Source organism: Capricornis sumatraensis, chromosome 19, assembly GCF_032405125.1.
Source record: "Capricornis sumatraensis isolate serow.1 chromosome 19, serow.2, whole genome shotgun sequence".
Taxonomy (NCBI): domain Eukaryota; kingdom Metazoa; phylum Chordata; class Mammalia; order Artiodactyla; family Bovidae; genus Capricornis; species Capricornis sumatraensis.
In genome coordinates, this window is record NC_091087.1 from 52,276,524 (window position 1) to 52,420,702 (window position 144,179).

The 144,179-nt window shown below is 37.3% G+C and overlaps 1 protein-coding gene across 1 annotated transcript; it reads right to left on the minus strand.

The window, feature by feature from the left end:
• Positions 1-8,979: 8,979 nt before the first annotated feature.
• BAZ1A (bromodomain adjacent to zinc finger domain 1A) lies at positions 8,980-95,088 on the minus strand. Its single transcript, XM_068990903.1, has 25 exons — positions 94,941-95,088; positions 83,121-83,399; positions 57,648-57,791; positions 55,714-55,815; positions 54,096-54,183; positions 50,680-50,814; positions 49,789-49,888; positions 48,886-49,052; positions 46,738-46,833; positions 45,874-46,012; positions 44,445-44,591; positions 39,872-40,096; positions 38,553-38,718; positions 37,990-38,103; positions 35,054-35,178; positions 31,728-32,324; positions 29,909-30,072; positions 29,079-29,233; positions 27,799-27,947; positions 21,125-21,372; positions 20,812-21,038; positions 18,435-18,907; positions 11,700-11,842; positions 10,326-10,413; positions 8,980-9,936 (listed from the first exon to the last, which is right to left on the minus strand). The coding sequence occupies exons 1-25, from the start codon at positions 95,051-95,053 to the stop codon at positions 9,740-9,742; spliced, it is 4,581 nt and encodes a 1,526-aa protein (XP_068847004.1). The 5' UTR covers positions 95,054-95,088; the 3' UTR covers positions 8,980-9,739.
• Positions 95,089-144,179: the final 49,091 nt, after the last annotated feature.

The following is a 144,179-nucleotide window of genomic DNA, read 5'->3' on the forward strand; positions in this document are numbered from 1 at the left end:
CGGGTTTCCCCAGGCAAGAATACTGGAGTGGGTTGCCATTTCCTTCTCCAGGGCTTAACCTTGGCCGGGGGCGGGGGCGAGGGGGAACGCCAGTGATACTAAAGTGCTCCGGAGAAGAAGAGAAGTACAGGATGAAGCTGAAGAAGTGGTCAGGGCCAGTGAATGGACCTATAAACCGTGTGCCAAACTCTCAGGGGCACCGCAGATGCTTTAAATTTTATGGGAAACATAGCGCCATCTGTCGGACACAAAGGGAACTACTAAATCATTCGGTTTTACACTTTAATTTCAGATACCTCTACAGTTCCATCTGAGAGGTTCTCCGCAGTTGGTATGATAAAGAGCAAGTCCGTTGAGAAAATCAGTGTGGAGCCAGAAATGAGGGTGATTGTGTCCAACATGATTCCAAGATTTGAGAACTTATGCAGTGTCCAGCTGGTGCAAAGCTGCTAAAACATAAATATTGTTTGGATGTAGCTACTTAATAAACAGAACTGTTAGGTATTTCTTCTGGCCCACGAGTGCTGTGAAGAAATCTTTACTATACCAAGGGCACTGTAAACAGAGATTTGGGAGCCTCTACTATTTAAGGATTTTGGAGTTTTATTCTAAATATTACAGGCAATTATTAAAAGGTCTGAAATGGGGAGAGTGAGCTGGAGGCTTTGATGTTTTCTACTGAAGTGATATTTTTAAAAATTTAGACATTTTACGTAAGTGATTTTGCTTTCAATTACTTGTTTAATTACAAAAATGTCTTTAGATTTAGCTCTAATTAAGAACGCCAGTGTTTTCCTCCCTAAGAGAAAGGTTTGCCCCAAGGTTAGAGACCAATCAAGAACCCAAGCAGAAGTGAGCTTCTTTTATTGACTTAAAATTGTTTCTCCTTCCACAAACTTTCAACAGAAAGGTGGAGAGGGGCAGGACCGAGTACTCTGATGACTCTTGGTTCACTTGAGGTTGTAAAGAATGGAATAGAAATCTAAACATGGTTCATGCCAGGAAATCTGCCTCCTTTATAAGTGCTTGAAATTTGTATCCTTTCAAATGGGTTTGACGATTGTAATAGAGATTACTGGTGCTACCAGTGTCCACTGGCTCCCTTCTACTTTAGTAAACAAAAGAGCATCAATCTCCATTTTATTTGGAGTTAGGTCCCCCAGCTAACAGACTGAATTTTGAGATGTGGCCATGTGATCAGCTGAGTCACCTGGAAGGTGTATTCTCTCTGCCCTTCCTTCTTTTGGCTTGTGGCACAGATTTCATAGAGGACTACCAGCTCTCCTGGACCACGAGATGACCTTGAGAATGAAAGCCAGATGCTAGGATGATGGAGCAGAAAGATGAGGGAGCAGCGTCTCTGATGACTGTGGAGCCACCACAGTAGTCCTGGACAGTCTTCCTTGGAACTCATATTTGTTGGCCTAAAACAAATTGATATTTCTCCAGCAACGATGGGTTTACTTAGGATCAGCAAAGAATTGCAGTTCAGGATCTGCTACCGTGGTGCTGCCGTGTGTGTGCTAAGTCACTTCACTTGTGTCCGACTCTCTGTGACTCCGTGGACTGTAGTCTGCCAGGATTCTCTGTCCATGGGATTCTCTAGGCAAGACTACTGGAGTGGGCTGCCATGCCTTCCTCCAGGGGATCTTCCTGACCCACGGATCAAACCTGTGTCTCTTATGTCTACTGCATTGGCAGACAGGTTTTTTTCCCAGCACCACCTGGGAAGCCCAGCCATGGCGCTAGCCACATGCAGTTCCTCTCAGGGCAAGGAAAGAAGAGTGCTTTTTATTTATTTATTTAGTTCGGCTGTGTCAAGCAGCTTGTGGGGTCGGAGTTCCCTAGCTAAAGGATTGAACTTGGGCCACAACAGTGAAAACGCAGTGCACAGTGTCCTGACCACCAGACCACCAGGGAACTCCAACCTCCCACCACACCCCTGCCCCCCACCCGCCCCCCATGCTTTTTATATGGAGGGAAGTAGGCAGGCTATAGTAAACAAAGGATCTATGGCTTTTCATTGGCTGAATCTTTGCCACAAAAGAAGTCTTTCTTCCTCACAGGGCATGAGCGCTTCCCCTTCTGTCTTCCAACTTTATTTAATTGTTGAGTCATTTTGATAGAGAAATTTGTCTTATTCAAGCTGCTGTTACTTGGCCTGGACTGTTTTTTGTTTTATGGAACCAAAGCTATCCTAATAGTCCTCGTGTATGATTACTCGAACTAAGGTTCCAGTCTTTGAACCCTTTCCCCAAGGTGGGGATCACCACTTTCACAGATGGGTTTTATTCAGTATCAAAGGATATGTTTCTAATTGGGAACTATTTCAGCCCAAATTAATCTCAATGATTTTAGCCAGTCCCTTCTTTTGTTATTATTTAGGCAAGAGAGAGAGAGAAGAGAAAGTCCTTTCTAATCTTGATATAAAAATATTTTCCTATACATTCTTCAAATGTTAAAGTTTGTTTTTCCATTTAGACCTTTAATCCCAGATAACTCTGAAGGAGCACCATAGAAAAATGGGAAAAAGCATCAGAGAATGGGCTTTTATTGGGCTCCCACACGTGATCACAAGGAGTGCTTGTGTGGCTGGCTGGGTCCTATGACATTTCTCTGTCTTTGGAAAGCCCTTTCCAAATTAATGGGACAACTTGCCTTGGCCATGTAGAAACATGCTTTTGGACACAAATTTGAGAAATCCCTATGAAATAGGAATAACCAAAGGAAACATTTGAAATTATTAAAAGACTTTTACATATTTCATTTCTTTATGACCATTTATGCATTTTCAGTGATGTCAGAATATTTTAAAAAATGTAATGAATGCCTATTGATCTGTATAAGATAATTTTGCTAAAGCCTTCATCTCAAAAGTTCACTCTTCAATATTTTCTCCCCAAATTCCTACCTTCAAAGTAACACATACTTTGAGAGAGACGAAGAGCTCCTGTTACATTTGGGGTGGGGTGAATGGGAGATGTTTTTGAATCTACTAGCAAAGAGTTCAAGCTCAGAGTCACTGATCTGCTCAGATTTCTAACCCATGTGAACCCTCAACACACTTTCTCTAATTCTGCCAGATGTAGCCAAGCTGTTCAGACAGAGTTCATCAACTCATAAGCTGCTTTAGTTACAGACTGCTTGCTTTATATTACATGGGATGGATTTCCAGAAGTTCTTTTGATTTGTAGTTTGCTTATTTACTCCAAGAAATTGTTAAGAAATAGTCTGGACTAGTGGGCCCTTTATCTTTGTTTGCCCTAAGAGATGTTTAAAGTATCAAAACCTCTGGTAAATTAAATACAATATAGTGTAGATTCTGACATTGTTAGTTTAGACTTTAGAGAGAAAAAGCTCTGAGTTGAAATGGAGGAAGAGTAGTAAGGAAGAAGCATATGGCTTGAAAACAATTTTTTTCTTCCTCTGAAATAAAATGTGATTGCCCAGCCTTACTGAGATCCAGGAAATCTCAGAATAAAGTTAAATATGCTCTTGTAATACAACCCAGCACAAAGGAAACCTGGCTTCCTTTCCTGCAGATTTAGAGGCCATGCTATTTTATTGAGTATCCCCTGTGTTTGGTACTTTATTGGCCCAACTCTTTGTGCAAAAAGTCTTAACCAACCCATTACCAACTCTAATGGCAAAGCAGAGAATTTAGTGATAGTCCTTGCAGCAGATACAAGTGTTCAAAGAGGTACATTGGTTGTTATCTGCTTCTCTATCCTTTCAAGTAAGAATAGATACTTGAGACTTAGGAGACATTCTCATTTCTACCAATTCTTAACTTTCAACAACCAAAAATAAGCACCATTATAAAATGAGATAGAAAACATCAAAAACTTGTCTATCTCTGAAGCTTCCATTTTGCCCAGAGAGAGAAAAAAGTAATTCATTGATGAGCTTATGTCACTGGCATAGTTCTCATCATCTGATTCTATAGCCTAGATCAGCATCTGAGAACTTGGAAAGTTAGTCTTCTGCTACCGCATGTTGTAGAAGACTGAATCACTCCATCATATTGCTTCTTTTAACCCTTCAAATGGAAACTTTCAGGCTTGGGATGAATATAGAAGAATAAGAGATGGAATATTGAATAAAATTCAGGAGTAGGGTAGAATTTGAAACAATGAGAAAGTGACCCATTTATTTTTATTTGGCTGTGCTGGGTCTTAGTTGCCTCATGCAGGATCTTTAGTTGTGGCATGTGGGATCTAGTTCCCCAACCAGGGATTGAACCCGGGCTCCCTGCATTGGGAGCATGGAGTCTTAACCATTGGACCACCAGGAAACTCCCATTTATTAATTTACACTGAAAATTCTTTAAGAAAAAAAGAGCTTAAACTTGCTTAAATGACACAGGGTTGCGACTTCTCTGGTGATGCAGTGGCTAAGACTCGGCGCTCTCAACACAGGAGGGCCTTGGTTTGATCCCTGGTCAGGAAACTAGACCCCACATGCTGCAACTAAGAGTTAAGAGTTCAAATCCCGTAGATTCTACATACTGCTACGAAGACCCAGCTAAGACCCAGTGCAGCCAAATAAGTAAGTAAATATTTTTTTTAAATAGCCACTCCTGGTTTTCTTTTGTCAATGTTTGCATGCTATATATCTTTCCCATCCTTTTAACTTCTAAGCTACCTATATAGTTAAATTTGAAGTGATTTCTTATAGAAATCAGCATATAGATAGATCATATTTTTTAATCCATTTTGCCACTCTCTTTTTAAAATTAAGACTATTTGAACACTTGGAGCTTTATAGAAAAATAGAGCAGGAAGTACAGCATTCTCATATAGCTCCTAATCCTGGTTACCTGTATTAGTCTCTTCCATTTAGTGTGGTACATTTGTTACAATTGATATGTCACCACTGATACACTATTATTAACTAAAGCCCATGGTTTATATTAGGACTCACTTTTTGTGTTATATGGGTTTTAACAAATCTATAATGACATGTAGCCATCATTATAGTATCATATAGATTACTTTCCTGTCCTAAAAATTGTCCCATTCATAGCAAAATTGAGTGGAAGATTCAGATTCCCAATATACCCCTACCCTCACATACATAGTCTCCCAGATTATCAACATACCCCATCAGAGTTGTGATTTGTTACAACTGATGAACCTACAATGGCATGTTAATATCACCCAAAGTCCATAGTTTATATTAGGGTTCACTCTTGGTGTACATTCTATGGATTTGGAGAAATATTAATATAAAGATATGTTGTTGCTGTTTACTCGCTAGGTCATGTCCGGCTTTTTTGTGACTCCATGGACTGTGGCTGGTCAGGCTTCTCTGTCCATGGGATTTCCCAGGCAAGATTACTGGAGTAGGATGCCATTTCCTTCTCCAGGGGATCTTCCTGGACCAGGGATTGAACTTTTGTATCCTGCATTAGCACACGGATTCTTTACCTTTGAACCACCAGGGAAGCCCATGTGCACCATTATAGTATCATGTGGAGTAGTTTCTCTGTCTCCTAAACCTCCTGAGCTCCACCTATTCATCCCACTCTCCTCCCTAATCTCTGGTGACCACTGATCCTTTTACTAGCTCAATAGGTTTGGCTTTCCCAGAATGTCATATAGTTGGAATCATATAGTATGGAGCCTTTTCAGATTGGCTTTTTTTACTTAGTGATTATGTATTTAAGGTTCTTCCATGTCTTTTGATGGTTTGATAGCTCATTTCTTTTTAGTGTTGAATGATATTTCATTGTCTATTTGTACCACAGTTTATTCATTCACCTACTGAAGGATATCTTGATTGCATGCAGGTTTTGTAATTATGAACAAAACTGCTTATAAACATTAGTATATAGATCTTCATGTGGATATGTTTTAAGTTTTCAACTTCTTTGTGTAAATAACAAGGAGTGTAGTTGTTACGTTGATACATTTTGTAAGAAACTGCCAAACTTTCTTCCAAAGCGACTGAACCATTTTGCATTCCCACCAGCAATGAACACAAGTTCTCGATATTCTATATCCACAGCAGCAGTTGGGAGAGAGAGAGAGAAAGAAAGAATGTTGAGAGGAAGAGGTTGATATTCCTTGGTTTACCCAGAAAGCCAATAAAGCCCCTGCACAGGGCTTGCTCTGTTCATGAAGGCCTCAGGCGCCCTCTCGATGGGGCGAAGGCGCAGAGCAACCTTTTCGAGAGGGCCTTAGAAGCCCGGGCAGGAAAGTGAACTCAGAGAGCCTCTGCGCTCCAAGGGATCAGCCTGAAAAAGAGGGAGAGAGAAAGAAAGAGAGAGAGAAAGAATGACACGGGGAGACCAAGCTTTGGTGAGCGAGGCCTGCAACGTTTTTTCAAACGGAGCTTTTATACCCTGAGTTGTATATAGAGAATAATGGAAGATGCAGAATCATGAATGGTCAGCAGTCCTGACTCTTATCGAGACCAGGCTTTCTTTCTGCATACCTTTCCATATAGAAAGGTCTTATGTGATTTATATCATCTTCTGGCCAGGAGGCCTGCTAACATTTTATGACCCTTTTTTTCTGATAAAGGTTCAGTTCAGTTCAGTTCAGTTGCTCAGTCGTGTCCGACTCTTTGCGACCCCATGAATCGCAGCACGCCAGGCCTCCCTGTCCACCACCAACTCCCGAAGTTCACTCAGACTCACGTCCATTGAGTCAGTGATGCCATCCAGCCATCTCATCCTCTGTCGTCCCCTTCTCCTCCTGCCCCCAATCCCTCCCAGCATCAGAGTCTTTTCCAATGAGTCAACTCTTCGCATGAGGTGGCCAAAGTACTGGAGTTTCAGCTTTAGCATCATTCCTTCCAAAGAAATCCCAGGGTTGAACTCCTTCAGAATGGACTGGTTGGATCTCTTTGCAGTCCAAGGGACTCTCAAGAGTCTTCTCCAACACCACAGTTCAAAAGCATCAATTCTTTGGCTCTCAGCCTTCTTCACAGTCCAACTCTCACATCCATACATGACCACAGGAAAAACCATAGCCTTGACTAGATGGACCTTAGTCGGCAAAGTAGTCTCTGCTTTTGAATGTGCTATCTAGGTTGATCATAACTTTTCTTCCAAGGAGTAAGCGTCTTTTAATTTCATGGCTGCAGTCACCATCTGTTGTGATTTTGGAGCCCCAAAAAATAAAGTCTGACACTGTTTCCACTGTTTTCCCATCTATTTCCCATGAAGTGATGGGACCAGATGCCATGATCTTCGTTTTCTGAATGTTGAGCTTTAAGCCAACTTTTTCACTCTCCTCTTTCACTTTCATCAAGAGGCTTTTTAGTTCCTCTTCACTTTATGCCATAAGGGTGGTGTCATCTGCATATCTGAGGTTATTGATATTTCTCCCGGCAATCTTGATTCCAACTTGTGTTTCTTCCAGTCCAGCGTTTCTCATGATGTACTCTGCATATAAGTTAAATAAGCAGGGTGACAATATACAGCCTTGACGTACTCGTTTTCCTAGTCAACCAGAAAACTTTTCTCTAAAAGTGATTTTTTATCTAAAGTCTGGCGCCACTCTCAGAAAGTACTAAATAAAGTTACATTCTTCATAGATCAAAGGTACTGTGGGTTACAACAAAAGAGAGAATTTATTAACTCAAGGTCTAATGTTAATACCAAGGCTACTGCTTATTTTTCTATATATCAACTGTATTAATTAATGCACTCCCAGGTACACAATGAATAAAAGATATGAAAGCTTGGCAGCAAGCACTGGCTCAACAATGAAATCCTTCACCAATACTATTCTAATAATTTTTAACTCCTCGAAAGGCTCTATATTTTTAGAATGTTTTAAGCTTCCCGCGCCTCTCATGGTTGGGAGGCTGTGAACAATCACAGTTGTAAGAGTCCGGATAAACCTCTCAGGCAAGTTAGAAGGCCATCAGAGGGGTCTGAATTGAAACACTCCTATCATGCCCAGGAGACTTATTACCTAAAGCCCTAAGTTGACTTGTTCCAGAGAAAGGTGGTCGGGGATAGCCCCTGTTAATGTCAGAGGAGTTGGTGAAAGGCATAAAATAGTAAGACAGACAGATTCTGGTTGGGGGTAGATGCTCGAGCAGGTCCAGGGGGTCCCTCAAGTCCTGATCCACCTTGCTTGTCTGGTCTCTTCTGCATGACCTTGTCATGAGTGGGATCTCTCGTGCTGGCTCCTGGAAGTTGGCATCTTTTTTCTCCCTTCAATTTGAGCTCTTTCTAGCTCTTGGTATAATTTTAATTGAATCATGGACATTTTTTGCATTATGAGACTCCAGATGCTATTTAAACCGTCTATCAGTAGCTGGCCTTCCCTGACCCCACTGACAGAAGCTGGGGCTGAACCTTGTGACTGCCAGATGCAAGCATTAAGTCAAGGTTATCCACTCAGCCTGTGTTGCCACCAGAAATTGGGTGCTTCTTGTTATTGCTGGGTGAGTCCTGGCCCCACACCTGGTCTCCACTGACACTGCACAGGGATAGAGGGACCATTCATTCCTGGCTGATGGGGATGAAAAGTCCAGGATCTCTGGACTTGGTCATCTGTGGCCCTACACCAGTGGAGGGGGGGGTGGTTGGTACTTCATTTTATCCTTATGAAGGTGAGGTCTAGGCTCCCTATTTTGTCTTTGCTGGTGTGGGTGTGAATAAGGCCAGTTTTTTTCTATGGCTGGAACAGACTGGTTATTGTCTGAAAAGGAAATAGCATTTATTTAAAAAAAATTTTCAGAACTGTGTTTCTTAACACAGGTGGGTATATTCCAAACTTTCTTTTTTCTTTTTAATAAGAATCCCTGGGATAGAATATTACTGTTCTGACAGGAGGTATATTACTCCTAAAGGGTTTGGGCAGAAAAGACTCAATTCACAGCTTGAGACTCGGGTACAATAAAACATTGGTTCCTATGGTCTGTATTTATCACATGTAGAAGCCCAATTCTGATTTGTAAAAAATCCCAGAAACTCAGAATACTTGAAAAAAAAAATGTATCATTTTATTTGTACACTTAAAAAGTTGTACATAGAAACTTATAATACAGTTGTGTAAAACTGAAAGAACTGTCAAGGAAAAGGGAGGGTGTTACCTTTATTGACTGATCATTAAGGAAGTTAGAGAAATAAAACAAAAACACAATGAAATGTTTAAAAAATTAAAGAACATTTTTCAGGTACAAATTTTATAAATACAAAACAAATTCACAAATTACTTTGAATGCTAAATAAATATCTAGTTAATAAACTCAGACTCAATACCTCCAGCCAGCACTGGTACAGCACTTCAAGGATATAAAATTGGATTCATTCATGTGTAGTGTTGAAAGAATGTGCTCATTAAACAATTCTTAGATGTATATACTTTTCCTTAAACTGTGCTATAATGGAAGATTTTTCTGTGTAGATAAATCTCCCTTAATACCACACTTCTAAAAAAAGGTCAATGACAAAATAAATCATACGTGGAAAAATATTTTCTGAGATATTGGGACACATGAATGATCTCAAAATGTACAAAAACCTCTGTAAACCAGTACTGTATCTAATACATCTATCAAACTTATTAGATACTGAACAAAACTGTAGCAAAGGAAATCTTTCCTACATTCTCCTGAGTGCTTAATATTAAAGTTGAGAATATAGTGCAGGCCACACTTCTATGTGGTCAATCAGTTGTTATTGCTTTATACATATATGTCTGCTTTAGAGCATGATTTAATGTTCCATTTTCATGAACAATTTGATTTCTTCATATCCTTTAGAAGGACAAAATTAGATTCGTGACTTTTTTGCAGCCGGTGGTGTGCTAACTTGATCCACATTCCCAGATGTGACATGGAGTCCAAGTTTTTGAGCCTGAATATGAAAAAATGCTTGAAGCCTAGTTCCAGCTTTCGCTTCACTTGTGTTACGAGGGTTGTACTCAAAGCAGTTCGAAAACATTAATTCAATATCATCAATAAACTCAGCTAGAATGAAAAAACCAAATGAGATTAGATGAAAGTCAATTATAAATATAATCTTTGTTGGTATCATATCTGGAAATCTCACTAAGAAAATGTAAGTCCAGTTTTTTTTTAGCAATTGAAAACTGAAACAAGGTGGAAGAACTGAAGCTTAATATTTAATTAGATGTATTTTATATAACTGTATAGAACATCTATTAAGATCAGATTCTATAAAATATCTTTAACTTATCTAATCCCCATTCATCTTTCATTTCCATATATGCATGTATATGCATTTTAGGGATTTCTTGGGATGCCATCTACACAATTACATTAATATGCATCATTGAAAGAAAAACAGCCTCTACTTCCTTAAAAATAATAATCAGAGAAAAACATAAATTACTCACATGCTAATTTATATTCACACTTGTTCACTTTTTCACGAATTATATTTAAGGCAATGGGCTTTTTGATGATGTCATAATAGTCTGGGACCTGTAAAATAATTCAAATATATCTCTCCTATAGACAATTTATTGAAGGTAAGTAGTCAAATATATGCAAGTTCTGCACTTAAAAGCAACTGAATATTAACCTCTGAATACTATTATTCCATTAAAATTACATAATACATTTTAGTCATTATAATGTAAAAGATTATTTGATACTGTAAAAGTCTCTATATATATACATATATCTATAAAAAACTTCTTTAATGAGCATGACTACATTTGTAATGAAGAGTAAAACATGTATAACAAAATTTGGCATGAAAAACTACTCAGGAAAAACAAGTTGCAGTCCAACTGAGAGCTAATTTTTGTAAGATGCTATTTCAATTAACCCTTCACATTTTGGCTCTGTAAGTCTCAAAACAGAAATCTGATGATGTCACTTTTTCATTCAGAAACCTTGATATTGACAAATGAGGCCCTTTACAATCCAGTTGTGTCTGAGCCCCTCTAATACACCCTCTGCTCCATTCAAACTATATCCATCATTCCCATATTCTCATTTCTAGGTCTTTAACTTGACCTCTCTCCCTAAGATGTCCTTATTCCATTTGTCACTGTTGAAATTCCATTTTTCTTCCGTAAAAAAACTTTCTAATTCCTGCTATTTCCTCCCTCTGAAATGCTCAAATCTATCCTCTCTTTTCTACTTCTGCAAGACCAGTGTAACTTCCAGTACAGTACTCTTAACACTGTCCTGTCTCTGCTATGGCACATCATATTCTGCCATACATATATAAATAACCACACCACCATCTCAAACTCCTTAGTTAGGTTATGCCATCTCTGTTAAGAGTACCTTTTATATCAATGTTTCTCAAAATGGGGTTCCTGGACCAGCACTATCAGCATCATTTGGGCATCATCCCAGACCTAGGGACTCAAGGACTCTGGGGTGGGGCCCAGTCAGCTGTGTTTTAACAAGCCTTCTGGTGTACGCTAACATTTAAGAAACACTATTTTACATAAGAGAAGTACCAAAAATGGTACTTAGTTGAATCAACTCTATTCATATTCATTACACAGAATAAAAACAGTGAGGTTACTGCAACACACTGTCATCGTTTATAAGAATCAGTCACAGGACTAGAAGGGACTGAGGAGACTATGCTAACTTCATTTTCTTCAATATAGGAACCAACTGTCCAAGTTTTGCCTTGTTTTCTAAGTAGACAGTGACTAAATAAGCATTTTGACCACCTCAAGTTGCCATGCAGACTAAATCAGATAATATATACAAATATATTTTATACAGTCCAGTATTATTACCTGAATTTTAGAAACGAGTTTCAAAAAAGGCCAGCTGTCATCATGCCGTACCAATTCCACAACAAGTTGTTCAAAAGCAGACAGTTCATGAACTCCTCCCTGTCGACCTGAACTCCTTCGATTAAGTGTCATAGAGGATGATTCTGAACAAATAATTATATTAACTTTAGGTGATGATAAAATGAAGTATTTGGTCAATACAAACAATTACCAGAATAAAAAAGATAGCTGGTAATCACTCCCTAACAATATTTAACAATAAGTTAAATAAGGCATATAAATACAAACTACATTCAAACAGAAAATCAACACTCTACACACTGATGTTAAACTAACATATATTCTGAGAGACAGGTAAATCTGGACCAAGTGTTCATTATTTTCTTTTGATCTTAAAAATTTCAAATTGAAATAAACACTCATTGGGAATAGATTGGTGTATAAAGAGTGTAATACAAAAGGTAATTCTAGAACACAAAGTTTTTGGGTTGTTCTAAAAATATGTTTTCAACTACAGTAAGATGAAAGTAAGCAATCGTCTGGTATTTCTTGAAATACATCCTTAAGAAAATAACCTCTTCAGATCGAGAAACCTGGCCTCTTTATAAATTACCTGGCATAACAGAAAATATTTCTCAATGATGAAATAAAAGATTGTTCTTATAAATCTAACTTCATATGGAGAATTTTCTTAAAGCAAAATGCTTTTTCGTAAAATGTATATAATGAGATCTAAGGTGTATGAATTAGTAGGAAAGGGTAGTATAGTCCATAGATAAATCTAGGTTTTAAATTCCCTGCTTAAATGTAAATCCACACATTTCCCTGTTTATTTGTCCTTAGAACCATGTTACAAATAGGTTAAAAACATTTTTTTCCAGCAGGGTTTTTTTTTTTTTTTTTTAATAAAAATGCTTCAGGTGTATTATTTTCCAAATAGCTTGGGGTTCAGGATTGTGGAAGAGCAAAACACCTAAGAGGACAGGAAAAGCTCAATTAGATCTTGATACAAAGTTACCTCATATCCACAACCCACCAAACCTGACAACCTGATGACTGCACTGTTGCATTCTTTCACCAATGAATTAATCCTGTCATGTGTTTATGCAGTACAAGCTACCTAAAATTCTTCAAAGAACAGTAATTAGCATTAAAATTTTAATTGGAGGATAACTGCTTTACAATGCTGTGTTGTTGCTGTACAACAGTGTGTATCAGCTATAAGTATCCATATAACCCTTCCCTCTTGAGCCTTCCTCACACCTGCCCTGCCTCCCCCATCCCACCCCTTCAGGTTGTCATAGAGCAAAGAGCTGAGCTCCTTGTGCTATAAAGTTGCTTCCCATTAGCTATCTATTTTACAAATAGTAGTGTGTTTATGTCAATGACTAGTAGCATTTTTTATGTGTAACTTCTTTTTGAAATATCAAGGTTTTATTACCACTGATAAAGAAAAAAGAGGATATAGCATTTAAATGGGTAAAGAGATTACATAGATAAATATGACAAATAATTTATCATATGATAAATATGATAAAAACATAGCCATATATAGTATGTAAACAATTTATATACTATATATATTTAAAAAATTATCAGAATAAAAAAGATAGCTGGTAATTACTCCCTAACAGTATTAATGTTCCCAACTCTGCCTTGCCCCCAAATTCAGTATATCAGGTGGGAACCTTACCAAATTACCAACTGGAGCTTGTCTAGGTGATGTTGAGTATGTGTGTTTTGAAGGAAGCAAAGGTGGATGAGAATTAAATGTGTTATAATGTGATATAACTGAGGTTGTTCAAGTGCCGGGAGCCAGCACCCGAGATCCCACCCATGACAAGGTCATGAGGAGAAGACCTGACAAGCAAGGCAGATCAGGACTCCAGGGATTTCGAATAGCTGCCCCGGCATTCACCTTAAAGATGATATCTATCTTTCTGATGCTTGCTATACTAGACTGCTCCCTAATTTCTGTGACACAGGCAGAAGGCCTTCCCCAATCTCTTTCAGAACAAAATCAACTTAAAACTTTAATCAATATGTTCCCCGGAAAGTGGCATCCTATAAGATTATCCGGGATGAGAAGAGTATTTCAATCTGAACCCCTTTTGCTAGCATTTTAGTTTGCTTGACAAATGTGTTTATGCCCTTGATACTAATGCACATGACTGTTCACAACACCTTAATCATAAACAGCATAAAGAACTTGAACACACAAAAGGCCCTAATAGGCACAGAGCCCTTTGAGGGGGTGAGCAAGCCCTATTAGAAAACATAAAAAATATTATTCTATAAAGTTGTTACTGGATCAATGCTTGCCTGCTTTGTTCTTGCTCTTAATGTGCTGAGGTTGTACAATAAAAACTATTGTCAGGAATTTAGAAGATACGAGATTAGCCCTAGTGTGAAAACAATAAAACAACTGTTAATTTTAGCCAAGAATATAAATTTAGCTGGTGACTTTCGCAAGAGAGCTGACCTTTATGTTACATTTCTACTATGTTGCAACCTGCTGTACCTTTACCCTATGAGACTGCAACTTTTCTGTTTTCTGTTAAGTTCAAGGCCAGAAGATAACGCACAAAAGTCTACTATGGAAAAGACTCTCATAAACAAAGAAGTATGTAGAAAACATCCTGGGTGTCGTAAAGGACAAACTGATGTAATGTTGGACTAACTCTGTACACTTCTCTCTCATTTCCCTTTAGAAATGTACTAACTTAGGGTATAAAAACTACTGTGAAGAATAAAGCTGCGGCAGCAGACCAGCAGACCCTGCTGCACACCCTAGTCTGGTCTTTTTCTCTCTCTCTTTTTCTCTGCTCTCGCCGACGCCATTCATCCTGAGGGTACCCCTAGATCTTCCCAAGGCTGGACCCCAGCAAGTGGCGCCTGAACAGGGACCCAAAGGTAAGCCCCCCACTGTCCAGTTTTTGGGACGGCTAGGTCCCCACTAGGGCGCTACAGGCCCCCCTGCATAAGAAAGGTAGGGTAAGACAAGTGGGTAGGATTGAAACTTCTTTTCACGTTTAAGAAACAGCTACGATGGGCAGCAGTGAATCAAAGGAAAGACAGCTTTTTATTGGGGTTATATTACAGTTGTTAAATAAAAGATGTATTAAAGTAAAAAAGGCTAGTGTTCAATCTTTTTTCACATTTGTACAGGAGCAATGTCCTTGGTTTCTGAAAGAGGGCACTGTTAACTTAGATACTTGGGAGAAGGTTGGAAAGAAATTAAAAGCTTATTATACCTTGCACGGACCAGAAAAAATTCATAATGAAACCTTTTCCTTAAGGAACATGATTAGAGATGCTTTAGACCCCCTTCATGAATCTGAAAAAATAAAAGTTAAAGGGGAGGAAGAAGATACTGATTCCAAACCGAGTTATCAACAGCTAAGGGAGATGCTGGCTGCCAGGAACACCAACATTTACAAAGTGGGGATGAAAAGGAGGAACAGCTTTCGCCCCAAGATGAAAAAGATTTAGAAGAAGCAGCAGCTTGCTATCATTCTGATGAAGATTGGTCCTTTTTTGCTAAAAATGCTCCTAAAAGTCTAAGAGATACATCTCCAATTAGGCCTTCTGTAAAATTTATATTTTACACAAATATATAGTAAAATTTATATTTTACTTTCTTATAAAATTGTATATTATATTGTATTGTATATTGTGATATATATTATATATTGTATATATATACAATACATATATAATTGATATACAGATAATACATCATAATATATAAATATAAATTTATATTTGAATCCATGGTATCCAATGGTAATTATATATATGATGATATATATAATTATAACTGTATGTATAATATATGTAGTTTATATTTTATGTATATACATATATATGTATATGTATATATATTATATAATTACATATATATGTATATATATATAATATAATGATTATATATTCGCCATGTGACAGTCCCCCAGACATCTGGTTCCCCCATTGCTTCGACCACAAAAGAGGAAGGGCACTCCTCTGCCCCTGCCTCCGCCACCCACCTGGAAAGTCCAGCAGACTCTAAGACAACCGGCAGTGGAGATTCCGGAAGAACAAATGGTAGAACCACCCACTAAGCAGATGTCACGGCTTTGCATAAAAGACCATGATCCCCCTATTCCTTTATGTCACAGGAAACCACCAGGACGTCCTGTGCGGGCAACTCAACAAGCCTCTATAACCATGTGGGGGCAAACTAAGTCACTCTGCCACCAAGCGCAGGGAATAGCTTCTCTACAGGGATCTTCAGCCTCTCCTGAAAGGGTTTTTATTGCTATTCTTGCTTTATTGTCTTGCCAGGTAAGTGCTACCCGTTCTACATTGGAAAAATAATGGGCATATTTCCCTGATCCCCCGACCTTCCAAGTAGTTACTTGGAACAGGACCCTATATAGGTCCATACAAACCAGCCTCATCTCTTGGGAGGATCCTCCACTTCCTATGATAAAGATCATTATCCTATTAATTTTAATTATACCTTTAGGGGATTAACAGATGATCTTCCTGTTTGCTTTAACTTCCCCCCCCAGCCATACAAAAATCTTTATTACTCCCACTAAAAATGGATGTATTGGAGCCTTCAAAAAGGCAATTCTGACAGATTCCCCAACATCAAAATTTACATATAAAAAAGGGGACCGGTCAGTTTGGATATTACAAGCTCGTATGCCCAGGGTCCTTGACCCCTATAAATCCTTGTTTTTCAACGCTCCACCGAAATATCCAAATTGTATTGATGTTGCTCCTTTAGACATCGTAGGGAAAACTACTGACCACCGCCTAGGATACCCGCCATGGAAATCTTGTACTTACAATTCAAGAATAGACTATAGAATACCGGGAGGCGGAAACTATTAGGCACAAGACTGGAGCAATCCAAACCCAAGTCAAGATCCAAAATCTGTCCATGGCTATACCACTAAATTTAGTAATTGGAAAGATCATTCCATCCCATGGCCATTGGCAGCCAATAGATGGCACCATAATCAATTTGTTCCCCCCATGTTGTCCTATTTGGAAAGCCCTTGCTGCCACCTCTCTTGTCACCCTATCCCGGCCAGAAAATGACTCTACCTATTCTGTACTTGCCTGCTTACCCTCCCCTTACAGTTTTCTATGCACTAACGACTCCAAAAGGCTTCATATACAGATGAACTACTCAGGAGGACCGAATATAGTCTACTATGAACAATGCATGCTTTCATCCTGCCTAACCCCTCAATATAATATTAGTTCCTTTGTGGTGTTGCAACGCCCACCTCACCCTGTGGTGCCGGTCACAAACTCTCTGACAGAACACTCAGAAGCTCGAGATCCATTTGGTTGTCTTAAAAAATAAAAAAGGGGGAGATGCCAGGAGCCAGCACCCAAGATCCCACACATGACAAGGTCATGAGGAGAAGACCTGACAAGCAAGGCAGATCAGGACTCCAGGGATTTCGAATAGCTGCCCCGGCATTCACCTTAAAGATGATATCTATCTTTCTGATGCTTGCTATACTAGACTGCTCCCTAATTTCTGTGACACAGGCAGAAGGCCTTCCCCAATCTCTTTCAGAACAAAATCAACTTAAAACTTTAATCAATATGTTCCCCGGAAAGTGGCATCCTATAAGATTATCCGGGATGAGAAGAGTATTTCAATCTGAACCCCTTTTGCTAGCATTTTAGTTTGCTTGACAAATGTGTTTATGCCCTTGATACTAATGCACATGACTGTTCACAACACCTTAATCATAAACAGCATAAAGAACTTGAACACACAAAAGGTCCTAATAGGCACAGAGCCCTTTGGGGGGGTGAGCAAGCCCTATTAGAAAACATAAAAAATATTATTCTATAAAGTTGTTACTGGATCAATGCTTGCCTGCTTTGTTCTTGCTCTTAATGTGCTGAGGTTGTACAATAAAAACTACTGTCAGGAATTTAGAAGATACAAGATTAGCCCTAGTGTGAAAACAATAAAACAACTGTTAATTTTAGCCAAGAATATAAATTTAGCTGGTGACTTTCACAAGAGAGCTGACCTTTATGTTACATTTCTACTATGTTGCAACCTGCTGTACCTTTACCCTATGAGACTGCAACTTTCCTGTTTTCTGTTAAGTTCAAGGCCAGAAGATAACACACAAAAGTCTACTATGGAAAAGACTCTCATAAACAAAGAAATATGTAGAAAACATCTTGGGTGTCGTAAAGGACAAACTGATGTAATGTTGGACTAACTCTGTACACTTCTCTCTCATTTCCCTTTAGAAATGTACTAACTTAGGGTATAAAAACTACTGTGAAGAATAAAGCTGCGGCAGCAGACCAGCAGACCAGCAGACCCTGCTGCACACCCTAGTCTGGTCTCTCTCTCTCTCTGCTCTTGTCAGCGCCATTCATCCTGAGGGTACCCCTGGATCCTGCCGAGGCTGGACCTCAGCATTCAAGTTTTGGCCAAATTTCTCCATTAATCACAAAACGCTGTTAGCGAATTTCTTTCAAGTACTCTGCTACACTACTACAAACACTAGCAGTGTAGTTTACCTTTATTCCCCAAAGAGCTGCCCCTTCCTTGAACATTATGCTTCAGGTCAGGTTGCTCCCTAAAAACTCTGTATAGTGGACAGCCTTTTGAAAATGATACAAACTATCTCAACATTCAGTCATTCCAGATTACTCAATTTTCTTAGGTGAAAACAGATTAATTTAGAATCTTCATACCTGCAGATTGTCTTTTCCTGCCTCTTCTCTTGGATTCACTATCTTGGAGGGAAAGTTTTGAAGCAACATTTAGAGGACTTGACTGCTCACTTGACTTTGTGGCAATCACCCGGAAGTGAGGGAAATTGGGACTATTTTCTGGTGTATTATTAGCACTCTTCCTGCCTCTGCGCTTTCTACGAGGACTAAGTAGTTCCACAAATACATCTGCTTGCAGTGGGCCATGACTCTGGCGAGTAGAACGACTGGAGATTCTTAAAGATTTAGTTTCTGTAGGAGGAGCAGATTTTATCTTTCTTAGGCTTCTACCAGTAGTTTTAGAAGAAATAGTTGTTTTCGGTGTACTCTGCTGCTGACTCCGTGAAGTGTATCTTCCAGGGTCTTGTCGCTGGCCACGACTTGAGAAAGAAGAGCTAAGTCTCCCTCTTGTTTTAATTGGTAATCTAACTTGTGGTCTTCCTCGTTTTGGTGGGCTATAAACAGTGTTAGAAAACAATTATTGTACAGAGCAATGATGCACATATGATACTTCCATCCCCTTGTTCTACTATTCAGCCAATGAGTTTAACACACATAACTTATGTGTTACTGAGACTTATCCTCAGTAACACATGGATAAGTAACATCCTTATTACTCAGTTTTTTCCCCTGGTAGTTCAGAGGGTAGAGAATCTACTTGCAATGCAGGAAACCTGGGTTTGATCCCTGTGTCAGGAAGATCCCCTGGAGAAGGAAATGGCAACCCACTCCAGTATTCTTTCTTGGAGAATTCCATAGACAGAGGAGCCTGGAGAGCTATAGTCCATGGGATTGCAAAGAGTTGGACATGACTGAGTGACCATCTTTCATTTTTTTTTTTTAAACTTAGAACTGACGAAATCTAAAATGTACTTTCATTTATTTCTTTGTAATGCAAGGAGAACCTGTAATAATTTCTCAGTATAACTCCAGCACATCCTCATGAAAATCAAATCCTAAGTCATGAATAAATTGCAATCAGATCCTCAGAAGAACTGAATAAATGGACTTGATCATGTTGAAAACTTAAAATGCAAATCTTTAGTTTCCGTATGCTTCAGGAGACTGTCACTCTTCATTATTATTGATACTGAGGTAACCTACAGTTTTGGCCAATGGGTCCCACAAAAGTAGGCCTTAAACCTACTATTCCTCAACACCAGGCCAAGAATCTCTTTGCTGTATTTTGATGTTTACTGTAAGATGCCAAACTATATTCAGCCTTTTAATTGCCTTTATGTTGCAGATAAAGATGATACAATCCCATTAAGCCTCCTATATCCATCTCCCCATATACCTGAACCTCTGGTTTGCCTAAAATATTTCCAAGAATTTTCCAAGTTCTTTATTGTCTTTATGCTTAATATAATACTGTTGAGTTGGTGCTACTAAACAACTTGCTTGAAATAGAGGGGCTGGCTCTCTTTCATCTCCCTCAGGTTGTGACCTTTTTGGACTGTGTCAATTCCAGTTGCCCTTGCTGCACACTCACTTTCTTGATTCCACGTGTGTTACGTGTGCATGCTCAGTTGCTCAGCCCTGTCCAACTCTTTGCAACCCCATGGACTATAGCCCGTGAGGCTCCTCTCTCATGGAATTTACCAGGCAAGAATACTGGAATAGGTAGCCATCTCCTACTACAGGGGATCTTCCCGACTCGGGGATTGAACCTGCATCTCCTATGTAGGCAGGTGGATTCTTTACCACGGAACCATCTGGGAAGCGATTCCACATGAATGGAGTTCAAATGCTGAAAACAGATGGAGAGTCTTAGAGACAAACAAGAAGAGACTTCCCAGCAAGAATAACCAAATCCATTCGTTAGGTCTGGGTGACACAGCTTGCGCTAAGTTGTCAAATACTTGGCTATGCACCCAGTACAGTGTAGTAGTGTAGTAGGTGCTGACGTGGCAGGAGTATAAAAATACAACATGCTTCCTGGCATTTCTCTCTGTTGACTACTAAGATCACCAGTATTTGGGTATAACTTCTTGAGAAAGCAAAACATGCATCCAGAGCTGTGCTCATCTGTGTCTCCTAGCTGTCCTCTGGACTGCTTATTTGCTAAAGTAAAAACCTTAAAGTAATAACCTTAATGAGGCTCTGACTTGTCATCCTATCCAAACTTAAACTCATACTTGACTTTGTTATCTGGCTAAGTTCACACAAGGACTATACTCCTTTGGGAATAATTTCATATGTTTATAATATATAAAAAACAAGGGGAACTTTACGACACTATACTGCACCCTTGTTTTTTAAAAATTAGAGGCCCAACCATTCCATTTGTATTTGAAAAGTCAAGAGATTGCCTAGTCATGACTCACGAACTCTCATTTTATTTAATGTTAGGATTTACCTGACTTCTTCTTCTTCTTGAGAATCATCTTCATCTTGTTCTACCTCATACTCTTCCTCTTCACTTTGACCCTCTTCTTCATCATCATCAACTTCATCATCCTCACCTTCCATACTACCTTCCATCTCATCATCACTTTCCAAGGATGGTCTCTGTCTAGAGGAGAGTCTTCTAGAACGCTGTTTTGGCCGACACTCTGGACAAAACCAGTCTCCTTCCGGCACAGTCTGATAAATCACATAAATGATCAGTAATCATCTCTCACTCAAAATCTCAATTCTAATCTGAGAAGCAGAAGAAGAAAAAAAAATACCTTGAGCTTTGGTCGAACACAGTAGGTATGGTGACCCCGATCACAGCCATCACAAAGTACCATGTTTTCAGCATCACCCTTCTTTCGGCATATCTTGCAACGGGCATTCAGTATAGATTTAGACCATATCACACTACGATCCAGGGTGGAGAGATGAAGAAAGACTTGGGACAGACTAGCAGAAGAAAGGAGAGACTCTCTCCAACGGTCCAGGACTGTTTTATAAGAACGCCCACTGTCACTGGCATCTTAAATGAAAGGGAAAGTAATTAAAACTTCCTAGGCAAACCCTAGACATCTCCAGAACTATTTTTCTTGGTATTGTTAAATAGGTAAGAATTTAGAGTTCTTCTCTCCTAATACTTCACAAAAAGACCATATTGATATTAAAAACAAAAAATTCATGATAAAGAAAATTTGCTGAGCCACACCTTGTTTATGACATGAAGAATTACTTAAATCAGTAAAACAAATGCTTGGGGATTTCAACAGTTAAAAGAGAAAAATAACTTAGGGCAATGTGTTCTCAATCTAGCAATCTAGTTCTTTGTATCAAATCTTGATCTTATTTAGAAAGTTGACTAAATACAATAACAAGTCAGCTACTATTCATATGAATCAAGAATGTCACTGCCTCATTTGCAGATAAAAGACGGATTGCTCTTTAAGTTAAGTCTCAATCATATTTGGGGTATCTTTCGGGGCTAATGAAAATGCTCTGATGTTAGATAGCGGTGCATAACTGTACAATTGTGAATACATTAAAAACCACTGAACAGAACAATTTAAAAAGGGTGAATTTTATATATGTGAAATATGGTTCAATTAAACTGTTACTAAAAATATCAATTATGTATAAATGCCAACTATACTGCCTCCTGTATCTAAGAAATATTATTTTTAAAATAAGATAAATTTAAAAAATGTTAATACCCCCTTAAAAATAACTTTCAGTACCAATTTTTATACAGAAACATTTGAATCTATTAAAAATCATTTGACTGGATGCTATTAATCTAGCTAGTCTATCATTTTACATTGGCATGTGATATTGACCTCAAATTGATCTTCACTACTGCAACTACCTTAGTTTTCCTAAGACATTATACTTAACTGTAAAGTGCCTACCACATCACATCAAAATTCTGCAAGATATATCCTCAAATGGAATCTCATGGATAGGTCATGACAGTTAAGAAAACATAGGCTATGGAGTCAATTTGCCTTGAGGTGAGCACTAGCTTCTCTATACAGCTGGGCAAGGTACTTAAGGTGCCTCAGGTGCCTAGCAGTATGTGGCTAGCTTATACCACTGATTAAAGGAGATAATACACATAAGACATGTACACTCTCACTGTCACAGTGTAAATGCTACTATTGTTATTATTCCTGCATTGTATTTTCCCTCCAATATGCAGCATTTTAGAAGATATGAAACAAGTCTACTCTATGACCCCTGCTCTTAAGAAAATTTTAATATAGCTGGGAGGATGAAGATGTACACAATGAGGGGAAGTCATAAAGCAAGAGACCTATCAAACACCAGCAGATCTTGAACTTTTGTTTTGACTGTTAGGCAGAAAGGAGAGACAGGACATGAAACCTAGGGCCCACTCACTGTGGTCAATCTTCCTTTAAAAGTTAGGGCCCCAAAAGGCCACACCCGTAAGTGTCAGGGTGGAAACAGGTACCACAAAGAAGGAAGCAGGCAAGGAAATCCGCTCATCTACAGTGTGATATTGGGTGGAAAGGGGAAATACATCTATTTTATGTAACTATAAGCAAAGCCTTGAACAGGTTTAAAACCTAAAAAAACACACGCTAAGATTTTAAAGTGGTCCAGGTGACCAGAGTTCTAGAAAAACATCTATTTCTGCTTTATTGACTATGACAAAGCCTTTGATTGTGTGGATCACAATAAACTTCAGAAAATTCTGAAAGAGATGGGAATACCAGAGCAACTGACCTGCCTCTTGAGAAACCTATATGCAGGTCAGGAAGCAACAGTTAGAACTGGACATGGAACAACAGACTGGTTCCAAATAGGAAAAGGAGTACGTCAAGGCTGTATGTTGTCACCCTGCTTATTTAACTTCTATGAAGAGTACATCATGAGAAACGCTGGGCTGGAGGAAGCACAAGCTGGAATCAAGACTGCAGGGAGAAATAGCAATAACCTCAGATATGCAGATGACACCACCCTTATGGCAAGAAGTGAAGAAGAACTAAAGAGCCTCTTGATGAAAGTGAAAGAGGAGAGTGAAAAAGTTGGCTTAAAGCTCAGCGTTCAGAAAAATAAGATCATGGCATCTGGTCCCATCACTTCATGGCAAATAGATGGAGAAACAGTGGAAACAGTGTCAGACTTTATTTTTGGGGGCTCCAAAATCATGGCAGATGGTGATTGCAGCCATGAAATTAAAAGACGCTTACTCCTTGGAAGAAAAGTTATGACCAACCTAGATAGCATATTCAAAAGCAGAGATATTACTTTGCCAACAAAGGTCCGTCTAGTGAAGGCTATGGTTTTTCCAGTGGTCATGTATGGATGTGAGAGTTGGACTATAAAGAAAGCTGAGTGCTGAAGAATTGATGCTTTCAAACTGGGAGTCCCTTGGACTGCAAGGAGATCCAACCAGTCTATCCTAAAGGTAATCTGTCCTGAATATTCATCGAAGGACTGATGTTGAAGGGGAAACTCCAATACTTTGGCCACTTGATGAGGAGAGCTGACTCTTGAAAGGACCCTGATGCTGGGAAAGATTGAAGGTGGGAGGAGAAGGGGACGACAGATGATGAGACGGTTGGATGGCATCACTGACTCAATGGACATGAGTTGAGTGGACTCCAGGAATTAGTGATGGACAGGGAGGCCTGGTGTGCTGTATTCCATGGGGTCGCGAAGAGTCGGATACGACTGAGAGAATGAACTGACCTGGTGACCTCAGGAATGGCAGTAACAACAGCAAATCTCTGCAATGAAGAAACTTCTGCAGATTAAGTTCTACGGAGTGAGTTAATAGTCAACACCCACAAGGCACATGTGGAAACAAAACACTATAAGCAAGAGCCTGCAGAATCTGATCCACAAAGAGGCATGAGACACAGAATTAGATACTATATAAAATAACTGTGTTTAACATGTCTTAAGAAATAAACACTTGAAAATATGCATAAATGACCAAGCCATTTGAAAAAGCATCTAGATCTCTTAAAAATAATTGAGATTTATAACTCAATGAGAGAAGGAGAAAAATGGATGGGTCAAATGACTTCAGACAAAGCTAAAGAGAAATATTAGCAAAAAGGGACATAAATGCAATAATATAGTTCATGTGATTTACTTCCATCCTCTCATTTTGTGCTTCTCTTTATCCTAATTTTCTAATGTAAGTCTTCATGGAAAGTTCTGGCCTAAGTGGGACTCTCCAAGGAAGAAAGCAACAAGTGCTGCTAGTTCAAAGATCTTAAAGAAATATTTCTGGGTAAATCAGAGGGTATTCTGATTTGGTAATGGCAAGAAATAAGATTGCAGAGACCAATGTGGAAGAATGGAAGAAAAATTATGACAAACCTTTGTAACATTAAAAGTCAGTTTGACTGGTTCTTGACTCAACAGCTGGTGAAACTGAGTTTTGATCAGAGATGTGTTTTAAGAAAATTAACCCAGTGGTAGCTCCATTTTTATCCTACCTACTCCAATCCATTTAAAATGTTCTAAATATGAAATATAAATGGATGTCCATATTTTTCTATTTTCATATAACTACTTTAAAAAGGATAAAAAATAGTATATAAAATTGATTCCATTTTTTCTGTTAATTGTTTTCTCATCTTAAACTTTGCTTCTCTAGATTATACAATTCTCAAGGGCAGAAATGTCTTTCATTTTCCATTAAGCTAGCACAGATAAATTCCTCAAGATATTGCTAATTAAATGCATTTTACTAATATAAAATATTGGTAGATTCATATGATCAAATATCACACCAGGAGATTTTATGCTGTTAACTGCCACTATACAGTAATTCATGTCACCATGCCATGCAGGCTTCCCTAGGAAATAAAACAATGACTCTGCTACTCCAGAATTCTCCCTGTGCTCATAAAGGAAAAAACAATGTGAATAAACACTATATGTAAAACAAGTACACGTAAATTCCATAGATGTTCATTCTCGTAACAATAACTAAGTATACTAAGTTTCAACAATGTCAGTTTTTTATATAACAGGGTAAAAGAGTTTGATTAGCTGCGGTATGAAATGTATCAAGAGAAAGAAAAATTTTAAGATTCATACGATCCAGTCAGTTTGATAAGCTTGCCCTCAACCCTATTCTCTCCAAAAAACCAAATTTAAGGTTTTTCCTTCAAAAGCTAAAAATGTAAATCAATATTCAACAGTAAAATCATAATTCCTTAAAAATATAAAATTCTTTAAAAAGTTAAATATTTGTCATCTCTCATACTAGATTGATCTTCTTCTTTTTCTTGTCCCTTTTTTTTTTCTATCTCCCTTTTTTGATCTTTATTAATTTCTGTGCTACCAAGTTTCAAATTGATAGTTAGTTTGACAATTTCCCCCCACAGCTTAAGGGTTTAACCATAAACATGACTTAATAAATTATTAAATTATCAACCTGAAACAATTATCACATCTTACCTAAAATTAAGTGAAATATGATTATGTTCCCCAAGTTAAAAAAGCCAAGTTTTATCAATGTGGTTGATCACTAGAATAAGAGGGACATCTAGAGAAGGTGGAACATAAGTAGAAATTTTATTTCTTACTTGATTCTTCAAGAAACTGAAATAATTTCTAAAGTTAAACTTGGAAAATTTCTACTATATAGTTAATTTGCTATGTTGAAAAATTATCAAAAATAGGAAATTTTAATGTTTTCTATCTCAAACATTCATAAAGTGGAACACCCTTTTCCCTTCTGGATTAAGTACATATTCTTGATTATCTTTCTCCAAATATTTAGACTACTTTAAAACCCTAGAGGTACTTCCATTTCCTGCTGTTTCATTCAAAATAGATCATTCAAAGGCTTAAAGAATTACAGACACCAGTTCTATTAGCTTTGAGGCAGCAATGGTAGATGGTAACATCCATTATTACAAATGATCAACATCTTACTCTGACCAACGTTTACAAAGTAAGGTAAGCTGAACACTTACAAAATAAGTAACGTAAGTTGAATTTGTCTTATTTCATTTATTTTTTCTTTTATATGTCTCAGGATGAAATGAATGTCTAAACACTGCTGTATACAAACAAGCATAGGGAACACTATAGTTCTCTGCTCTCCACCCTCACCGAACCTATAAATAGCTTTAATTGATGGCAATTTCAGAAGTGGAAAAATCAGCAGAATTACATTTTATTCCCATACCCCTTTTGGAATCACAGAATTAATATAATTAATAGTAGTAATAACATTTTATATTTGTAAGAGTCCTATGACTTACAAATAACTTTTAATTGAAATAACTGTAAATTCACATGTGTTTGTAAGAAACAATACAGAGATCCCTCATATACATAATTTGATTTTGACATAGAAAGTATTAGGAAATACTGAAGACAACAGTGATACAACAAACACAAATTTGAATCTTTGTGATTATATGTATTTTATTTCTTACAAACGTTACTTTCAATGTGAAAAGTGAGTTATTAAGCTCATGGTGGAATTATCCATTTATAAGAAAATTAAAATATGGACAGGTTTATTAGAACAATGAGATACTAACTACAAATTCTTCATTTTAAAAATACATGATTTACAAATATACTAATGTTTCAAGCACCATATATTTATGAAAACTTTGTTCTTACTACTCAAAACATTAACATTCAAATCATTTTTAAAGGATTTTAGTCTACTCAAGACTCTCTCAATATGAGATCAAAAAGATAAGGTTTAAAACAACTGTTTCTTCTAGTACCTCACTATTGAGATATAAACTATCTCAATATAATGAATTATAAATTAATTCAGTTTTTCAGAAAGACCACAGCAAACTAGAGGCAGTTATGATATGAAAACTGATTTGGAACTTGAAACATATTTTCCTAAAAACATACGGATTATGTTTCCTAGATTAGTCCTAAAAAGCACATTAATTTCATAACTACTGAAACATACTCACGACAGAATTATTTCTGTCATCCTAACCATAGATTGTAGAGCACATCCTCATCTATGTACCCTGAAACACTTGGTATTTCTGATGTAACACTTCGTACACATGCTCAGGTGAGTGACCCACATTATTAAACCATACCCTTAATGGGGGGCATTTAAGTAGTTTCTTTGAGGTTCTGTTTTAAATGACAATACATTTATGTATAGTGTTTGATTATCCAGGGTCTGGCAAGTCACAGGACTTGGTAATCTCTTTGGAAGAAACATTCATAAAAGAGATGGACAGAAATAGTTAAACAGACATTCATTGAAATGAATGAATACCTAGAATAAATTTTTAAAGTATTATTAAATAAACCTCACTTGAAAGAACTTATATTTTAAAATGAAAATGTAATCTCAAAATTTTCAAATTAGTTGATCAATTTTATTCTCTCAGCCAGTAAAGTTCTATTAATTAAGGGGTAATTGAAAAGCATTTAAAATAGAACATATTTTGAATTAAAAACAGATACTTACCAAGTGGAGCTTTTAGAAAACGCCTCTCAATACCCTGTTCTATTTGAAAAAGTGCCATTGCAAGATGATGAACCACGTTGCTCACTGACTGTGGTGTACTTGCATTGGTTGAGACAGTACTTGGAGATTCTGTTTTTATGCCCAAAAGTCTACAATTAAAACATTGAAGAGTTTATAGTACTTAAAACCACTATTAGATGAAACTTGAGTCCACTGACTTATCCAGATCCTTACTTATACCTGTGTAAGAAATGGTTTCCTCAACCTCTAGGAGTTCTCATAAGCCACCAGGAAAGGGAGAGAAAAACACGAATCAAGAGCTAAACTATCAAGTCATTTAGGCACATCACAAGGGCAAATACAGAGAGGAGGGAAGGTGGATGAGAGAAGGCTTAGAAGGCTTTAGGAAAGAAGCCTTAGACGGCTCTAAGGAAAGAAACCTTTCCTTAGAGAGGTTATATCAGATGGGCCTTAAGGGAGGAGTAGCTCAGGTAGCTCATTTTCTATTTCTCGTGCTTCAACTTTTACTTATAGCTGCCTCCTAACTAACTAGTTCCTTGGCCTCCAATCTTACTCCCTTTGCAATAAATCTCCATGTTGCACCTAAAATGATCATTTAAAAATGCAAGCCCATTTACTCAAAACCTGTAGAATGTCTTCCCTCCCAGTTTTATATCCTTTCCACCTTTAGGTCTCAGTTTCACAGTCACTTCCTCTAGCATTTCCTTTGCTGTCTTCCATATTCTCCTATGTATCAATATTACATTTCCACTGGGTATTTACTTCTACCAGAACTCTGACACTGCTCTGTAATTGCTAGCTTAAGGTCCCTCCACCATTTCCTTCTACACAATAAACTTATCCTAAGGGCAAATGCTATCCGAAAAAGTAAAAGTATCTGTCTATAGAGAAATCAATTCTGATTAATAGCTCAAATAATATTTTAGTCTGTTACAGTTTACCAAGTTTTCTTACAGAAAAGGAAAATGGATAATATAAAGCTACTTTCTGAAATTAATAAAACTTTAAGTTCAAAGACTTTTTAAAAACTTTAATAACTATCATCATCCTAACAAGTTGTCTTTTGGCTGCTTTAGTACTAAGAGAGGTAACAGAGAACTTGGGGTTTACCAAAATCGTCATTTCAGTGGTTATAAATATTAATGTCCTCACAATAAGGTTTTAAGACAATTTTTTGAAGAAAAACAAACATTTTCTTAAAAACAAACATAAAATGGCAAGAAAAAGTGACAGTTACTTTAGAAAAATCCTTTTTGTACCTGTCTTTTACTATGACCTTTGCTTGCTCATCAATTTCCATCTCCTCTACCTCTTCATTCACAGTTTTAATTATCCCGTTTTCCTTGTTTTCCTCATTTAACAGCTCATACCGTCCACTTTCTAATGCTGACCTCCAGACGTGTCGGTCTGTAACCTGTAACAAAACTCAAATTTACTAACCCTGAAAAATGACATGTACTTTTCCTAAGAAGTATGAAGTTCAATGTACATATGAAAAATTCATGAATATTCTAGAACATTGTGAATCAAAAAGAGATCTAAAAATAAGGTTTCTAAGTGGCCAAAATGGAGTTCATATCATTCATAGATGGAAGCTTTAATACCTTACTCTCTATATAGTGAAATTATAAATGACTCTAAGGTTGGTCACCTGACAGTAGTAAAAAGTGACAGATGATAGCAAAGGAATGAATAGAACACACATATCAAGCATGAATTACTTACAGATTTTAAAAAGGTAACAAAGAAACCAATAAACAAACCAGACTCAGCAGAGCAGGCAGGAGCTAGTCAAGGAAGAAGAAAATATCCTTATACATTTCAACATCTTGGATGAAAATACCATAAAACAGATATTTTTTAAATACCAAAAGCTAATATTAAAAAAGGTTTTAAGCAAGATTTCTATCTATCTATATATAATTTGATACAGGGAAATAAAATTAATTATAAAAAATGCATCACTCATGCTATTTATTCAGAACATACATGCCTTGACTATATCAAATAAGTTAAGAAACATAAAATATCAAATAAGTTACCAAAATTCTGGTAATTAGGCAAGTTAAAAATGGGAACAGGTACAAACCTTGATTGCGCCTAATGTTCCTTGGTAGATTCTGTCTTCAATATCCAAAAGAAAATCTCTCAGCCTCAACTCAAGCTGTCTTTCTGCAGACATCTGGGATGGATCATACACATTGGAAGATCTTCCCCGACTATATGTAGGTTTGCTATCAGTTTGAGGTTTGTCTGAAATAGTTAGCAAACATCTTTATTATGATTTTCTTGTTAAAAAATATAATTATCCATTTGACTGTATGATTGTGAGACAGTGGATATAAAAACTAGTAAGTCCTCAAGTACGGGGAAAAAAAGAAGCATATGTTTGCACATCATTTATCTCATAAGGGACTTGTATCTATCCAACAGAATATATAAAGAACTCTTACAGCTCAATAAAAAGAAAAATAATACAATTAAAAAATGAGCAAAGGATCTGAACACACTTTTCTTCCTTTCTCGCTCTTACCACTTCACTCCTCTACAATAGCTAGAATAAAAAAGTCTGATAACAAGCATTGAGAGGGGTGTGGAGAAATTTAACCTTCAACATGAAATAGTGAGCCACTTCAGGAAACAGTCTGATGACAGTTCCTCAAATGACTAAACAGAATTACCATAGTGTGTAGTGATAATGTGTGCATGCCAAGCTGCTGCAGTTGTATCCAACTCTTTGCAACCCCATGGACTGTAGCCCACCAGGCTCCTCATGGGATTTTCCGGGCAAGAATACTGGAGTGGGTTGCCATGCCCTCCTCCAGGGGATCTTCCCGACCCAGGGATCAAATCTGAGTCTCCTGAGTCTCCTGCATTGCAGGCAGATTCTTTGCAACTTGAGCCATTGAGGAAGCCATATGATCCAGTAATTTCACTCTTAGGTATATACCCAAGAGAAATGAAAACATATGTCAGCAAAAATTTATACACAAATGTTCAAAGCAGCATAACAGCCAAAAGGCAGAAACAGTAGAAATGTCCATCAATTAACATATGGATAAGTAAAATGTACTAAAATGTAGTATACAATGAACATAAAGAGAATGAAGTACTGATATATAGTACAACTTGAATGAACCTTGAAAACATTATGCTAAGTAGAAGAAGCCTGTAGCAAAAGACCATATATTACACAATACCAGTTTTGGGGATAATGAAAATGTTCTAAAATTGACTGTGTAAGATATCTAAGAATATATAAAAAACTATTGAATTGTACACTTCAGGGTGAACTGTATGATAAATGAATTAAATCTCAAAAAAGCTGTTAAAGAATTGTGATCAACAATTTTTAGAGAACTAAAGTAGTCATGGTAATAATATAACCCTAAACTTAAGTTCACTCTACCTAGAAAACCCCATTTACACCTAAAAATGCCTTATTTCTCTTATTTGTCGTCAACAGACCAGCCAGCAAATAGGAAATACTGCTACCTGAACTGTCCTTGCAGCCCATCTGCTAAGGTGTGATCCTGAATAGAACCTGTCCCTGGACCCTCAGCTAATACCTTCAGTGAGTGACCTCACCCACTATTAGATCTCAAAACTCGATGGTAACCCTAGTGCCTCAAATATTCAATCTACTGATCAAACGAGCTCAGAAAGAGTATGTAACTTCTCATATTGTTAAGATGTGTTTCTCATAATCCAAGTGGAACCCAGGAGAATCTAGAAAACCTTATTTCTCTAACCAGCAAATTTCTCTAACTCAAGAACTGAGAGCATTGTCCAGAGGAAAGAGAAAGTGTTTTAAATACAGCTTTTGATAAGTTTGAAAAATGTTTACTCCTAAGCCAGAGATTACAGGAAAAGAAAAATAAAGGAAATAGGTTTCACTGAAAATTTACCTGAAAAATGAAATTTCTCTTCAGAAAATCGGGCTAGCTGTGCACATATTCTGCTTTTCTCTTGCAACAAAGTTTCTTTTAAGGCACTTTCTCTATGTCCTCTAGAGTTAAGGGCTTCAATCAGCTGATCCAGCTGTTCACAGGAACTGTAAAAGCACCACCGATTTGGCTTATGCACCGGTTTTGGCAGCTGCACAGTATCATCACACGGACTGTGGTCAATGCCGGAGGTAGATTCAGACATCAAAGAATCTCCAGTTTTAGTGGATACCTGAGGTGCTTGAGACTGTACATTATTCTGAAATGATGAAGGTCTAGGCAACAGCATGTCTTCAGTGAGACCAGAATAATCCTCTTCAATAAACAATCCAGGAATAGAAGGGAAAATCCAATACCGCCTGTACATGCGGTCACGGCCCAAGGGAAAGATATTGGTACATGCTATGGCACTTTGGATTTTTTCTAAGAGCTCTTTCTCTTTTCGTTGGTGTTCCTGTTTTAAAGCTTCTTCCTCCTCAGCAGTAAGAGGCTCTCTTGTTACACAGCTGACCTCTTCTTGCCTTGTAAATTCTTTAAATGCATTTTGTCCCCTTTTTCCTGTCATTGAAACCATCATATTTTAATTTTTCACTAGAAAAACATGCCAAGCTACCCCAAGTTACTGTACATTATGGAGTAAACTATGTGCCACTCCCACATACCCCCAATTTGTACAATGAAGTCCTAAACCCCAATGTGACTGAATTTGAAGACAGGGCCCTTAAGGAGGTAATTAAGGTCAGACTGGTATCTTTAAGCAAGAGGAAGGGAGACCTGGGCACTCTCTGTCTCCACTTGTAGGTGAGGAAAAGTCATATGAAGATGCAGTGAGAAGGTGCTATTACCAGCTGAGAAAGGCCTCACCAGAAATTAACCCTGCTGGCACCCTGATCTTATACCTCCAGTCTCCAGAACTGTGGTAAAACCTTGTATCTCCATACTAGAGAGTGTGCCAGAGTCTGTTAGTTATTCTGCAAGATACATTCAGTCCTTCTTTTAAGGCAGAAGTTAGCAAACCACTTCTATGAAGGGCTAGGTTGTCAATATTTTAGGCTGTGTGGGTCATATGGTTTCCATCACAGCTACCCAACTCTGCCACCGTAGGATGAAAGCAGTCACAGACAATATGCAAATGAATGAGCATGGCTATACTCAACAAAACTTTATTTATGGTCACTGAGTCTGAATTTCATGTGATTTTCACATGTCACAAAGTATCACTCTTTTTAATTTTTTTCCCAACTATTTAAAAATGTAAAAACCCTTTCACAGGCTCATGCGTGATATTAAAATGGGGCAGGGTGGATTTGGCCAATGGGCTGTACTTTAACAACCACCGCTTTAAGGTAACAGAAGCCTTAATTATTAGCATGCACACAGCAATCCAACGGAGAAGGCAATGGGACCCCATTCCAGTACTCTTGCCTGGAAAATCCCACAGCGGAGGAGCCTGGTAGGCTGCAGTTCATGGGGTCGTTAAGAGTTGGATACGACTGAGCGACTTCACTTTCACTTTTGACTTTCATGCATTGGAGAAGGAAATGGCAACCCACTCCAGTATTCTTGCCTGGAGAATCCCAGGGATGGGGAAGCCTACTGGGCAGCTGTCTATGGGGTCGCACAGAGTTGGACACGACTGAAGTGACTTAGCAGCAGCAGCAGCAGCAGCAGCAATCCAAGAGAAGGACATTTCCCAGACCCTCTTTGCCCAGTAAATATGGCTACATGAGAAATTATTGGTCAAAGAGATGGAAGCAGAAGCACTGTCTGTAACCTCAGGGTTATGCCTCTTTTCCCCCTTTCCATAGACAGAACGGAGACAGGGTGATAAATCATTTTGGAACATGAGGATGGCAGCAAACCCTCAAGGATGACAGTACCAACAAGACAGAAGGAGCCTAGACTCGGCTGGCCTTTTACGCTATGTCGAAGCATTAGACTTCTCTCCTGTTTCAGTCATTGCCAAATTGTTTAAACGGTTGGGGGATATTTCTTCTCTTTCTTTTGACTGAAAGGGTTTGTGTAAGATTGGAATTATCTGCTTCTTTGAAATTTGGCAGAATTCACCATAAAGTTACTTAGGAATGATGTTTTCTTTATAGTAAGGTTTTTAATACTAATTCAAGATCTTTAACAGTTTAGGACCATTCACATTTTTAATCTTCGTATCAATTCATTTCTATAATTTGCATTTTTTCTAGGATTTTGCTTTTTGCCCTCTATTTTCAAATTTACTGCTATTAAATTGTTATGTTATCCCCTTATCTTTAAATTTCTACCCTATCTCTAGTTATGCTGCTTCAATTTTTAGTCCTAATTTTGTTTATTGTGACCCCTCACTCCCTAAAAGTCAATTCAACAAAAGTTTGTCTAGTTTGTGTCTTTTTCAAAGAACAAACTTTTTTTGGCTTTGTTGTTTTTCTCTATTACAGTTTTATTTTCTATTAATTTCTACTCATATCTATTGTCTCCTTATATTGAGAGAGATTATTCTAGTTTTTACCTCTAACTTCTTAAATGAATGCCTAGAGCAATTTGCCTTTCTACTTTCCTAATATGTATTAAAGCTATAAATTTTCCTTTAAGTAGAGGGACTGTATCCAGCAAGTATGGACTTGTATGGACTATATCCATCAACATGCAGTATTAATTAGTTTTAAATATTTTAAAATTTCTATTAGAGCTTCTCCTTTGAAACTCTAATTACTTAGAAATATGTTCTAAATTCTAATAGCGTAAGATTTGTTTTGGATTTCCAAATCAATTGCATTGTAGTCAGAGAATACAGCCTCCATGATATTGTATAAGAGGTTTTCTGTCCACTTACAATAACCATTTAAAAAATAATGTAAAAAAAGAGATACTGTCCAAATTAGAGGCACAGAATAAACTTAAGTATCTCCTTTAATAGTTATCAAATTAAAATGGTTAGAGATCCTCAGAAGTAACTTGTATCACAAGCTTTCAAAAAATGTATTTCCTTTGATCCAGCGACTTATGAGATTACTTCAAGGCAGCAGAGATTTCCATTCTCAGCAATATGACACCAGTTAAAGCATTACTGATCTTTGCATCTCTAGCATCTAAGAGGCATTCAATGCTGAACTGGTATACTATAGAATAAAAATTTCTACTTGGTCAACATAAAATAGCAAATACAAAAAATCAACAACACACCTCGGAATCACAAATGGAAGTAACCTAATATATATTTCAGAATAGTGAATTAATAAAATGCCTTATCAATTAAAAACAAGCAAGCATGCCCTTAAGAAATTCTGTATTACCCCTTCTGCCTCTTTTATGTGGTCCCGGGTCATCTTCATCTTCAGTAACTGTATCTTGATCTTGTTCCTTTTGCTCTATTTCTTTGCTCTCAGTGCTAGTATCAAAATCTTCCCTTTCTTCCTCCCTTAAGAAGAAAAGAATATTTATAATTCCATTCACAAAATATTTATTGCCTGCCTATGAAGTACCAGGGTTTATCCTTCAGGAAGTAGTAAACAAGATAATACAGAGTTTATAGTCTTACAGATAATTATATAAATCATTGTAAAATTAAAATACGTAATAAATACTAAAAAAGAAGTAGTTCAAAACGCTGTGAAAGCATTTGGAGGAGAACTTGATCCCTAGTCTCAGGGATCAAGTAATGCTTGCTTAAAGAAGTGACATTTAAACTGCAAGACTAAGGAGGCTGGGAGGGGTGAGGTGGCAGGTAAGAAGAAATCTTTGTTTCTAGAAGAAGGAATAACATGCAAATCCACTGAGCTCAAGGGAAAAGGAAGGAGCTTCTAATTTAGACAAGAATGTAAACAAAAAAGACGCAATTTAAGATACGAATGAGAAAAATCAGGGCAAGATCATATTGGGCCTTGTAGGGCATTATTCAAAGAGCAATGGGGTTAGGTGGGGAAAAGCTACAGGGAAAAAGTGGAAGAATTTAGAAAAGGGAAATGACATGATTAGAAGGTACTCTTGCTGCTATGTGGAAAATCATCTGAGATAGAAAGCAGATGAGGGGAGGTCAGTGAAGAGGCCACTGTAATTAGTCCAGGTAGCTGGCTGGGAGGTAATGGTGGCTCAGAGTATAAAAGGAGATAAGTAGACAAACAGTAGTGGGGAGAAGTAGACAAATTCAGATACAGTAAGTAGGAACAATATGGATGTTTTATCACTGTATTGTCCAAATCAAAACTAAAGTTGCGTGGAATTTGAATTCCACCATTTATGTTCTACATTCAAAGAGTTTTACAAACTCAATGTATTCAGGAGCCAGAGGGATAATGTAAATGAGTGAGGTTAGATGAGTACAAACATATGAAGTGGTGGGATCTATTACATGCCTAATTTATTTTTTTTAAAAACTGAAGATATTACAAGGGAAAAATAATTGCAACTATACAAGGCAATGAATATTAACTACATTATAGTAATCATTTAACAATATATACATTTATCAAATCATTATTTTATATACCTTAAATTAATATACTATTTTATGTATAACTGACATAATTGGAAAAATGTTTATAAAGTTTAAAAAAAATTTGAGACATAGTTCACATACCATAAAAATCACCATTTTAAAGTGTACAACTCAGTGGTTTTTAGTAATATTAAAAGGGTTGTACGATTACTGCCTCTATCTAATTCATTATTTCAGAAGAAAAACTGGATAGCCATTTTCAATTCCTTTTCCCCACTGCCTCTGATAACCACTGATTGTACTTTCTGCTCTGGACTTGCCTATTCTGGACTTTTCCTATAAATGGAATACTCATATGGTCTTCTGTGATTAGCTTCTTTCACCTAGCATGTTTTCAAAATTCATCCATGTTATAGCATGTATCAGAATTCCATTCCTTATTTCTGAATAACATTATGCTATAAGGATATACCACAGAAGCAGCATATCATTTGGTTTATCCATCAACTGATGGACTGATGGGACATTTGGGTTGGATTATTTTTTGGCTATTAAGAATAATGCTGCTATGAACTTTCATGTATACATTTTTGGGTGAATGTATGCTCTCAATTTTCTTGGGTACATATCTAGGAGTGGAATTGGTGGCTACATGGTAACATATGGTTTAGACTGTTTGATGAACTGTCAAAACTTATCCAAAGCAGCCACACTGTTTTACACATCCCTGTGAGCAATGTATGAGAGTTCTAATTTCTTTATTTTCACCAACATATGTTACCATCCCTCAAATGAAACACAGCCTTCTTAGTAAGTGTGAAGTATATCTCATCGTATTTCCCTAATGACTAATGACGTTGAGCATCTTCTTATGTGCTTCATATAGATCTTCTTTGAAGAAATGCCTGTTAAAATCCTTTGCCCGTTTTTAAAACTGAGTTGTCTTTTTACTATCGAGTTGTATGAGTTCTTTTATACATTCCGGATGTCAGACCATCATCAGATATACGATTTATAAAAAAATTTTTCTATTCTCTGGGTTGTTTTTTTAACTTTCTCAACAGTGTTCTTTGAAGCACAAAGCACCAAGCTTGTAGTTTAGGTGTCATATCTATTATTAACTTTTTAAGGTATCCAAATAAATTCCTTAGAGTATTACTGACGGCCATATGAAATACAACTGTTCCAAGTTTGTGACCTATGATCTTGAAATGTAACAGGTATTTTTACATATAAGTATAATCAAAAGTCAATACACTAAATTTGGAATACTGAGGTTTTTAGAATTTCTTTTGCAGATTTTATTTTAGAGTGATTATTTCTGCTAATTTTGAATATGATTTGCCATCTACAATATAGGAAAAATTCCCACTTGTCTTCACAGCCAATCTTCATCCCTAATATGTCAATATGTAATAAAATACTTTAGGCAGTCACTGAATTATTTAAGGTGCTGACATCTTCTCCCTCCACCTTCTGTCAAAAGCTCCAATCTCCTCGTTAAAAAGCTTGAAGGAACTCTGTGAAACAGAGTACAAGTGTGATGATGGTGGTGGAAGGGAGAGGTACTATTAGTAATGCTGGAATGAGTTTTAGATTCCCTGAAAGTGCTTTAAAAAAAAAAACTAACACATGTATATCTGAGGACTCTTTGTATGTAAACTTCATAGGCTTGCTGACACTATTACAAAACTACAGAAAATTAGTTTTCTAAAAATTTGCAAAGCAGTTGAGAGTTTAAGGTGCTGATTTTTATTCTTTATGTCGAGATAGGCAGTGTAATTCAAACCATACCCAACAGATATATCTGCGATTGAATTTCTTTGCTCATCTTCCTTGAGTTTTTCTTGTTTCTCCTTCATTTTTTGTTCTTGCTCCTTAAGTTTTTCTTCTTTCCTTTTACGAATTCTGAAAGTTAAAATAAAATATTATAGTCTATATGATACTTCTAACTTTTTATCTTTAACCATCCAATTACAGAAAATGCTCCAAATGTTATCACAAAACTATAAAATAATCTATTCATAACCTTTCAGTGGTAAGCCAGTGCCACATTACAGCCCAACATGGTTTTATTTTTTAAATAAATTTCATTATTATTATATCTTTTTTTTTGCTGTGCTGTACAGCATATATGGGATTTTAGTTCCCTGATCAGGAATTGAACCCATGTCCCTAACATTGGGAGTGTGGAGTCTTAACCAGTGGACTGCCAAGAAAGTCCCCAACATGTTTTTAGAGGCAAAGAAATAAACAGCTTTCAAAAAATATAAATAAATAAAATTTAAAAATTTAAAAAAAAAAAGAAAAGAAATAAACAGCTTTCATTAGCACAACGGACTATAATTATCTCTCACCTAGCAGCTGCTTCTTCCCTCTCTTTTCGATGTTGTTCTGCTTTTAACTCCCGGAACTCCTGTTTTGCTTGTCTTAATATGTCAACATAATCTTCAATGAAATCTCTAGTAGAAACTAGGGTCAGTAGTTTCCCACAGAGAGCATGAAGTATCTTCATCTTTTCTCCTGCCAAAAATTGGTAAAAAACTTCTAGATTATCAGTGACAAGAAAAAATTTAATTTGTGGCTCAATGTGAAAATATTTAATAAAGACTAGGGAAGAGTCTCTTAAAATCAACTAGGCTAGTGGCATTTATGGAAAAAAAAAACTTTGAATCCAATTAACACTTATGTGATATATAATGCATTTCAAATACTAATAACTACTAGTTAAACAGACATGACAAACTTTCTAATTGCAAAGAGTTAATTTTTAAGTTTTAATTTTAGGGTTATATAGCTTATATATGAAGTTCAAATCAAAACTAAGTTATAAGCACATGAGACACAAAACATGGATTCGATCCTTGGTATGGGATGATCCCCTGTAAGAAATGGCAACCCACTCTAGTATTCTTGCCTGGAGAATCCCTTGGACAGAGGGAGCTTGGCAGGCTACAGTCTACACGGTAGCAAAGAGACATGACTAAGTGACTGAGCATGTATACATGCACACACACACACACACAAATGGCAACAGGCAAATTGCTACTCAGAAAAGACTGTACAAAAACACTACCATAAATTTAAAAAATTATATGAATGTCAGATCAACTATACCACAATAAAAAGTTTTTAAACTACATGACTCTTAGGAGTTAGGTACTCTTATTATATGTTTCCTTAAATAAGCATAATAAATTCAATACTATATACTTGTACATTACAGTTTTTACTTTTATCTATAAAAGGAAGTAAAAAATAACTGTCTTAATTTTACATATTGTGCCTCACTGCTCAAACATTTACTCAACTGAAAGTTAGAATTCTGCAGCTACAGCTTACATTTCTGATATATTAATAAATAAAAATTAAAGCTAGCTAATTCCCACAATCCTTCTAGACTTGCTAGATGTAGTAAACTAACCACACATTTTTAAAGTAATAGAAAATCCAAAGAGAAAAAAGACAAGAAAATCATAAGTAATTAAAGTTAATATGAATAACAACTATAGTTAATTTAGGTCACCATTTGTATTCTGACTTTTTTTTCTAAAAAAAAGACTGCTTTCTTTCTTTCTCTTTTAAAACTGAGTGTCATCTAAAATTTTCTCATCAGCTACCGAGTATTCTGGGCATAAGTAGGAAGGTTATACAAATTCTAACTTGCAAAGTTTACCTGGTGTCAAATCATACACTGAAGTGCTTGACAGTTTCTTCACTAGGCTGGGGTTGCTCAAACGAAGCTCCATGCAGGCATCATCTGTAGCATCAAACCCTCCTCGTTTCTGATACCTGTACTTCGCATTTGCTGATGTTACATCAGCACCTGAAGCTAAGATGTGTAGTCTGAGGATTTCAGAAAGAGTGCAGCTATCGAGATCCAAGCTTTTCAAACTGCAGCCTATAGTCGTTAAAAATGAAACAGTCATTTAGAATGTAAACAATAAATCCTCAGTAACGTAAAATATACCTTTATAAAAGTAAAAAGGCAATCAAAAAAAAAAAAAAAAACCCACACATACCCTGATGCAACTGCGGCCATGCAGCTGCCAAAGATGCAACTGCAGACAGTGCAGATTTTGTGGGGTCTGTATCTTCATCCAAAGCCTCTGTTAGATCTTTAAGGAAATAAATACTTTATTCTAGTGCAAATCAAAGCTTGAATATCTGGGAATAATGCCCTTTTAAAATGATGAAAGAAACAGCAAACAGCTTAACATTCAGGAACCTCAAAAGAACTGACACTAGGTACCACAAGCATCATTCACATTCTGCCTAGGCTCCAACTAAAACTATATATCCTAAGACATGTACTACACACTAATTTTCCCCTTACTTAACATAGAGAAGACAATTTCCAAGTTACCAACAAGATACACATACACATTCCCAAAAAATGATAAAATACACTTTAAAATGAAAGACAAATTTCCTTGCTCAATATAACTTAAAAAAAGTCTACTTTGAAAATCAGAATCTATTTGAAGATATCCACATCTTTCATAAATATTCAATTACAAATACTCAATCATAACAAAGTGTAAGTTGTAATCATCACAAAACCAACACAGAAAAAGAGCTAAAAGAACTTAAAGACAATACTACTGTCACTTAACCACAGATTTATCTCTTCATTTAAATTGCCTGTTTTTATTTTGAAAACTCTCTGATCCATGAAACAATAGGAAGATATCCCTGTATTTTCTGAGTAAATTGCTTCAGCTTTGAAAACAGTGCTTAAGCTACAAATAGGACCAAAGAGCAAGTCTACTGACACAAATATATTTAAACCATTAGGATATATAATTATTCCTTACATAGAAAATAAAATTAAAATGTCACCAATGAAAAAACTTTTAAGCTGATAAAAAGCCCTTCTGCTCTACCACAGCAGACACAGCTTCAGACTAAGTCTCAGATAATGTAAATTCTGCTCTTAGCTCTGTCCATCCCTACTTCCTACTTATGTATCCTTTAAATCAGGCACTTAATTGGCTTCATTTTTTTTATAGCGCTAAGTCAAGATCAGCAGTTTTCAAATTCTTCAAGTATTTCTTGGAAGCACCATATAAAGTGAATGGAGATGATAATCCTGCTCATTCATCTTTTCAACTCTCCTACACTAGCAGGAAGGAATCCCTGTACAATCTGTAGGCCTCCATGGATTAGAGCTGAGCTAACCTGGTTCTGAGGTTCCTTCATTTTCTACTTTATGATTCCCTCCTCAAAGTTCAGAAGCTGAAAAAATGAACCTTAGAGAAAAGAACTGCTGTCCTTTACTAAAGGAAAAAGGCCCTTTGGGATTATGTCTGATTACAGTTACTGACAATTCCACGGCATTTGAAGCATAAACAGTACCACACAGAAGTTACCTAACTAAATGTTACATATATACATAAGTTATTCTTACAAGGCCATGAATTTAGTTGAAATGACAGATATTATAATGTTCCTCACCAGGGAAATACTAGATGTAAAACGTTTTTCAATTTTCATTTTACATATAAAGCCAAACAAATCTAAAATTAATATAGGCACTCTAAAATTAACAAGTCCTAGTTAAAAAGCTGTATAAGTGTACTACCTCTCTTCCTTTGCAGCAATTCAACTTATTTTATCTATAGTAAGTAATAATTTCCTAGGACAAAGGCTGTAAAGGCCTCAGGAAATGGACAACCAACAACATGACAATTTACTTTTAGTTGTGTTTAACATGCTAAAATACATATTCTTCAACTCAACTATCTACCAAATTGCTCTTTCAAGAAACCGTAAATATCATTCTAGGATTTATTTGCTGAGATAGTCACTTGGATACATCATACCAAGAGAATACAGCTAAACTGTGTGGGGGATGACCACCTGAAACAGATACATTTATCATCATTGTAATCTAGAATCAGGTACACATAATTTCAACACTAAACAATAACATCTCAGCAACACACAAAACTGTTACATATCAGGAGAATGGTTCTGTCCCTATACTTGTGAAATGCATTGAAGTTCATGATGTAAGACTAAAGAGAGGAAATGATATTTATAATGTAAGAGTTAAAAAACTACTGGTCAAAATTTCTAAGATTTGATATAAAAAGAAGGAGGCCAAAAAAATTACATGTTCTTGACAGATAATTACTTCTTTGCCATATTATAAGGTAATAAAATGTAATCATTATGAGGCTCCAGTCCAGAGAGCCTGAGTTTGTATCCATCACTTCTTATTAACCACATGTCTTTGGGCAAGTTAATTAAACTCCTTAAGACTAAATTTCTTTTACATACAAAGGCAGAAAATAATTACATCTTCCTTATAATGGTGGTATGAGGATAAAACAACACATATATGGTGTCTTACTAGTTACGCGATCACTTACTCTCTATGTGATCTTCAGTAAATGACTTCACTGAACCTCATGTTTTTTCATCATTGAGGTAAATACATGCTTTTATTGTCTGCCCAATTTCCCCATTTCTAAAAGGAGCAAGAAACACCTTACGTAAGGCCAGCTAATAAAGAAGTAAATAATATTCAATCCCATGTGATTATTCAGGTGCTTTTCAGGAAGACTATGGAGAAGCCTTTTTGTTACTGAGATGGGAGAATATATGAAAAATACCTGGGGGAATAGTCTGGGGCCCTTAATGAAACTGAAGTCACCATTTAAAATGTGGTAATAGGCAAATGAGAGAACGGTGAAATTTTTGAAGTAATTTTTTCTCCCTCCATAACATTTAAATAGTTCCAAAAGAAGCATTATTAATGGTCAATATTTATTCTGAGGTAGACTTTATAGACAGTTGGTATAGGAGAGAGCTATAAGAATTACAGGAACAACAAATCATGAATAGAAAATAAAATGGCAATACAAACATCTTTTCCAAGACAACTTCCTTTTGACCCCACTTTTTATCATTAAGTCTTCCAAAACTATGAAATTCACCTAATTAAAATGCTGAATTAAAGAAAGCTTTATGTCTTGTATTAAGGTCAGAATTTGGTCAATAACCCTGTGATGTCTGGTCATTAAGACAACCAAAAGGCTAAAAGAATGAATATATGTTACACAAAACAACACATATATGGTGTCTATCTTAGATCATCCATCTTTAGTGGTGGTACTTATCATTAGAAAATCTTTGGATGTTTTATAAACGGATATACCTCTCTCCCTTCCCTTTTATGAAATTGACTAAATCATCTGAGATGACAACGAAGACCACATTGCTAAAATGGCCTTGATAAGGGAGCTAGAGTGATTAGCACTCAAGCAAGAGAATATATTTTGCTTGAACTTAGGCTGCAAAATCAAAAGACAACTGAACTGACTACATCCTCATGACTCTATTGCTCCATCGACCAGGCATAAAGGAATTAGCTCAAATTATCTAAGGCCAACCATGCTACCTGAATGGAGGAATGTTCCATTTTTTTTCCTACTAAGATTCTGCTATCAAGATGGCTCCAAACTATTTATCGTGTATTTGTACGTAATACACTAAAGTTTATTTAATGGTCCTATCTCATAGGTGGCAAAATTCACAGAGAATATTATTCAGGAAGTCAAATCAACCTATTAATATAAATGCTTAACAATTCCTCTGATTGAGGTAAATCCTAAATAAAATCCTAAATAAAACAGTAAACTTTAATACAGAGTAGAGTTACTCTGTATTAAAAATAAACAAGATTTCCCCAAGAACTATTCCTACATTAATATGTACCATACAGACTCAAGATACTTAACTGTACAGAAATTAAAGAGCGAAATTTCTAGTTCAAACTAGCAAAATTTAAAAAAAATTAAATGTTACTTAACTCTGATCTAAAAATTATCAGATATGAAATGAAATCAGTAATACTTTTAACTTAAAATATTAATAACAACAACTGAAGTATTTTCTTGGATGGGGACAAAAACTCAGTGCTATTCAGTAAGTTTCTTGGAATTACAGATACTGGTCAATGAAATTTGTAAGGTTCCTAAATCACAGGAGAAATCTAAAGGAATAAAAAACAACCGGGGTGGGGGTTGCAGCATTTTTAAGGTCATCAGAAACAGGATATATTAAAACAAAGCTTTTGTAAAACAACTGATAATGTGTTGCTAGTATATGACTCAAAAATCAAGTAACTTGAACAACCATGTTTTATAACTGTAAAAGCCAAGTTAATTTAAAATTTAAATAATCAGAAGTTTATTTCACTACAAAGCTACTATCAGCCAGCAATAATACTGAATTCTGACCTTTGGTGTCAGCATCAGTTATTTGCTCTTTGGCTACTTCCTCTTCTTCTTCAGCTATCGCCTGGAAGATGGCAGTCAGGAAGAAAAAAAGCAATTCACATAGTGGGCCTTCACTGTCATTTCCTACAAGAGCTTCCTCTAACACTTCTGTGAATAAAATGTTTAAAATGAATTTAAAGTTCTGGTCATGTACTGGAAAAACAACTCCATTGGAACAATAAACATTTTAATCAACAATACCCTGTGTAACTATTTTCTTAAGTGCCCATCAGGTAAAGCCAAGTATTATTATTTAAGGCAAAATCACAAAATAATTTTTAGTAATTACAACAAAATCATAAGCCAAAAATCACTGCAAAGAAAGTCAAATTAGCCTCAGTTGATACAATATTTCATCTAAATTTAAGCCTGAGATGCAAATTAGTCATATATTAAAAATTCTAATCTTACTCTAACTTGAGTAATCACACCAAAGATATTATTGTTGTCCCAGTGTTCTCAAGAGCTATGTGGGACATGACTGTTTACCAAATAGTACACATAAGAGGTAATCATCAGCATTAGCTGTAATCCTAATATTGTGTTCAGGTCATAAATGTTTCTCATCTAATTCACCTACCCTAAATGTCTTACCTCAACCAGCGTTGTTTAGACCTTCTTGATCTGTAAGGCACAGTGATTCATGCCTCACCTAGCTCATAAAGAAAAACTAAGGGAAAGTGAAAGCCCTCCTGAAGAATATAGTCGATAAAATAAGAGTGGCATTAAAATTCTTTTAGAATTTTTATTTGGATCTAAAGATTATTTTTCTATTGGTTAGCTAAAAATCTAAAATGGGATCTAAAGCCCTTCTCATACTAACTTAGCTCTTATGAATGATGTACATACAAAGTAACAGTATGTAAGTGCAGAGGAGAAGCAATCACAAGTTAAAGTTAGGCAGTAGTTTATCTTCAAATATGGCTGTCAATCCCTCCCTTCCCTGCACTTACATACCATGCCACCCTCAAGAAATGAGGTCTATTCCTTCACCCCCTTGAATCACAGCAGGCCTAACTAATGGAATATGGCAGAAGCAAGGCTTGCCAGTTCTAGGTCTGGCCTTTAAGAAAAGTGACAGCTTCTGTTTCCAGCCCCTTGGAGCACTCAGCTGCCACACAGGAAGTACAGGCTACTCTGATGAAGCGGGACACCATGTGGAGGAACACCGAGGTTCCAGGCATGCGTGTGAAGAAGCCACCTTGAACATCGAGCCAGGTGAGCCTTCAGGTGACTCCAGTCCCAGCCACTGTGACTGTAATCACATGAAGGACCCCAAGAGAGGCCTGGATAGCTGGGTCCAGTGCCTTCGTAGAACTTTGAGAGAGAATAATTTGTCCTTTTAAACCACTAATTTTAGGGTGAACTATCACACAGCAATAGCACTTGCCTAGGGTCACTCCCTCAGGAAACTCATCTTGAAGATCAAAAAGCTCCCCAAACGCATTAAGGAACTCCAAAACCATCAGAGCATCACCAAAGATTTCAGGAGGTAGTCTAGTTTTCACTGGAGTTGGTTCTGGAAGTTCCTGCAAGATTAAACAATTTATATAACTATTTGAATTAAACAATTTATATAACTATTTGAACCAAGTACAGGAAATTGTACAAAGACAGATATGATATATTCTTTACCTAAGAACTATTTCACATTTCTCAACCCTGGATGTTCATTATAATCACTTTTAGAACTTTAAAAATTATAGATGCTGTGGCTTTAATTCAACCTTATATCTTATACTAAATCACAGTCTCTAAATCACTTACTAAATTATTTTTTCTTTCATTCAACTAACAGCATAACTTTAGGTTGAGCTATACTTCTGACTACATTTCCCAGTTACGAGCGACTTCTAACCTAGATTCTGAGGCCAAGGCATAAGCCATATCAGTATGGTCTCTAATGTGGTATTTTCCTTAGGATATGGAACAAAATTAATCCACCATCTATTGTCTTAGAAATGGTTCCATATAAAACGAGATGAATGAGTTTGGTTATAGATATTTTGGTTATTTCTGGAGACAGGCAGAATCTTTGTCCAGTAACCACATTAAATGTTTGCCTGGCTTCAGTGGTTACTGGACTACCAAGGATAGCACAGATGACCAACTATTTCCACAGGATAAGAATCATTATCAAAGCTTGTTATAAAATACTAACAATGCTATCCTGGAACTCTAAATATACATATTTGCCTAATTGGCTATCTCCTCTGTTACACAGGTGTGTGAAAATCACATAAGGTGCTTATACCTTAAGGTCATCACATTCCATATCTTCTCTGGGTTTACTCCACTGTTTTAAGTATTCCATATACTTTTTCTTTTCTTCACGCAACTTCTCTCTTTCCTAAAATGAAAGGTCAATAAAAATTCTTATTTATAAGGCAGCATCGGCATCACCTCAGAGCTAGTAGGAAACATAAATACTTGCGCCCTACCTACCTAGATCTCTTGAACTAGGAACTCTAGGGTTGGGACCCAGCAATTGATGTTTTAAAATAAGCTCTTTTGGGGATTCTGCTGTACATAACAGTGTTAAAACCACTGAGCAAAACAATGCCTATCTGATAGAACTGCTACAAAGATGAAAGATGTTTGACACATAGCAACTCCTGGATAAATATTAATTCAATCTGACCTTGTCTATAGCAGTGCTTTCTCCACTTTAAATCAATTAGATCTCAAGTGAAGGGATAAGAGATTATTAGAGTACCTAGATAACTACCCCCCTTATATTTGTAATACATTAGTTTTCAAGATTCATTTAAACCTAATTAACTGCCTAGAGACACACAGAGGGGACAGTAAGTAACAGCAATATTAGAGTGCAATTGGTGAACGTTTTGCTCAGTTGGTCTTTTGACAACTTTTCTTCTTGGTTCTGGTATTTGAAACTGCAGGATAAATATTGACCCTAAAAAGTCTCTGGTAAAGCAGAATGTAAACAAAATATTTTGTTATAATTATTTCCAATAAATATGTTAGCTATGTAATAATACATATGTTTAATGCATGTTAATATTCTTTCTTTGAAATTTAGCAACACTGAAAGTAAACAGATGTACACTTCTCAAGTTTAACAGAAAACACCTAGATAGTTACAGAACTTAACTGTGCTTTGAGTGGCCCACTGAAATAAGCCCTCCCTCCGCCCAAATAATCCTTGTAGGGTGTAATAAGATGGGTATTTTCATTCACTGTTGCTAAGAGTATACATAAATACAACAGATTTGACAAATAAATACCTATGTTCACCAGGTACAGAAAGTTTTTAACATGTTCTTACCCATTGACCTAGTATTTCACTTCTACAAATTAATCCAGAGACACAATCCAAAAACAGGAAACTTTTGTTCATAAATTTGAACAAAGTATCCTTGTTTATGAGCAAAAATTTGTAAAGTGGTTACCTGTATCTATTTGATTAAATATTACATGCAGTCACTAAAAATTTCACATTACTTATTTAGTAGCAGGACAGAATGTTTATAATAATGTTAAAATATATATATACAAAATTATAAATGCTGGACCTTATTCTTTAAGTGCCACAATAAAGATTAGAAATAAATTAATCAAAGTAATAATGCTATTTCTAAATATTACCATTTAGATTACAACTGGTTTTTATTTTTTTCCCTTGTATTCTATACTTTCTGGAGTAAATACATATCAGACACTCCCTACTTCCACGCAAGGGCCTATCTGAAATAATTCAAGAAACACATGCAATTAAAATGAACAAACATGATCACCTAGGGTACTTGTGGTGGTTTAGTCGCTAAGTCATGTCCGACTCTTGCGACCCTAAGGGGTGTAGACCACTAGGCTCCTCTGTCCATGGGATTCTCCAGTTAAGAATACTGGAGTGGGTTGCCATGTCCTTCTCCAAGGGTACTTGTGAATATCCAGAAAACCAATGATAATGATGGACTTCAGAAGAAACCAGCTATAGAATTCTCTAATATCTACTATTGAAGATGATAATAAAAGATTTGCTGAAACAAAGATACTTTATTCTTCAAGGAAAATAAGAACACTACACTAATTCTTAATCCTCATACATTTTACTGTATTTTTCTAACAATGTAGTTTACTTCTGAAAGTTTTATTTCCCTAAATATGGAAGTCTAAACAATGAAGAAAAGCAACATTAGAATTGTACTTTTGAAGAGGCTCTGAGGTATAAAGTCACTCATATATGTTGAATCTTAAATCATTCATTAAATTTTCCAAGGAAAATGGATATCCCAATACCGTTTATCAGTGCTCTATGCACAACTATAAATGTAAATGGAAGTGATAAAAGTATTTTAAAATTAACCATGAATTTAAATATATAAAGTGTTGAATACTATTTACTATTTGTGGAGAGTATAACTAATATACTTGGATATACCTTTTCTCTTTCTATTTTAAGCCTCTCTTTTTCTTCTTTCTTCTTCAGTCTCTCTTCTTCGACAATTTTCTTTAATTCTTCCCTCTTTTTCTCTTTATCTTCCTTTTCTTTTTTCTTTGCCTCTAGGGCATCTGCCTTTTCTCTTTTTAATTTAGCCTTTTCAAAAGCTGTGGAGAAGATCAGACTTAGAATTGTACACAGACAGAAAATAACACACTTTTTAAATGCAACAAAAGAACCTCAGAAGTATTTTAAGGTTTAAGTGAGATCAAGAGACACTCACAGAGGGAGTCAGCTGGTGATTAAAATGGGAAGAGCGAGTCCTCTCTGTGTAAGACAAACTACTGCTATAGGACAAACACAAACCTGCCTTTGAAAGCCTTGCTACTCAAAGTGTGGCCCTAAGACCAGCAGCAAGGTAGCATTTTGTTGGAAATGCAGAATCTTTTCTCCTACCCAGGCCTACTAATTTAGAATCTTCATTTTAGTAAGATTCCCAAGTGATTCATGTATATAGTCACATTTGGGAAACAATGTTTTATAAGGCTGTAGGAATCAAACAAAAATGGCTAGAAACTGCCAACTTGTGCTTAATCTAGCATTAGGTTAGTTTAACAGAGGATATGTTATACCTTAAAACATTGTTTTAAGAGATAAACAGAGGTCTCATTTATCAAAGAAATTAATAGTTATCTGAGGGAAAAAACTAATCTTAAAAAGACAAAACCAGAAATAAGCCATTTTAGAAACATCCCCTACCTAGGCACAGAGAAATACACTTTTCTGAGACAAAAAAAGGTATTAAGAGGGCCGACAACAAATGACGGTGAAGGAATTGGAGACATTTATTAAGCCTCTTCTGTTTGCCAAAATCTTTGGTATATCCTTTACATTAAAACTCACCCAGTGATTTCATTTCTTCTTGTTTTAAAAGTTTGTCTCTTTCTTTAGTAGTTTTGTTCCTATAACCTGCAATAGTCTGTTTATTGGCAATGCTGTCCTCCTAAAAAAAATAAAAACAAAACACACACATAAAAACCAAGAAACTAAAGTTGTAACCACAACTTTTACAAACTGGTTTCCTTTTTCTTACACTTAAAAAATGAACAAATTTAAAGCCCTCATCAATTATACTTTCTTTATACTAAGATTTTATTCTAAAATATAATTGAACTTTTAATAACTCTAATCATAGTAACATATAGAATATCAGTTAATTCTGTAGTTCTACAAATCAGTACAAAAACCTCCCAGAAAAAACAACCAGTAATACATAAGGGGAGCCTTAAAAATATGCATTAGAAAAACAAACAAAAATATTTCAGGGAACTTAAACTAGCTGGAGTCTTAGACATCAAATAAGAAAGAGGCAGAGTAAATATACGTCAGAGACATTTTTGTAGTCAATATTAAAGATATCAAGTTTATTTTTACTTTCTTTCTTGGGAGATTAAGGTCTCTAGCTTGCTTAACTGTGATATTTTATGTTTTAAATGATCTTTACATTTCAGTTCCATAATTTATTCCCTATATTTCATCCTGCTTTACATTTTAGTAACTGCTTACATTTCAGTACAAAACCCCTGTGGCATGAGACTCATGTCTAACTCACACCTGAAACTTCTACAAGCCTCACTGCTAAGCAGTTGTCAAAATACAGTACACCCTGTCCTTGTGTGAAGGAAAGTGTTCCTTCCTACAGCACCCAGGGGTGAAGCGAGCCAAACCTTACTCTTAATTTTGGTTAGTTTTATTAAGAATTACTGTGTACTTTTTATCTATTCTCTTATTTACCTGACTAACAGATATTCGTTTGGGAGGTCTCCCTCTTCTTCTGTTAGCGGGACTGAAGATAAATGTGGGTGGATCATCAGGGAAGAAGTAAGAAAAATCTTGTTCTGCTATTTTATATGTTGAAAGAGATGATGGCTTCATTAAAAAAAAAAGAAGACACAGGGTACAATAATAACACATTAGTAAATCATATATAGAGATAAGCTCTAACATGTCATACGATTACTGTTAAAAACCAGGTCAAAAGCATTAGAATTTTATGTGTATTGTATAGTAACATACATTTTATTTCTTGATCCTTTTAAAAATTACATAATTAATCAGCTTTACCAGGAAGAAAACCAGAATTCGAAGGATTCCTTCACCATAAAATATTCAAGAATGCTTCAACAGTTTCCTGAATTCTAAAACTATCTCAAATTTTCACTTATACAATAATCTTTTTTGTTCACTTTTGACTAATTTTGTATGAGGCTTTATAGTAAATAAATAATCCATATATTAAATATTTAAAAATCCACTATATTAAATCAATAAATTTTTCTTAGCCTAACTGCTGAACATTTAGACTTCCCCCTCCACTTTGAAATAATAACTTAAATACTTTTTTATGTATCAAATTTTAAAGCTGGTCTGGATAAAAGCAGAAATATTGATAAATTTCTATAAAGTTTGAACTCAAAATTTAAGTTCATAGAAGTCAACCTCATTTTTACTGTAGGTTGTGTGGTTCCTGGATATCTGCTAAAATCAAGAGTTTCTTTCCTTCTACAACTTCTTATTTTCGATTAGCAATTCTGAAGATAAGTTTTGGTCTAACAGCAAAGATTATCTTCTTTCTTCCTCTCCAAAAAAAATGCTATTTACAGAAATACAGAAAATGTGATGATATAAAATTTTAAGTTATTAAGAAAATAGGATTGATTCTACGGGGAATTCAATTTACTATAATAGTATTTTTACTTTTGGTAGAATATAGCTTTTAATACCTAACACAGTAAGTGAATAATTCATTAAGATTTCACATTAAATTCCATTAAGATGGCTGTCTACTGTCCCACTTATATAACCTGTGAATATTCCACATGCAGTGTGGGAGCATGACTGGGTTCCATCCCTAGGTTGGGAAGATTCCCCGGAGAAGGGAACAGCTACCCACTCCAACATTCTGGCCTGGAGAATTCCATGAACTGTATCGTCCACATGGTTGCAGAGTCAGACATAACTCAGCAACTTTCACTTCATAGAGAATAGTACTTTAAGTATGAGTGGATGGTTTCTTCTGAAACACATACCCAAAAAGGATCAAATAGGCTTTAGTATATTAACTGCCAACACACACAATAAAAAAAATCCCACATCTTTGTTTTCTTGCAGGTATTCCTAACAACAGTCTACATTCACCATACTGGGTATCAAACTCAGTTGTTTTAAGGGTGTGTGTGTGTATGTACAAGTATACTAGAATATTCACTGACCATCTTTCACCATACTGGGTATCAAACTCGGTTGTTTTAAGGGGGTGTGTGTGTATGTACAAGTATACTAGAATATTCACTAACCATCTTTCACCGTACTAGGTATCAAACTTGGTTGTTTTAAGGGTGTGTGTGTGTGTGTGTGTGTATACTAGAATATCTACTAGCTGGGTATCAAACTTGGTTGTTTTAAGGGTGTGTGTGTGTGTGTAAGTATACTAGAATATCCACTAACCATCTTTCACCATACTGGCATCAACCTTGGTTGTTTTAAGGGTGTGTGTGTGTACAAGTATACTAGAATAGCCACTAACCATCTTTCATTATACTCATAAGAGAAAAATGTTTACTATAACCTTAATTTTTATTTATTTATTAAGTAAAGTTGAACTTTTCAAACTTACTGACTTTATTTTCCTGGGTGAAAACGTATGTCTGTCATCATTTTTTCCTTATTTGGGTTATTTTTGTTCGCTGATATGGAAGAAATCTTATAAAATTAGGTGAACTGGCCAACTGGCTATTTATGATACACATAAGTGGCTATATTCATTGACTGTCTATCAAATGTCAGGCACTGTTCTAGCCATTTATCACAAGTGTCTAAATCATCAACTTTTTTAAGCATCATTTTACATGACCACCTGTTCAATACTATAGACAGAAGAATGCTTAAATCATGTTCTCTTATCAAGACAAATACTTTAAAAATTCTTTCAGATGATCTTACATGTTTTCAAGTTTTATATTTCATCCACTGTAAAATTTGATCATGTCTATTTTTCTAATGGAGTACTCATGTTTTATAATTGATTTGAGCTCCTCAATGTATTCACTGAAAGTATCTTTCTTCCAGCACTTGCCCTTCAAATCTGTTCATGACATTTTTAATCCTACATAAATTCATATTGTCAAATCAATCTCATCTTTGGTATTTCTTTTCTATTGCTCCACCTAAGTATTTTAGCATAAATAACATTAAGATTTATTTTATGTCCTTTTTATTTTTTGAGGTAGACCCAACATTTTCCCAAATAGACCCAACTATTTTCCAAGTAGTTAACCAAGTGTCCCAGTTCTATTTATCTTTGTCTCTAGATATGTGAAATACTATTTTTCAAATAAACTCAAATACCCTTTTCCTTCATATATTTTCTTTTGATGTAATATATACATATGATGAAATGCACAAATCTTAGGCATACAGTAACTGACTTTTGATACATGCATACATTTCTCTAATCCACTCTATTGTATTACTTAATCTCTCTCTCCCAATATAAGTATTTCTCATTAAAAAAAATTAGTTTTAGTTTTATCATTTAACTTTTTACTTGTACAATATGAGGTTTCTAAACTTGATTTTTTCCCTCTAAATAGTTATTAATGAAATATAATCTATCTGCTTAGTATTGGTCTCTGAGATTCTTTTTATTATACATATTATCTTCTTACCTATGGGGATCTATTTTAGCATTGTTCTTTGAATCTGTTTTTCTGAGCCAGTATTATACTATTAGAAAACTCTAATTGCCCTACCCAATTCACCTTTATTTTGGCCGTGCAGCTTGTGGGATATTAGTTCCCTGACCAGGGATTGAACCTGAGCCCCCTGTAGTGGAAATGCAGAGTTCTAACCACTGTACTGCTAGGGAATTTCCCCCATAGTTTTCCATCTACTCTCATCAATCGGGGTTGACCTTTTTATACAAGGAGAACAGTGGAAGTAACTGAGGCATCTAGCATCTCTAGCAATTGCATATAAACAGTATTTAATCCAGTGAATACAAAGAAAATTATTAAAAACTGGCTCCAGATAAAGAGAGCTATTTTCAAGCAACTTCGGAGTAACATTTCTGCAACGTTACAACCTTATAACACTACTCATTTTTATCTTTCTTCCTTCTTTTCAACAAATAATATCACTATTCTAACTACCTTAATTTTAATGACTCCATCTTGTGGTTCACAGTGTTGCTTCAGAAAAAGCTTTAGTTTATCACGAGAAAATAGGTGTTTTCTCCGGCTATAAGGAAAAAGAGGAGAAAGAAGAAAGTGTTAATATGCAAGAATTCAATCTGAGCTCCATAATCTCTTTAGATCCATAATTAAATTTCAAACCTAGGAAAAGAACGTTTTCCAATAGTATTTATAAGTTACAAGAAACTTATATAGAAGTATTTACATTACTATTTCATTAAACAAAAAAGATGGAGAGAATATATATATTTATATGTAAAGAAGCATTTATGTAGAATGTTATAAGATCTACTTGAGTGGATCTACCATAAAAGTCTATTTCAAAAACAGTATATGCATTTGTTGCTTGGGAACCACTTAGAAATCAAATAAACCTCAAGGAAAATATACTACACAGAATAAACCAAATTTTATAAAATTAGATGATCATCCCTATAAATATTACCATTAAAATTCTTAACATAATCAAAATTCACAGACTACCATGTATCACATAGTGCTACATAAACCAACATTCAAATGGATATTGTGAACAGAAGTGAACATGAGTTTTATCAAATCGTAAAATATTTTGTATTTAAACTTCATATGGCAACCAGCAAATTCATGAGATTAAAATTAAAGAGTTAGAATGATTAAAGCTTTAAAAATACACCATTTTTCATTTTCTTTAGGCTCCAGTTGAAAAACAGCAACCACAGTAGTGCCATCACCACACACAGAAGACAAAAAATAAACATACAAGTATTTCTAGAAAGGTTCTGGAAAGAAAGCAAATATTTCAATTGAATTTAATGTATTCCTTCTAAGAAAAAGCTAAAAGTTTCTATGAGTAAACAAACAATATAGGAGTTCTTAAGTAGTGGCCCTCCCCAAAATATGTCTTTTTTCCTAAACTATAGGAAGGACTACACGAAAAAAAGGAGCCCAGCACCATACACTAGCTGAGAGTAATTATCTTTTGACTGTTAACTAAATATACTAGTCCTCAAGAAATGTATTGTTCTACATGGCACCTATTAGCCATATGTTTTTTTAAATAAAATTGAAATAAAAACTTCAGTTCTGCACTATTACTAGCCACACTTCCACCATACTAGATAGTACACATAAAACCTTTCTATTACTGAAGAAAGTCCTCCTTGTCAGAGCCACTCTATCATGGTAAGGCTACCTTACAGGAATATTACTATCTCTTTTATTATAGGAATAGTATTATCATTTGATGCTAACAAAGAGCTGCAAGTCAATTAAATCTATTATCAAGCATAACTTTCCCACCTTATAATCTCTGGTTCACCAGTTAAGAAGAAAATGAGTTAATAAGACCGTAACTGATCTAGCAGAATTATATTGAAAGTATAAGTCAAAAATTAAATAAAAATGTGAAAAATATTAAATAGGGGGTTACATTATATAAAGAACATATTTTGAGCTAAAAGCAAAAAAAAAAGAAAAAACTCAGTAATGAATAAGGAAAACACTGGTCATCTCAACTATACTATTCATTAGCCCATAAACTGAACAATATAATTATTCTACTTTAAGCCAGCATAGAGAAGATACAGAATTTTACCTGATTTGTGTTGCCTTAACAATAGCACACTCATACAATTCTTTTTTAGTGGGTTGCACCTTGTACTTGAATAATAAGGGATCGATTGCATCTTTTTTCTTTCTAAAAAAAGCAAAGATACGAATAAGTTAATAATTTGTTTGGAAACAAGATATTTTAAATGAAATCTAGTTTTGAAAAACATACTGTAACAGAATTTAATGCATAATTATGATTTTATGTTACTGATATGCCTCACTATTTTCTTAGCCAAAATAGTACAAAGTGCTATTTTGTTAGATAGATACTTTAATTGCTCATTCAATAAGTTTTCCTTGAGTGAAGAAATTAACTACAGATAAATAAGCAGAATACCCAGTTTAGGTTAGAAAAATTTATAAACAAACAAACAGCTCTGGATTTACTTCTTGTTGGATTTACTTTCTTCTTCACAGCCATGTAGTCCAAGAGCAAAAGTGGAGATATTATAGTTTACCTTGTTTCATGAACTAGCAAAAGGCTACACATTTAATTCCCACCCCCACCAATTTCTCATTTTTCCAGCCCTTTGAGGGTACATTCATTCATTCATCCGTCCATCCATTCACTAAATAGTTAAGAGCCTACAGTGTGCCAAATACTAATAAAGATTAAGGATTCAGTGGTGAGCAAAATAGAAATACAGTAAGGAGACAAACAAAATACACAACAGGGTAGGTGGTTAACTGCTATGGAGGGAATAGGGTACAGAGTGAAAGGCTCCTGTTTCATATAGGGTGATGGTCCCCAATAAATGGACCAGGTAGGCCTTCCAAAAAGTTGACATGTAAGCAGGGATCTGAAAAAAATGAGTGAGCAACTCATGAGAAAAACGTTGGGGATATGAGTTTTTAAAGTAAGAGAGAAAGAGTGTGTAAAGGTCCTGACAGAGAAGCACACATGGTTTGCACAAGAAGCAGAATAAATAGGGAGAAAAAAAAGAAGGTCTAGTCAGAGAGGTAAAAGCAGGGACAGATGATGGGGTCACCATGAAGGGCTTTAATTTTACTCTGAGTAAAGACACCAGAGGATTCTGAATTCTGGAGTGATGATGATTTAACTTAATACTTCTGAAGGATCATCTTGGCTGTGAACAGGGGGATAGAGTGAAAATAGGGATATCAGAAATCTGCAATGCAATAGACTAAATGGGAAAAAATGTTGGCAGGACAGAATAAGACGGTAGTAGAGAGAAATGGTTAGATTCTAGAAAAGGTGCCTCTAGAATGCCAGTGTAAATGTAAAGGGGATATAAGTGGAGGTTATAGAGGAAAAAAATGATATGAAGGGATGATAAAGAGAAGCACTGGGCAAGGAACGTAAGATACAAAGTGATACGAATACAGTACACACACTGCAGAGTCAATCTATCTGGATTTATATGACTTTCTCCGGGAACACTCAGCTGACCAAAACTGTCAACTGACTGAATTTCAGAGTTAGTTTCTTTACTACCTGCACTATAAAGTGAAACATAAAGCTCAGAAAGTTATAGTTTCTTTACTATATACACCATAAAGTGAAAAATAAAGTACAGAATGAATTTTTCCAAGTAAACAAAAGTGGAATGTATAAGTGAATGAAGTGAGCTTCAATTGATCTTCAGTAGCTGACTAGAATTAACTAGGTAAATTTCAACTTTGCAAACTCTAACATGTGTTGTTGAACCACATGATTTAGATGCACAGTATATACCAGTGTATGGCTAGAAAGAAGAAAAAGTTACTTCAATGGGTTACCAGTACTCAATCTGACATACATACATATATAACATATACATTTGTTTATTTATTTAAGTTGTGTGTGGCTTATGGAAACTTAGTTCCCCAACCAGGGATTGAACCTGGGCCCCTGGCAGTGAAAATGTGGACAGCCAAAGAATTCGTACATTTAAAAAGTTGATAAAAATCGCTTACCCATTTTGAAAAGAACTGTTTTGTGTTTCTGAATCATCACTATCACTGATGACAATAGTTTCTCCATCTACACCGCTGAGATGTCCATTAGCAAAACCATTCTGGTGTGACGGAGGAAGGACTTCCAAAATCCTACACTGTAATCTGAAAGAAAAGAGGACATTTAAAAATATAAGTCATTTGATATTTTATAATCAAACATTTCAGAGCAATCTATTTTGAACAAGTAAAAAGTAATTTTGCAGAAACTATGGCTGATTAATATGACCAATTTAGTACAAAAGAAAACCGTCAATTTAAGAAACAGCCAATTTAAGTAAAGGTTAGCTACAATTTAAAACAATACAAACTTATTTTAAAAGTCAGTTTATCAAGATTCTTAGCAATTATATTTATCACTAAAGTTTAGAAAATCAATTATTGCATAATATCTCATTATACAGATTGGTATTATGAGAGGTTTTTTTTAAGCATTCAATATTTTAAATTCTGAAATTCTCCTGATCATAACCTTTCTCATAGTAACATTTTGTCTTCCCTTACCTCTGCCTGATGTATCTGGATTTTATGGGCTGCAATTTCAGACTCACTCACCACAACTGAAATATTCCTCATTTTTACTGTGCCAATTTTCAATTGATAAGTAATTTAAACTTGATATAGCCCTACAATTGAACATTATTCAGCAAAAAATAGGAATGAAATACTGATGCATGCTATAGTATGGATGAACCTTTAAAACATTATGGTAAATTAAGGAAACAAGACTGAAAAGGTCCCATTTATATGAAACATTCAGAACAGGGAAAGTAGATGAGTGGTTTCAAGGAATCTGAAGGTAAAGGGGAATAAGGGAGAAAGTGAAAGAGGTGTGTAATCAGCAGTGATTGCTAGTGAGTATAGGCTTCCTTTGCGGAGAGTTCTAAAATGTTCTAAAATTAGTTTGTAGTGATGGTTGTACAATTCTATGAATATACTAAAAAACCACTGAACTATACACTTTAAATGGGTGTCTTTTATGGTATGTGAAATATATCTTAAGTTATTAAGAAACAAAAGTCACAAGTAATAGCAAGGTTTAGGTGGTGCAGAGAGTAAAGAATCTGCCTACAGTGCAGGAGACCTGGGTTCGATTCTTGGGTTGGGAAGATCTCCTGGAGGAGGAAATGGCAATCCACTCCAGTATTCTTGTCTGGAAAATCCCATGGACAGAGGAGCCTGGCAGGCTACAGTCCATGGGGTCGCAGAATCAGACTGAGTGACTAACACACACTAACTGAAAAAAAAAGAGAGGGCATTTCTGGAATTTTATCTATGGCACCTCTACAAGTCTCAGGCAATCCAAGGTATTAACTAAGAATATATAAGCCATATATACACTTACCAATGGGATAAACCCCTAGTCTCTGAGAAACAGTGGCTCAAAATTAGACACTCTACTCACTGTATCATTCATTTGGTTATACCATACCATAAGAAAGTTATGATACATTGTGGGCATTCCTAAAGCTGCCTGTCCACTTAGCCCTCCTCTTCCAGGAACTTCATTCCCTCCACACTCCATATTTTTAATAGTAGAGCTGACATGCTTCCACAAGACCCTGGCCAGAGTCAGTTGCTACCCAGTGGGTACCTTTTTGCTGAGTCAATATATCTTTTCCAAGATTTAAACATTTGCAATCAAGAAAGTAAAAATCAGCTCCTCTCCCATCATGGAATCTGTACGATGTAAAATTCCAGGGCTGCCAGCAGCCATGTTTTCTGCCATGTGCAACAGGTCATTGTGCAGTGAGAGAAAAGAGGAGAGACAGCAAGAGTTCTAGAGGCAATTTGTTCTCTTATTCTTGCTGCATCTAGCCCAATCTCAAGTTTACTTGTTTATAATCTTTCCTTTGATCCTATAAACTGATAATTTGGCCTTTTGCCTACATTTTCAAAATAAAATGTTGTACTTATAGTCAAAAAAGAAGCATACAATTCCAGAAAGACAAACAGTTTATTTAGAGCTGATTCATTTTGGGAAGCGGATTTTTACAAGATAACTGAACTTATTTTCATTAATGTAAATTTTAGCATATGCTTGCTTATATTCTCCTTTAGGAGAACATTAAGTATCCCCAACAAAATCTAATATTGCTATTTGTTGTTGTTTCATCACTAAATCATGCCCGACTCTTTTGCAAGCCCATAGATTATAGCCCACCAGGCTCTTCTGTCCATGACATTTCCCAGGGAAGAATACTGGAATGGGTTGGCAGAGGAAATCAACACCATGGATTCTCTGCTAGGAATTCTGCACTGTACACAAATAGAAGAAAACAACTGGTTCCATGGAACCCTGAGGTTTAAGAATCAATAAAATATAGACTATGTGGGTGAATACAAAACCCTCAAGCATTTTATCTTCCTCCCTCAATTCATTTCAAGCATCATATATGACTCCTTACTAATCAAATTCTAAAAAAGAACTGAGGAAAGACTCAAATTATTAAAACCAGAAGTAAAAGTTGGGAAAGATTATAAGAGAATACCATGAACTGTATGCAAACAAACTGGATAACCTAGACGAAATGGATAAGTTCTTAGAAACACACAAATTGATTTAAGAAGAAATAGAAAATCTAAATGGATCTGTAACTATTACAAGGGCTGAATCAGTAATCAAAAACGTCCCAACAAAGAAATGTACAGGACCAGATGGTTTCACTGGTAGGTTCTACCAAACCTTTGAAGAATTAATACCAATTCTTCTCAAAATCTTCCAAAAGACTGAAAAGGAGAGAACAGTTCTTAACTCATTTCCTAAGGCCAGCATTACCCTGATACACAAACCAGACAAAAGAACAAAAGAAACCTTACAACTAAAAACACAACAAAAACCAAACTAACTAAAAAATGGGCCAAGGATCTAAACAGACATTTCTCCAAAAAGGATACAAATGGCCAATAAGCACATGAAAAAATGCTCAGCATCATTAGTCATAAAGGAAATGAAAAATCAAAACTGCAATGAGATACCATTTCATACCCACTAAGGTGGTTATTATTAAAAAAAAAAAGAAAGTATTGAGAAGGATAGAGAAACTGGAACCCTTGTACACTACTGGTGGAAATGTTAACTGATGCAGCTGCTATGGAAAACAATATGAAAGTTCCTAAAAAAATTAAAGAATTATTCTACGACCCAGCAATTCCCCTTCTATGTGTATGTATACATATATGTGTGTATATGTATACATATATGTGTATGTATATATTTATATATACATACACACACCCCAAAGAACTGAAAATAGGAACTCAACAGCTACTTGTACACCAATGTTCATAATGACATTACTCACAATAGCCAAAAGGTAGAAACAACTCAAGTATCTATCAACAAATGAATAGATTTAAAAAATGCAGTATACACACATACACTGGAATAGTATTCAGCCATAAAAAGGGATAAAATTCTGATATATATTATAACACAGATGAACCTTGAAAACATTATGCTCAGTGAAATAAGCCAAACAAAAAAACCCAAATATTGTATGACTTCACTTATTTAAGTATCTAGGCAAATTCGCAGAGACTTAAAGTAGAATAAAGGTTACCAGGGGCAGAAAGGATGGAGAAATGGGGAGTTATTGCTTAATGGGTACAGAGTTTCTGTTTGGGATGATGAAAAAGTTCTTGAAATAGTAGTGATGGTTACACAACACTGTGAATGTACTTAATACACTTAGAAATGATTAGAACGGTAAAGTTTATGTTTATTTACCACAACTGAGAAAAAAAACAAATTTTTTTTGTCCCAACAGTAAAGCTGCAGAAGGCCCAATTACCAAGCCTACCAAGCAAATGGAAATGGTGTCAAAAGAACTGCAGGTCAACTTTCACCACTGGCTGATAGAAACAAAACAGTGTTTCTAAAGAGGAACATCTACAGGAAATTATGTAGTCTGATGGTTAAAAGGTTCTGTAATTTAGTGACATGAACTGCACAAAAATAAGCAATAATCAAATGAAATCAACTTTGAAGGGCCTAGGTATGACATGCAGGGATTATACGGCTCAGAGTTACAGGAGGTGATAAAGGAGGCTTTTCAAGAACCTGCAACAAGCTTCTTCAGATTAGAAAAAGGGGTGGTTTTCATTTGTCAGAGTCCAGGTGCATGCCCCTAAGTAGCCAGAGTGGTGGCCATCAGAGAAAAAATAAATGCATCTATGCTGGGCACAGGGACATTGGTGTGGTGCCTAAATGGTCTGACAGCCCACTGCAGGGAACAGTCTATGATTCCTGTAGGGCCCACAGAGCTACAATAATTTAAGAAATAATTAATTTAAAACTAACAGAAAATTAACAGACAGAAAAACAATTCCCTGGCAGAGAAATAACGGAGAAGGAAATCAGTACAGCTTTATAGAGACATTGCTTCAGTTCAGTTCAGTCCAGTCCAGTCGCTCAGGTGTGTCTGACTCTTTGTGACCCCATGAACTGCAGCAGGCCAGGCCTCCCTGGTCCATTAACAACTCCTGGAGTTTACCCAAACTCATGTCCATTGAGTTGGTGATGCCATCCAACCATCTCATCCTCTGTCATCCCCTTCTCTTCCTGCCCCCAATCCCTTCCAGCATCAGGGTCTTTTCCACTGAGTCAGCTCTTCTTATCAGGTGGCCAAACTATTAGAGTTTCAGCTTCAACATCAGTCCTTCCAATGAACACCCAGGACTGATCTCCTTTAGGATGGACTGATTTGCTCTCCTTGCAGTCCAAGGGACTCTCAAGAGTCTTCTCCAATACCACAGTTCAAAAGCATCAATTCTTCGACACTCAGCTTTCTTTACAGTCCAACTCTCACATCCAAACATGACTACTGGAAAAACCATAGCCTTGATTAGACGGACCTTTGTTGGCAAAGTAATTTCTCTGCTTTTGAATATGCTATCTAGGTTGGTCATAACTCTCCTTCCAAGGAGTGACTGTCTTTTAATTTCGTGGCTGCAGTCACCATCTGCAGTGATTTTGGAGCCTCAAAAAATAAAGTCAGCCACTGTTTCCACTGTTTCCCCATCTATTTGCCATCAAGTGATGTGACTGGATGCCATGATCTTAGTTTTCTGAATGTTGAGCTTTAAGCCAACTTTTTCATTCTCCTCTTTCACTCTCATCAAGAGGCTCTTTAGTTCTTCTTCGCTTTCTGCCATAAGGGTGGTGTCATCTGCATATCTAGGGTTATTGATATTTCTCCCAGCAATCTTGATTCCAGCTCGTGCTTCTTCCAGCCTAGCATTTCTCATGATGTACTCTGCATACAAGTTAAATAAGCAGGGTGACAACATACAGCCTTGACATACTCCTTTTCCTATTTGGAACCAGTCTATTGTTCCATGTCCAGTTCTCACTTTTGCTTCCTGACCTGCATACAGGTTTCTCAAGAGGCAGGTCAGGTGGTCTGGTATTTCCATCTCTTTCAGAATTTTCCACAGTTTATTGTGATCCACACAGTCAAAAGCTTTGGCATAGTCAAATAAAGCAGAAATAGATGTTTTTCTCGAACTCTCTTCCTTTTTTGATGATCCAGCAGATGTTGGCAATTTGATCTCTGGTTCCTCTGCCTTTTCTAAAACCAGCTTGAACATCTGGAAGTTCACGGTTCATGTATAGCTGAAGCCTGGCTTGGAGAATTTTGAGCATTACTTTACTAGTGTGTGCTGCTGCTGCTGCTAAGTCACTTCAGTCGTGTCCGACTCTGTGCAGCCCCATAGACGGCAGCCCACCAGGCTCCCCCGTCCCTGGGATTCACCAGGCAAGAACACTGGAGTGGGTTGCCATTTCCTTCTCTAATGCATGAAAGTGAAAAGTGAAAGGGAAGTCACTCAGTCGTGTCTGATTCTTAGTGACCCCATGGACTGCAGCCTACAAGGCTCCTCCATCCATGGGATTTTCCAGGCAAGAGTACTGGAGTGGGGTGCCATTGCCTCCTCCGTACTAGTGTGTTAGATGAGTGCAATTGTGTGGTAGTTTGAGCATTCTTTGGTATTGCCTTTCTTTGGGAATGGGATGAAAATTGACCTTTTCCAGTCCTGTGACCACTGCTGAGTTTTCCAACAGACACTGCTTATAATGTAGTGAACGTTTTATATATAAATTATACTAGTTACTATCAGTGCTACTATAACTTCGCACCACACCCAAAACATAGGTCAAGTTTTGCTAATCTAATCAAGGCTGGGCCTCTCATTGGTGCCTGTCTAAACTTCAGTTAACTGCAAGATGTCAAGTCAACGTGTTCTAATAGATTTCCAAAGAAACTCTCTTTCAAATCCACTTGCTGTAATTTCTTAGTTCTAGGGAGTTCAAAAAAGATTGGGGTTTAAAAAAAGGTTAAAGGATCATGAATTAAGACCCAGCTAGTGGGTCTTGGAGAGTATGGCAACTCTAAAATTATGCTCCATTATTTGAGGACAGAGTAGAGAATGACAATCAAGAGATGGTCCTTATTATTACTAGAGCTCCTGTGTACCACATAAGTACCTAACACACAAAGTTCTCTCCTCGTATCAGCTCCTCAAGGGACACATTTTTCAGAAGATGAAATTCAGAGTCAGAGAAGTTAAATCATTTGCTTATAGACACACAACCAATAATGGTATGATGTGACTCTGAAGCCCATATATTTTCCAATCTTCCACTCTATTACTGGAGGTAAGGGGAACACAACACTATACTGACACAAGAGCAGTTCAGAGCTTTAAGCCCAAGTAGTCAGGAGGCACTTTTGGAGCCTCTCCAAAACACACTTCAAACTTAAAACATGTTTCAGAATGAAAGCAAGTCTGTGGAACAGCAGCAAGCACACGATGAGGATAGAGCAGAAGTTAGTCATAACCTTCTAATAGTGACCAGCTCAAATGCAAACAGTCTTTTATGAGAATATTCTGGAATGGTATATGTCTTTCCCCACAAAAGTTGTTTTTGTTTTAACAGTCACCTAATAATAGTTATAGTTAAATTTGGGGCTTCCCGTGTGGTACTAGTGGTAAAGAACATGTCTGCCAATGCAAGAGACCTAAGCAATGTGGATTCGAACCCTGAGTTGGGAAGATCCCCTGAAGGAGGGCATGGCAACCCACTCCAGCATTGTTGCCTGGAAAATCCCAAGGACAGAGGAACCTGGTGGGCTACAGTCCATGGGTCACAGTCGGACGTGACGGAAGCACCTTGTGCACATGCATGCACATAGTTCAGTTTATGTGCCAAAATACAAATTAATATAAAAGGAAATTCTAGAATTGAAACATGCATTACAAGGCATTTGGGTAGAAGATAAGTAATTAACAGCAAAAGAAAAGAAGACTAGAAACCCGGGGAGACCTGCTTGACATAAAAGATTGCCCTTCTCTGTTTGGGTCTCTAAAAATGGAAAATGCTGAACTGATGGCATGCTTATCTGCTCACCTGTGCTACCTTTCATTCCCTCAAAATCCAGGTGCTAAGAATATTTATTTTAAAAATGTTATGCTTGAATAATTACTTCAAGTTTATAGGTAGAAACAGAGTAAAACCTGCTTAATTTGAAGTTTAGAGTTTAAAAAAACTAAAGGTTAAGTGATACCTCATTTTAAGTGGAGGAAACTAGACCACTCAACAAGTTTGCTACTTCAAACAAAAAGACTGTGAATTATGTTGATTACTTGTCAGTGAGGAAGAAGAGGTCAGGAAAGGTTGCTTTGTTTGTAATCTCTCACTTTTTAGACAAATTGATCAGAGTAGCTCAAAGAATGTTTCATCCTGAACTGCTCTGAGGCTCTTTGTGGACCTGAGAACCACATCTTATTATTTCTCCAATTGGCATTTGACTTATTATAAGCCTAAATATCCTAAGACAACTAGAATCATTAGATTTTTACTGAAGACCAAATCTTTTATTAAAAGATATATATAACAAATAAAAATCTCTAGAAAGAAGAATTCTAGATTTAAGATATGGGCTATATCCTACATATCTCCAAAGTTTCAAACACTTGGATATTATCAATATGCTGTTTAAACTCTTTAGTATTCAAAATTATGTTTTAGCCACATGATTAAGTTTGGTTAAAGTATCAATCAAATTAATGAAAGCCTCACCAAAATACTTTATACAAAATTCCAACTAGTGTATTCAAGGAAGGTGTTTGTGGGCTCAGCTTTATGTTGACACCAACAGAAACGATAACCTTGTGAGGAGGAAAGACCAACATATGCAGATCAGAAAAAACCAAAACATTAAAATTAAAATATTAAACATTAAAATTTTGTTAATGCCACTAATATTTGTCCTATTATAGGCACACGAGTCAAATACCAACTGATAAGGAAAAGTGATATGAGCAATCCATCAGGTATTCTATTTATTAAACAGTAATCAGTTTATAACTTGACATATGTTAAATTTATTTTGAGTCAGAGTACTGTATTCTTCAATTCAGCCAAAAAAGCTGAGTTAAGATTTTCAAACTTCAAAGTTACTTTGTCATTGGCAATACAGATTTTTCAAGTCAGATTTTTTCCAGAAAACAAAGTCTGAAGTAGGAAAATAAGTTTAACAACCTCTGATTTGTGGGTCTGGCATAAAAGAGCAATATGAGGGATCCTTACAGTGATAGAAATATTCTGTACTGTGACTATAGTAATGTCAATATCCTGGTTGTGATACTGCACCAGTGGGGGGAAATTCTGTATTATTCTGTATTATTTTACAACATCATTTGATTCGACAGTTATCTCAAAATAGAAAGTTCAGTTTAAAAATGCTAATGATAAACATTAGGAAAATATTAACTCCAATTAAAAGCATTCATTTCACATCATGGGGGAAAAAATCAGTAAAAGATGGAAGTAATATATATGTATCACTAAAAAGCTACAATAAAGAATGACCCTGTAGTTTTGGCAGGACAGCCATACAGTTCAATAGAAGGGAGTTGAGAGATAGACCCAAAATTCTATTTACATTCATATTCTGGAAGGGGCAAAATTACGAGGACAGAAAACAGATCGCTGGTTGCCTGAGTCTAGAAGATGGAGGTAAAGGGTGACTACAAAGAGGTACAAATGCCACTGCAGGGGGCAGAGGTCGATCCATGATCTGGGGAACTAAGATCAGTGTGGTCAGTAACAAGAGGCACAAAGAAATACTACAAATGTTTCATATCTTACTGGGATGGGTTACACAACTATGCATCAAAAGTCAGAACTATACACTAAAAAGGATAAATTTTATCAGAAGAAAGTAATATACCTTGAAAGTGAAAGTCTTTCAGACCTGTCCAACTCTTTGCGACCCCATGGACTATACAGTTTATGGAATTCTCCAGGCCTGAATACTAGAGTGGGTAGCCTTTTCCTTCTCCAAGGGATCTTTCCCCACCAAGGGATTGAATCCAGGTCTCCCGCACAGCAGGTGGATTCTTTACCAGCTAAGCCACAAGGGAAGCCCAATGTACCTTAATTAAAATTAATTAGTTTACTACTTAGGATAAAGCCCTATCTGAATATAACTTATTCAGTTTATTCTTTAACATAAAAGAAAAATATTTATTGCTCTTCTTAAAACAATATATATGAAAATGGGTAATTGAAGTAGGTCTATTTGTTAGATCTCACTTAAGTATATAGATGGGTCCTAAGATACTTAAGATAGCCAGAGAGTTCTTTGTAATGAAAAAAGGGAGTAACAAATCCTTTTCTAGAATTTTTTTCCATTTCAACACCACAAAAATTCATCTTAAAATTCCTATTTTTCATAGAAAGAAGTTCAAGATAGCCAAATTAAACAAAATCTGATGACTTCTGTGTATAAAAATACAGTGCAAAAAAAACTACAAGAATTTGCAAAGAGATTTTTATATAACAAGTTAAGATGACAAAATTATACTTTTACTCCCTGCATTCTCAGATTCTTTGAGCTAGAAGCTCAAACTAAATACTCTGAATATTTTTTGTTATCCTTATGGTCAATAAGCATTTTTACTATGATAACAATGAAATCAACATGCTGAATCACTTACTAAGAAGTAGATAAAAATACAAACACATCTTTATAAAGATAAAAGGTAAACATCAGCCCATCTAGTGTTAATCACAGGAAATTATAATGAAGCACTAAATTAATTTGGCATTACAGTACCTTTTATTCAAAATACAAAGTCAAGCAGGCCTTAGGAAGGAAGCATCACTACCAACAAAGCTTATGCAGGTGATGGAATTCCAGTTGAGCTATTTCAAATCTAAACGATGCTGTGAAAGTGGTGCACTCAATATGCCAGAAAATTTGGAAAACTCAGCATTGGCCATAGGACTAGAAAAGATCAGTTTCCATTCCAATCCCAAAGAAAGGCTTTGGAGAGTACATCAAGGCTTTGTTTGGCAAAGTACATCTGAGAAATGCTGGGCTGGATGAAGGACAAGCTGGAATCAAAACTGCCAGGAGAAATATCAATAACTTCACATATGCAGATGACACCACCCTTATGGCAGAAAGCGAAGAACTAAGGAGACTCTTGATGAAAACAAAAAGCCCAGATGTACTCTGCATATAAATTAAATAAGCAGGGTGACAATATGCAGCCTTGATGTACTCCTTTCCTGATTTGGTACCAGTCTGTTGTCTAAAGAGGCAAGTCAGGTGGTCTGGTATTCCCATCTCTTTCAGAATTTTCCAGAGTTTGTTGTGGTCCACATGGTCAAAGGCTTTGGCATACTCAATAAAGGAGAAGTAGATGTTTTTCTGGAACTCTCTTCCTTTTTCCATGATCCAACAGATGCTGGCAATTTGATCTCTGGTTCCTCTGCCTTTTCTAAAACCAGCTTGAACATCTGAAAGTTCATGGTTCACACACTGTTGAAGCCTGGCTTGGAGAATTTTAAGCATTAATTTACTAGCGTGTGAGGTAAGTGCAATTGTGCGGTAGTTCGAGCATTCTTTGGCTTTGCCTTTCTTTGGGATTGGAATGAAAACTGACCTTTTCCAGTCCTGTGGCCACTGCTGAGCTTTCCAAATTTGCTGGCATATTGAGGGCAGCACTTTCACAGCATCATCTTTTAGGATTTGAAATAGCTCAACTGGAATTTCATCACCTCCACTAGCTTTGTTCAATTATTTCTCAATAAAACTGGGAAAAAGGGGCATAAGAAGTCTTATGTGGCTAGTGAATATATCACTAACATTCAAATAGAATGAATAAAACATACTGTAATGCCGGTCAGGATGCAGGTTAGGAAGCAACAGTGAGAACTGGACATGGAACAACTGACTGGTTCCAAATAGGAAAAGGAGTATGTCAAGGCTATATATTGTCACTCTGCTTATTTAAATTATACGCAGAGTACATTATGAGAAATGGTGGGCTTTAAGAAGCACAAGCTGGAATCAAGATTGCCAGGAGAAATATCAATAACCTCAGATATGCAGATGACACCACCCTTACAGCAGAAAGCAAAGAACTAAAGAGCCTCTTGATGAAAGTCAAACAGGAGAGTGAAAAAGTTAGCTTAAAGTTCAACATTCAGAAAACGAAGATTATGGTATCTGGTCCCATCACTTCATGGCAAATAGATGGGGAAACAGTGGAAACAATGACAGTCTTCATTTTCTTGGGCTCCAAAATCACTGCAGATGGTGATTGTAGCCATTAAATTAAAAGACACTTGCTCCTTGGAAGAAAAGTTGTAACCAACCTAGATAGCATATTCAAAAGCAGAGACATTACTTTGTCAACAAAGATCCGTCTAGTCAAGGCTATGGTTTTTCCAGTAGTCATGTATGGATGTGAGAGTTGGACTGTGAAGAAAGCTGAGTGCTGAAGAATTGATGCTTTTGAACTGTGGTGTTGGAGAAGACTTTTCAGAGTCCCTTGGACTGCAAGAGATCCAACCAGCCCATTCTAAAGGAAATCAGTCCTAAACATTCATTGGAAGGACTGATGAAGCTGAAACTCCAATACTTTGGCCACCTGATGTGAAGAACTGACTCATATGAAAAGACCCTGATGCTGCGAAAGATTGAAGGCAAGAGAAAGAGATGACAGAGGATGAGATGGTTGGATGGCATCACTGACTCAATGGACATGAGTTGGAGTGAACTCGGGAGTTGGCGATGGACAGAGGCCTGGCGTGCTGCAATCCATCGGGTCACAAAGAGTCAGACAGAATTGAGCGACTGAACTGAACTGGATTGACCTGTATCACCATAGAAGCTTAAAGCATATAGCATGCTGGTTTGATTTACATATATAGTGAAATGATTACCACAACAGGTTCAGCTAACATTCAGTATCTCATATAACACCCAGTGTTTCATAAGTGACAAAAAAAAAAGAAAATTTGTCTTGTGATGAGAATTCTTGGATTTACTTTTAACAACTTTCCTGTATATCATAGAACAGTGTTAACTATAGTCATCATGTTGTACATTACATTCCTAGTACTTATTTATCTTATAACTGGAAGTGTGTACCTTCTGACTGTTGTTTAGTTCCTAAGTCCTGTCTGACTCTTTGTGACCCCATGGACTGTAACCCACCAGGCTCATCTGTCCATGAGATTTCCCAGGCAACAATACTGGAGAGAGTTACCAGTTCTTTCTTTAGGGGATTTTCCTGACCCAGGGGCCAAGCCCACGTCTCCTGCATCTCCTGCATTGGCAGGCGGATTCTTTACCACTGAGCTACCAGGGAAGCCCACCTTTTGACTACCATTCCTTCATTCTCCTTCTCCTCGTAATGCATTTATCTCATTCAGTTCTTCATTAGTCACTCATATGTATTTTGCTTATCTCTGCCCTAAAAATTCTACTCCTACTACCAACAGGCTATATAATGCTGAGAGAACAGTAAGTACTAATGCTTTTCTGACACTTGATTAACCACTTGCCTTTAACACAGTGATTTTCATAGAATTGAATTCAAGTGACTAAAACAAAAAAATGACTCAAAATTATTCCATCAAGTTTTACTTTCTTTACAGCACTCATCAGTATCTGAAATTATCCTGATTTGTTTTTCTCTCTCTTGCACTTGAATGTAAGTCACCAGTCCTTGTCTTATTCACTACCCTCTTCCCAATACCTACAACAAAACTGAGCATGCAATGTTCAATAAATGAATTACAAAAAATTTGGCTTTGTATAACACTAAATCAGAATATTCCCTACCACCTCTAAGAAAAAGTCATACACTATTGTATTTTTCATCCCTTGAAACTGTGCCCAAAGACAGAAAAATACAAAAATAAAAATTCTATTTTCCCGCATGTTTGCAGTCACTTTCACCTTTTGTTGCCACTCAAAAGCATTCTTCCATCTGCAAGCAAAATATTTGAAGAGAAGAAAGCTTATATAGCCAGAATGCAGAAGTAAAATCATTAAGGCATCTTGATAAGTACAATGGTTAAAAATATAAACAGAAGAACCTGTTTAAATGCAGGAGCTTTTTTCATTTTGAATCAACGATCATAAGACAGTGTTAATTTTCAGACATTCAACAATATTTGTCAGTCTTAAGAGTAAATGATCAAAAGCTTAATCTAACCACATCATATACAATCCTATGTTGCTTCACACTTTGACAGAATTATAAAATGCTTAAGTAAAGTGAAAAGTAAATAGTAATCAATAAGTACATTCAAGTTATAATCTTTCAACTCTGCTTAAGGGCTCTCTTTTAGTATTTTTTCATATTCATTCCTCCTACAGAGGAGAACTGCCTGGGCTTGATAATATCATTGCTTGTGACCGTAGGCAAGTTTCAGTTAGTTAACCTCTGTGCATGAACTCCTCAACTGTAAAATGAGCAAATGGGCACCTATCACATATGGCTGCTGTGGGAATTAAATAAGATAGTCTAAGTTAAAAGGTTAGAACACTGCCTGGCATACAGTAAGTTCTCAAAAGCTTAGTGGTATTGCCATCATCTCCCTAAAATGTCATATAGTGAACTCTGAAGAACAGTGACTATGATGTAAGAAAATTAGTGACTGGCTACAAGAAAAGATGAGTCATCACAGCTGGCAGTACTTGTCTCTGACAAGTGCAGGAAGGACCTAACATCTACTGAGTGCTTTATGTGCCAGGCACTATGCTGGGCCCCCAAAAATATTAACCACTGTGACAGACTACTGCAGTTATGGCCCCCACCTCCTTGATCCCCTCGCACGTTAACTCTAGATTTGCTCATGTGACTTGCTGGTCTATGACACTAGCAAACATGGAGCAAGCTGAGGCTTGATATGTGCTTGCACACTGCAGCTTTGCCTTCTCTTGCTGCTGGGAACTCTATTCCTACCCTGGGAACAAGTTTGGATTAGTCTCTTGATAAGAGGCCACAAGAAAATATCCACCCTGGGCTGAGGCCCCAGACATGTAGGGCCAGAGTAAGCAATTTAGACAATCTAGCTCCAGATAATAAGAACATTCCAGTCAACTAGGAAACATGAGAATGTTTATTGATTTATGCCACTAAATTTTGGGGATGGTTTGTTATGCAGCAAAAGCTAACCAAATACAACCTCTATACGAATGGAGACACTGTTTTACAGATGAGCAAAGATTCCCAACACTAGTAACTCAGGTTGGTTCCAAAAGGTTTTTCCACTACATAAAGCCACCTCTTTATGCTATACTCTGAGGTTCCAGATTAAAAGGGGATCTCTGGAAACTTTATTCTAGAACCCTTTTTAAAGCAGTAAGTAATCTTTCCTTTCTACCAGGAATCAGCACACTATGGTCGAAGGGCCAGATTCAACTCACTACCTGTTTTGTGTGGTTTATGAGCCAAGAATGGTTTTTACATTTTAAAATGGCTTAAAATAAAAATAAGAATACTTTGTGACACATGAAAATAATATGAAATTCAAATTTCAGTGTCCATAAATAATTACTAGAATAGAGCCATGCTCACGTATATATTATCTATGGCTGGCTGTGCTGGAGACCATATGGACATCAAAGTCTATCTATTTCCTATCTGGCTCTTTATTTTCAAAAAGGTGTGCCAATATCTGCTCAGAATCACTCTCTTGGCATATGTTTTTAAGTTAAACAAAGGACCTTGCCTGGCCTTTAGTGATGAGCAGACTTTTTTTGTACTTTTATCACCCCTTTTCCGTTCACTGGAAATTATTTTAGCTTATGTCATTTCTCTAAGTTCTCTTTAACTTTTATTTTTGGATAGTCTCTGAATTGGTCTAAGACAGACAGATAACTTCATTTTCAAAACAGTTATTTGGAACCATTGTGATCTTATATTGGCCAAATGGAACAGACCAAATAGGAAGGAGAAGATGATGTAGGAGAGAGATTTTATTCAGAAGGCCTCTAATTTCCCAGACCTGAGCCTGTGTAACGACCACACAGAAATGGACTTCCCTTCTATTCCTAACAGAGATTTCAGGGCAGAAGTAGCTATAGTCTCCTCTCTTTTGTGAGATTTGTCTCTAATATTCTCTGGCCACAGTGAACTAAGAACTTTAGGACTACTACCATTCTACAGACATCCTGCTGCTAATCAGTTAAACAAGACATGAACTGAAGTAAACACTGATTTCCTTTTATATAAGAAAAGAGGTGACCTCAATTTACTTGCCATCCCCTATCTTTATCACTTTGTCTTACTATAAGTAAGACTCCCTTGATAGAGATCATAAGCCGTGGTAGAGACTCAGCTGACTCTTGGACTTCGCATTAGCACAAGGGATTAATAAAGAAACTGCCACAGAAGCAACCACCCTTGGAGAAGGGCATGGCAGCCCATTCCAGTATTTTTACTTGGAGAATCCCATGGACAGAGGAGCCTGGCAGGCTACAGTCCATAGGGTCATAAAGAGTTGGACACAACTGAAGCAACTTAGCACGCACACATGCACCAACTACCCTCCTCCAATATTTACCAAAGACTTTTGAGAGGCATTAGACAGATGCTCCTCATGGCCAATGCAAATGTGAAGGTCCTTAGAACACTGAAGAAAATGAATACGTCTGTATGATCAGTCCAAACTTAACTGAACTATTTTGTTAAGCCTCAGGCAGTTGAGTCCATACAGAAAATTTACAACAGAAGTTTTATATGTTATTTGAATTAAACATGTTTAGAAAGACAAATTCATTTATTTTTGTGACTACTTAATAGGGATTTTTAGGGTATAAAAAGTGTTTCCCAGGATGGCCTCTCAATTTACATTATTATACAAGTAAATAAGAATTCTAAATTTTAACTGTTAAGCTTGCAACAATACGGTAGTCAGGTTGTAAGTCTGCATCTCTGGTATATACAATAATTTACATCTAAAGAATATGGTTCCATTCTAACTTAGAATTCCAAAGAACGAACAGCTATCCCAAACAGCAGTTTTTCCCCTATTAATAATTATTTATCATCAACATACTAGGGTCATCAGCAATTAAAGACTGAAACATTAATTTGGGGATGTTCCTTAGGACTCTCCTTGCCTAAGAACCAGGAACTTTGATCTTAAAAGGGCAGCCGAGTAAGGTGACCAATAGAAAGCCTTTATCTGAAAGAACTATAATAAACTTAACTAGTATATGTTGTTAAAATTTATACACTATGGACTTCCGTGGTGGTCCAGTGGTTAAGACTCTGCACTTCCACTGCAGGGGGTATGGGTTCGATCCCTAGTCAAGGCAGTTGTGTATGCCGCATGGTGTGCCCAATAAAAGTTATACGCTCTATCTCAGTACCTAAAGAAGAAGCCTTCCCCCCTCAATCCTTTCTGCTAATTTTTATTTTTCTCTGTCTTCAAATTTCTAGTCAAAAAACACTTTTCTGAAAACTTCTTGGATTAATCTCATCCGGATCCAGTCACTGATATCCAAGCACATATCGTTTAAAATAAAAATAACTGTATTGTTTCTTACTTATACCGTTTATGTTCCTCTTATCTCAATATATTTAGTATTTCCCTTTGTCCTAATATTAATGCATTTTAATTAATGCATTATGATTCACTAATATCATTTAGGTTAGCACAAAAAAGAGCATAAAGATAAAAAGTTCATTTTCCCATTTCCAATTCTAATATATAAGGACCTACTCTCTATATTTTCGGTTTATGTGCTAATCTTCTCTTACTTCATTAGACTGAAGTGCTTGAAGCAACCCAGCAATGCAACATAGAAAGCCACAGGGAATACACCTTGATAGTTGAATAGATAAGAGTTCTAGGAACTAGGTGGTTGGTCCCTATTTCATGCCAAAATTGATATCAGCTTGTAAGATTAAAAGGAATTTCATAATCTTCATTTTACAAAGCAGTTCTAAAAACAATACTGAACTACAGTCTCTTATGCTTAATTAGAGAACATTTTGAAATGTTAAATCTAAATAGTATGGGGATAGTATTTGGAAAATCTAGCTACAGGGGAAACTCTGGTGCAAATCTAATTCTGCTTTTGTACTGATTTAACCTACACTGGAGAAAAGGTCTGTCATTAAGTCACAGATTATGTGAAAGAAAATGCAGGTCATTATTTTCAAACAGCAAATTCACACAAGGTTTAACAAACAAAATAACTTTCTCCACCCTCAGAAAAAGCAATATTCCAATTAAGCTTTTTAAACAGTTTAGATAGTTCATGCAAAAATCAGTTAGAAACAGTGTGCATGGTTTTCTAATGTAAGAAGCTATCCAAACCATCACTAACTGAAAAAGTTACTTTAAAAGAAAAAAATTCAGTGTTATATACAAAAAACCTCCCAAAAACTGTGCACTATTTTTTTGGACCATGGTTACCTCTGAAAGGAGCATTTGGGAAATATATTCCAGGCCTTCACCTTTTACTTTTCTCTGCTACATGTGAATTTTTATAGGGAAAAAAAGCAGATTTTTTAAAAATGAGAAAGTTCAGTCTTAATAAGCAGAGTATATAACTTTTTAAAATTTAAAGACCATGTTTTTTTAAAGCAGTTTTAGATTCACAGCAAAACTGAGAGGAAGACACAAAAATCTCCCATACACTCGCTGCCCAACACATGAATAACCTCCTCCTCTTTCAGCACCCCACACCAGAGCTCTTTCAGCACCTCACACCAGAGAAGTAACACTTGCTATAATCAATGCACATTCACTGACCATCATTATCACCTGAGGTTCACAGTTACTAAGTTTCATTCTTGGTGCTGTACAGTCTATGGGTTTGGACAAATATGTCCATTATTATAGCAACACCGAGTATTTTTACTGCCTCAAACATCCTCCAAGTTCAACCTATTCATCTCCCTTTCACCCTTCTTAACCCCTGGCAACCACTGATCTTTTTCACATTTTACCTTTTCTAGAAAGTCATATTGTTGGAATCCTACCATATGTATCCTTTTCAGATTGGCTTCACTTAGTAATATGCATTTAAGGTTCATTCATGTCTTTTCATGCTTGAAGGCTCACTTCTTTCTAGCACTGAATTAATATTCCATTGTCTGGATGTACTGCCATTTATTTACCCATTCACTGACTAAAGGATATTTTGGTGCTTCCAACTTACGGCAATTATTAATAAAGCTGCTATAAACAATAATGTGCAGGTTCTATGCAGACATAAGTTTTCAACCCTTTTAGGTAAATACCAACATGAAAATAACCTTTCAGAAGTTCTGAGTCACCCATCAATATCATGAGAATTAAAATGAAAGCATCTAGCACACTGCCATTCTGCAATGTCTTCAAACTTTATCAAAGTATATACTGAGCCAGGTCAGTATATTTTGGAGTTAATGTTTAGTCGATCTCCTCCTTTGTTATAAGGTGCCATTTCTTGCTGCTGTCAGTATATCTACTTTTAGAAGTACCTTCTCACACCTGTTGCTTCACATTTCCTATGAATCTTTCAGCTTCCAGAACATCTTGACTGTGCTTGTAAAATGCCTGAAAACAAGCTGCCCAAAGCCTACTTTAACTAAAAAAAAAAATTACCAAATATAAAATTATAATTGTCTCATTTTAAAAAATTCTTTCAAACTCTATAGGTGTTTCTTTACACTGAATGATGACTCAACAGTCCAAAATGTTTATATGTTGTGTGATTTCTACCTCCTTTTTCCTAATTTCTCTAGTTCTAGGGTTAGGGACAAAAGATGAGTTTATCATGCAAGAATTTGAGCTCTAGCTCATCATCCTCCTAACCTTTCATTAAACAATGGTTATCAAGGTGGTTAAAAAAGAGATGGTAAAGTTAGTTGAAACTTGGATGTCACTGTGGGGTTTCCTTTCAGAGTTGTAACAGAAATTTAATTCCAAGTTACAGTGTCAGGCACCTACTGTTTAGCCTCACATCACTACTAGCATGTGCCAACAAGCAAAAATAAAACAATAAAACTACATGGCTATCTATAACGTAAAGGGGTGAGATAGTGTGGGAGGTAGGAGGGAGGTTCAAGCGGGAGAGGACATATGTATACTTATGGCTGATTCATGTTGATGTATGGCAGAAGCCAACACAATACTGTAAAGAAATTATCCTTCAATTAAAAATAAATAAAAAAACACAACTGCATGGCCACCAATAAACACATTCAAATGCTAACAAGACAATTACAGCAATATTATATTATATTACAGCTATATTATATTAACATAGCTTTTAAAAGTTCACATTCATTATGCCATTTTATCCCATGAAGTCACCCTGTAAGTCAGGGGTCCATTTAACACATGAAAAACAGACTGAAACTTCGAGTTTAAATCACGTGCACAGAACCACACAGCTAGTCACAGACGGCAGAATCCAAAACCAAGGACACAGTGATACAGAAAAAGAAATAATCTGTAAGTCAGGCCTATCTGAATTTAAATCCTACCATTTATGACTTGTAAGATTGGAATGGACAGTCCATGACTCTGTTCTGTACACTGCTTAATCTCCAGTATCTGGAACCAGTGTAAGTAAATAGCAGGTATCAGTATATATATGTTAAAAAAATTACCCCCCCAAAAATCACTTCTTTGGATCTGTTTCCTCATCTGTAAATGGAAACCATAAGTCCCTGCTTCATATCTGCTGATGTAATGTATATACAAACATCTGGTAGTTATTTAAGAATTCACAGACCTGACTGTTTGGTGGTTTTTTCACAAGACCACTCATCCTTCACTTCTCCCATAGGCTCCAAGGAAGTAGCAGAAAACATTTCAGCATGACTGGCAGGCAAGCTGGTGGTAATGCAGATGGCTGTATAAAGAACTAAACTGGTGTGGTTCAGTAAGGTAGCCTGCTGTTCCCTTTATCTAACACAGAAATGACAAAGGATCTTCTAGAAGAATCTGTCAGCTTGATTGCTAATTTCAAAACAGAAAGTTCTGGTGAGGAGGGAAGCACCTAATCTTAAGATGCAAAAAAGAAAGGAGGGAGGAATATCCAACACTAAACAAGACAATAAGAATACTCAAGTGAGGAGATCCAGAGTACCCATACTGAAATAATTCAGCCTAAGAAGGGGCCCATCCACTTCTCTGTAATGTAGCATGTTCTTTCCAGTAAATCTAATAGATGAAGAGGTCTTTAGGACTACTGCTAAATTCTGCCAACAGAGATAGAAACAAAAGGTAGATACTTTTGACACAAAAGCTTAAAAGCAAAGGGAAATGGTGCTGCAAATGGTACCATCAAGAATATGAAAAGACAACTCACAGAAAGGGAGCAAATATTTGCAAATCACGTATCTGCTAAGGGACTTGTACCCAAAATCACAAAGATCTCTTGGAACTTGGTAATAAAGATAAATAATCCAGTATTAAAATGGGCAAAGGACCAGAGTAGACATTTCTCCAAAGAAAATACACAAATGACCAACAAGCACATAAAGTGATGCTCAACATTATCAGCCACTAGGGAAATGCAAATCAAAACTACAAAGAGAAACTACTTCACACCCACTAGGATGGTAAAACAAAACAGATGGACAACGTCCATCTGCAAACAAATGGATAAAGAAGTTGTGGTACATATACACAATGGAATATTACTCAGCTATAAAAAACAACACATTTGAGTCAGTTCTAATGAGGTGGATTAAACTGTAGCCTATTACACAGAATGAAGTAAGTCAGAAAAAGAAACATTAATACAGTATATTAATGCACATATATGGAATTTAGAGAGATGGTAATGACCACCCTATACGCAAGACAGCAAAAGAGACACAGACTTTTGGACTCTGTGGGAGAAGGTGAGGGTGGGATGATTGGAGAGAATAGAACTGAACCATGTATATTACCAGAAGTAAAATAGATGACCAGTGCAAGTTTGAAGGATGAAACAGGGCACTCAAAGCCAGGGCTCTAGAACAACCCAGAGGGATAGGGTAGGGAGGGAAGTGGCAGGGGTGTTCTGGATGCAGAGGACACATGTGCACCTGTGGCTGATTCATGTCGACGTATAGCAAACACCACCACAATACTGTAATTAGCCTCCAATTAAACTAAACTAATGTTTTTTAAAAAAGATTTACAATAATAAATAAATATGTATGGCTTGGTGAGGACGTGGACAAACTGGAACTCTCATACATTGCTAGCAGGAATGTAAAATGATGACGCTGCTTAAAAATGTTGGAAGATGCCTTAAACGCTAAAGATAGAGTTACCATATGACCAAACAATTCTACTTCTGTGTATATACCCAAGAAAACTGTAAACATACGTCCACACAAAAACTTGTACAGGAATGCTTGTAACAACATTATTTATAATTGTCCAAAAGTGGAAATGACTCAAATTTATCTATCCATTGATGAATGGATAAACAAAATGTGATAGAGCCATACAGCAGAATTTATTAATAAAGAAAAATAAAATACTGATACATACTACAACTCAGATGAACCTGAAAAACATGACACTAAGAGAAAGAAATCAAACACAGAAAAGAAAGGTACATACTTTATGATTTCATACACATGAAATATCCTGAATAGACAAATCCATAGGGACCGAAAATAGATTAGTGGTTGCCCGGGGCTGAGGGAAAATGCAGTTGGGAGGGCCTGTTCATTGGTACAGGATTTACCGGGGTGATGAAAATATGCTGGAATTAGATAGCAGAAACAGTCACATAACTAAAACCCACTGGGTTGTACACTGGGTGAATTTTACAGTGTGTGAATATTATATCTCAATAAACTTTAAGAGCAAAGGTGGATAAAAATATATGTACTGTGGAAGAAAATTCTCCTAACTTCACACTCTAACTTTCAGAGAGTGGCAAGTGGGAGTAAGAACACAGATATCTCATACTGTGGATCCTATGGATCCCCATGAAGACAGTGCCTGCTATTTCTCAGCCACTGGGAGAAATCCACTGTATTCTCCAAATAAGCCTCCTAAGGATAAGCCTCAAGACACAATTAGATACAAAGGCCACAGGAGCCTGCAGTTAAAGTCAAGAGAGACACTGAGGAAACAATGTAACGTTTCTCTCATCACGGAAGCTAGGTTTGCACTAGCCTACCCAGAGGACACCAGAACCTTACCACTAGCATCATCACCTCAAAACTGAATTCAAATGCTTTCTGGGTGGCTCACTGGTGAAGAATCCTCCTGCCAATGCAGGAGACATGGGCACAAGTAACAAATACATGTTGTTGTTCAGGCACCAAGTCATGTCCAACTCTTTGCGACCCAATGGACTGCAGCATACCAGGCTTCTGCCCTAAATTTCATGGAGTTTGTCCAAGTTCATGCCCATAACAAATAGATGGGGGTGGTACAATTCCAACCAAAGGAAATTTAGTCAAGTTTAATATATATTAAAGTTATTTAAACTGAAATTTAAGTGAAAAAGATAAGGGTGTATGCAGAAAATAGTACCTAAGGTTGCAGAAATATCAAGTCAGGCTTGAAGCTTAATTATAATATAAAGTAATAGAAAAACTAGCCAATAATAGAAGAAAAATACTAACTTCCATTTAAGACTTGTGGGCCAACAGCAGCATTATTCCCCCAGTAAAATGCCACTATATTCTATTTATACAGCAATTCAAATCCCCTGCCCCCCGCCATCACTCCAGCCACGCTCTCATTTTAGCCTCACAAAAACTTGAAAAGATGTCATTGTCCAGCAAGGTCAGTCTGACTCCAAAGCCTAAACCTTCAGTATCACACAATTCTGCTTCCTATAAAACTAAAAAATTACACTTTTTCTCAAACTATAAACAAACATCAAAGACAAAGATATTTTATTAAAACCAAGTGGTGAATGTGTATTTATAGAATTTTTATTCATTAGTCCTTAATTCTACTAGTATTCCTTATACATATTTTTAAAGTCCTTTTAACTTTACATTTACTGAATATTTTTTAAAAAAGCAAAAAATGAAACAAAAATATTTGCAACAAAGTGACAAAGTTTAATATGCCTCATATTTAACAGCCCTCTCAGAAATATACTAATCATAGACAAACCAAAAGAAAAATGAGCGAAGGACCTGAAAAGCATATTAAACACTGAGATATCATCAAATCTGGCAAAGATGAAAAGACCAAAATAACCAGTGTTAACGTGAAGAAACCCAGGCCTAGCCTCTACAGGCACTCTGGACCTGGTTGCTCCTGAATCACCTCATTCATATGTTTTTTAATATCCCACAAGTTGGCATGTTTGTCTCTCCCTTAACTGAACTCTTAAAGGACATCTTAATGCTTTCTACATCCCCAATAACTGGCGTCTACCCTCTAAGTGATACTCATGAATCACCTAAGCAGTATGTGCATGAAAGACAAAATCAGAGCAATCAGAAATATCTACGCCTGAGATGACAGTGAAGAAGGCTAGACTCTGACAGTATTACTTCCTGAGGCCTCTGCATCTTATCATCCACCCAGCTGCTAAAGGCAAAAAATAAAGATTGAGTCATCAATGACTTCTCCTTTCACATGCAGATTAAGAACAGCCAATATGTATTATGAAAATAAAGCCTTAAATTACTCAGAAAAATATCAATTTCTTATACTTTACCATTTAAAAGATTTGTAAGGCAGAAGTGTGTTTCTGATGAATAATCAACAAAATTGTGACTCTCAGATTTCCCATTTCTACAATGTATCCTAGTTTACTACTGTGATTAAAGCAATAACTACCTGAACCTAAAGATAGTTGGTACTACTAAAAAAAGCTATGCAAAAAACACTAAACAACTATATTCCTAGATGTAAGCCATATTTAACCTAGTGTTAAAGATTAATGTATCACAATGATTTGTAAGTTAAAAAACACTATTGGCATAAGTCAAATAAAATAATGACTGTAAGGAGAAAAAAATTGCCCTCATCTCCAAATAGGCCCTTTTCGTAATACAGATTGGTATGTTCTTGGTGGGATTACTGGTGACATACCAATCTTTCCTCTTGAAAATAAAGATATGTCTTTTACTAAATGTCAGGTGACAAATGAAAACTGCTTCAATATTTACCATTTTTTACTTCTACAGTTAAAAAAAGAACTTGTTCAGTAATTCACCAAAATCAAATTCAAACATAAATATCTTTTGGCTTTTTAACATTCATACAGAGTAGCATTTAATAAGTGAAATGGATTATATTGAAGATATTATTCTGAAATTACACATAAATTCATGATGATTCTCCAAAATAAAATAATAAAGAACATAATTATTGACATATAATTAAGAACATATATAATAAGTTTTGGCTGCTGAAGTTTAAAATTCAAAAAGAAATTTGCATTCAGATTAACAAAGGGGAAAAAAGGCATCCCAAAAGAGTCACTGCCTCAAAAGAGGATATAAAAAGTTTTAATGCAAATAGATTACTATAATAAGTATCAGTGACTAGCCAATCATAAATTCTTAACATTTCAGAAAAGCAGATAATTTTTAACTTACTGCCACAGATAAACTCATTTTAAATTTCATATATGAAAAATCCACTTTTTTCTGGGTAAAGGAGAAGAGAACTTAGCAAAAATTCTCATCTTATCAAAAATGTAGTCCTCATCTTATCAAGAACTACTAAAACCCAGCAAGAAATATAGGCATATTTAATAGATAATATAATGACAACATAGTAGATACATTTATCTAGATCTTTTTACTGGTAAAAAAGAGAGATGAAACTCTGATATAATAGAACACACAGTAAATGAAAAAGAGAAGGAAAATGGTTTATAAAGCAATAGACCAATATTCAAGATATTTTGAGTGAAACAAGGTATAAAATTCAGTATGTTACCTTTCACACTGAAAGGAGCACGAGACTGTGTGTGTGTATGCGTGTGTATACACGCTTTTGGTGGTCTATACCAAATCAGCTTTGGAGAAATACATATGAAACTGTTAAAACAAGGGTTATTTGAGGGGAGGATAACATGGTAGCCAGAAAGTAGTAAAAGATAAGCTTTTCCTCATTTCATCTGCTTGTGTATCTGAGCAATAGGAATGTATGTATATCAAAAGAAAAAATTAAAAGTACTTTACCTTGCACCATTGTTCCTAATGACTTCCACAGTTTCTTCAACAAAATATCGATCCTTGATGTACGCAAAAATATCATCACAAATTTCATGTAAGCGTGAACGATGGGTGAGGTTGGTCAAGTATAAAACTGGAACAATTAGTGGTTCTGGAAAGCTCTGAAGATTCTGTCTCGCTTTTCTTTCTGACTCAAGTGCTTCCTGATAGGTGAGTCCAGGTCTGCCCGTCACAGCACAGCTCCACACAAGACTGTTGCACAGAATGGTTCGCTCAAAAAAGTCGCTGATTCAAAAACAAAAACAAAAATGCATTACCTATCATTTCACAAGTTTTATATTAAAAGCTGACAAAGGATTGAGACTTTATTGCAAAATATTATACAGAATCATAGAACTCATACAAAAATTATACATTAATACAAACATAAGAAAAAGTATATTTAAACTAGACATTTATAGTTTTCAATTTAAAGGTACATTCAGCCAAAATTGGACTGTGATTTCTATCAGTTTTGAAACTGAGTGAAACAAAATAAACTCAGCCTTTCTTTTTCCTTCTAATTTTTAAGCTTTCTATTCCAAAGCAGTCGAACATTGAATTCAAGCACTTGACTATGAATTTTGAAAGGGTTTAACATAATAGTGAAAAACTGGGAAATCTACGCATCTAACAATAAGAGAAAAATTAAATAAATTATAGTACTTCATACAATGAAAACTCACAGTCATTAAACAGTATGAGAGTTCCTAAATAATGTAAACAGGAAAGACAACTTTCCAGTTTGCTTCCATCCTATATTTTTTTCAGAGTAAAAGCTTACCAAGACAACTAATGGTTCCCAAGAGAAAAAGTAGGTGGGACAAATTGGGAGATTGGGATGGACATATACACACTACTATATATAAAATAGATAACTAACAAGGATCTACTGAATAGCATGGGAATTCTACTCAATACTCTGTAACAACCTATTATAGGAAAAGAATCTAAAGTAGATATACATACATGTATAACTGAGTCACTTTGCTGCACACCTGAAACTAATACAACACTGTAAATCAACTATACTCCCAAAAAAAATGTAACAAGTAAATATATAAAAAGAGCTTATCAAAACAATATATAGAATACGGTCCACCTGTGTTAAAATAAAAAAAAAAAAGATGGAAGGAAAGTAGAGAAATGACTTAAGGAAGCATAAAATATTTCTGGAGTTATCATACAAAATATATTATATGTTATATTAATACAAAAATCAAGGTAACAGCTACAGAATGGGGATGGGATTAAGGGACTGTTCTACTCAGTGTTTTTCTACACTGCTGGGATTTCTTACTATGGCATTGACTTCTCTTCAAAACTTTAATTCGGTCATTTTTAAAATGCAAGAGCTCTAGTATAGAGATAGACTTCTAACGTATATTAAGTAGAAAAAACTCAATAACTGAATGATATAATTCCACATGCATTAATATAATAATAGCAAAAATGTCCAAAGGTTTGCATTTATACAAATACCATAAACAGATGTTCCCTATGGAGAAAGGGAGGAACTGGGAAGGAAGAAAATTTGTTATTCTAAATATTTCCATATTGTTTGAATTTTTAAAAGTATTTAGTTGATTGCTCGAGGTCTTAGTTGCAACACATGGGATCTTTGATCCTTGTTAAGGTATGCAGGATCTTTACTTGTGGCATGTGGGATCTAGTTCCTTGACCAGGAACTGAACCCATGCCCCTTGCATGGAGAGTGTGGAGTCTCAGCCACTCAACCACCAGGAAAGTCCCTATTTGAATTTTTATGATGAGTATTCATGCTTTTGAACTGTGGTGTTGGAGAAGACTCTTGAGAGTCCCTTGGACTTCAAGGAGATCCAACCAGTCCATTCTGAAGGAGATCAACCCTGGGTGTTCTTTGGAAGGAATGATGCTAACACTGAAACTCCAGTACTTTGGCCACCTCATGCGAAGAGTTGACTCATTGGAAAAGACTCTGATGCTGGAAGGGATTGGGGGCAGGAGGAAGAGGGGATGAGAGAGGATGAGATGGCTGGATGGCATCACTGACTTGATGGACGTGAGTCTGAGTGAACTCCAGGAGATAGTGATGTACAGGGAGGCCTGGCGTGCTGCAATTCATGGGGTCGCAAAGAGTCGGACACGACTGAGCGACTGAACTGAACTGATTCATGTTTTTGTTAACAAAAATACTTTTAAATGGAAAAGGTTAGAAATATGCAAAAAGTTGGACAATAGTTGCCTCTAAGTGGCAAGATTTGGGTAAATATTTTGCCCTCTTCTATATTTTGGTCTCCTTTTCAACAATTATGTGTAACCAACATAACTCACAATTCTCTAATTTTTTCTCCTTCCTGAGATCCACCTTTCTTTCTACCGTCATTCTAAAAATTGTTAAAAACTATTACATGAGTATTTCCTCATTAGTATATCTGTATGGGTTACCCTTACAGAAGGGTCTGATTTCCAAAGAAGATTTGGAGTAATTCCATTAAGATAGTTTCATTTGTATATTTGTCTGTAGTCTATAAGAACAACAAAAAATAAAACCTATAGAAATAAAGAGAAACTAATCATACCTTAACATAAATGAGATCTACAGAGATAATACATATAAGCCCAGTTATATGACTGTGCCTGCATGCTAAGTCATTTCAGTTGTGTCTGACTCTTTTGAGACCCTGTGGACTGTAGCCTGCCAGGCTCCTCTGTCCATGGGATTCTCCAAGCAAGAATACTGGAGTGGTTTGCCATGCCCTCCCACTAGGGGATCTTCCTGATCCAGGGACTGAATCCACGTTTCTTGGGTCTCCTGCACTGGCAGGCGAGTTCTTTACCACTAGCGCCATCTGGAAAACCCAGACTAATTCAGTACAAAGGAAAATCCTTTTGAAGTATGTACGCTTTAGTAATGGAGATAATGGGTGTACATCATTAAAATACAAAGTAAAAAGTGATTATCTTTACTAGACAGAGGCAGATATCCTTTGGGAATTCAGAGGAAGGGAACAAGGAGAGACAGGCACAAAAGATCAAGAAATGCTAGGAAACACCTTTGGGAGGAAGTGGCAGTTAGGATGAAATGGAAAAGTAGAGTTGAAGAAAAAATATGTCAGAGAGAAAAAACAATGAATATAATCTGATTTTTATAATAAAATCTATGTCAGATAAATAATTTATTAGCTAAGTGAAAGGCAAGAGACATACCCAATCAAGGGTTATCAACAGTGCAGAATAAAATGAATGAACAGATAGATCTTGGAAGAGGTCTTATTCAATTTTTACTGCCTAAAACTGCAGTTCACTTAGAAAGCTTCATAAAAAGTTTTAAATCTTTTCCTTTAGAAACAAACATAGGTTCCCAAGCCACATATTTAATGTGCATCAGATATTCTAATAATTTAAGCTATATCTAGTGGCTCAGAGGTTAAAGCGTCTGCCTGCAATGCAGGAGACCTGGGTTTGATCCCTAGGTCAGGAAAATCCCCTGGAGAAGGAAATGGCAACCCACTCCAGTACTCTTGCCTGGAGAATCCCATGGACAGAGGAGCCTGGTGGGCTACAATCCACGGGGTCGCAAAGAGTCAGACACGACTGAGCGACTTCACTTTCACTTTCACAGGTGACCTCTGCACTATGAGGAGAGAGGAAGAAGGGGTGCTAATCTCCACACAGTCAAAAATCTGCATGTAACTTTACAATCAGCTCTCCTTATTCACAGTCAACTGTAAGGAAGTGAGGTGAAATGAAAGTCTCTCAGTTGTGTCAGACTCTTTGTAACCCCATGGACTACACAGTCCATGGAATTCTCCATGCCAGAATACTGGAGTGGGTAGCCTATCCCTTCTCTAGCGGATCTTCCCGACCCAGGAATCGAACCGGGGTCTTCTGCATTGTAGGCAGATTCTTTACCAACTGAGCTACCAGGGAAGCCCCAACTCTAAGGAAAAATATACTTCAAATCTAGCTATTTTACACATTAACTAGTCTCTGCTTCTGCTCAGTCACGTCCAACTCTGCGACCCCACGGGCTATAGTCTGCCAAGCTCCTCCGTCCATGTGCAGTATTCCAGGCCAGAATACTGGAGTGGGTTGCCATTTCCTGCTCCAGGGGCTCTTCCCAACCCAGGGACCAAACCCGCGTCTCCTGCATCTCCTGCATCAGCAGGTGGATTCTTTACCACTGAGCCACCTGGGAAGCCCAACTAGTTTAAGACACTATCAAAAACAAAATGGTAGCTACACATACAATTTAAAATTTTCTTGTGGCCACATTTAAAAACTTTTAAAGAAATACTAATGAAATCAATATATTTTATTTAACTCAATATATTCCAAAATATTGCAATATGTAATCAATAGTGAAATATTTTACTTTTTTTTTTTTGGTACTAAGTCTTCAAAATCCAGTAAGTATTTTACAGTTATTGTGCATCTTAATTATGACAGGTGATATTTCAAGTTCTTAATAACCAATGGCTCCTGCATTAGACAACACAGCTCTAGCCATTGTAGGTCGGTATTTAACAGGGTGGGGTATTTGCAGCCATGGCAGGGGGAAGACTTTAGACTGAGCTGCAATAAACACTACTTATTTATTTTGATTAATTTTTTATTATTGGAGTATAATTCCTTTATAATGTGTTAGTTTCTGCTGTACAATAATGTGAATCAGCTTATGTATACATATATCCCCCCTCATCTGTGAGCCTCCCTCCCACCCTATCCCTCATTCTGAATAAACATTATTTAGATTTGTTATCACTGTTCAAAGTACTAAGGAGAGGGATGGTATAAGTACCACAAACCTCCACTAAACATGTAAATAGACAACAACCAGTGATGTAGAGCTACCTTTCTTCACCAGGTTTCCACAGCCTCTTGTAAAGGGTTTCTACTGTTTGTTTCCTTTGTGCGTATCTATTCTACAAAGCTGTTGTTACATTATAGCCCTGTTATGCACAAAATCCACCATTAGGAGGAGGGAGGCAGGACATACTACCACAGTGGTGTGGGAAGCAAGGGAAAATAAAGCCCAAAGCTATCTCTCCCTATTCAACACTCCCTACCAACATGGCACCATCTCTAACATTATATACCTTCACTTACTTCCACTTGCGCAATTCTGCTCTGCACCCATTCATCATACTCATTCAAATGTGTGGGGTTTTGTTAATAATACTGAACTCTAGGGAATAGGTTACAGTGCCTCTTCAATTTCAATATTATAAGGCTATAAATAATGAAAAATTCAAGAAGCACATTTTTATTATTGTGAAGAAAAATTTATAAAATACAAAGTACTAGTTTAGACTAATATAGATTATTATGTCTTCAACTGATTGCTATAATACATATAATATAAACAATTCTCTTTACTAGAAATGGGCATAGTACTAGCTCAGAGGTCAAATCCAGACTTCCACCTGTTTTTCTATTTTTATTGGAACACAATATATTTAGGTATTGCCTATGACTGCTTTCTCACTACATCCATAGAGATGGGTAGGTGCAACAGACACCTAACAGCCTGGAAAGCCTACAATATTGACTATCTGACCTTTTAAGAAATTGTTTGATGACCCCTGCCCTTTACTATTATTTTGTAAGGAAAAATTGCTTCTGAGTTACCAGGTCAAGTACTGGTAAGAACACACTTCTAAGGGCAACATTTCCGTTAACTTGCTGAGTATCCAGAAAACTAAAAACCTAGTAGAGTAAGGTTAAGAACGAAGTGACATAAAAAACAGAAACCTAATACAATTAAGAAAAGATAAATGCAAAGCATACTCTATTTACTTACTGGCCCAAACTATTAACTAGACATACAACAAGAAAGATTCAGCACAAAACTGCAGAAAAAATCTAAGGGACATAAGCAAACCCCTCCATCTGCAAAATAATTAGTAACTGAGAAACCCATCCATAGGTTAAAAACTAACATAACTTGACTAAAACAGCATATGGCATGCAATAGATGGATGGAAAGTATGGTTTATGAACTTAGAAAAGTAGTAACTATTTAAAAAGACAGCATGGGTTGGTCTAACAATTGCTTTCACTGAAGGGGTTACAAGAGCAGATTAGGTGCTAATTATGGGCATGGTAGACTAAACATGTCCTATAGACAGAAAGAGCTGCAAGAGGAAAATAACGTTTGTTTTGGTGAGGGGGAGTTCAATTAAAAATATAAAGTTTAAAGATACTTTAACAAGATATTACTTTGCACTTAATGCTGCCTCAGTCAGACTTAAGATAGTGACATACAAGGTAAACTCCTAAAATCTTCAGATGACCCTAAGGTGAGGAATGGGTTTCCCAGGTGGCACTAGTGGTAAAAAACCTGCCTGCCAATGCAGGAGATGCAAGAGACCAGGGTTCGATCCCGGGGTTGGGAAGATCCCCTGAAGGAGAGCATGGTAATCCATTCCAGTATACTAGCCTAGAGAATCCCGTGGACAGAGAAGCCTGGTGGGCTACAGTCCACAGAGTTGCAAAGAGTCAGATACAACTGAAGCGACTTTGCATGAGTGCAAGGTGAGGAATAGCAGTAGATTTTTAAAATCTAGACACAAAGCCTAAAGTACAAATCAACAAAGGTGAAACATTATGGCTCCATTTTTCAGGACCCAACTTAGATGTTATCTCCTATTTGAGGGCTTCCTCATCTCCCCAGCAGTTTTCAGCTCCATTGTCTATGTTTCCATTACACTGGCTCCACAGCATATGTGATTTATATCACTGTGTTATAGACACACATTCACTTCTCACTAGTGAACATTAGTGAAGTATCTTAGTCATGTCTGACTCCATGTGACCCCATGGACTGTAGCCTACCAGGCTCTTCCGTTCATGGGATTTTCTAGGCAAGAATACTGGAGTGGGTTGCCATTTCTTCCTCCAGGAGATCTTCTTGACCCAAGGATTGAACCTGGGTCTCCCACATTGTAGATAGATGCTTTACCATCTGAGCCACCAGGGAACATATAATAAGCATTGCTGCTGCTGCTGCGTCACTTCAGTTGTGTCCAACTCTGTGCGACCCCATAGACGGCAGTCCACCAGGCTCCCCTGCCCCCGGAGATTCCCCAGGCAAGAACACTGGACCGGGTTGCCATTTCCTTCTCCAATGCATGAAAACGAAAAGTGAAAAGTGAAAGTGAAGTCACTCAGTCGTGTCCGACTCTTAGCGACCCCATGGACTGCAGCCCACCAGGCTCCTCCATCCATGGGATTTTCCAGGCAAGAGTACTGGAGTGGGGTGCCACTACCTTCTCCAGGAGATCTCAACCCAGGGATTGAACCCAGATCTCCCGCATTGTAGACAGCCGCTTTACCGTCTGAGCCACCAGGGAACATATAACAAGCATTACGTGTTGGTAAATAAGAACACAAACTCTAGTCTTAGATATGCGATTGAGAACTCTACTGTCACCAATTGCTAGACAGGTAGTTTTGGACACTGATCTTGGACTTAACTCTTCTTACCCCAATCCCAGCTTTCTCATCTGCAAAAAGAGGACAGAAAGGATTGAATCAACAAGGGAAGAGCTGATGAACAATGAAAACAGGATGTTTTATAAACCAGTCACACTTTTCATTGCAGTCAGGTTGAAACATAAAGCTGGTTTGTCAGTGATGTTGTGGAAGAGATTTCTGCATTGTATGAAAAATGTGACTCACATAAAGATGGGAAATACATTCCAAGACTCTAAATGCCTAAAAAAAGAAGTCATTTTATTAAAGAGAGTCAAGTCACTAGGTAATACAAATGATTTTCCTATCCTACAAAACTAGGATTTCTGGGATTCAGACCTAACTGTTCCATTTCCACAGATCAAAAAAAATTTTTAATGAAATTGTTGTCAGCTAACTAAATTATAGAATAAATGTTTATTTAAGAGAGTAAATTATGTACTTTATTTGGCTTGCTTTATCTATTAGTTTCATTTTTCTTATATTTTTTCCCTTAGGTTTCATATATAAGTGAGATCATATAGTATTTGCTTTTCTCTGTCAGACATTTCACTCAGCATAATGCCCTCAAGATTCATAGGCATTGTTGCAAATGAAAGATTTCATTCTTTTTAAAGATTGAATTAAATCCTATTGTGTATTCTTTACCCATCTATCCCTCAGTGGACACTTAGTACTGTTTCTCTATCTTGCAATGAACACTGGGGCAGCATATATCTTTTAAAAAAGAATTAGTGTTTTCATTTTCTTTGGATAAATACCCAGAAGTGGAATTGCTGGATCATATGGTAGTTCTATTTGTAATTTTTTGAGGAACCCCTATATTATTTTCTATAATGGCTATATCAATTTATATTCCTATCAATAGTGCATGAGAGTTTTTCTTTACGTCCTCCCCAACACTTATTACTTTGTCTTTCTGATATTATAATAACAGCCATTCTAACATGTGTGAGGTGATACCTCATTATGGTTTCATTTGTCCCTTATGATTAATGATGTAAAGCACCTGTTGGCTCTTGAATCTCTTCTTTGGAAAACTATCTATTCAGATCTGTCCATTTTAAAATCTAATTGTTTTGTTATTTTTTGCTGTTGAATTGTATGAGCTCTTTATATATTTAGAATATTAGCCCCTTATCAGATATAAGATTTACAAATATTTTCTACCATTTAGTAGGCTGGCTTTTTATTTTGTTAATGCTTTTTTGCTGTGCAGAACCTTTTCAGTTTGATCTAGTCCCACTATTTTTGCTTTTACTTTTGGTATTGAGTTAAAAAATCATTGCCAAGACCTACATCAAGGAGCTTACCACCTATGTTTTCTTCTAGGAGTTTTATGGTTTCAGGTCTTATGTTCAAGTCTTTAATCCATTTGGAGTTAATTTTTGTTTATGGCATAAGACAGTGGCTCAGTTTCATTCTTTTGCACTCTAGCTTATGCATTTGCCTACAGTTAATGTGCTATTTTGTAGGTCTTCTTTACTTGTGGAAAGCAGGTCAAACAAGAGTTAGCAATTAATTAAAGAGTATATAGTTCAAAAATAAGTAAAGGAGTTTGAACTGTATGAGTGGTTATACTTATGATAAGAATACATCTTTGTCATACTCCCTGTCTCAAAGAATTCAGAGTCTAGAAAAAGAGAAAATGTGATGCAACAAACACATTACGTTACAGAGCAATAACTGCAGATGTTACACTAGATAAAATGGAGGTGGTGACCACTGCTGCTGGAAGGACAAAGGAGGAAGTGTTAGGCTATAATACCAAGTAAGACAGACAAAACATTACTTAGCAATTAAAAGGTCACTGGCAACCTCTATTAACCAGAGTTAGAGGCAGTTACTTTGCCTGGGAAGTGAATGAGGTGGGGAGCTGTTGTAAAAATCTTTGAGACTGATTAAAGCTATAGTCAAGAAATCAAAAACCTGAGCAAACAGGTAAGCATAGTGATCTTCAGACAAATACAAATATTCAAATTTATGCACTTAAAGGATAATCTTCAAACAAATTCACATAAATCAATATGTAATTTAATGAATTAGTGAAAACAGAAGCTTCCATCACAGTTTCTCCAGACTTGTGGCAAGGGTCAGATTACCATTATCTGCAGACTACCATATACCATTCATCATGAATGCATTTTTAGAAAAATCTCTTTGTAATCATATGAGAAAGTAATTCAAATAAATTTTAACACAAATGCCAATCTTCTTCCAATTTTCCAATTCAAAGTCATAAACATTAATAGCCAAAAACATCTCTAGTTTTGCTCTGCTCAGGATATATGATTAAATATTTTTGTTCCCAAACCAATCCTATCCCCTAAACTGCTCGTAATTTCCAAAAATCCAAACACTTCAGCACAGAGAAAACAGAAAACAAACAAACCAAAAAAAAACTGTTTTTTTTTTCTTTTTAATGTCATAAGACAATAAAGGAAGCAGTTCCTTAACATTAATGGAAGGTAGGTTTGGAATACCAAAAGTCTCTTCCCTTATTTGGCATTTCGGATTTCTCCATGATTATATTAACAATAAATTATCAAGAACCTAAGTATTTGAAAAGTTTTTAATTCAAAGAGGATAATGGTCATATTTATGCTCCCTTCTAAGAAGAGCGTCTCAAAAATTATGACTGCTTACATGAAAGAAGGAAAGTTTGAAATTTAACCCCATTTCCTATCTTGTTGGCACTTTTAAATACAACTGTGTGAAAAAACTCAGAATTACCAAGGATTTTAACTTAAATCTTCTTTAAAAATAAGACAACATCCTTGTCAAGTTACTTAATCCAAATTCACTTAAGTAGTTACAAGAGTGAACTCTACTTGAGTAACAAAACAAGTCTGTACAGGAGCAGAGTAAGATGTGCACTCTTATTTATTTAAAAGTATTGTGTGCTGAAAAACTTCTTTAGATGTATCACGTTTACGTGTAACTCCTGTGGAGCTGGAGAAAAGGACTTGCTTAAAAATAAAAGCTTACAGGAAACGTCTTTTCTAACCACTGCTCATTCCTTAGACAGGTGCAGATGCCTAAAGCCCTCCTTCCATCAAGCCCCCACTCAGAAAAGGTGCCTCCTACACACAATTTATTTGGTTGCTATAACACTTGGTTTCTAAGCCACAAAAGGATTCCTTCTGAGTGGAGAGGATAAAGCGTAAGAAAAAGGGAGGGTCAGGCTGTTTGAGCGATTGATCAATTCAGGTTCTCACTTGGAAATCCTGCTTAAACACGGAGATCTGAAACATCCCCGTTGTTAGGTGTCACAGGACAAGGCGATCTCTTGGGATACACCAGGCAAGGGACTAAAATTTTAGGGGTTGAAACTACACACGCAGCAGCTCCGGATTCTTATCAAAACAATAGCGAGTGGCACATGTCAGGCGGCCCACATGCTCAAGGGGATAAAGAGGAGGCTGGTTAGGGTTGGAGTTGAACTTGTCTTAACCCCCTCCCCCCACTCCCACCGCCGCGCTCCGGGCTACGGGAAAGTGAAAACGAGGGGGCGCCCAGAGCCCGGCTCTCTCCCCCTCCTTTTCCCCCGCCCAGCCCCGACTTCTTCCTCACCCGGTCTCCCGGGGGCGGAGACGCCAAGTTCCCCGGGGCCGGGAGTTAGTCACCAAGAAGAGGCGGTGACAGAGCGCACGGCTCGCTTAGCACACTACAAGGCCTAGCCGCACGGGACCGGAGGCGGCCGGCCGAGGCTCTGGTGTCCCGCGCTCCACGGCCCCCAGCCCGTCGGGGACCCCCCCTTCCCCGAGTCTCAGCTCCGCTCCCACTGCACCCCCGCCCCTACCCGGGGCAGCTCCAACGTCAGGCTCCACTCCTGACTGGGGAAAACGACGCCCAGCCCCGGCCGTTTCCTGCCCCCGGGGGCGGGGATTCCCTCCCCGGGCCGGGGGACGGCGACTCCGTGCCGCTGACCCGAGAGGGGATCCCCTCGGCCGCCGGGCGGGGATCCCGGAACTGGCCCCGGAGCGCGCGTGTGGCCGCGGCGGGGAGGGGCGAGGCGGGGAGTTTCCGCCGCTCGGCGGCCGGGTGGCAGTCGCGACTAGAAGCGGTCCCCGCAGCCGGCGGGGACCAAAGGCTCCTCCGCCCCGGCCGGCTGTCCCTCACGCGCGCCGCGGCCGGGCGGGCCGCCGGGGGCTCCCGCGCAGTCACCAGGTCGGGCTCCGGGGGCCAGAGAAACACGGGCCCGCAGCCACCCGTCACTTTCGAGTCGCCCCGCCAGAAGCCCGGGGCGAGGAAAAGGAGAGACAAAAGGACGCTGGGGAGGGAGTCCCCACACTCCCTCGCACCCCCCGCGCCCGGCCCGGCCCTTACTCGTAGTGGCGGAAGATCTCGTTGGTGACTTTACAGTAGAAAACTTCCTCGTCGGGCCGCAGGTCCGCGGGCGGCTTCTGTCTCACAAACGGCTTTCGGTGTAGCAGCGGCATCTCGCGTCCGCCCGCGGGCTCACCCGGACCCTCGGCCGCCCGCGCCGGCCCCGCTTCCCTATCAAAATTGGAGGGAAAGGAAAGCCGGTAAGGTAGGGAGCGCTCGGCGGCGGCGTGGGCCGGTCCGCGCGCCGGGGGAAGCTCGGCTGCCTTTTGTGTGATTGACCTACCGCGGCTGCCACCCGAGCCGAGGTGGCTGCTGTCGCGACCAGGGTAGTGAACCGGCGGAGCCGCCCCACCTCCGCACGCCCGGCTGCCGGCTCACAATGGGGCCGGACGCCCTGCCGCGGGCGGTGCGGGAGCGGCGGCCCCCTCCCCCAGCGCCCGCTCCCTGCCTGCCGCCGCCGCCGCCGCCGCCGGGCTCACAACGTGCTCGGCGCGCAGCCGGCCGGCCCGACGCCGCGAGGGAGTTCGCTGCGGGCGGACCCCGGCGCCGCTCCGCTTTGTTCCCCCGCTCGCCTACACTTCCCTGCCGGCGCCGGTCGGCTACCGAGCGACCACACCGAGCCCCTCACCTGCGAGCACGCCGGCTGCCACTTCTCCACCTTCTCAACTACAAAGGCGGCGAGGGGAGGCTCTGTCCCCCCGGGGGGTCGCTTCTCGCCGCCCCGCCGCACCGCTGGCAGCCGCTTCTCCCGCTGCCACGGCCTGGCTCCGCGCGGGGGATCGCGTCCCACCGCCACTTCCCCGCCTCTCGGAGCTCCTGGGAAGTTTCTGATCTACTTTCGGCTCTGAAGGAGGAAGAGCTGTTGGGAGGAGCTTTTCACTTCTCGCTTCTACCTTTTTATTGGCTACTCGATGACTTTTACAGCCCTGTCACTGATACAGGAAGAGACGGCGGAGAGCCTGGGAGAGCTACATTATTAATTAATGGAGCAACCCCTAGTGAAGAATCAGAAGCATCCTCCATGTTTGCGATTATCAGCCCAAAGATCTGGGGAGAGCGCTAGGGTTTCATAAACACATGGCTAACAAAGTAAAAGCCTTCCTCTTCAAGTTTGGCACCAGCGCCTGGTTCCACGATGGGAAAAGGATTCCGATTAAGATTTAACTTGTATTTTAAGGATGGGACGAGAGATAAGGAATAAGAAATGAATAACCTTTTGAAATTTTCTTCTTCAGAATTAGAAATCTCATGTCTAAAATAAAATACTTTGCTAGTGTAAACATTCATCTCGAAAAGAAGATACTTTTCTTGACAGCCGTGCTCTTTAATACTTAGGATAATTCAAAGATTTAGCAGAAGAAAAGACCAAAAAGAAAAGTATATGTCAGAAAATGTCATCATGCCTGTAGGACGACCCCCACATATTTAAAAACCACACCTTTAAAAAGTAATGTTTAGGGGGTTCATGTTTGGGAACGCATGTACACCCGTGGTGGATTCATGTCAATATATGGCAAAACCAATACAGTATTGTAAAGTAAAATAAAGTAAAAATAAAAATTAAAAAAAAAATAAAAAGTAATGTTTAGAATACGCCGCTGAAAATATATGCAAGGGATCAATATTCAGTTCAATCACCCAGAATTTCAAAGATTATGAATTTACTAGTGAAATTTTCCCTAAAACAACTTTCCCATCTCTGTGATTTCCATTTGTGAAACTAATTTTAATGCATATAATACATGTGATTTATGAATTAAAATAATTGTCAAAATATGTTTGCCATCTTTGTATTAAATGGTCATTTTTGCTGCTGCCCTTGACATTTGCTTAGTTGCAGATTAACATGTAAGAATGGGTCTAAAAGACAGTAAGTCTGAAGAAGTCATTCAACAAAGGATGCAGTAATACTATGAAATGATCTCAGTTAAAGAAACAATGTGGGATCATCTCTGTATTTTCAAATTAAGTACATATATACATTGGAGCAGAAAATGTTAGAATTCTATCCAAATCTCGAGTTATTTTTAACTTCTTTTAAGATACTTCTATGGTGGCTAGCAAAATAAAACTTTGTGATTAAAAAATCATTAATAAAATTAATGCACCTAGTGTACAGTTGAAGAAGCTTGGAAATGCTCTCAGTAGTAAGTATATTCTTTAGCCTGGATAAAGTCTTCAAAAAATTATGAATGCAAAGATTTGGTGTTTTAATCTGGTCTCCAATTAGTACACTGAGTGATAATATAGATTTCCCTACCTATACGGTAACTTCCCAGATAAAAATGTTGAACCCACAAAGATAAACTCAAAATGAGGATAAGGAGAATGGATAATTTTCAAAATGGATAATTTTCAACCAATGTTGAACCATCACTCTCACAACTCAAAATCCCACCTTAACTGTTAAGCTAAAATGAAATTTTATCTGATTATATAGTCTTTATATTTATTAGATCTCACTATTTGCTAAGCTAAAATAATCTTGTTAATATCATGATCAAAAATAGTAATGTTGACTTTACTTTTATTAAATACAAATTTTTAAACAACTGGATTCTTTATACTAACCTAAAATTAAAATTTTACTCTACTTCAAACTACTACCATCTAATTTTCCCAACTACCATACCCAAATTTCAGTACCATCATAACTCAGTTCTCTGAGTTACATACATAAGATTTACTTTAATTTCTGATATTTAGTCATTGTTATACATAGTTACTATTTTAGAAGTTACTATTTTAATGTTTAGTAAATTATAATTAACATATTCAAAGTTTATTTTTTATACGCTTATAGTTGATCAAATCAATAGCATGGCTAAGGTACCTCAAAATAACACTTCTCCTAAAATGATCCTACATGTTTACTACTGAAAACTTACCTAATGTATTATTAATTTCATATATTGGTATCATGATCACCTTCGTGCTTCTTTACTACTTCTAGACTTGAGAGTGAAAAGCTGATTGCTGTATTCAGAAAGTAAAGGATACTGTCATGAAATAGGACTTTGTGTTTTTAAAAAATTAAAAACATTGTAAAGGAAACTATGAAAGAGTATCACAAAGAAAAAAAGAGAAAACAATGAAATTAATTTGAAATTTTATCAATTTAATTCAGTTAAACATTTGTCCTCCATTTATGTGCCAAGACCCTGTACTAGCTTATGTAAGTGATACAATATAAATGTATCCTGACCTCAAAAAATGTATAATCTTGTAGGAAAGATATGATGTAAGGGCAAATAACTAATACAAGAATTGTGTGAGTTCTAATGACCAAGAGTAATACAATGCAAAAGGAGACGTAGAAAAGATTAAAAGAAAATATAGAAGGGGGACCCAGGGTGGGTCCTAAATGAAGTCATTCACAGGGCATGATTTGAACAGCAATAGAAAGCTCATGTTCCAGCATATGCTCCTCTCAAGTCTCAAGATGCAACCCTCCACTCCATTACCCCTCTGGATGAAGAAACCAGTGTCCCCCACTTAAATGTAAAGTGTAAATATACTAGTTAGGCAGGACATACACCAATCTAAATACCATCAAGACTAGTTTAATATTTGAGAAGGTATACTGCCTTGGATAGGTAAAGATAAAACTATGAAATATGTATTTTTTTAAAAGCTTGAGCTAGAATACTTTGCCTGTCTTCTATTGACTGACTAAGAAAGGCTTTACTTAGGTGATTTTGTGAGACAGTAATTATCTGGAACTGAAAGAAAGCTTTGGGAACTCTTTTTTTTAACACATTTTTTTAAAAATTATTTTTAATAAGCTTTGGGAACTCAATTCTCTCATTTTGCAGCTGAAGAAATGGAAGTTCAGGAACTGAAATCTAGGCCTCCTGACTCCTTGTCTAGTCTCTTTAGACATGGATTTGATAATGTTTAATTTTCTTGTATACCCTACTTGCACTGTATCTGTAAATGAGCTAAAATACTATTACAGATCCTTCCTAAACTGCTAAAATGTGTAAGGGGATAAGATACACTACTCATGATCAGAAACAGTAGTTTCTGAGAATTATCCAGAAAAGCAATCGGGGTAATACAAATCCTAAATTTGTCCAGTTGAAGAGCTGACAAGACCTATCTCCATGCTTCAGTAAACACATCTAACAAATATAAACACTTAATGTCCCTTGCGTCTAAGCAGCAGTTATACAAGTATTTAGAGGATAGCTGAGAAAGGTGTCTTATAAATATATTCAAGGAATATCTTCAACTTCATAACTCCTTTCCTTAGTATCTCTGACACCTGTCTCAACTCTATGATCTCTTAACATGCATGCATGCTTGCTAAGTTGCTTCAGTCATGTCTGACTCTGTGTGACCCTATTGACTGTATTCTGCCAGGCTCCTCTGTCCATGGGATTCTCCAGGCAAGAATATTGGAATGAACTGCCAAGCACTCCTCTAGGGGATCTTGATCTCTTTTTAATGTCTTTATAATTCATGGCAATTTTGCCTATAAAAGATTTTTATATATTGTTCTTTAGAAGCAATGAGTACCCAAAACCATTGGCCTTGTATTAGGATAGAGGTGCTAGACCTTAGCTGCCCATTGAAATTACCAGAGGGGTTTTTGAAAGATACTGATGCTTGGATCATATCCTAGACTAATTAAAACAATCTCTGGGGTAGGGACCCCGGTTTTGGGAGTTTAAAAATCAACCCATGATTCTAATGTTCTGCCAAGTTGAGAACTACTAAGAGGAGATTGGATTGTTAATGCTGAAGTAGGAATGTTGGCAATTTTTTAATTCATTTTTTATTCAACCCCTTAAAGATATGAATTATGGGATGGTAAGTAGGAGTTGAAAGAATGTCTGTGGCCATCATCATCATCACAGAAATAGTTTACGTTTAATGAATGCTTCTAGCTTGTCAAGCATTGTGCTAAGGGCTTTCAGTGAATCCTCTCATGCAGTTCTCTCAACAAAGTACTATTTATCATTTCCACTTTACAGATGAAGCCACTGAGGCTCAGAGAGGATAATTAAGTAGCTTGCTCAAGGTCAGATAGCCCAGGAGCAGAAAAAATGAAATTATCAACTCTATGGAGTCCAAACTCCTTACTACCACTCAATATTTCCAAGGGACTGATTTGCTAATCTAGCTCAGATATAAATTGAAGCAGGGAAATTGAGCCAATGCAGTAAACAATGCATTTAGAACTTGTAATGATCAAGAATGTTTGTTAGAGGAAACCATGGAGAATTTTAAAAACTATCTCAGAGCAGGGAAAGCCTAAGTATTATAACTCACAGTCCCAAATCCATAAAGATAATTCTATAAAATAAAAATTAGAAGTCTCTGCATGACAAAGGCTACCACAAAGTTGGAAGACAAATAGCAAACTGGGAAAAGAATTATTTGCAACTCATTGACAAAGGGATGATTTCCCTAATGTATAACTTCCTGTTTTCCTGTCATAATAATAAATCACAATAAGCCAAGATACACAGAAGAAAGAACATAAATGGCTTTTAAAACATATAGAAAGATTCTCAACCTCACCCATAATAAGAGAAATGCAAATTAAAACTACACAGAGACGACATTTTTCATCCTTCAGATTTGCAAAGATCATCATCATATGTTGGTAAGTCTGGGCAAATTGGTGATATTTATCCAAAATTACAAATGTACATAAAATCTCCATCTCTAGGAAAATATCCCATATTTGAATATTAGGCTCTATTTTGGCTTTGTTAGAAATAGCATAATCTTAAAATTAATGGAAATGTCCATAATTAAAGTATGATGTGTTCATACAATGGAATGGTATGCAGACATAAGAAAGAATAAGAAAGTAACAAAAAAGTTCATTAAAATATGCATTTAGTGTATATTAAATGCAGTAATATATATACATATTTGCTTGATACATAAAATGCATCTAGAAAGACACTGTAAAATAACACACTGGTTGCCTCTGGGAAAAGAGTTGCTGGGGACAGGGATCAAAGGAAGATTTTTTCGCTTGTAGAAAGTTGAATAAACATTTTTAAGATACAGAGATTAGATGGTAAGCTGGCAGATCAGGACAGATAGCTAATGTAATAAAGTCTTCAACACAGCAATTGGAAATAACTTTACAATTGCAAATACAAAGTAAAAAGTGTCTGTTAAATATTTCACAGGGCCTAGCACAGTGCTTTTTCCATGACAGGAGTTCAATACATATTTGTTGGATGAATGAGAAGTTAAATGGATATATAAAATACAAACAATTTGATTACAGTGAAAGAAACAAAGTTGGATGGGTGCCTGCTTTCATCTTATCCTAGAAATAGAATTTAGATTACACACAACAGAGAAACTCTCTCTAGACTCCGTTAATTATTATCTCTATATCAATTCACAGCAAAAGTTATACTATATTCAGCCAAATAGATTAATTATTGTTTTTAAAAATAAGACATATAAGGAACAAGTAGAAAGTTTTCAAATTTGAATTACAGGGTTCTTATTTTTATCAGTTGCAAAACTAATTTTTAAGTTTTAGTTTATCTGTAGTAAATAGCTACCAGATAAAAGTTGCATTAATATTTGCCATCTCATTTACTAATTTCTGTTAATACTGAATATAAAATACTGGAATATACTACTTTGTTCCTCTTTCTCTTTAGTGTTCAGGCTACAACCTATTATCATCAGATATCATTTAAAATATTACTATGTATTTTAAAAAATCTTAAAAAAAATTTACTACCATGCCTGGAACACTGTAGGCACTCAAACCTATTATAGAAATGTGCTAAATTCTTTCATTGTTTCCTTATAATATTTAAATGATTATTATTTATAATATTTGTAATTAGGACCACCATCTTTTTTACTAGTTAGCTCCAATGGTTGAAGCATGGTATTCATAGCATACTGTAAGTTTGACACCAATAACTAGCCCCATATTGCAATGTATACACAGACTGCCTGGCAATTATGGATGAAGAGATAGAATTGAGACAGTTAAAATTCAGAAATCAGTTCTGAACTTTTAATTCGAATCTAAGAGTTCCTGATGAAATATGCTATGTCACTCTAAGACATTTAGGATTTTCTCCCTCTTACCTCCATTGCCATCATCATACCTAGAACCCAGCAGTCATGCTGCTATCCTATTTTCTCTAGTCTAAATGTTTAGGCCAAAACACCTATCTTTTATTGTCTTAGCACAAGTGAAATTTATCTTTTTCAGCTGAAAAAGCTTTTTCAACTACCAGTAAGATGTTTCTCAATGACTTCCTAGCATCTAGACCCCACATTCCTGGCATCTAGAAACTAGTTTACCTACCAGAATAAACATCTTGCCTATTTTAGGAACAAAAACCAAATTCCTCGATACTAAATACCTCTCTTTTTTTCCATTTCAATCTTCCCTCTTAAAATAAAGACCTCACTCTTGTTTCCAGTGTGGTAGGGAGAATAATAGCCCCCAAAGATGTCCACAGCCTATTCCCAGAGTCTGAATGCTATTGTACATGGCAGAAGAAACTTCAGTTCAGTCGCTCAGTCGTGTCTGACTCTTTGCGACCCCATGAATCGTAGCACGCCAGTCCTCCCTGTCCATCACCAACTCCCAGAGTTCACTCAGACTCAAGAAGAAACTTGCAGCTATGATTAAGGTTAAGGGCCTAGAGATGCAGCAAGCTGCCTGGATTATCCAGGTTGGCCCAATCTAATCATGTGACTGCTCACATGTAGAGAAACTTTTCTGGGTGTGGTCAGATAGAAGGGAGGACTGAATAAAGGTCAGAGGAATATGATGTTGCTGGTGTGGAATGGAGAAAGGGGGCCATAAACTAGAGAATGCAGTGATCTCTAGAAGCTAAAAGAGGCATGGGAATGGATTCTGTCTATGGCTGCTGTCTATGGGGTTGCACAGAGTTGGACACGACTGAAGCGACTTAGCAACAGCAGCAGTATATAGTAAGAGGATTGTCAGTGAACAAAGACTTTTCCCCCTCATTAGTTTCTATCTCCTCAGACCTCCTTAGGCTCTTGCTCCATCAATCTTCCCTCTATCCAATATTAGGCTTTCCTTCACTACTGAGATCTCTGCCCTTCGGCTATAATCTAGCTGCAAGTTTCTTTCCTGAGGGTGGGGGTAGGGAGGAGATTAAGTACATCTTTCTTGATCTTCAGCACTATTTCTCTTTCTCAACCAACATTTAAAAAAGGAAACCTATGCTCCTTGTTTCTACTTCTTTATTTCTCAACCTTCTGTAGCTTCCCCATACTCCTCCCTGAAGCTGCTTTTGATTCTAAACCCCTAACTGCCAAATTCAATAGACTCTAACCAAGGAGGAGTCCACCTTATTCATTCTGTTCCTTGGCATCCTCTCCTACCTTTGGCTTTGTGACACACTCTACTCTGGCTTTCCTTCTATCTCTCTGAACTGTCCTGAGTGTCTCTGCCATCACCTCTTCCTCTTCAGCCTATTCCCTAAACCCTGGTGCTTCCCAGCTTTCTTCCATCCATTCTCTTCACCTGTCACTCTTCAGGGAAGCCTTCTCTAAACCAACATCTCCTCCTGACTACATCAACTGCCCCTATTCTCACTGAAACATGAGCTTTTCTAGGGTCTTCCTGTTCCCTTGGGGACTCCACCACAGCTTCTTGAAGATTTTTTGAGATTAGGAATGAGTCAACAAACTGACATTTTATGAAGATTAATCTAGGTGTGGTAGGTAAGACTGACTGTATTGAGTAGTGCCTGGAGGCAGGGAAACCAGTTGAAAGGACACTGGAGAAGGACGAGGAGGGGATGAAAACAGCCTGAATATTGCCTTGGCAATGGAAAGGAAGAAAAGCCAGAAGAAATATTTCAGTGGATGTATTTAGTGACAGAACTTGATTACACATCAAGGGAGAGAGAAGAAAAGTCAGAGATGAGTCAGAAATTTCAGACATGGGAGACTAGAAAGGTCATAATTAACAAAATTGGGGCAATCAGGTATAGAAATAGGTTTGGGAGGAAGATGAAGCACTGGATTTTAGACATGGAATATCAAAGCAGTGATGCCCTCCAGGTATTGGGAAGACTGGGCTCAGTGAAAAATAACCCACCTGCATTGGAGGAAATGCAAGAGATCCAGGTTTGATTTCTAGGTCGAGAAGATCTCCTGGAGGAGGACATGGCAACCCACTCCAGTATTCTTGCCTGGAGAATTCCGTGGACAGAGGGGCCTGGCGGGCTACAGTCCACAGGGTCACAAACATTTGGACACGACTGAGTGCGCGCGCGCGCACACACACACACACACGCGCGCACACACACACACACACACACACACACACACACAAAGTTGATGGGTATACAAAAGTAAATAATACCAAATAAATAAAACTCTTGATACTCTTTCTGCTCTTCAGGAGCTCAACCCAAGCATCAGGATGTTCTAGACCCTCACCAGCACTCCAGAGCTCCTCACTGGTATTCGCACCACGAATCAGCCCCAGCACTTGCTTTCTGCTGCCTCTCCCTGATCTATCATTGGAAGGTGTTATGAAACACATGCTCTCTAATCTTAGGACCTCATAGACACGCTAATGTCTTTTAAAGCCATCTCTGCTGACCACGCTACAACAGTTTTTCTAAACCTCTTCATTTTTCTCAAGACTCCAACCTCATCTTCCTTTCTTAGCTGCATCTTGCCTCTTCATTTTTTTACAAAATCTGGGCCACTCAGTATGACTTCTGTTCTCAACCCAAATTTTCTTTTCACCTCACCCTCTTTTCCTCCTCTGTTGTCTTCTTTCCAAGGCTACAGCTGTGCTTTTGACCATATTTTTTTCAACCTCTAGGATCTTATCCCATGCTTGTTTCTTTAGTATCTCCCCTCAGTTGCTCCTTTTTTGACCTGCTGACAAATTCAAGCCCATGTTGTCCTTTAAAAAACCTTTTTTTCCTTCACTTTGATTCCCTCAGAACTATCAACTTATTACTCCTTTTTGGTGTTACTAATATAAACTTTACCACGTCATCTTGATAGTGGCTTGAATTCTCACTAGAGCATTTTTATTTATGTATATCCTATATGTTTGTCTTGCAGACTCCAAAATTTAAGTTTCAGTAGGGCAGAAATTATATGGTAAATTAATCATAAAATGTTTTCAGCTGTGATTAATCAAGACATAATTGTGAGATTGGGGAGGCTGACTTCTAAGAAACAATAAATAATGTAGCACTCCTTTGCCTTTATCTGTTTCCAAGGAGTTTAAATTGTAAATGCACTTAGAGTTGTCATGTGACGGTTATCTCTTAGTCATAAGTCAGAATTTTTCTGATGTCTGTAACAATAGCAATTATACTCATTTAAGAACATAAGCACAAGTCTTGGGCGATCCCTATAGCAACAAATGTAGATCCACGAGAAGTGGGCATTCCAGTTTTAAACTTAGAAGGCATCATGAGAATACTTTCCATTATTAATTTAGATACAGTTAATCTTACTTCATAAAAATGATTTACGTTTTAGAATTTTCTATCAGGAAAGTTGACGGTGATTTCCCCTCTCTGCTCTACACATATACCTTATTCTCCTTCTAGCATAAAAAGCTACCTTTTTTCAGTTAAAAAATAAATTAATTTTAAAAAATAGATACCTTTCACCCTTGTCCACTATACTGCCTTTCTAATTGTTGATGAAGTTAGAGAAAATGCTGGAATGTATTGCTAATTATTTGGATTTAAGAGCTAAAGAATGAGCTGTGTGAAAATTAACTGTATAACCAACTTTTAGAAAAAGTTATTTTTGTAATTTCACAAAAATAAAGTGTGTATTTAATATTATCTCAACAAAATTAAGGCCCCACAGCTAGAAAACGCCTGAAAAATATCTAAAGATATAATGATCTATAATACAGCAAGTTTATTCCTCTTAATTAAGTATAAAAATTAAATTTAAATCTTTTAGAGAGCAACTTTTAGGTGTAAAGGTCTTTGCCAAGCACTGAGCTTAATATTTAAATATAAGAAAGTCATAATGACTCAGATTAAAGGTTTATGTCACAAACATGTATAGGAGAACTACATTCCATATTATTATTCTTGTCTTAGAGATAATAAAGCTGAGGGATAGCAGGGTAAAGAAATCACCCAAGAGCCCTCTTCTGTGTAAGTAGAAGAGCTGGGATTAGAATTCAGATCGATTAGATATCAAAGTCTATTTATTCAATAAATATTTCTGAGTGCCTTTTATATGTTAGATATAGTTCTAGAGACTTGGGCTTCATCAGAGAAGAAAACAAGATCCCTGCATTCTTGGCATTAATATTTGTTAGCTGACAACGCCTCTGTCTTCTCGCCTGCCACCAGCTACACACATAAAGATGAATTTATTTTCCCAAGATTAACCCTTCTACTGAGGCTGTTGATCTTTATCACCTTTATCACAAGTCTTCTTTGAAACCCATCTTCATTATTGCCTCTTTCACTGGATCCATCCAACCACATTAAATATACATGTCATGTCTCATCTTGAAAGATGACTCTATGTCCCTGTTTTCATTTCTTTTTCTCATCCCATACCATACCCCATATTCCACAGCACTCTTCTAACCCTCTGCTACCTCTTTTTCCTTCCAAAGGTTGTTGGCAGTCCTCATGCCTCTCAATTTGTCTACAACATTTAAACATTCTGACCATTCCTGAAAACTCCTTCCTTGACTGATAAGAAGTCCGTTTATCCTGGCTTTAAAAGAACTATATTTCTACATCCATAAGAGTATCTTTAAGAGAGACTAGGACCATCTCCTGTCATCGCAGTAAGATGTTGAATAAGAAAATTAGCTAAGTTTTTCTTGAAATCATCTAGAGGAATTTTTCCTTTTACATCTTAAGAGCTTTCTACAAACAAGAAAATACATATTCATAGTTACTGTATCATACATTTCACTGAAAAGTAGAGATAACTACAAGCTAGTATAAAAGTCAGATATCATTTCTACCACTCAGAAGGTGACTCAGACTGCTTCTGACTCAAGTAATACACTCAGAACCAGTTACAAGAATTTAAAAAGCATGGATTTGGAGTCATTTAATGGTAGGACAAAAAGTTCCACAAAAATCAAGTTTATTTCAGCCCAGTACTACAACAACTTAGTGCCTCTAAATCATTAAGAAAAGACAAAATGATATTCAACATACTGTTCAAGAGTCTCAGTGTGTATATACTACATATATATACTGTATATACATACACTTTTAAAAAATCCTTTCCATTGTGAATTATATGGAACAATGCACAAAATAAACATACAGCTCAATGAATTATCACATACATACACACACACACAGACACACACACAGAAAGAAAGAAGAAAAAAAAAAACCACTACCCAGGTACAGAAAGAAAAGGTAGCCTGTACTCCATTGTTTATGAGATTCATCTATGTTTTCACACATGGCTGTAGATTATTCATTTTCATCACTATATGGCATTCACCATAATTTATCCATTCTTCTGTTGATGAATATTGGTTGTTTGCAGTTTTTACCTATGAATATTCTTATGCATGTTTCTTGGACATGTGAGTGTGCAGATAAGAGTGAAAGAGGACATACATATTTTTAGCTTTATTAGATAAGTCAAACTCTCTCAAAGTAGTCATACAAATTGGCATTCTCATTAGAAGCATTATATAAGTTCTAGTAACTGCATACCTTCATTCATACTTGGTATTGTCTCTTTTTTAGCCATTCTGGTGAGGATGTGCTAACACCTCACTGTAGCTTAAATTTATACTTTCCTGATTGCTAATGAAGTTAATTATCTTTTTATATGTTTATTGGCCATTTAGATTTTCTTTGGTGATACTTCTTTACATTTTAAAAGATTTTGATAGTAAGTGGTTGAAATAAACAGAATAATTTTTGTTAGGTGGAAGGGGACTAAAGAACTGCTATTAAAACTGCTTTAATTTTGCTTCTGGGCTCTCTGAGCAAGGCAAGAAAAGACCCAAAGTTTCTCTGTACAGCAAAAGAAAGTTATTGTTTCTACTGACTCAGCTTAAGGCCAGCAAATATAGAGAAAATGTTATTTTGTTAATAGGCGTTAGAGAAATTTGTCTATGTTTCAAAGCTTACTAGGTAAATTTTGTGGAATCTAAAAGAACAAGGAGGCTACAGGCAGAGGTATACTGTTGAGAGAAGGCATTAGCTTAAAGAATGGGCTTCAGTCAGTTTCTAGTGGTTTTCGGTAGCAGCCAAGAGTCTCAAAGCCAGAAAGAGTATTTTCAAGAGAGAGTGTAAGCCTGACTGGTTCTCCCCCATAGGCTAAAAGTGAAGCTGCAAATGGGGGCTGGGACGGGAGGGACAGCTAACCACTGGGTGATCATATATGGGAAATTCACAAATACAGAAGTTTCATTTCCCCTCCACATCAGATTATTGAAGCTTCTGGTAAAGTCTATCCTATCAGATGAGAAGAATCCCTTATTTGCCAGATGTCCTTTTAATAGTTCAGGATAATTCATCATGCTGGAGAAACAACAGGCTGTTGCAGATAGAAAATGCCTTGGTAAGATGGGAGTTTTAATTTTCCATTTGGTACACCAAGCCTTGGGAAATGAAGTTTCCTTATCTATAAAGAGTGGAGGTAGATTCCAGGCTCATAAATATTTCTACACAAATTCAACCAAAACTTTGAGGTATACGTAGATTACAATCAGTAATATCTAATTTAGAAAACAGAATGCTATGGAAAGCTTTATTGTTATTCATTTTATAAAGTTAGAATAATCTGAGAACAAAATCTGAGGCACACAGCATACACACACATACACACAAAAGAAAGCCACAGTATGACTCAGGGAACTCAAACAGGGGCTCTGTGACAATCTAGAAGAGTGGGATGGGGAGGGAAATGGGAGGGAGACTCAGGAGGGAGGGGACATGGGTGTACCTATGGCTGATTCTTACTGGTGTATGACAGGAAACCACAAAATTCTGTAAAGCAATTATCATTCAATTAAGAAAAATAAAGTGGCAAAAAAGAGAAAACAGCAGATTAACACTATTTATGAAAACCAATGCCAAAATTCCCAAATAAAATACTAGCAACCAAGTTCAGTGGTAAAGTATCAGAATAACATGCCCTAACCAAGTGGGGCTTATTTCAAGAATGAACAGATGGTTCAACATTAGGATATCAATAAATTAATTTCACCACATTAATGGATCCACAGAGTAAAAATCCAAGAGTGCTTTGAGACAGAACAAAGGAGGACTTGATCAGATTCAATGTCTGTTCCTGGTTTGTAAACAAACAAAAGGGTAAATGAAGACACAATAAAGCTTATGTTTTATAAAGCAAAACTCATCTTTTTTTCAAAAATTCAAATTTAACATTGAAATTTTGGTTACATTTCCACCAAAATAGAAACCAAAAAATCCCCATAATTGTTGCTATTCCTCATATTTGTTCAGGAAGCTAGTTAATAAATGAGATTAAAAAAGTAAATAAGAGTTATAGTCTCAAAAAAAAAAAAAGAGAATATGACTATGTGTAGATGACATAAAACCAGAAAACCAAGAGTCAACTAAAAAACTATTACTACTAATAAGAGAGTTTCAGAAAAATGTTTGGTTACAAGAGAACTTTCCCATAGAGTAGCAATAACCATTTGCAAAATATAAAGGAAGAAAGATCCCACTCAAAAAGTGCCCAGACTGAGAGTGAAGGGTACATAGGATCTCTCTGTACATTTTTAAAACAACTTCCCGTGACTACCATAATTTCAAAATAAAAAGTTTAAGATGTTACACACCCCACCAGTGGAAGCTAAGAAAAAGAACTTGTAGAATCTGTGGTGTGCCAGACCCTTACCAGATGCACTTAAAATGCTCTTTCCAATGAAAAATGCAACTTAACAAACAACACATAGAGATAGATGGGTTCATTGCCCTATCTGGAATGCAAGTTTTCTATCCTAAATCGAACTATCATACCATCCTGTGTGTGCTAAGTCATTTCAGTCATGTCTGACTCTTTGTGACCCTATGAACTGTAGCCCGCCAGGCTCCTCTATCCATGGTATTCTCCAGGCAAGGATACTGGAGTGGGTTGCCATGTCCTCCTCCAGGGGATCTTCCTGACCCAGGGATCGAACCCAGGTCTGCCACAGCTCCTGCACTGCAGGTAGATTCTTTACTCCTGAGCCACCAGGGAAGCCCATACCATCATGAACTCACTACTTTTCTACTATAGACACGCCGCCCTTTCTATTATACATAGGAGTAAAATCAGTGGTTAATGTTTTTAGTCACCCTCCCACCAAGAGTGGACTAATCATGCCTTATCTCTGCAGCCTAAGAGATCTCTTTTCTACTTTTAGGCTTTCATGTTAATTTTAACTTGATTTTACCTTTTAAAAAATGCTGGGCCTAAAAAGGCTGTGCAGGCACCCATTATAACACAATCTGGGCCCAACCCTGTCTATACGTTGTTCTAGAGTCTTCCCCTCAAAGTTACACCCCCATTCATACATTTCAGCTCTATTCCTATGCTGGTTCTGTTCTTCCTCAGAGTTCCTGTAAGCCCCCGATCTAACTCACTAAAAACACCACTCTGATGCTTCTCTGCTATAGCAACAGCAACACTTCACTTTTCTAGGAAAGTCATTGCGTCTTGGGCCTCCCTCGTGGCTCGATGGTAAAGAACCTGCCTGCAAATGTAGTAGACGTGGGCTTGATCTCTGGGTTGGGAAGATCCCCTGGAGTAGGAAATGGCAACCCACTCCAGTATCCTCCCCTGGGAAATCCCATGGACACAGGAGACTTGAGGGCTACAGTCCACGGGGTCACAGAAGGGTCGGACACAACTGAGCAGCTAAACAACTGCCACCGTGGTTCAGATGGTAGCTCATTGCCACTCAGTATAAAAGTAAGATTCTTTGGGACTTGCTATCTATATTTATTTAGTCTCTGACTCTCCTAGGACTTATATTCACAACAAAAAGCATATTCTCTGTATTCTAACAAAGTAGCAGTTTTTGTTTTAGCCTGAATATTGCCTGAATATTTTGAACGGCTTCAGGCTTACAAATCATCTATTAGTAACATAACTTTCTATGCATGTCCTCAAGGACAGCCTAAAATTTCATTTGGCTGTGACTCTGTTCATAATAATGGGTTTCACAGCTAGGTAGGTGCCTGTATCTTCCGGAGTCCACTCCTACTGTATGTTCAGACCTTGGGAAGTATATTCAAATGTTGATTCCCAAAAGGCAATCAGCACAGAAGGTTCTCAGCAACTTACACTTATTTGTTTTTTGCATTATCTGTGCACAGTTTAAAGTCTGAAGCAAAGTAGCAGGTCTAATAGAAAGCTAAATTTGAACTGTAGTGTATCTGTTTGTCTTTTAACTTAACAAACACATTCCAAAGCTGTTGCAACCAGTCTGTTCAAGAACAAAAGCTCATTAGTGTGTGTCAACAGTCAGAGAAAACATAAATTGCAATAACTTAGGGCTAAAATTTCCAAAATAAGCAGGACCTAGGAAAGTTCTTACATAACTTTAATTGGCCCGAAAAAAAGCAACTATTGCCTCCAAATTTTGTACAAGTCAGATATAATTGCATAAACCAAGCCTTTGTTTTGCAACTACAGATTAAGAATACATATTAGACTAAGCATTATCTTCTCAAGGAAGCACTTCCTGTACTCCCGCCCCCAAACACCCATAATGCTGAAAGTCTCTTTCTTTTTGTCCTTACTCTCTTACAGAGCTCCTGTAACACATTGTATCCACTTGTTTGTACGGTCAGTATTCCTGGGATGGGAGTAGGCCTTCCTCCCCTAAAATAAGACCTGACCCTATTTCATATATCTTGAGTGAAGGAATATGAACGAATAAACACTAGAAATAATCTAGACTGTATTTCCTGCATCTCTATTGTATGAACTTAAAGAAATTTGAAGTAGTTTTTCCTTTCTTGAATCAAGAGCAAGATTGAAGTAAGTACATGTTTTAAACAGTGGGCTTCCCTGGTGGCTCAGATGATAAAGTATCTGCCTGCAAAGTAGAAGACTAGCAATGCAGAAGACCCAGGTTTGATCCTTGGGTTGGGAAGAATCCTTAGAGAAGGTATTGGCTACCCACTCCAGAGAGATTTTGTCTCTGCTATTAACTCTATTCACTAAACTTCTGGTAGTGATAGGCACTCAGTTTTCTCAGTGGTGGGTTAACGAATCTATAAAATCAGAGGCTTAAATTAGATGCTTGACACAGAACCAGCTTATTCATAGATTTTGTGAGGCCCCTCACATTATTTCATTGTACAAAAACAGCTTCATGCTTTAGAAAAATTAGTATCATAAATAGAGTCTTTGAAGTGATTGTTATCACTTTTAGGAAGGTATTTTTTGTTTTCACGTGACAATATCCCTATGCATCAGTAGGATAGCACTTTTGTAAACACCCCTGTTATAGCACTTGTCACTTTGTAGTGTAATTATTTGCTTACTTGATGGCTTCCCTCATAGCTCCTCAAGGACAGGGGCCAGTGCTGCTGTATTTATGCATCTTTGTATTACCCCCTCCAGCACATGTCTGATGCACTATAGACATCTACAAATATTTCTTGAAGAATGAATTAATTTTCAGTGTCTTAGGTCCACCGTGAACTATTATAAGCTTAAGATTTCACATATTTGTAAAGGAGCTCTGTTGTTGAATAAAGGAGTTTTCCTAGTTATTTCAAACTCCTTTGTATTTCTCTGTGACTTGTGTCATTATTGTTATTTAAATTTTAATATTTCACTCTAAATAGGTAAGAGAGCATATTAACCAGGAACTGATTAATATATTGGGGCTTCCCTGATGGCTCAGTGGTAAAGAATCTGCTTGCCAGTGCAGAAGACATAGGAGACTCAGGTTCAATTCCTGGGTTGGGAATATCCCCTGGAGTAGGGAATAGCAACCTAAATCCAGTGTACTGAGGAGCCCAGCGGGCTACAATCCACAGGGTTGCAAAGAGTCAGATGCAACTGAACACACAAACACATACACACACACACGAATCATATATCAAGTGAGATCACAGCATTTAATTACCTAAGAACTGTTTGTCAGAGGGCTTGTGAATTTTAATATCTGCAAAGGTTTTTACCATGCTGGGATGAAAGATGATCCAAGATTAATGAATCATTAGGAAGAGTACAGTCACAATTTGCATGTGCTAATCTGAAAGTACATCTAACATACCATTTCAAATTTTATAAGAAGACATATAAATGTTCCACATCATGGCTACCACCAAAAAACAGAAATAATTTAGATTTTTACTAATGCTTTTTATAGTCAATAATATGTAGATAAAATATTTTATCTGTTAATAGCATTTAGTCTTCAGCTACATTGTAGGAGCATTTTTGTTCTGATTTATTGCTGTGGTGGTTGTGAATACAGTTAGCTCCCAAATTACTTTATCTCTAAAGCATGCCTATATTTCATGGTAAAACCACTTACTTCATTGTCCTTTAATTCTTATGATCCATGCCATAAAAAAACTTTTTGTTTCTTTTAAATATCACTCAAATCAAATTTAATTTTCCTACCACCACCATGGACGGCATCCAAATGCAAACCAATCATCCCTAGCTTCAAAAAGTTCCATGCCCTCTTGCTCCACCTGTAGTTCTTCTTCCTTCTCTCTTAGCAGCTCTCCATGCTGTAGATTTTCTTTTTTTAAATAAGACCTAAAGCAGAGTTCCAAAGAATAGCAAGGAGAGATAAGAAAGCTCAGTGATTAATGCAAAGAAATAGAGGAAAAGAACAGAATGGGAAAGACTAGAGATCTAATCAAGAAAATTAGAGATACCAAGGGAACATTTCATGCAAAGATGGGCTTGATAAAGGACATAAATGGTAGGGACCTAACAGAAGCAGAAGATATTAAGAAGAGGTGGCAAGAATACACAGAAGAACTGAACAAAAAAGATCTTCATGACCAAGATAATCACGATGGTGTGATCACTCACCTAGAGCCAGACATCCTGGAATGTGAAGTCAAGGGGGCCGTAGAAAGCATCACTACGAATAAAGCTAGTGGAGGTGATGGAATTCCAGTTGAGCTATTTCAAATCCTGGAAGATGATGCTGTGAAAGTCTTGCACTCAATATGCCAGCAAATTTGGAAAACTCAGTAGTGGCCACAGGACAGGAAAAGATCAGTTTTCATTCCAATCCCAAAAGGCAATGCCAAAGAATGCTCAAACTACCACACAATTGCACTCATCTCACACGCTAGTAAAGTAATGCTCAAAATTCTCCAAGCCAGGCTTCGGCAGTACGTGAACTGTGAACTCCCTGACATTCAAGCTGGATTTTGAAAAGGCAGAGGAACCAGAGATCAAATTGCCAACATCTGCTGGATCATGGAAAAAGCAAGAGAGTTCCAGAAAAACATCTATTTCTGCTTTATTGACTATGCCAAAGCCTTTGACTGTGTGGATCAGAATAAACTATGGAAAATTCTGAAAGAGATGGGAATACCAGACCACCTGACCTGCCTCTTGAGAAACCTATATGCAGGTCAGGAAGCAACAGTTAGAACTGGACATGGAACAACAGACTGGTTCCAAATAGGAAAAGGAGTACATCAAGGCTGTATATTGTCACCCTGCTTATTTAAGTTCTATGCAGAGTACATCATGAGAAACGCTGGGCTGGAATCAAGATTGCCAGGAGAAATATCAATAAACTCAGATATGCAGATGTCACCACCCTTATGGCAGAACGTGAAGAGGAACTAAAAAGCCTCTTGATGAAAATGAAAGAGGAGAGTGAACAAGTTGGCTTAAAGCTCAACATTCAGAAAACTCAGATCATGGCATCTAGTCCCATCACTTAATGGCACATAGATGGGGAAACAGTGGAAACACTGTCAGACTTTATTTTGGGGGGCTCCAAAATCACTGCAGATGGTGATTATAGCCATGAAATCAAAAGACGCTTACTCCTTGGAAGGAAACTTATGACCAACCTAGATAGCATATTCAAAAGCAGAGACATTACTTTGCCAACAAAGGTCTGTCTAGTCAAGGCTATGGTTTTTCCTGTGGTCATGTATGGATGTGAGAGTTGGACTGTGAAGAAAGTTGAGCACTGAAGAATTGATGCTTTTGAACTGTGGTGTTGGAGAAGACTCTTGAGAGTCCCTTGGACTGCAAGGAGATCCAACCAGTCTATTCTAAAAGAGATCGGTCCTGGGTGTTCTTTGGAAGGACTGATGCAAAAGCTGAAACTCCAGTATTTTGTCCACCTCATGCGAAGAGTTGACTCATGAAAAAACTCTGATCCTGGGAGGGATTGGGGGCAGGAGGAGAAGGGGTCGACAGAGGCTGAGATGGCTGGATGGCATCACCGACTTGATGCACATGAGTTTGGGTGAACTCCAGGAGTTGGTGATGGATAGGGAGGCCTGGTGTGCTGCAGTTCATGGGGTCGCAAAGAGTTGGACATGACTTAGCAACTGAACTGGCTAAATACTCCTTGGAAGGAAAGTTATGACCAGCCTAGACAGCATATTGAAAAGCAGAGACATTACTCTGTCAACAAAGGTCCATCTAGTCAAGGCTATGGTTTTTCCAGTAGTCAGGTATGGATGTGAGAGTTGGACTATAAAGAAAGCTGAGCACCGAACAATTGATGCTTTTGAACTGTGGTGTTGGAGAAGACTCTTGAGAGTCCCTTGGACTGCAAGGAGATCCAGCCAGTCCATCCTAAAGGAGATCAGTCCAGGGTGTTCATTGGTAGGACTGATGTTGAAGCTGAAACGCCAATCCTTTGGCCACCTCATGCAGAGAGCTGACTCATTGGAAAAGACCCTAATCCTGGGAAAGATTGAGGGCAGGAGGAGAAGGGGACGACAGAGGATGAGATGGTTGGATGGCATCACCGACTCAACGGACAGAAATAATTTTATTAGTAATTATTAAATCTGATAAAAGAGAATTACATGAGATCAGAAGATCTATGTTATAAAAATTTTCACCAGCAATAACATTTTTACTAGCATATATCAATGTCACTCTTTGAATTGTTACTATGAAATAATAATAAAAATAACAACAACAACAAAAAATAACAGATGACATTTTTTGAATGCTCACTATGTGTAGGCATTGTGTTAAGTGCTATATATGTATTATCTCAATTCAATCCTCATAATCCCTCAATATAGGTATTATTAAACCCATTTTACTCATGAGAAAATTAAGGCTCAGAGGAGTTAAGTCGACTTGCTCAGTCAGACACCATATACCCAATAGTCAGCCCAGACTTGTCTGACTCCTGATTCCCTTTCCCATCCTTTCTGTCCCTTTCTTTCTTTCTTTTTTACAAATTCTACAAGGTTGCCTCCTCATTGAGTAAAAGAAAAATGTGAATATTAATAGTGCGTTTCAGAGTTTCAAAATTGTTTATTAACATAATTTAATTTAGTTGCTTCATTTATCAAACATTTTACCCACATCTAGTATCATATTTGAGTTCCTCATTCTTTTCTAACCATGAGTATCAATACACTGAGCTACTGGGACACCATAGGCCATGTTAGATCAGACTTTGACACTCAGCTCTGACACTGATCAGCCATTTGATAGCAGGCAAATTACATAACCATCTCACTCCCACTTCCAAACATCAGCTTCTACAAGTATAAAATGGAAATAATTGCACCTATCTTGCTGGGTTGCTGTAAAAATTAGGTACACTACACTGTATACAAAGTGCTTGACATATAATTGATATTCAATAAGTAACTTGATTGTTACCTTATAGACGTCTTTTTTTTTTTTTTAAGTAATGTATATTTGGCAGCATTGTGCTTGAGATTGTCCTAGTTAGTTTTTATTTCTATGATACAGAAGCACAGTCACCAGAGATATTTGTCTGAGCATGAGTCCTCTTTGTTTTGGTTTAGAAAATAGGATTATTATACTCAAATATCCTTTAGCCAAGTGCTATGCCTATAAAGGATACCTAATAAATCCATGCTAAATAACTGAGTGATTATTATACAGCAAATGTTTAAAGAATTCACAAGTAAACAGAAAAATCTACTTAAAATGGATCAGAAAGAATAAGCAGAATTCACAAATTACCTCTGAGTTTTATCTCTGATTTATTAAGCTCTGAAAATATAGATCCAATTTAATTTTTACAGATTGATGCAATAATGAAAAAGCAACCCCATTGTCTGCACATTTCAGTCTATATTACTGATTAGTCAAAAAGTTATGATTCATCATTCACATAAGCAAAATAAATGAGCAAATAAAATGTTTGCTAAAATGATGCACAATGTTTAATCATGCTCATGTGATAGCCCAAAAATATTTTTATTTAACTGAAAGAAGTACATATGATTCAAATTGTCCACAAAGTATTGAAAGTTAATTAAAGTATCTGGATGATAGTAAAAATATACAAGAATCTTTCAACATAATCTGAAAACAATTCTGCTTTCAGAGCAATGCAAAAATTTCCCCCGATTTCTCCCTCAAGGAGATATCCAAATTAGGTACTACAGTTTAAAACCAGATTCATGAGGTCTGCAATTGAAATATATACTGAAAAAATATATATACATACTGAAATATATATATGAAACAAAATTATAACTCAGTTTGTATCAATCAGCAGTATTGATTTAGAACCAATAATTAGAGCTAAAGTTCCAATCATTTTCTTATTTTATTGACTTGCTAAGTAGGGAATAAGTTCACATACACAAAAGTTAAATTCTACAGCAAATTCATTTTGAGTGTCTAACATTTCCAAAGATTTATCCATCCTGATTTAATATTGATATGAATTAACATTATACACATTTTAAAGGATAAATTTATCCTTTAAACCTGCTATATTTATAAACGGTAATATTGTAGAAACCACAAGATTATTATTTTATTTATAATTATTTATTTTATATTTATAATATAATGAATAATCATTAATTTCCATGACATTTCTATGGCTATGACCACATTTTATTCCTATTTTATGAAACATTAATATAAGACTGCATATAGGGATATATCTAATAGTAACAAAGCCAGAAAAAAGATGAGTTTCTGCTCTATGATTTTGGGATCAGTTTCCTAATTCTCATTTCAAATCCGGATGTTAAAAAAAAAAATTCCCACATGGAAGACAACAATCAAATCTAAGCAAATAACCTCTTAATAAAGAAATATTTTATATTTAAACAATACAGGCTTTCCAAACATACAGTACTTGTCAATTAATTTGATTAGGAACAGGACCCTTCTTAGAGATAAGCTAATTAATCTGTTTCCCAGGTGGGATCTGAAAGCCATAGGGAGACACCTTCCCCAAACCGCTTCCCCAGATTCCCAAGGCAGCTGTCAGCCATTAACATGTTAGTTTTGAATTAGTTTATCAGTTACCAACCTGAAGAAGACTTGCAGGAAACAGGAGCTCAGTGCCCAAAGGGAAAGAAAGGACACTTCCAAGCTAATGAGTCTGCAGTGGGGACAGTAGGCAGTCTGGAGAGCAGTGGCAGAACACAAGTCCCTGGAAGAGTGGAGAATGGAGAAAGATGCCACAGAAAAGGTGATCAAGGATAAAGTGAGAAAAACTCCACCTCGTTCCTAATTTTTCAAACAAGCTGGAGTATTAGACAGTTGATTCCAAACAGTATTCAAAATAGTTAAATCATAAGTACTAAATGCAGTTACAGATAACAAACGTTCTAAACAGCCAAGAAATAATTAATTACCTTTTTTTTTTGGTGTTGGAAAGTTACAGGCTGAATTTCATATTGCTGTGAATGTATTCTATTTATTCTACTGGTTTTTTCCTCCCAGCAGTTAAAAACCAGTAACCTACCGGAAAGCAGTAGTATAATCTCAACATTCTATTAAACTTGCCCATAATCAGCAACTGAGCCAATACTGAAGTGGGAAAGGTGACTTACTGACAATTATAGTGAAGTAAAGATATACTTATATTTTCAATCTCTTTTATTAGGAAAACTGAGATTACTCAACATTTAAGTTATTAGAGAAAAATATTCTTACTCTCCTTTCTCAGTTATTCTTTGTACACAGTTTTGATTATATGCCTATAATCAGGTCTTGAGCTCAAAATATAAAGATACGGATAATATAGGGCTTCCCTGGTAGCTCAGCTGGTAAAGAATCCATCTGCAATGCTGGAGACCTTGGTTTGAATCCTGGGTCAGAAAGTTCTCCTGGAGAAGGGATAGGCTACCCTCTTCAGTATTCTTGGGCTTCCGGGTGGCTCAGAAAATAAAGAATTCACCTGCAACGTGGGAGACCTGGGTTCAGTCCCTGGGTGGAGAAGATCCCCTGGAGGAGGGCATGGCAATCCATTCCAGTATTCACGTCTGGAGAATCCACATGGACAGAGGAGCCTGGCGGGCTATACAGTTCATGGGGTCGCAAAGAGTCAGACACAACTGAGCGACTAAGCATCTGCTCTCTGCAACTAGAGCAAAGCCTGTGCAGCAACGAGGACACAGCACAGCCAAAAATTTAAAAAATAAATTAAAACAGTTTTTTTTAAAGATATAGTTAATATAGATAATATATTTGAGGGATGGTATATGTCCATATTTTCATCTGTTTCAGCTATCTGCAGGGATGCCAAAGACAGAAAAGAAAGCATGCATTTAAATAGGCCCTCTAGGCACTGTTGAGCCCATAAGTGAAAGTGAAGTTGCTCAGTCGTGTCCAACTCTTTGCAACCCCATGGACTGTAGCCTACCAGGCTCCACCATCCATGGAATTTTCCAGGCAAGAGTACTGGAGTGAGTTGCCCATACTCCATGGTTTATGGTTGAGCCCATAAACCCTCTTCCAAAACTAGAGCAGAGGCCCTAGAAAAGGACCATTCCCCCCACTCTTCTTTTTTTTACATGTTCCTGGAGGAAACCAGAGTGTTTTATAAAAACAAAACAAAATAGAAAACCAAAACCCACAACCACAGACACACAATGCTGCTGCTGCTTAGTCGCTTGAGTTGTGTCGGACTCTGTGCAACCCTATGGACTGCAGCCTACCGGGCTCCTCTGTACATGGGATTCTCCAGGAAAGAGTACCAGAGCGAGTTGCCTCCTCCAGGGGATCTTCCCAATCCAGCGATCAAACCTGGGTCTCCTGCATTGCAGGTAGATTCTTTACCACGGAGCTACCAGAGAAGCCCCAGACACACAATAGGGATGGAATTAACAAGGGATGAAATTGCTTAGTCAGCAGCTTCCAAGCACCATTTCAAATCTGAGTCTTCACTATCCCCCTGACAACACGGAGGCAGGCAGGAAGGTACCTTTCCTTTCTAGTGTAGCGAAGAACAACAGCATATAAGAGAGCAGTTTGTGTGATGGTTTCTCACTTACACCCTGAAGTCAGGCAGGCTTGGGTTTGAATTCTAACTCTGGCATTTTAATAGCTGCAACTAAACAATGTGTATCTGTGTTTATTTCCTGATCCTGTGCCTACTTCCTGATCAGTAATGGAAGTTAGTGCCTTCCTCAGAGGGTTGTTCTAAGGATCAAATAAAATGGGCTCCAGGCATGGAGTAAATATTAGCCTTTCAGTTATCATAATTAACTCCCTCCCCTTCTACTATTCTGAAGCAGGGAAAGACAGATTTTTGAGACAGATGATAAAATATGTTACAAGTGACTTGTTGATAAATGTTTGTTGAGCCAAGTCTGCCTTTAGCACTCTAACTGTAAGCCCAAAATAACAAGGATGTTAAATTTCTGTCTTGATAATAAAATTATCTGTATTTTTCACCTGCAGAGTCTCTTCAGGAGGTTGTGGAAAGAAATATTTCAAACAGATATAGGCCTACTGCTTGAGGGAATTATATGATGTTAAGTTGAAAAAAAGAAACTTTCAGCTCAGTCAGTTCAGTTCAGTTCAGTTCAGTTCAGTCACTCAGTCGTGTCTGACTCTTTGCGACCCCATGAACTGCAGCACACCAGACCTCCCTGTCCATCACCAACTCTCAGAGTTTGCTCAAACTCACGTCCATCGAATCGGTGATTCCAGCCAACCATCTCAGCTTCTGTCGTCCCATTCTCCTCCTGCCTTCAATCTTGCCCAGCATCAAGGTCTTTTCTAATAAGTCAGTTCTTCTCATCAGGTGGCCTAATATTGAAGCGCCAGCATCAGCATCAGTCCTTCCAATGAATATTCAGGACTGATTTCCTTTAGGATGGACTGGTTTGATCTCTTTGTTGTCCAAGGGACTCTTAAGAGTCTTCTCCAATACCACAGTTCAAAAGCATCAATTCTTGAGTGCTCAGTTTTCTTTATAGTCCAACTCTCACATCCATACAAGACTACTGGAAAAACCATAGCTTTGACTAGACGAACTTTTGTTGGCAAAAAATAGTCTCTGCTTTTTAATATGTTGTCTAGGGGGGGTCATAGCTTTTCTTCCAAGGAGCAAGTGTGTTTCAATTTCACGGTTGCGGTCACCATTTGCAATGGATTGGAGCCCCCCAAAATAAAGTCTGTCACTGTTTCCATTGTTTCCCCATCTATTTGCCATGAAGTGATGTTAGAACTGGACATGGAACAACAGTCTGGTTCCAAATAGGAAAAGGAGTATGTCAAGGCTGCATACTGTCACCCTGCTTATTTAAGTTCTATGCAGAGTACATCATGAGAAACGCTGGGCTGGAAGAAGCACGAACTGGAATCAAGATTGCCGGGAGAAATATCAATAACCTCAGATATGCAGATGACACCACCCTTATGGCAGAAAGTGAAGAGGAACTAAAAAGCCTCTTCATGAAAGTGAAACAGGAGAGTGAAAAAGTTGGCTTAAAGCTCAACATTCAGAAAACTCAGATCATGGCATCTGGTCCCATCATTTCATGGGAAATAGACGGGGAAACAGTGGAAACAGTGTCAGACTTTATTTTTCTGGGCTCCAAAATCACTGCAGATGGTGATTGCAGCCATGAAATCAAAAGACGCTTACTCCTTGAAAGGAAAGTTATGACCAAGCTAGATAGCATATTCAAAAGCAGAGACATTACTTTGCCAACAAAGGTCCGTCTAGTCAGGGCTATGGTTTTTCCAGTGGTCATGTATGGATGTGAGAGTTGGACTGTGAAGAAAGCTGAGCGCCGAAGAATTGATGCTTTTGAACTGTGGTGTTGGAAAAGACTCTTGAGAGTCCCTTGGACTGCAAGGAGATCCAACCAGTCCATTCTGAAGGAGATCAGCCCTGGGATTTCTTTGGAAGGAATGATGCTGAAGCTGAAACTCCAGTACTTTGGCCACCTCATGCGAAGAGTTGACTCATTGGAGAAGACTCTGATGCTGGGAGGGATTGGGGGCAGGAGGAGAAGGGGACAACAAAGGATGAGATGGCTGGATGGCATCACTGACTCGATGGATGTGAGTCTAAGTGAACTCCAGGAGTTGGTGATGGACAGGGAGGGCTGGCGTGCTGCGATTCATGGGGTCGCAAAGAGTAGGACACGACTGAGCGACTGAACTGAACTGATGACAGTTCTGTTTAATTTTTTGAGGAACTGCCATATTGTTTCCCAGTATGTACCATTTTACAACCCCCAGCCATGCATGAGAATTCCAATTTCTTCACATCTTCACCAACATTTACTATTATATTTTTAAAATAAGAGACATCCCAGTGAGTTTGAAGTAGTATAAGTAGTATCATTGTAATTTTGGTTTGTGTTGCCCTAATGACTGAGGCTTCCCAGGTGATTCAGTGATAAACACTGCCTGCCAATGCAAGAGATGTGGGTTTGATCCCTGGGTTGGGAAGATCCCCTGGAGGAGGAAATGGAAACCCAGTCCAATATTCTCACCTGGAAAATCTCATGGACAGAGGAGCCTGGCAGGATACAGTCCATGGGGCTGTGAATAGTTGGACAGGATTGAAACAACTGAGCATGCACAAAATAGCTACATCTTATATTCTGTTTTAAACCTAATGCCAGGCTGGATGACTCATAGCTGGAATCAAGATTGCCAGAAGAAATATCAACAACCTCAGCTATGCAGATGATACCATTCTAATGGCAGAAAGCGAAGAGGAACTAAAGAGCCTCTTGATGAGGGTCAAAGAGAAGAGCGAAAAAGCTGGCTTAAAACTCAACATTTAAAAAACTAAGATCATAGCATCCAGTCCCATCATTTCATGGCAAATAGACAGGGAAACAACATATTTTCTTTTCTTGGGCTCCAAAATCACTGCAGACAGTGACTGCAGCCATGAAATTAAAAGATTTTTGCTACTTGGAAGAAGAGCTATGACAAACCTAGACAGCATATTAAAAAGCAGAGACAGCACTTTGCTGACAAAGGTCCATACAGTCGAAATTATAGTTTTTCCAGTAGTCCTATACAAATGTGACAGTTCAACCATAAAGACGACTGAGTGCCGAAGAATTGATGCCTTTGAAACGTGGTGCTGGAGAAGACACTTTTGAGAGTTCCTTGGACAGCTAGGAGATCAAGCCAGTCAATCCTAAAGGAAATCAACCCTGAACATTCATTGGAAGGACTGGTGCTGAATGAAGCTGAAACTCCAATAGTTTGGCTATCTGATGTGAAGAGCCGACTCACTGAAAAAGACCCTGATACTGGGAAAGACTGAAGGCAAAGAGGAGAAGGGGGAGACAGAGGATGAGATGGTTAGATGGCATCACTGACTCAGTGGACATGAGTTTGAGTAAACTCTGGGAGATGGTGAAGGAAAAGGAAGCGTGGCCTGCTACAGTTCATGGAGCCGCCAAAAGTCAGACACAACTGAGCGACTGAACAACAGCAAATATTTAACATTATATTGTTAAGAAGATGACTACACTGTGGGCAATTTAAAAAGTAAGTTTTAATTCAATAGACATTTTTTTGTTGATTGTATATCATAGGCTGACTACACTCTCCACCACAGCATCTTAGGGGCCTATAAAACAAGACATAAAGTGTGAGAAAAAAAAGAACTGGACCACGGGCTGAATTTATACCAACAAACAAACCAACCAAAACAGAGGTTGTTAAGAAGAGAAGTCAGCTCTAGAGATGAGCACTGTGCTTCAGCAAGAGCTTTGGGAACGAGTGGTGTTAAGACCCCAGCCGGGCCTCTACCATTAAGGATTTTTATAATTAGAAAGTGAGTCTAGAGAGGAGTCTTCTGATGCTCTTGCGGAATAAAGGCATTCCTTGGTTGTTCGCAGCACATCAGTTTTGTTTTCTGCCCTGCGTTAAGCCAAGAACTTGGCTACTCACCCCGGGTGGGAGGCGCGGCTGCGCTCCCCGCGGGCCCGGCGCTCACCTCTCGCGCCTGGGTCGCCCTAAACGCGATCCTCGCATCCTGCCCCGGGGCCGTCACTGCTCCGCGGGCCTTGCCATCCTTCCTGCCCTCCCCAGAGCCCGCCGCTCCTCTTGAGCCGCGGACTCGCTCATCTCGCGGCTCCCGGCAGCCGCCGCCGGGCGACAGGGGCCCTCGCTCCGCGCCAACCAAGCCGGGCGGTCTGCGGGGATGCGTAGCTCCAGCTCCCGCAGCGCCAGGCCTCTGGCGTGGGCCCCGACCCTGGAGGGTGACTGTGAGCCCCCAAGAGACCTGCAGATCTCTTCAGGTCACCGTTCTTTTAGGATAGGATTTCTGCATGTGGAGTGGCTCTCGCCAAAGACTGCAGAAGCTTAACTCTGCCTTTCCCCCCAGCAAATCTTCAGAAGTCGGGGCAGCAAACGAGGCTGGGTCGCTGGGTCGCTGGGGGCGGGGGTGGGGTTAAGGCAGGTAGGGGAGCTGAAAGGCACTGAACACGCTGACAACACAACCTCTTGTGAGGTTATGAATTATGGCCTGGTCAGACGGTTATGACCTAGTAAGACGATTACCTACCTAGCCACCTACACAGGCCTGCCTTTGATTGAATGATACCTTTCAGAGCAGATGCTCTGGCCGCCTCTGTTAATATATACGTGTGGGGTGGATATCATAAGTCACAAACTTTTGTGAGAAGTAGGCTGATAGTCTTCAAACATTAAAAAGAACCTCAAGATGATTATGCCTAAAGAGTCTGCTTACCCACTGGATAAAATCATGTAAAACGTATTCTCTTCTTGAAGATTCGTAAGAATGGAGGTTTTAAAAGATTATTTAGATAGTTTTTCAATACATTTGTAAATGTAGTCTATGTGCTAGGAAAGCAGCGTGATATAATGGGGAAAGTCCAGAACTTGGAATCAGAGCAAATGTAATTAAGTACAGGTTCTGCCTCTTTCTAAGTTGTCAACATGAGCAAATCACCTAACCTCCCCCTCCCTTAATTTAGTCTATTAAATTCTTGTCTTTCCAAAAATTCTTTAAAATAAGAACAATGTTCTTATTGTACAATGAAAGTGTACAATGTATAACCAGCATCAGTATTGTAATACTATTCCAATAAATGAGGTAGAGTATATTAAAAAGTATATTGTAAAGTGCTATATAAATATTAATTTTTCAACAAATTTGTCTTTTGTTCACAACTTATACTGTGACCATTTATTCCCATAACCACTTATTTCTTTTTCTTTACCTTTACAATCAATATTGACGCTTTTCCTTTTCTCTACATCATTGCATTGATCACTGGACACCACTTTAAAATGACTTTTTGTGGTCATGTTATGGGTTTAATTTTGGTAGGGCCAACCTTATGAAAATTTATTATTTTCTGTGAGCCATGACATTTACAATTCAGGTGCCATCAAGTGGATAGTGGTGCCTGTTTTATGGACTTACTCTCTAGCATATTCTCTGATTTGGATAAGAGAATATAGTTAGTCTATAAGCTAACCAATTTTTTCTATTGTATCTATTTTTTGAAAAAAATAATAGTCCTAAAAGCATGACCAATTTAATCATTAATGACACATATTAGACACCTTAGTCAATAAGATACAGAGACACAGAAGCACTTACATTCAAAGCCTCTCCCTCAATTTCAACTCTTTTTCCTAACAACTTTCCAAAACCATCAAAGAGTCCTTTGGAGCTGAGGTCAGAGCTGGAATGTTGCACTATTAAAATGGATGAAAGGTGAAGGCAGTAGAGGGCTACTGGAGTGATGCATTCCTGAAAGCCCTGAAGAACAGGTGGGTCAGGTCGCTAGAGTAAAGCAGGTAAGGTAAGAACCAGAAGGGAGTTGTGGTATGCTCAGCATTAGTCATTGGGATGTCAGAGAGAATGTTGACATCAAGTCAAGCACCAAAATGAGTCAGGAAATTAGGACACCAAAAATGATGCCCTACGAGGGCAGTAATTAGGGACCAAGATGAGTCAGGCTGCCAAGGGAAAATGCCAATGTATCCTTGTATTAAATCTTGTATGCCAACAAATGCCACTTGGAAACTAGAATCTACCTTTGAGTTGATGTCAAAAGCTTTCCATTTTAAGTCTTCCTTTAAAAAAAAATCTAATATTTATTGGACACTTGATACGTGCCATCAGTGTCCTGAGCACTTTATTTTGTATTATCTCCCATAATTTTTACAACAACCCTATGAAGTAGACAGTCTGTTTATCTGAATTTTATAGAAGAAACTGAGGTAAAGGAGGTTAACCAGCTTGTCTAAGGTTACCCACCCAGTAAATATGACTCTATTTTAGGCAGACTTCAGAGCCTTCATTCTATACCACTGTAGGACATGGCTTCCTGCAGTTTTAACTCATGCTTATTGTCTATCATTTCATTGGTCTCAGCCCTGAGAGAGATGGCTGAAGACATGCATATCAGGTCCAGATAGTATTTAGTCTATTTTTTCTTGTGAAGAATAAATATTTTAAAAAAATTTTAAGAAGTATAACTTAAGGGAAAACATTTTAACTTTATTTTCTTTGAGGTTTAAAAGCCTCTGTGTAGTTTGCTGCACCAAAGCACTTGAAACTTTGTCATCAGAATTCTTCATGGCAGATTTTGCTGAGTTTTGTTCATTCATGGAAGGCAGCTTGGCTTTATTGTTCCTCTTTCATGGAAAGACCACATTTATCTGTCCATATTCTAAACTCTCAATCCCCTTATTTTTCATTCCGGAGGCATTATTGGTTTTAAAGGTATTTCAGGATGTCCAAATTAAAATGTCAGCAAATAAGATATGTGGAGCTAGAAACTGAGAGAAATTAGAGCTAGAGATATGAATTTGGGGGTTATGATCAAGAGGTTATTGTTTAAGTTGTGGGAAAATATTCCAAAAATGAAAAAAGATAGCTCAGTTCAAGTGGAAAAAGACTATAGATAATTTTAGTCCAGTCCTTTCCGTAATTCTCAATGCCCCAGAACAAAGCAGTTCAGCTCTACTGCTGTACCTGTGATGATGAAAGCTCATTATCTCCTGCATCAGTTTCCTCTTGTCACTGTGACAAATTACCATGAATTTAGTGGCTTAAACAACACAAAAATACAATCCTACAATTCCAGTAGTCAGAAGTCCAAAATGAGTTTCAGTTCAGTTCAGTTCAGTCGCTCAGTCATGTCTGACTCTTTGCGACCCCATGAATCGCAGCACGCCAGGCCTCCCTGTTCATTACCATCTCCCGGAGTTCACTCAGACTCATGTCCATCGAGTCCATGATGCCATCCAGCCATCTCATCCTCTGTCGTCCCCTTCTCCTCCTGCCCCCAATCCCTCCCAGCATCAGAGTCTGTTCCAATGAGTCAACTCTTCTCATGAGGTGGCCAAAGTACTGGAGTTTCAGCTTCAGCATCATTCCTTCCAAAGAAATCCCAGGGCTGATCTCCTTCAGAATGGACTGGTTGGATCTCCTTGCAGTCCAAGGGACTCTCAAGAGTCTTTTCCAACACTACAGTTCAAAAGCATCAATTCTTCGGCGCTCAGCTTTCTTCACAGTCCAACTCTCACATCCATACATGACCACTGGAAAAATCATAGCCCTGACTAGACGGACCTTTGTTGGCAAAGTAATGTCTCTGCTTTTGAATACGCTATCTAGCTTGGTCATAACTTTTCTTCCAAGGAGTAAGCGTCTTTTGATTTCATGGCTGCAATCACCATCTGCAGTGATTTTGGAGCCCAGAAAAATAAAGTCTGACACCGTTTCCACTGTTTCCCCGTCTAGTTCCCATGAAGTGATGGGACCAGATGCCGTGATCTTCGTTTTCTGAATGTTGAGCTTTAAGCCAACTTTTTCACTCTCCTGTTTCACTTTCATGAAGAGGCTTTTTAGTTCCTCTTCACTTTCTGCCATAAGGGTGGTGTCATCTGCATATCTGAGGTTATTGATATTTCTCCCGGCAATCTTGATTCCAGTTTGTGCTTCTTCCAGTCCAGCGTTTCTCATGATGTACTCTGCATAGAAGTTAAATAAGCAGGGTGACAATATACAGCCTTGACATACTCCTTTTCCTATCTGGAACCAGTCTGTTGTTCCATGTCCAGTTCTAACTGTTGCTTCCTGACCTGCATACAGATTTCTCAAGAGGCAGGTCAGGTGGTCTGGTATCCCCATCTCTCTCAGAATTTTCCACAGTTTATTGTGATCCACACAGTCAAAGGCTTTGGTATAGTCAATAAAGCAGAAGTAGATGTTTTTCTGGAACTCTCTTGCTTTTTCCATGATCCAGCGAATGTTGGCAATTTGATCTCTGGTTCCTCTGCCTTTTCAAAAACCAGCTTGAACGTCAGGGAGTTCACGGTTCACGTATTGCTGGAGTCTGGTTTGGAGAATTTTGAGCATTATTTTACTAGCGTGTGAGATGAGTGCAATTGTGCGGTAGTTTGAGCATTCTTTGGCATTGTCTTTCTTTGGGATTGGAATGAAAACTGACCTTTTCCAGTCCTGTGGCCACTGCTGAGTTTTCCAAATGTGCTGGCATATTGAGTGCAGCACTTTCACAGCATCATCTTTCAGGACTTGAAACAGCTCAATTGGAATTCCACCACCTCCACTAGATTTGTTCGTAGTGATGCTTTCTAAGGCCCAGTTGACTTCACATTCCAAGATGTCTGGTTCTAGATTAGTGATCACATCATCATGACTGTCTTGGTCGTGAAGATGGGGCCAAAATCAAGGTGCTGGTCGGGCTGAGTTCCCCCCACAGGCTCTGGTGTAGAACTCGCTTCCTTGCCTTTTCCACCTGTGGAGACTGCCTGTGTTCTTCAGCTTATGGATCCTTCCTCCATTTTCAAATCCATTGACATAGCATCTTCACACTTTCCTTCCTGACTCACTGCTTCCACTGTCATATTTTCTTCAATTTTTCTGCTTCTTTCATCTTTTAAAGACCATTGTGATTACAGTGGACTCATCTGGGTAATCCAGAATAATTTCCTTAACTGATTGGATCTACAAAGTCTCTTCTGCTTTTTATGGCAATAGATGCAGAGACTCCAGGGATTAACATCTTTGGGGCCATTAGTCTACCACACCCCCAAAGTAGCCCACATCCTAATGGCTAGAAAGTTTGAGCTAAACTTTGCCTACATTTGGTTTTTGTGCATTGGCCTGGCTTTGTCCTTTAAAGTCACAAATATTAAGTTTAACATCTGCCATATAACTCTCCTTCAGATACGTGAACATGTATTGACCCCACTCTCTCCCAAAACAACCCGTTTCTTCACCAGCTTGATAGGATAGTTCCAAATCCTATTACCTTGGTTGGCCTCCTATGGAAAACTTTGGTTTATCAGTGTTAATTTGAAAATGTTGTGTGAGTGGATCAAGCAAGAGTAGGTAGAGCCAATATTTCTCTGATTCTAAGCACTGGATTTTTTTTTTTTTTTTGAGGATAATTGCTTTACAATGTTGTGTTAATGTGTGCTGTACAACCATGTGAAGCAGCTGTAAGTATACAGATATCCTCTCCCTCTTGAGACTCTCTTCGTCCCACCTGCCCTCATCCTACCCCTATAGGTCATCACAGAGCACCCAGCTGAGTTCCCTGTAAGCACTGAATTTTAATTAACATGACTGTAGTCTGTTAAATTTTTGTTTTTCCAAATATGACTGAAGGACATGTTTACCTGAACTATAATTATAAAGTTGATTTTTCATTGAAACACTGGCTTTTACAACTAGGTTTATTAAATGACTCTTTAATGTCAATGAGCACATTAATAATTCTTAACTGCATGTAATCTACACACTTAATTACATATAAGTTTCTATCTAAATCATTAATAAAAATGTTAAGTGTGATGCAGTCTGTGACAGAGCCCAGCAGCATAACTGAAGGACTTGTCCAAGAGAACATTTATCTGCTTTTCTTAGGTCTAAGTCCTTCAATCAAAATCTAACTGTGTTATAACTAATCCACAGTTTTTCATCTTCTCCAAAAGGACTTCAATGTTTTATGCTCTTTGTATTGCATTCTCCTTGACTACCAATCTACCAATACCCTCTGAGAAAGAAATAGTGTAGTGTAACTTTTTCAGGTAAACTCAGGCTGGCTATAAGTGATCAACGTCTCCTCCTTAAGAGCTCTCAAATCACCAGTGAAAATCCAGTCTAGACATTTTCCTGATACTAATATTAAGTTTGCCAGAATACAGTACGCCAACTATAGTTTCCTTCTTTTGTTAAAAATTGCCTTGTTCTGACTTTACAGTCTTTTGATCCTTCTTTTCTTCGTTACAGATCCTCAACTATGAGTCACTGTGACGATGTACAGCAGGAATGGCCTCACGTGGAAACCTTTTTGGTCCAGGCTAGGTTGTGAGGCAGGTTCAACTCTTCAGCGACTGATAGTCAGGAACACAAAGAGCAGTTTCTTTATGTGAGAGGAATGGGGTAGATGGTATATGTGGAGGCTGTTATCAATGGTAAAGTACAAAATAAATTCCATTGTTTAAAAAGAATTCCATTGTTTTTAATTTAATTGCTTGGCTTAAGAGCTTCCTGACGAGTCTACAAAGAAGTTGGAAGGTGACTAGAGGAGAAATAGGAAACTTTTTGTTCTAAAACGTAGAGATCTTTGATCAAGTACATATTGGCAATAGACACACAATATATAACCAACACAATCAACGGTGAATAGGTCTTTAATCACAATGATCACTTTTCAGGTTAAAAATCCTTATTTTTACATATGAATAGTTTATACTCCTACCATTAATTTAAAAGATATGACAACAGAAGTATAATCTACAGTTCTGATGATTTTTAATAAATAATTTAGTGAAAGACTTTTAGTGTGAAAAGCACAATTAGGGACATGCCTGGTTTGGGTACTGGTGCTCTTAAACTTTTGTGGAGATTATAAATTTACTCTGCTTCCACAATATAAGAATATATAGATATTGGACACAGATTAATTTAATTTAAAAACTGACTTTTAAATGTAAAATGAGATTTTTAGAAATGGTTATTCTCCTCTTAGGAAGACTTGCTCATGCTAGACTTCCAATTGGTATTTGTTAAGTGATTAAGAGACACTTAACTGTGATGAGATGCCATAGACATTTCTAAATATTATACTTTTATGAAAAAACACATAAAATATAGATAAAATTCATTCTTTAGATATAAAGATGTCTTTGTACTTTTTTAGATTTTTCAACTTGTTTTTCTTAGTTTTTATGACACATTTCAGTAAGGAAAAACTTTAAAAACCTAGTGCATGGATAGCACTATGCTTTTAATTAAAATACAAAGACTATTTTTGTATAATTCTAAGTAGATATGTTCATTAGAGCATAAACTCTCTGAGCATAGAACCTTGTACTATTTGTCTTTATATCCCCAGTACCTGGGGCAGGAGGAATTCAGTCAATCTTTGTATAAATGAGAACCTTACCTTTCAGATCATTTATATGAAGAGAACAGAACAAAAGAGGGTATATAAAGATTTTCACTCACTTCATTTAGTACATCTTCTTCACAGATGTTTGTGTTTATTATTTCTGGAGAGCAAATGTGGTCTGAAGATGAAGAGGCAGTTCTTCATGGCCTAAGTAATGAAATGAAGAACTAAATTTCATGATTACTTATTTGACTTGCTCTTAAACTTTAGTCTAAATTCTTTATATACTCTCTACAAAATGAGCCAAGGTAGTTAAATAAGGTTGCCAAGAAAGTTTTGAGGATAGGTGAATAAATGTGAAAAACCATTCATTATAAGAACTGCATAGACATTGTACACATTTAAGAAAAGAATGCTGCTGCTGCTGCTAAATCACTTCAGTCGTATCCGACTCTGTGCAACCCCACAGACAGCAGCCCACCAGGCTCCCCCGTCCCTGGGATTCTCCAGGCAAGAACACTGGAGTGGGTTGCCATTTCCTTCTCCAGTGCATGAAAATGAAAAGTGAAAGTGAAGTTGCTCGGTCTTGTCGGACTCTTAGCGACCCCATGGACTGCAGCGCACCAGGCTCCTCCATCCATGGGATTTCCAGGCAGGAATAGTGCTGTGTAAATTTTATGTGTATACAAAATAGATAAATCCTCTTTAGTCTTTGTCATTCTAAACAGCATTTTTATATCTACAGTTTTGGATTTTGACCTTTTGGTTAATCCAGAAATTTGGTCTAGTTAGCTCTTTCACACATGTGTGCATGGGTGTGTGCATGTTTGTATGTAAATTTTATTTTTCTCTCACATCAGGATTTCTCATTTGTTTCTCACAGATAACAGTACTTCACAGAGCCACTTTAGGAGGTGGTTTAGAATAATTATTTAGATTTATGGTCTTGTGAAGCTAGATTTGTTTTTTGATAGAATATATATCATATAAATCTTTCTCATTAAAGTCTGCCTAACAATAGAGAAAAGTAAATATTACCTATTCCAACTTTCCACAAAGGATCTGGAAGCCAACATAGTCCTAAGATGCCTTTCAAGACCTATTTTTAGCTTTGAAAATTTATAGAATATTTTGCCAGAATAGAGATGCTCAGTATCTTGATTGTGGTATTGCCAATAGTATGTACGTATGTCAAAACTCATCAAATTATACACTTAAAATGTATGGTGTATGGTGGTTTAGTCGCTAAGTTGTGTCTGACTCTTTGTGACCCTATGGACTGTAGCCCTCCAGGCTCCTCTGTCCATGGAATTCTCCAGGCAAGAATACTGGAGGGGGTTGACATTTCCTTCTCCACGGGGTCTTCCTGACCCAGGAATGGAGCCTGGGTCTCCTGCTTTGCAGGCAGATTCTTTACCAACTGAGCTATGAGGGAAGCCCCTCACATATCCTAATAAAGTTATTCAAAAACATAAGTTTGTGGAAGAATGAGTGAACCATAATTACAGAAAACAATATAGTGAATGCCACAAACCTAATGTTCAGCAAAAAAGGCCAGATACTGAAGAGTACATGATATGTGATTCACTCTGAAGGGACAGCAGTAACTCAAAGGAGTATGAAGAGGTCTTCCGAGGTGACAGTGGTTTTGTGTTTTGAATTGGATCACATGAGTCCATTTACGTCCTGAAAATTAATTTAGCTGTGTTTTTATGCACAGGATCTTTGTGGTGAGGGGATAGTTCTGTATCTTGATTCTGGCGGTAGTTATACAAATCTACAAAGATGTGATGGAATCGTGTAGATTTTTCATACACACATACAAACAAATGCATGTAAAAGTGGTGATGTCTGAGTCTGAGTGGTGAAGTCTGTGGATTGCAATGTCAATTTCCTGGTTTTAATATTATACTATAGTTATGCAAGATGCTACCATTGGGGGAAACTGGGTGGAAACTCCTGTACTGATTTTTCAATTTCCTGTGAATTTATAATTATTTCAAAATAAAGCTTCAATAGTGTAAAGTGGTATTTTAGTATGTGAGCATCTTTTGAATATTCTACTTATATCCCCTTTCTAGAAATTTCCCTACTCCCCCTGCTCAGGATTGTGGTGACAACTATTACGTTCAGTCCAAGCAATCCCAAAGCTGGATGGCGGCTGATTAGCCCAGGGGTGGGCATCTATCCTAATGAGGGGATTAGCACCTTCTTCTGAAAAAAAAAAAAAAAAGGCATTTGGACTGAGAGCTGTCTCTCTTCATGTGCCTATACCTTGTGAATTCAAGAACTATCTAGGGTGTCCTGTTTTCCATCATGTAATCAGGCATAGCAGAAAGAACCTGGTCTACAGAGAAAAGGTAAGGTGAAGCAGGTGTACAAAAAGTGGGAGACACAGGACAGGGAGAGTCCTGTGGACATTCCTGGCTTCTTATGTGCAGCCGAATTCCTGTCCTTTGGTTTGGGAGATCCTTCTATGCCTTTCTAGTAAATTCATCTGCGTATCTTAACAAGATTCATTTGGATTTCTATTACTTGCAACCATAATAAATCCTTGTCAGTACATCTAGGAAGAAAAATCATATTTCTCCTTTATTCTTTTTTAAAAATTGAAAAAAATTGAAATATAGTTGATTCACAATGTTTTGTTAATTACATCTGTATAGCAAAGTGATTCATTTTACATATATGTACATTGGTTTTTTAAAATGTTTTTTCCATTTTGGTTTATCAACTTTTTTAACTTAAGAAGTATGACTTGACAGTATCTGAGATAAAGATTTCCACTTCCCCACAGTACAGTTGCACAGGATGTGCTTAAGACTTAACCCATCCCTCACATTTTAAGGTGAGAAAACCGAAGCCAGAAAGGTTAAGGAACTTAGCCAAAGCCATACAGCCAGTTTCTAGAAGATCCAGAACCACTGTCCTGTCACTTCCCTTACTTCAATATCACATTGTATGTCCTGGAGGGAAGCCCCAGGATGCGCCATTGAAAGGTTTTATTTGCTTGTTTTTAGTGTAGAAGCTGTATACCTAATGACTCAGAACGTGGTTAATAAGGACCTACTTGAGAGATCAGATGAATAAGGGGTAGGGAATAGGGCAATAAATAGTTATAATTATAGGCACTTAATGCTAAGAAAAACTTCAACATTTATCATTATTAGTCATAGAGATACTCCATTTGTCATTAGAAACAGATATACGGAGTCTTTTGAAAGTCAAAGGAAACACAACTTCAGGACAGATTACTCAAACATCTTAATTCAAATACTGAGCATCTAGAATTGAGGACAAAAATTTAAGACTGTATTAAACAGGATGTCAATACCCAGTTTGACGTACACTTCCTGAGAGGTGGAGGTTTGCTCTGAAACTTCCTGCTTGGTCATAAAGGGGAACAAGGCAACTGGAAAACGTTGGTCGTTCTCTCTCAATCTGTTCCAATGTGACTGATGAAAAATGCTGATTTGGGATTGTTCTTAAAAAAACAAAAGTACCTGGAGCACAGCTTTGTGCGGACTAAATTTCAAGAGGCACCTGTAAGGTGAGAAAGAAGTATTTACCCAGTTTTTAAATAAAGAGAAGTCTAGTAAACACGTGACTTGCTGGAAATCAAAGCACTGAATAGAAAAAGTACAAGTTGCAGCTTTCAGTTCTATGTTCCCTCAATGGAAGGAGGTGCTGTTGTCACTGCCAGCACATTGCCCTCCCCTCAAGAGTTGTAGCTAGCTGCTTTTTGATGAAAGTTGTCGGTGGAATGTGCCCCAACTCTGTCTCCGGGGGCTGTGAACCGTCACATAGCCTCTGTTGTGCATATCTGTAACTCTCACCAGTCTTGTTCTCTCCTGAGCCACAGGTCTTCTTATCGTTTTACTAATTCCACTTGTAGAGGGCTTCTACTGTTTCCCAGGAGTAGAGAACCCAGTTCCATTACTCTTTCCTGCGCACATACATTGCGCTTGGTCTTGAGTGTTTGACAGAGCACAAACACTCTTCACTTCTTCACGTGCTTGAGATCTTAAAACCTGTGAGCTGGGATGGGATGGCGGTGAGAAAAAACCTTTCTTACTATACAGTTGCCAAAAAAAAAAAAAAAAGTAAATAACTTTAAAAAGGTAAGAAAGGAAGGAAGGAAGGGGGAGGGAGGAGGAAGATTGGAAGGGAGGAAGGAAGGGGCGAAAAAGAAATAATTAAAGGCATCCCAGTTTCTTAAGGTGTCTTCTAGGGGGAGGGCTGTAACCAGGGCAGGAAAGGCTGCTTTGGTCTCCTGTCAAGCACATTTCTCCTAGAGTTCATCCCCAACATTTCCATATTCAGTTGGCTGAATATGGAACATTGAAATATGGAACACTCCTTTCAGGAACATTTTCTATCTCTTCCTGGCCTGGAGCATTGCATCCTCAAAATATTGTTTTGCAAACAAATGTATCATGCCTGTGGCTTTGCTGTTAGTATTTGGCATAATATTAATCGATAGCTCCCACAAGTTCCCATTAGGGAGAGTTCCACCTTGCAACTCTGTCTCAGAATTATCCTTATAAGTGTATTCATTTTAATTTAGTAAACACTTGTTAAACAGATACAGTGAGATAAATTAGAAGCTCATAATCCTCTATAACTTTAAAACCATGATAAATATCAGACATCGACAGATAATATTAAAAAGGTACAGACTGTAAATAGATACTCAGAAAGTAACATCAGGAGAGAACAAGTTGAAATAAGAATGATGTAATTTTAGCAAAGTAGAACTCCATTTGAAAAAAATTACAATTCTTTTCTTTGATGATAAAAGGAATACCAGTTTTTCATTTTTAAAAGTTTAAAAAACATAGAAAAGCAGAAAAAAAATACCCACCTTGAGAAAATCACTATTAACAACATTTTGGAATACATATTTTGACATTTCATTTACATACTCATACTGAACAACAACAACCAAGACACACACATACAACTGGGATCTTATCTCTGTAACACACTCTTTTTTTTTTGGCCCTGCCACACAGCTTGTGGAATCTCAGCTCCTTGACCAGGGATCGAACCCCTGCCCCCTGCAATAGAAGCATGGGGTCTTAACCGCCGGACTGCCAGGGAAATCCTTGTAACATTATTTTTTAATCTAATAATATATTGTGAATATATTGTGAATATTTACTCACACCTTCAAATATCCTTGTATATCTGGTTATCACTTCCAGAATACGGATGGTCTATACTTAATCTCTGCTATTAGTCATTTAGTTTGTTTCTGATTTACAAATATTATAAACAACACTGTTGTTAACTACCATACATAAGTCATTTTGTAAATATCAGGTTATTTTCTTACGTTCCTAAAAGTTGAACCACTTACTTATGTGTTTAAGCATTTTTAGGTTTTTATGATACTCCTACCAACAACACGTGAGGATTTCTTATTCTGATGGGTAAACTTTTCTAGGGGTGACAATATCTCTTCTTTGAAAACTTTATTTTGAAGATGCAGAAATTGTGTAGCAGAGATTTTCTTTCTTGGCATGTCATGCCAGGAAAGAAACACAATGTTTTGTCCATTCTACCCTGCCAACTTGGTGTTTGGGTTGGGAAGGGTACGTTTGTGTTTAAGGTGGCATCACATCCTTGTCACTTGAGCTACAATACATAGATCAAAGAGGAAAAAAGTTTGGGGCAATTCATTTCATCTCCAGTTTGCTTTTGCTTAATGCCTTCAGCGCAATACAAAGCAGTCAACTGTAAGTGGATAGTATGGGTTTTTCTTAACTGAATCTTCTCCCCTTTAAAGAAAACAAATATCATAATTTTCATTAAATATTCATGAGTGCAAGATCAGATCAATGCAAAGTTAGTTTTTTTTGTATTTAATTGTAAACTATGTAACTTTTATTTAAAAAAAAGACAAAACCGAATGGCATTAGCTTGATTTGAGAATATGATGAGGGTTAATCCCTTCCTGTTTCAATGAGTATGGAATTAAGTATATAAATGTACCTCAATTTTTAGTGCAGTGCAACCTGTCTTTGAGAAATTTCTAAACTATTATTTAAGATACTAATTATAAGATATATGTGTCAAATGTGAGTGGTTTAACTTGACACACTTACAAAAGGGAACAAAGTATATTGCAACTTTATTACAAACCTGTATTAAGAGATGCATCCAAAATCACTGCAGGTGGTGACTGCAGCCATGAAATTAAGACACTCCTTGGAAGAAAAGTTATGACCAAGCTAGATAGCGTATTCAAAAGCAGAGACATTACTTTGCCGACTAAGGTCCGTCTAGTCAAGGCTATGGTTTTTCCTGTGGTCATGTATGGATGTGAGAGCTCGACTGTGAAGAAGGCTGAGCACTGAAGAATTGATGCTTTTGAACTGTGGTGTTGGAGAAGGCTCTTGAGAGTCCCTTGGACTTTAAGGAGATCCAACCAGTCCATTCTGAAGGAGATCAGCCCTGGGATTTCTTTGGAAGGAATGATGCTGAAGCTGAAACTCCAGTACTTTGGCCACCTCATGAGAAGAGTTGACTCATTGGAGAAGACTCTGATGCTGGGAGGGATTGGGACCAGGAGGAGAAGGGGACGACAGAGGATGAGATGGCTGGATAGCATCACTGACTCGATGGGTGTGAGTCTGAGTGAACTCCAGGAGTTGGTGATGGACAGGGAGGCCTGGCGTGCTGTGATTCATGGGGTCGCAAAGAGTCGGACATGACTGAGCGACTGAACTGAACTGAACTGAGTAATATATAGATATATATATAGTAATCCTTAAATAATAAAATATTATATTAATAACATATATAACAATAATTACATCATTAACAATTAGTACATAATAATATTTTATATCTAACATATTATTTAATAATGAAAAATACTATGTGAAGGAAAATTTCAACCTGGTGATTTATTTTGCCTGTCTAGTACTTGCCACTCCCACTCCTCCCCCAAGTAGAATATATACTTCATAAAGACTATAATCTTGTCTGTCTTCTTTACTGCTGCATTCCTATCCTGAACAGTTCCAGATATGTAGTAAAAGGCCTGTAAATATTTGCTGAATGAATGAAAAATGGACATAATTTTAAAAGAATGAAAAATGGCATTAATTTATAAAAGTGCTATAAACAAAAGTTGGAAAGGCATCCAATTATAAAACAAACCAGACTTCTCAACAGAGTTGAATGTTTAATCTGATTCCAAACCTTAAAGTGGTAGCACACATTACTGGTTCTCAATGAATGATTTAAGTGGATATTAGTTCTAATAGTGAAAATGCAGATGACTAGTAAAGGCATACAGGGGTTTATAATACCAGTGTCAAAGGTGGCCTTTGGGGTTCTGACCGAACATTTGAGAAACAATAAAGCATCAGTCTGTATGGGAAGGTGTTTAAGTCTGTAGAGGATGAAAAAGGTAGTAACTGTAGGAGTAATTTCTCTTTTTCTGATTTTGTGGGCTTCTATTTAACTTTTGTTTTTCACCCTTATCACCCCAAACCTAGAGGATTAATTAACTCAGGAGGATCTGAGTAACTGATTTTTATAAATTGATAACTTACATAATTTTAGGGGAATTAATTAAAATATGTTAAACATAATAGAAGCTTGAAAAGCCATATCATTTTTTCAGATGACTTCCATGTGCACCTTTTCAAACTTGAACTTTCAGCTGGTTTTTAATATCAGAAAAAGGCAGGTTTTTAAACCATATTTTTATTATGAAATATCATAGAAACCAAATGGTGTATAAAAATAAAGATTTTAAAATAACTAATAAAACATCTATGTACCCACCAATTTAAGAATAATTTCTCAAATTAACTATTTATGAAATCTGACAATTGAATTGTCTGTTCTCATGTTCAGCTTTCTCAAAATGGTTTAATTAAATAACATACATTTATTAAAATCCTCAGCTCTGATAATTTCTACTACAGAGTACTTATTTCCAAAATTGAAGGTAGTTGCTACAGAGTTTGTTGTTGTTATTTAGTCACTAAGTTGTGTCTGACTCTTTTGGAATCCCATGGACTCTAGCCTACCAGGCTCCTCTGTCCATGGGATTTCCCAGGCAAGAATACTGGAGTGAGTTGTCATTTCCTTCTCCAGGGATCTCCCCAACCCAGGGATCAAACCTGCGACTCTTGCGTCTCCTGCATTGGCAGGCAGATTCTTAACCGACCCACCTGGGAAGCCCACTACAGAGTTAAGAGTATACTATTTATCTGATTAGCAGAGAGCTAATAAGATAGCTATGCCTTGTTAAAAGTGTGACTGGAAACTACAATTCTTTAATTTCTAAACTCAAAAGTGAGCTCATGACACAATCATTAGGCAAGTTTCTAAAATTTTTCTGGGTAATAACTATCTTAACTGAATAAAGGATAAATCTCAGATGAACATTTCTTCTTTGAGAAAGATTTGAGCTAAGGGTAAGTTAATATTTTTCAAATGGAATCTGTATTAGTTATCTAAAACAATAATAAACAAAAAATTGCTGCATAACAAATCACCACTTAGGGGTTTGAAACAATGAACAGTGGTTTGAAATTTTATTATCTCATAGATTCATTTTGAATAATTTAAATTGCTATATCTTCAAGTTTACTAATATTTTTTTCAGCAGTGTCCAGTCTGTTGTTAATCACATCCAGAGTGTTGTTCTTTTTAGATGATATTGTTGTTGCTTATCTCTAGAGGTTTGATTTGGGTGTTTTTTTTACATTTTACGCCCATCTTCTTATCATGCTTGTACTTCCCTCTACCTTTGTGAAAGTACGGAGTATATTTATAATAGCTGTTTTAAGTATAACTCACAGAGTCTGTGAGGGCTTCCCAGGGGGCTCAGTGGTTAAGAATCTATCTGCCAATGCAGCAGACACATCCTTCAATCCCTGGGTCGGGAAGATCCCTTGGAGAAGGAAATGGCAACCTACTCCAGTATTTTTGTCTGGGAAATCCCATGAACAAAGAAGTCTGGCAGGCTACAGTCCACGGGGTTGCAAAAGAGTCAGACACAGTTTAGTGACTAAAACAACACAGAGTCTGTGGGTTAGGAGCTGGGTATGGCTTAGTTGGTCTTCTGACTCTGGGGCTCTTGCAAGTGTGCAGTCAAGTGTTGGTTTTTGTTACAGTCTTCTTAATGCTTGACTACACCTGGATCCACTTCCATCGCACACAGGAGGATGTTGGGGAGGGGGGGGATTTAGTTCCTCTCAGAGCATTGCGCTAATGGCTTCAGTTCCTCACTGGCTGTTGACTGGAGGCTGCCCTCTCTGTCACCTAGACCTATCCATTGGGCAGTTTACAGCAGAGCAGTCTCTCTCATCAGAATGAGTAAGTAATATAAGAGATCAAGAGAGAGATGAAGATGGACTTCATTGTGTATTGTAATCTAATCTCGGATAGGACATCACTTTTGCCATATTCTATTCATTAGAAACAAGACACTAGGTCCACTCCACCCACAATGGGAGGGAATTACAAGGAGGTGAAATCTATGGTGATCATTAGGAGCCTCAAAAAGGAGCAGAGCTCGAGATTTTATTCTTGGGCAATTAGGGAAGGATAATAACCACATCCTCAGCCCACTAAAGCCCTTGTGTAGTAACATTTCTACTTTTATCAGTAGCCTTGTGGGCTCATTCCATTCATTTAACAGGAATGCTGACCATATAGCTTTTAGGTGATTACTATCTGGAGAGGTCACTGTATTACAGTCCCTTATTGGCTACGCCATACTATACAAGAACTGTTTCAAACTTTTTGTCATGCCTTTTTTTTTTTTTGGTCAATTTTTTTTGTGTGCCTTTTACCAACCTAGAGATGATTATTTTTCTGTTTGGAAAATGTGAGATAACTCATCTGAGGTGATTAAAAAAAAAATACAGGGAAAAATGTATTTTTTCACTTTGAAAATTTTCTTTCAGAATAATTTCTTCTGAGTTGCCATCTCTGCTTTGTCATTCTGTAACTTGTGCTGGAAAATGATCCTACTTGTTTTTGGGTTCATTCCAGTAAAAACTGACTACTTGAAAATTTAGTTTTATGCTTAATGCCTTCCATAATTTAAAGCAAATTTGTCAAATTTTACTTAAGAGCAAAACTGCAATTGAAGGTTAGGTTCTTAAAAAGCTGCTAGATCTACAATGTGCTTAATACTTGAAGCTGTAAAATCAAGCTGCTGCTGCTAAGTTGCTTCAGTCGTGTCTGACTCTGTGCGACGCTATAGACGGCAGCCCACCAGGCTCCCCGGTCCCTGGATTCTCCAGGCAAGAACACTGAAGTGGATTGCCATTTCCTTCTCCAACGCATGAACGCGAAATGTGAAACTGAAGTCGTTGAGTCGTGTCCGACTTTTTGCGACCCCATGGACGGCAGCCCACCAGGCTCCCCCGTCCATGGGATTTGCCAGGCAAAAGAATTTTTGATGTGTTTTCTAAAAGCCTTTGAGGTGTTACATAAGTAGCTTAATGATTAGCTGGTACTATATTTTGGCAAAAAATCATAATTATTTTTTTCACTTCTCAATTGTCGGTTTTAGGCCTTTTTTTTTCCTTTCCCACATTTTTTTAACATTTAAAATAATTCATTTATTTATAATTTTATGTATAAAATATATAAAGTTAAAATACAATAAAATGTTACATTTTGCCCAAATCATTACCAACAATTCAAACATATAATATCCATATGATGTCTTTTTTTTTATTTTCACCACTTTTTAAACTTCATCTATCTTATGAAATGATTCAAAAAATTTTAATGTGGATGGTATAGTTAATTAAGAAAATATTAGGGGGCTTCCCTGGTGGCTCAATGGTAAAGAATCCTCCTGCCAACGTAGGAGACATGGGTTTGATCCCTGATCCGGGAAGATCCCACATGCCGTGGAGCAACTAAGCCCACGCACCACCACTGTTGAGCCTATGCTCTAGAGTCTGGGAACTGCAACTACTAAGCTCGCTTGCTGTGACTACTGAAGCCTGCAAGCCTTAGAGCCCACGCTTAACAACAAGAGAGGCCACCGCAGTGAATCGCCCAAGCAGCACAACTAGAGAGAAGCCCAGGCAGCGAAGAAGATCACCCAGCACAACCAAACAATAATAAATAAATACATTTTTAAAAGCAGAAAATATTAGGAAATAAAAAATTTATGGTGTGACTTCTGTTATCAGCAAAGATGGCATAACAGGGACCAGAACTAGTCTCCCACCTAAAATAATTTAAAAACTGAACAAACTGTGCGACGTAATAGTTTATAGAGTGCAGGTTGTGCAGCACAGCAGTTTCTCAGAAAGAAAATAAACAGCCTGAGTCCTGATTGTCCCTGGCTGTAGGAGATTTTGCAGCCTAAAAGCATAAGGAGAAGGAACACAAACTGAAATCAGCTACCTCTTTGAGCTGAGGGAACAGAATCTGAAAATTGGGGAGGTGAAGGTACCAGCATTTTGATGGTGAAAACCAGAGGGAAGAGCTTTGGAGAAAAACTTGGATCTTTAGCTGAGTACTGATCAGTACTCAGTATGTGAGAAAACTACCAAGGTTGGAGAATCACTGGAAAATAATAAACAGGATACAACTTGGAGTCATACAGGCCAGGAATCATTTGTGTTCCAATCAGGTAGAATGGAAAGACCTCCCAACACATAGAGCCTTGAATAGTCTTCAGAAGGTTCTTACTTCAGTAGTAGGGCCAAATAACCCCTATATTAAAGGCTGTTCTGCACCTGTCCAACAAAGCTTAAAAGTAAGTTTTGAAAGGATCAAACTGTTTTCAAATAATATAGCTGCATCCCAGGACAAAACCCCCAAATATGTAAAGGAATACAAAACCTCCAGCACAATGGCATCCAGTCAAAAATTGGGAGGTATTCCACTGACAGAGGAATACTGCTGATAAAGATGTGGTATACAAATATAATGAAATATTACTCAGTCATTAAAAAGAATGAAAAATGCCATTTGAGATATTAAAAAAGCAGGAAAATACAATCTTTAGTGAGGAAAAAGTAATAAAAACATCCCAGAAAAGATACAGATGATATATTTAGCTAGAGATATTCAACTAGGCAGTACAAGCATGATAAGAAGAAGGATGTAAAATATAAAAAAGATCCAAATCAAACTGCTAGAATCAACAACAACAACAATGTCTAAAATGAACGACACTCTGGATGGGACTAACAGCAGACTGGACACTGCTAAAGAAAAGGTTAGTAAACTACTGTTATGAAAACAGCAATAGCAATTATTGAAAATCAAGCACAGGAAGATAAAAGACTGGAGGAAAAGAAGAGTAAAGCGCCTTTGGACTGAGGAATGTTATTCAGCATAACATATATGTAGTTAGTCTCAAAAGGGGAGGAGAAAGATGGAGAGATGAATAAATATTTGACAAAATAATGACCAAAAATTTCCAAATTTGATGAAAAGTATAAAGTCACAGATCCAAGAAACACAATAAATCCTAAGTCAAAGA

What these genes read in the sequence shown, in the direction of transcription:
- BAZ1A (XM_068990903.1), bottom strand. Translation starts at nt 95,053, where the DNA reads ATGCCGCTGCTACACCGAAAGCCGTTTGTGAGACAGAAGCCGCCCGCG. An exon ending in AGTGTATGATTTGACACCAG is followed by an intron (nt 38,719 to 39,871) that starts GTAAACTTTGCA and finishes AATTTTTGGCAG; the next exon opens with GAGAAAAGATGAAGATACTT. An exon ending in TTTTCTAAAAGCTCCACTTG is followed by an intron (nt 21,373 to 27,798) that starts GTAAGTATCTGT and finishes CTTTCATTTAAG; the next exon opens with ATGCCAGTGACAGTGGGCGT.